This window comes from Emydura macquarii, unplaced genomic scaffold (assembly GCF_026122565.2).
Source record: "Emydura macquarii macquarii isolate MOO-44397 ecotype Brisbane River unplaced genomic scaffold, CSIRO-AGI_Emac_v2 contig_1027, whole genome shotgun sequence".
Classification (NCBI taxonomy): domain Eukaryota; kingdom Metazoa; phylum Chordata; order Testudines; family Chelidae; genus Emydura; species Emydura macquarii.
In genome coordinates, this window is record NW_027131164.1 from 4,328,342 (window position 1) to 4,472,520 (window position 144,179).

The 144,179-nt window shown below is 43.3% G+C and overlaps 2 protein-coding genes and 1 non-coding gene across 3 annotated transcripts; 2 read left to right on the forward strand and 1 right to left on the reverse strand.

Annotated features, from left to right (window-relative positions):
* Positions 1-2,105: 2,105 nt before the first annotated feature.
* On the reverse strand, positions 2,106-7,560 carry GDF7 (growth differentiation factor 7). The gene is made up of 2 exons (XM_067544862.1): positions 7,206-7,560; positions 2,106-3,016 (listed from the first exon to the last, which is right to left on the reverse strand). The coding sequence occupies exons 1-2, from the start codon at positions 7,543-7,545 to the stop codon at positions 2,106-2,108; spliced, it is 1,251 nt and encodes a 416-aa protein (XP_067400963.1). The 5' UTR covers positions 7,546-7,560.
* Positions 7,561-31,321: 23,761 nt separating this feature from the next.
* Positions 31,322-31,403, forward strand: TRNAS-AGA (transfer RNA serine (anticodon AGA)). The gene has a single exon. It is a non-coding gene; the product is annotated as a tRNA-Ser (tRNA).
* An 82-nt stretch (positions 31,404-31,485) lies between these two features.
* On the forward strand, positions 31,486-107,247 carry HS1BP3 (HCLS1 binding protein 3). The gene is made up of 7 exons (XM_067544715.1): positions 31,486-31,743; positions 41,497-41,662; positions 51,747-51,954; positions 54,603-54,798; positions 82,781-82,938; positions 83,405-83,540; positions 105,497-107,247. Exons 1-7 carry the CDS (start codon positions 31,703-31,705, stop codon positions 105,726-105,728), a joined length of 1,137 nt encoding a protein of 378 aa, XP_067400816.1. The 5' UTR covers positions 31,486-31,702; the 3' UTR covers positions 105,729-107,247.
* The last annotated feature ends 36,932 nt before the right edge of the window (positions 107,248-144,179 follow it).

Here is a 144,179-nt window from a genome sequence, read left to right on the forward strand (position 1 = left end):
CATGTTGGTGTCAATCAGGAGCAACTTATTAAAGTCCATGAAGTTTCATAGAGTCATATGTGTTAAGGCCTGAAAGAACCATTATGATCATCTAGTCAGAATTCCTATATAAAACAAACCAGAGAACATCATGCACTAATATCTCCATCTAGCTCATACCTTCTGAGTGATAGCATATTTTTTAGAGAGATGTTCAGTCTTGATTTAAATAGTTCAAACGATGTAGAAACCATCACCGCACTAGGTAAGTTGTTCCAATGGTTCATTTACCTTCACTGTTAAAAATTTGCACCTTCTTTCTAGTCTGAATTTGTCTAGCTTCAACTTCCAAATGTTGGACCGCATTATGGCTTTTTCTGCAAGTTTAAAGAGCCTTCTACTTTTGGAAATCTCTTCCCCATATAGGTACTTGTAGACCATGATGAAGCTACTTAACTTTCTCTTAAATAAACTAAGTAGACTGAGCTCTTACACTGAGAGACTTCAGAAAGCTTTTCCAGACCTTGAATCATCCTTGCAACTTTTTTCTGAACCCTCTCCAATTTGTTCAACAAGTATAATTTACACTAATGGAAAACCAGAATCAAACCCTTGGAATTTATCATTAGCTCCCAGCAATGCCCTGTAAAATCAAGATGTGACTGAAACTAGTGGGAGTTTTGCCTGGCTCAGGGCAGCAGGATGAGGCCTGAAATCTAGTTTCTATTCCCCTAACACAACAAGCAGGATCTCAATAGTTAAAATTCTTCAGCAGCTCCTTGGCATTTTGTCATTTTTGTTCCTGATTATGTGTCAACTCTTCAGCACCTAATTAAGAATGACTAGTTGGCAAAAAGATGCTTACTTATGTGAGTAGCCCCATTTAAATTGAAGAGACTAAGTTTTGCCCTGTTGGGGACAAATCATTTGCAAAGTTACATATTTGGGAAATCGTTGCAATTTTAAGAGATCATAAAAATCATCTCAAGCCAGTCAATGTCTAGTTGTTTTACACTCATAACATTGAATTGTGTAAATTTCACCTCACCTGCACCATTGTTTGAACAGGTCAGAAAGATGCATGGGCATGATACACCTATCACTTCAGGCAACTTTTCACCAATTTAACTCCATTGACTTCAACAGAGTTACTCCTGATATACACTGGAGTGAGCGCGTAGTCATGCCCTTTCTCCATTCTACAGCACCATATCAGACTAAAATCTGCTCTCATTTAAATGAGTGAAAATCTCCACTTCCATGGAGTTACTCCATATCATCACCTGTTCAAAAAACAAAACAAAACAAAACAAAACAAAAAACAGCAGAACTTGGCCACTGGCATGCCTACAGTACCGTGCTGGGGTCAAAATTATTTAATTTAATAAAAAAGTATATAGAACAATGCTTCCAGGGTAAGAACTGGCCCTCCTTTATCCCAGGGTAAATTTGTATAGCAATGTTACAAAATCTTGAAGAATAGGGTTTCAATTCAAGTGATACATCAAACTGAATCAGAGTGTACCTCTGGTATTAGAATGCTCTTATAATCTGGTGTGGGGGCAGAAACTGTAGTTCCTTCCAGCAGAGAAGTGTCAAAGCCTAGCTTCAACAAGCAAGGTGAACAGAAGATGGGGGCAGTTTCAAAAAGAAAGAAAGAGCGAGAGAGAAGGGAGAGAGCCTGTATTATTACCACAACTGATTCTCCTCAGCTCCTTCTGGACCGGGCAGGACAGCAAATGTTAGGGTAAGTACACTGGAGATTGTAATTCCAGGAAAAAACAGTCACGGGTTTTTTCTCTCTCTTTTAAAGTGCCCGTTTGTGTCACGTTTCAGCACAATATTTAAGATCAAGTTGCGATGCAAATATACAGATCACTGTCTATGGGGAAAAGTCAGTAGCACCCAGACAATAATCCTGCTTCCCATCTCCCATCTTTTCCATGAACGCTAGATACTGTATGCAGAGTGTTAAGGAGCAGAGCCACCCTGCCTAGACACAGCCGGCGGTGTGTCCTCAGGAGGGCTGTAATTCATCCTCTTACCTTGGCTTTGTTTAAAAGGCACGCCCCAAATATATCGATATAACGGGGCTGGCTGCTGGGATGACGGGGCTGCAGAAATTGCTACCTGCAGCCGCACGTTTCGACCACCATGTCCTCGTACTGTTTGTAAACCACGTTGTTCCCCGAGTCTATGTAAAGGATGCTGATGGGGCTGAGTTTGGAAGGCACGCAGCAGCTGGGAGGCGTAGACTCGGGGTCCATGGAGTTCATCAGCGTCTGGATGATGGCGTGGTTGGTAGGCTCCAGGTGGGACCTCAAGGGGAAATCGCAGATCCCCTCGCAGTGATACGCCTCGTAATCCAGGGGGGCTATTATCCAGTCATCCCAGCCCAGCTCCTTGAAATTAACATGCAGGGGCTTTCGGCTGCACCGCGTCTTTGATTTCTTGCCATGCCCTCTCCCCCCAGACCTGGCTACCATTGTGGTCCTGCGCCTCCTCCTCGGCGTGGCGGGCGTTTCCTGGCCAGGATCGGGGGGCTCCAAGAACGGGGGGCTGCCCAGGGCTTTCACCTGCGCCCTGATCTCCTTGAAGAGATTCTCCTTCCTCGCGGTGTGCGAAAAAGCCACCAGGAGGGCTCTCTCGTGGGGCTGGGGCTGGCGCTTGCTGAAGCCCAGTTGCCGAGGGGGCAGAGGCCTGCCGGACCGATCCGACACGATCCTCAACATGAAGCACAGCCGCTGGCCTCTCCGGTCCCGCACGGCTTCCCAAACGTCGAACACCTCCCAGCTGGGCGAGCCCGCGTCCAGGATGTCTGCCGCCCTGGAGTCCCACAGCCCGGGCAGCTGCTGGGCCGGGCCGGGGCAGGCGGAGAGCAGGAGGTGGTGAAGGGCTCCCTCCCGGGACAGGGCCAAACTCCTGTTCTCCGGCAGCTTCCGGAGGATCCGGAGCTCTGCGCCCACCACCTCGTCCGCCTCCGGCAGGCTGGAGACATCGAAGAGGTACCGCTGGCCGGCCTCGGCCGGGGAGTCGTCTGCAAGAGAGAAAGCAAAGGGAAACTGAGGCAGGGCCCTCGCTGCAGCGGGGCGAGGGAGGGGGAAGAGGACTCGGGCCGGGCGGGAGACAGCGGGTGTGCAAAAGGAGCTGCCGGGGAAACGGTCCGGGCGGGCAAAGCCAACCCCTTGCAGCGGCAGTGAGAGCAGCCCGGCCGGGCGCCGTGAGCCGCCTGCTTCCCAGGGAGCGTCGGTGCGCGGCGCTGGACCGGGCTGATTGTCTGAGGACGTGCGGGGCAACCTAGCGGGCCTCCTGGCAGCTGTCTGACCCGGGGGAGCCCCCGCAGCCTCGCCTCGCCTCGCGATTGCGGGACACTTGAGGTGCCTGGTGGTGAACCGAGTTTTCCTGGAGTCCCCATGAAAACAAGGAGACGTGGAGCCGAAATATCTTTGCCACGATCTGTACTTAGATGCCTGTTTAACAGCGTCTCCAGGATTTATTCCCCCTCCCCCCTCCCCATACACACACACACTCGAAGTTAAACATTTTTAAATCTGTCAGGGCAATTTAATTCCTATCTATCTATCTATCTATCTATCTATCCACACACACACACACACACACACACACCTCTCTCTATCAATCAAGAAAAGAGCAGAGCTGGAATTGTGTGTGTGTGTTCATGGATCTCTTGTGATCTAGATTAAAACCCAAACTCAGGATGGTCCAAGCTGCACTCGAACATTGACTGGGGGTGATTAAAGGAACTGTGTGTGAAGAAAAGCAAACTAAAAGGAAGGGGGAAGGAAACAGGCGAGGGCTGTGACCCCCTACGAGCTTCTTTTTCTAAGGAGGAATCGGATGCTCAAAAGTTGCAAGCTCTGAAGCTCGATGCAGTTTCGCCTCACACGGCGGCCGCTTGGTGGGGAAGTGAATTTTGTCCTAGCCACAATTGTGTCAAGTGTTTGCACATTTATGGCTTCTCTGAAACTGATTCGAAAGCCACTGGGACAGAAAAACCGGAGTAATGCTTTGATTCAGCGTTGAAAAGCAGGAGAAGCCTTGGTTCTTTTCTCCAAAAAGGAAACACCACCCATTTGGTGCGTTCTCTGATACAATATTTTTTTTCTCTTCGTCACATTTTTTTAAGCAGATTTAAAAATTCCTGCGCGAGGCAGATAAGGAGATCCTTAGAAGAGCTCATCTGGTTTCGTTTTGCTCTGAAACTCCCAGATACTGTGCAGGCTTTCCTCGGCGTTAAGCGGTTTGCGCTCCCAGCCCAGGAGACAACGGCTGAGCTGCAGAAAAAGTTGCTCGATAAATATCAGATCGGAGACTTAAGGGGGGCAGATTGTTCATGTGAGCAGGTCGCTGAGTGTTTACACGGGTTGGGCCGTCAGGTTTTAAGTAGAAACCCGGATTTCCGTTTAAAAACTGATAGCACGCCCTGGCCTATGTATTTCAACAGCAATAATAATAAATAATAATACCAACAATAACGGAATGGGGCATTGAGTTGTAAGCAAAACCTCCCAGTGATTTGACACCAACAGATACAGAACTAAGGAAGTCTGTTGATGCGTGTCCAAGTGCCCTTCTGGTTCCGTATTTGGGGAAACCTAAAATGCGTATTTCAGTTCATGTTAAATAATATTCAAGCTGATATTAATACAGTTATGTTTCATTTGTTGAATAGACCAGAGAGTGGCCCTGGGTTGTTGGGTTTTTTTTTTCAAGCAGAACTCACGATAATATCAAGGGGAAGTTCTGCTTGAAAAATCAGTGGCACGATCTTGTCCCTCACTAAATAATACTAGATCTAAATCTGGATTACTGTTTAACGGAGGCTAAGGTACACATTTCAGGCTTCCGTGAAGGAGATCTGGAGACATCAGAATATGGAGCTGCCCCGTTTTGTCGCTGTATGTCAGAATATAAAGGAAATAAAATAATCTGTCTGTCAGAATAAAACAAAGCGTTTTAATTTGGCCATTGGCTCGCCTCTTTAGGACTTTTACTCGAGCGATGTAGCTTCTTTCATCTGACAGCTAAGGATTCACCCTCCAGTAGATCTGTCTTCATTAAGGGAAAATTGCATTTGCTAGACCCCAGCTAAATGCAGGCAGCAATTCCTGGGCTGTCTTTAGAGGTTTGCTGTGGTGAGTGCTTTAACTTTCCCTGACTTTTAATATATTGATAGGAGCTTTCATCCTGAGCTAAATATATTCCCGCAGCCCAGCCTGTCCGTTTCAAACTTCCTCCGCCAGTCCAAACCGTAATTTCGTTACGCCATAAATAAAAGTTAAAGCGCTCTCCTTTTTGTATTGGAAGTGGAAAGCGCTTAGCTGCCCGGCTCGGTGTTTATGGAGCGAGTCCCCCTGCGCAGTACGTTCTCGTGCAATATACTAGGACGAGACGCGGACCGCAGGCCTGGGAGAACATAGACCATGTCACAGGCACCGGAGCGACCGATTTTCTTCTTCCTCGGTCCGACCAAGGAGCTGCTCATTCACACCGGACTCAAGCCACCCACCGATCGCAGGCGGTGGTGACTTGGCGATTCCAGTGCCCAGCCGTGCTGGTGCTTTGTTGACGAGGAGGTGCTTGGCTTTTCAGGCTCTGCCCTCTGCTCCCCCGCCACTACCTGCACCCCAGGACGACTCAGGCGGCTTGCCTTTCCAGCTGCGATGAGTTACATTTGTCTCCATCTCTCCCCACTGGTGACCGCCGCGGAGATTAATACAAGCCAGATGACAGAAGGAAGCAGAGCCCCCCCCCCCCCACACCCCACACACACACACACACACACACGCCGCCCCCACACAACAAACCATCGAGGGGAAAGAGCAAAAACCGGGCGAGATACTCACCGCAGGGGCAACTTACCGCCCGCGGGACAGCAAGGGCCGGCCCCGAGCGAGGGGGCGCTGGCGAAGCGGGGGAGGGAGGGACTCGCTGCGGAGTGGTTGGGGGTCTATGCAAGGAGGAGGAGGTGTCCCCCCGACAGGCTGCGGCTGGCAGTGGGTTAGCAGCACGTCAGTCTGGGGCAAAGAAGGGGCAGCGTGCGCCTCCCTAGTTTCTTCCTCGGCTAGCCACGGGGGAGCCCCTGGCTGCGTGCCCCGCAGAGCCCGGAGGAGGGGAGGCTTTGCCCCCTCTTACTGGCCTCCTCCCCCGGCCCAGCCGCCTCCCTCGCAGAAGGGGAGCAGCGAGACAGGGCCCCCCCGGGATCCTTTGCGCCTCTCCTGTCTGCCTCCGCCTCTCTCTCCTGCACACCTGCCTTCTCCGGCCAGGAGCCGGGCAGCCGGCCATCCTGCCGCTCTCCCGCTCGGCTTCCCAGACTGGCAGCACTCCAGGGCCCCTCCCTTGGGCGCCCCCCTCCCCCGAGCCACGGCAAGGTGCCACCCGATCGCGTCCCGCTAGAAGTCCTGTCTGCTCGCCGGTTTACAACCATGAGCTGGGACCGTGTGTGGATGGGCAGAGGGGGGGCGGAGGATTGAGTTTCTCTTCACCTCCCCCCTCCCCACCGAGAGTAAGGGGGTGGAGTGGGATGAGGGGCGATCTGTGGGACAAACGAGCCCCTGACATCTTTGCTTTCCCCCCGCTGCTAAATAGCCCGGCTGGGTATCCGGGGGGCTGTGGCTGAAACACCTTGCCCTGGAAAACGGGCGTGAAAGGAAACGCTCTAGGCAGGCAGACAGAGACATCTCTTGGAAGAGGATGAGGTAGATTGGGTTAGGATTAGGGTTACATACATCGATTAGATTAGGATTAGATAGAATTAAACCAGGTAGAATACAATGAGATAACTCGGATTAGGATTAGAGAGCTCAAGATTAGCTCGAGCTGTTAGATTAGGAGCCGAGCGCTCCGGATTGGCTCCAGCTGTTAGATTAGGAGCCGAGCGCTCCGGATTGGCTCCAGATGTTAGATTAGGAGCCGAGCGCTCCGGATTAGCTCGAGCTGTTAGATTAGGAGCCGAGCGCTCCGGATTAGCTCCAGATGTTAGGTCAGGACTACACAGCTCCGGATTAAACGACATGGGGATTAACCGGTGCCACGGGCTGCCAGGGCCACGTCCCTTGCCCTCCCCTCTCTCAGGAGCTCCCGGGTTGTTGCCCTGCGCTCTCCCCGCGCTGGGTCACCTAGCCCTGGCCGCCCGGGGACCCCGCCTCTGCCCCGGCCAAACGCACAGGTGCCTCCGGGGCTGCGGCCGCCCCTCCGCGACTCACCTCCGGCCGCCAGGTCCGCGAAGCCAGTCACCGTGTCCGCGCGGCCCCCGCCGCTGCGAGCGGCTGCCCCCGGCGGCTCGGTGGCGGCCAGGCTCCGGTAGAGGGAGACCATGTACTGGTGGGGCACCACCGTGCCGTTCCGCAGAGCCGCTCCGCCGCCGCGGCGCCCAGCCTCCCTCCGCCGCGGGAGCCTCCTGGGCGAGGAGGCGGCGGCGGCTGGAAGCGGCCCGGCGCTGCTGGCTTCGGCCGAGCCCCTCACCGCAGCAGCCTCCGGCCCGTCCCGGGGGCGGCAGGCGCCCAGCACCCAGAGGCAAAGGGCCGCAGCCGCCCGCAGATGCATGCTGTCAGCGGGCTCCGCTCGGCGAGGCCAGCCTGGTGCAGGGGCTTTGATGGCTTTGGAAACTCCCCGGTTGCTTTTTAACATTGTGTTAATCAGCGAGTTGGGAGCCTTCGCCCCTGCACAGCGCCCCCTGCCGAGCTCTCTGCGGTTGGCAGCCCCCCTTCTCTCCACGCACACACACACACCTTCCAGCTCCCCTACCCCCCACCCCGCCGCTCCACAGTGCAGATGCAAAAGCCAAGTGGGCGCCCCAAACATTGGATCATTTGTTTTTCTTTTAAAATCCTCCCCGCCGCCCCTTTCTGGTCCTTTGGAATCCGTCGGAAACAACGCGACTCTGTGACGCCCCGGCCTTTGCACGAATGCTTTCTTTCCAGGTAGGCACTTTTTTTTTTTTTTCTTCACGGGTGGAATTAATCCTTCAAAAATAGCCCGAGTCCGAAAATTCAGGAGACGGAGGGGACTGACTGTGCGATGAACAGAAATGTCAAGACGGGTTTTCACCCCGAATCTGGAGAAAACCGTGTTTCCAGAAAGGGTGACACGCGTTAACCGAGGGTGGGAGAAAAATAACGCAGTATTGATTCGATTTCTAAATCGTGGCGTAATTGATTTTAATCCGCTTTAAACGCGTTCTCTTCTTTTTTTTTCTTTTCTACTTTAATCCCGATTTTGGAAAAGACTAGACACATGAGACAATATATCTAGAAATAGAAACGTTGTAATGGCAGCAAACAAGTTGAGTGTTTAGAAGAGAAGTAGAAAAGTTATATTTAAAAAGGGGCTATGAAAGAGTGGGAAATAAAGTAGCAGGAACTCTTGAAAACAATACCATTTTTGCAAATGGAAAGGTAGAGGAATGCAGTGTCCTAAATACAAAACGAGGAGAGGCTAGTTAGACAGCTGCATTGCAAGACGATGTCCTTCATTTATTTCTTATTTTTACTAATATTGGAGATTTGATGGTTTTTAGAAACAACGTTAAACAACCCGAGAAGGAAATAATTAACGAAGCATCTCGCTGTTTTCATTTAGCGTTAGACTTGAAACTAGCCCAAATGGAAAGTGGAGAGAGTGCTTATTTAAAGAGAAGATAGTTTATCTTCGTTTAGAATTCTTTCTTGAAAGACAAAAATAAAGCAAAACCAAACGTAAGTCTGCAGGAGTGTGAATGTTTTCCCTTGCACTGAGGGTTTCCTTGGTAAAATTCAGATGTTTCCTTGGATCCTGATTAAAATAACAAGCTGCGATATTTACTAGGATGTTATTGCAAGTTTTCTTCAGCGTCTTCTGGTTCTGTCTGTTGCGATTTCTCAACAAATACAAAAACAAGGGCTGCAATGATTTATTCCAGGAATGCAGGTATTTCGCCAAACCAAACACTTTTCTCCCCCCCCAAACAATCATTTATCAAGAGCGTTTGTCACTAAAGTATTTAGGATTTATAAAAAATATTACAGGTGCTTTGTCACTATATTAAAAGCTAATTCGAATGTCAGTCAGCTCGATTTGTTCTGTACTTACAAGGATGCCACAGAAACAGCTCCGGTGACAACCTCCTGCGGAAATGATAGTCCATGCAAAATGAAGTACAAACTCGCCTCCAAAGAGGACTACTGATCTGCCGGTCTGAATCTGCACTGAGATCGGCATCGCTCGCTGTGTAATGCGACAGCCACTGCGAATAATCGTCCAAAAGGCATGTTAAAAAAGGGACTTCGTTATCCTTCTGCGAGACACTTCTTAAAACGGGACTGAAGCGGTTTTTAAAGGCCCCTTTAAAAAACATCTGTCAGCATCCTTCCCTGCTTGGCATGATCTCTCGGGTCTGGGATCGAAAGGTTTGTGTCCCCCCCTCCTGCCCTGTTTTGTAATACTTTGTCTTACTGCCATTCACAAGTCGGTGTAAACTGGGAAGTAACGAGCCCGGGTCCCCCAGGCGGTGTCCAGCCCGGCGCAGTTTGGGGAGGATGCGTCTGGCTGAGCGCCTCCTCTCAGGTATCGGCCCACGTGTGGAAGTGCCAGGGTGTCCTTTGGGCAGAAACGCAGACCAGAAATGCCTCGGGGCAGTCCATAGTTTTGGTTCAGTGTTTCTGGATCTGCCAAAAGGACAATTCGCAGCGGCTCTTCCATAACCTCAAGAGGATTGTGTGTCTGGGGGGGAGGATAACAGCTACAAATATTACAACTGTGTTCAAATCCTGACGGCTCAGGAGGGTGGCAGCGAGATACGCGGGCGTTAAATGCACGAGAATAGCGGGTGCGTTCTTCTACTGCCGATGGTTAAGTCGCTTCGGAACTTCGGGGGTTCCTGTCTACACAGCGGCAGGTTCGAGGTGGAGCTGAACGATCCGTATTTGGGGCGGCTCTAGACTCCCCGTTGGGCCAGGGGAAGCTCGTTTAAATCCCCCCCCAGGGCAATCCCCGGGTGCTCGCGTCCAGCCTCGCACCTGCTGCTTTCCCGCACCCTGGGGTGTTTCATGAGCCCGGGGCGTCCGGCTCCCAGTGCGATCCCACCTCCGCCTTAGCGCGTCCGCACTGGCTGGGCACCTCGCCCGGCTGCGGAGCGGAGGCTTCACGCCTGGCCCTACCGCTCAGCCCTGCTGGGGGGCGGATTCCCCTGACGTGGGGACACCGCCGCCCCGCTTCTCGCCCACCCTGCGCGGGAGCCACCCGTCCGGTTCCCCGCCGATCCCCGACGGAACGACGACCCGGACCCAGAAGCGAGCCCAGAGGCCGAGGTCCGAAGGCCGAGCTGTAGGAGTGCGGGGCCGCGTGGGGCTGAGATGTCACCCCCAGGACTGGATCCTAAACCCAGGGAAGCCTGTTCCGTGTGGGAACCACAGCTCCAGCCATCCGGGCTGAGCGAGTCTCTCCTGGGGCCCCTCAGAGACAATTCCGCTCCTCCAGGGAGCAGGGTCGGGCCTCCGCCACCGAGCCCTTTTGCTCTCCGGCCTATTGAGGATGCCCAGCTGCTTCTAAGGGACCTAGGTCGGCTCCTAGGCGAGGCAGAGGAATTTACCACGTGTGGGAACTCAGGAGGGCTGCGCTTTCGCTCCATTCATGCCAGCTTCCACCCCCCCAGGTCACTAGTTTGGACTGCCTGGTGGAACAAAGCCACAAGGATCCACCTCCGATGCTGTCTGATTGTTGGAAGGATTCACTTTACAACTGCTTGGGGAGCGACCGCTCTTCGGAAAGAGACACAGTATAAAACCCGCGCTCAGCCAACCCCAGTTAACTGCTGGGTTTAAAAAAAGGGGGAGTGGAATGGTTTTAATCCATTTGAAATCCTTCACTGGAAAACAGGAGCAATATTAACTCTCACTGCCATTAAGTAACGTGCTCGTCCGGCAAGGTTTAGAGGTGTGACTGTTTATTTGCTGAGTTTGTCATCTGCCTTGTGTTGCTGCACAATGACTGTAATCAAAGGGCTACAGGCATCTCGGGATTTAACCAGGCTGTGGCTCATGGCTTGTTTATCATCAATCAATCAATCAATCAAAGGAAGGAAAGACAGATGTGCTCTTTTTCTGGGGCTGGAGAGAAGCAGATTTGAGCAATAGACAAACAGGATCAGTTTCACAGCTGGCATAAGGCTGCATGGCTGAACAATGGATCTACCTTGATTTGCACCCGTTGGAGAGCTGTCCCAAGTAGTTTAATTCTCCACTCACAATAGTGCAAATCTGGAGTGACTCTGCTGAGCTGGATGGCACTGTACTGCTATAAAGCTAGTGAAAATAAGACTCAAACCTTCGGAGTTTACACACACACATACAACTAAGGATCAAATCCTGACTGCCCAAAGCTAAGGGATGCACATTATAAATCCAGCATTCTGTCCTCTCTATCAATTTGCATCTATCAGAGGAACAAAAGCGCAGAGTTTCCCATCTGTTCTGCATTGCAGCTTTGTCTAAATCCTTCTGGGCTTTCTTGAATTTCCATCAGCCCAACCCAGTCCAGCTGCAGGACCTTCCAGAGCTGCAGTGGCCCAGAGGTTTCTGAAGTGTAGCCTCTCACCCTCTAGCTCTTTCCTGCTCCTTGCACAGATCCGCTTTCCTTCCTTCGCTAGGAGTGCAAAATTTGTGCACATAACTTTGTGCTGGCAGGTAGCCACCCCCACCAACCCCCTTCCAAAGCCCAAATTAACACACAGCAGCAGCAAAAATTGGAGAGGAAAGGCCACAGTTTTATTTTACAACTCAATTAGTGAGTTTATTCAGAGAAAACACCCATATAACCAGGAAAGATTTTATATCCATTTGACCTTGCCAGCAAACTGATCTGTTCCAACAGAGAATAATATCCCTTTCCACTTGAGGGCACTCTACGGTGCCAGTCATATAAAAATGTGTCCCACCCCTTTGTCATACCTGAGCTAGCATCCCTCACGTATCTAATATGAAGCTGGCACTGGTCCCACTCACTGACCAAATATCTCCACCCCATCCCTCTTCTACTGAAGAATCCTCCTGAGAACCCCAGAGTCCATTTTAAAATACATCACACATCACTGTTCCTAGAAAAACCCCTATTTCACCCTCCACCATCCATTTATGTAACCCAAGCCCTTCACAGATCTAAGTTAAAGATAATGGGCCAAATCCTACCCTGATGCAAAGTGGATGAAGTCAGTGGACCTACCCCAGGGATGAATGATTGCATCATTATTTAACTTCAATAAATGGCCACAATCTGGAGTGCATAAACCAAGATGTTCTGAGATATTGCCTCATGTCTAACAGAGTAACCCCTCCTCGCTTCATCAAGCTACCAAGTGATTTAGCTGGCGTGAGGGTAAGGAATTCCTGTTAAGCCTGGATTTATTTTTATAAACATTGTGTGCAATTGGTTCTCTTTCCTCTAACTCCCTCACTGTCTTTGTTTCCCATAGATTTGGCCAATCTGCAGCCTCTCCCACCCCAACCCATGGCCATTCCTCAGCGGAAACATCTCTCCTTCCCTGTTCTGACCTCACTCTCACCTGGGCTGGCAACTCTTCAACTGATTGAACATTCTCGCAACCACTTCATCACAATCTCAGTGCTCTCTCTAGCACCTCCGCCCCGCGCGATTGATTTGTTCGATGGAGCCCCCCCTTTGCTGACTCGCCTCCCATGACCCTTTGTCTTGAGCCCCAAAATGCTACTCTGTCCCCCACCTTTAATCAACGTGCCCCTGTCAAAACACACGCTGTGGTGGAGCAGATGTTTGAGGCTTGAGCAGATGGCTGTTCCATTACTTAGGCCCTTAGGGCTGGAGCCCAGAGCACAGGGAAGGCATTGTCTTCCCCATACCACCGTATCTCCTGAGAGGGGACAATACTGAGGCACAGGGTGAAGGATCAGTTGCAAATCCTAGCGAGAGGCTGCACCAATGGAAGCGCTATCTACAGAATCTTGCGCCCTAGGGGAGAAAGCTCGGGTTTTGGTTTACCCCAGAGAAGGAGCTCTTTTTATTTAGCAACAGGGCCAAATAATAAAAGAACCTTACCAGCCCGGGGAAGACAATCTCTCAAGGAGGTAAACTGAGGCACCAAGGAGAAACTGAGGCAGCAGCTGCACACCAGACACTGGCGTGGTAAACCACACCTTCACAGCCCCATGTCTCCAGACATGTTGAGATTTCCTGCCATTAGTATCTATTGATGCAATTGACATAAACAGCATTGACATTACCCTTCACCCGTGCCTGATTACCACCAGGTAAGCATCTCCTTACGTACTCCTGCTTAGACAGCTCTGCTGGCTAAGAAGCAAAGTTATAATTTTGTGTCAAAATCTGCCAGTGCCTCTTTTCATCACTTGTTTCAACTAAAATCTGAGCTGAGCTGTTACCTTAGGGAAAAAAAAAAACACCTTCCAATTAGCTACTGATTATTAGATACAAATAGACTGAGGTCTGAACACCTTAGTAGGTTACACAAGGTATCGTTTCCCCCGTGAGCATGTTGAACTGATGAATAAGCACTGATGAAATATCACAAGTAAACTTCTTGGTGTGGGCAGCCAATTTACAAATTCTTCATTCATGGAGAAATTAGAATAAAGTCTTGTCTTCAAGGGAAATAATGTTTTTACATCGAGATAGTGAACTATGGGTAGCTGTCTCCATGTTAAATCCTAATGGAGACAAGGCAGTGTAGTTTTTACCTGGATGTAGCTAGTCAAAGTAAACCCCAGATGGGAGTATAGTGTTGACCTTGGCTAGCTGCATCCCGGTAAAAACTACACTGACTTGTCTCCATTAGGATTTTACATAGAATCATAGAAGATCAGGGTTGGAAAGGACCTCAGGAGGTCATCTAGTCCAACCCCCTGCTCAAAGCAGGACCAATCTCAACTAAATCATCCCAGCCAGGGCTTTGACAAGCTGGGCCTCAAAAACCTCTAAGGATGGAGATTCCACCACCTCCCTAAGTAACCCATTCCAGTGCTACACCACCCTCCTACTCCTAATGAAAAAGTTTTTCCTAATATCCAACCTAGACCGCCCACATTGTAAATTGAGACCACTGCTCCTTGTTCTGTCATCTGCCATCACTGAGAACTGCCTAGCTCCATCCTCTTTGGAACTCCTCTTCAGGTAGCTGAAGGCTGCTTTCAAATCCCCTCTCATTCTTCTCTTCTGAAGACTAAATAAGCCCAGTTCCCTCAGCCTGTTCTCATAAGTCATTTATCTCAACCCCCTAATCATTTTTGTTGCCCTCCGCTGGACTTTCTCCTATTTGTCCTTTCTGTAGTGGGGGGGGAGGGCAAAACTGGACACAATACTCCAGATGTGGCCTCACCAGTGCCGAATAGAGGAGAATAATCACTTCTCTTGATCTGCTGGCAATGCTCCCATTAATGCAGCCCAATATGTTGTTAGCCTTCTTGGCAACAAGAGTCACTGTTGACTCATATCAAGTTTCTTGTCTGCTGTAACCCTCAGGTCCTTTTCTGCAGAACTGCTGCTTAGCCAGTTGGTCCCCAGTCTGTAGCAGTGCATGGGATTCCTCCATCCTAAGTGCAGGACTCTGCAGTTGTCCTTGTTGAACCTCATCAGATTTCTCTTGGCCCAATCCTCCAATTTGTCTAGGTCACTCTGTATCCAGTCCCTACCATCCAGCATATCTACTACTGCCCCAGTTTAGTGTCATCCGTGAACTTGCTGAGGGTGCAATCCATCCCATCATCCTGATTATTAATGAAGTTGTTGAGCAAAACCAGCCCCAGGACTAACCCTTGGGGCACTCTGCTTGATACTGGCTGCCAACTAGACATCGAGCCATTGATTACTACCCGTTGAGCCCGATGATCTAGCCAGCTTTCTATCCACCTTATAGTCCATTCATCAAACCCATACTTCTTTAACTTGCTGGCAAGAATACTGTGGGAGACCATATCAAAAGCTTTGCTAAAGTCAAGGTATATCCCATCCACCACTTTCCCCAGATCCACAGAGCCAGTCATCTCATCCTAGAAGGCAGTCAGATATGACTTGCTCTTGGTGAATTCATGCTGACTGTTCCTGATCACCTTCCTCTCCTCCAAGTGCTTCCAGGAGACAGCTACCTTGAGTTCTCCATCTTGATGTAAAAACTCACCTATTTTTTGCATTAAAGACATAGTTGTGACCCTAAGCACCCTTGTGTTTACACCTTACATGCTGCTCCAATAAGGTATGAACAAAATATGCCTTGTAAGGTATCATTTGAAAACCAATACTGAAAACTAATAACTAAAACTAACACACTGGTCCTTAATATCATTGTAAAATGCATGTGTTAATCTTATATCTGGCGTTATAAAGTCCCTTTGAATAATGCTACTAAAACACATTTAAGGAGGCAGTCTAGCTTATAGAGATGATAAACTGGTCTGTCCTAAATAAAGGAATGTGGGTTTACCTCAATTTACACATTAGCCATAAACACAACTAACAAGCAGAGGTTGTCTTGAGCCTGAACTCAAGAGACAGAGAATTTACATGGCTCCTGCACCCCAGAGAGACAAAGGAGACTGAATTCCAAGGAGGCCTTCCTAACTTTGAGAACAAAGACAATTCTTTGAAACTATAAGGGACAGAGAGAGACACCATCTTTATCTTTCACCTAAAACAACAAGGGAAACCAGCACCTTGTATTTTTGTGGAAGGTCTTGACGGAGACAATCAGCCACACTGGACAAAGAATAATTGGTGAGAGAAACCATCTTAATCAAAGACTTTATCTTGCTAGATTAATTTTTAGACTTTTAGATGTGTGTGTTCAACTTTGTTTGTTGTACTTGTACTTCATTTAACTTATGTCCTTTTAATCTAAGCCAACTCAGTGCTGTATTTGAATAGAAGTAAGTGTGAACTCCAGTTAATGTGGCAAGCTGCTGGGTATGGTCTCTTTAAAGGATCAGACAAACCTTATTATTTCTCTGAGTGGGACAGGAGAGGGCTGGACACTTCTGGTACACGGCTTTGGGGAAATCCAGGGCTGGGAGTCTGTTGGCGTCACTTGGCTAGTATAACCAATGCTGAGGGAGATCAGAGTGTGGCTGAGATGTAACAAGCAGTCTGGTAGAGTCAGAATTGGTGGATCAGGGCTGCTTATCACACAGACGCTCAATGGATGCTCGTGTGCTGACAGTGAGCTACAACAGCAGAGCATTTTAAGTCACTTTAGGGTTACAGGAGCGTTTACACAACCTCTGACTGGTCTGGGTTGCATCCCAAAATGTGACAATAGCCAGCAGAAAAATTTTCAAAGGATTATTGCACCTTCTTCTAAAGCGTCTAAACTTTCCTCATACATCTAGCTCTGTTCTCCAGCCATCATATCTGGTTCTTCCAAACCGTCAACACTTTTGTGATTACAAGGGTTTTGGTTTGGTTCTACCCCATTTAACTTGGCAAAAGAGTGGTCCTCCTATTAACTGTGAGAAATAACCACGAAAAAGGTGTGAGTAGAACCTATAATGTACTGTAGCTATAGAACAAAAAGACTCAGAGATGTGTTCTGCTGGGATAGTACAAAGCTTGTGAAAACCTATATCCTACCTAAATAAATAGAAATTGTAAAAGGTCCTTGGAATAAACTTTCTTTGTCTTAAGGACAACCCAGTCCTCTATCAAGACAATTCTTCAGAAGCTGCTCTTCAACATCTGGCACCAGTAATCTGAAACAAGGTCGGTGAAAATAAGAGCCCATAATTTGACTGGATGCCCATCTCATTTTAAAATGAACATGTTCAGCTGATTGTTCTTTCACTAACCTGCCACCAAACTGTCTGAACAGAAGATGTGTAGCCTGATTTTGGGCGTTTTAGTAATTTGAATGGGGTTATAGGCTCGCCAGTTGATCTGATCAGAAGATAATGAGGTTCTGGTCCCAGAATCAGGCTCCAGAAGAGTTTTATAGGGACCCTGGGGTGCCCAACAGGAAGATTCACAGTGGTAGCCAAATTTGTATAATTTTATAAGCTTGTATTAAGATAACATAAAATGATTGACAAAGGACTGATTAAAAGAAAATGAATAATCAAATGGATAATGGATAATACAGTCTTATTTTAGAGACTCATGTGATATATATATATTTCTGTGGCATGCTTTGGATTAATATACTCACACCCTTCCCTGATGACCTGGTTGAGAGAGATGTCTGGTTCCTCAACTCTTAAGTAGAGGGGTGGAGTAGGCAATGCTCGAGGGCTAAGAGCTATAAGACTAAGACTAACACTACAAACAATACTAAGTATAAACGAAGAACAAAATCTTAACGCTGACTAAAAGAAGCTTCAAAAAGGAGTAGCTGGCAATTGCCCCAATTAACACAATTTGCCCCTTCTTATACCCTGAGCAGTAGGGGTCCTCCTTCTAAGTCCAAACTTGGATTCTTCTCCCCCAAATTATTAGGGTTCACTTATTCTATAGGCTGGCAGGTTCGTGCGTATTAATGACATATCCACATCCTTTCCAGATGGTTCGTTTATCTCACCTTTGTTATTTCTGGCCCTTTTGTGGGTTCTGTGGTGTATCTGTGAAGTTTACGTGGGGCATAACCTGAGACAGCCCCCTTGTTTTGATGCTTCCTGACTTATTTAGGGTAAAGGTTATAACCATATATGTCTTATCCTTTAACTCATCATTATTTATCTGGGCCAAAGGTCCCGAACATATGTATGCTAACTGCCTTAGCTTTCATACAGGATGTGGCCTATAAGGTACCTTGCATTACAGCTAAAATACTTTAATATGAATCTATGACTCTATTATAATAAAACAACAATACTTGAATCTATGAGGAAAGATATATATATACATATGCAAGCAAGCAGGCTAGTCCTATAGGCTACAGATGCCCTGTCAGCATTTAAACTGTTTCAGTCCAAAATCACTAATTCCAAAACTATCGGAAATGACTCAAGGAACATGATATTATGAGGTTTATCTAGACTACAGTTTCTGGTCAGATTGTATCTAACTTGACTGCAAATGTTAATATAGACCCCCTGCAAATCTTTATTCACAAACATTTTTTCCTTGCCATGGTTCACAGTAGGACTCAGCCATGATTAGGTACAAATGTTGGGGAGAATCTACGTTATAATTATGTTAGTTAACTGGAAATCAGATAACTCGAGTTACTATCCCAGAGCCCATACATGAAACCTCTTTTCCTCAACAATTTTTGTTATATTTTTGCTCACTATGAACCTTGGAAAAACAGGCACCGACACATTAACACATGGATCTGAGGGAGGGAACAATCATTTTGTGTTGGACAGAAGAAGCCACAGCTTTCTGTGCTACAGCCCTCTAAACCGACTGGCAGCATCCGACTTTCAAGGTCTTGGCAAAATGATGTTGTGTTCTAACATGTACTATGAAAGCATGGAGGCACTCTCAGAAAACTCATTCTGACTAAACGAAGTTCAGCTCACATACTGATGACTGCATTTGTTTCAAAATAACTTTATTGGCCTTCAGTCCTTTTAAAGGCAACTTCTTAACATTTCGAAGATTATTCACAGGAGATAGACATCCCACCATTACAAGTGCCATTAAGTGGTCTATAATGAAGCTCAAGCAGCCCCAAGGAATATTTGAACCACCACTTGTGAAGCAGACCTATACCTCTCCCAGCTTGGGAAAACCAGCAAAGAATAACTGTGCCCACTCCACTGACAACACCCGTCCCCTGAAAGCTAACGTAACACAGAAATCTTATTCCACTATCCTCCCATCTTCAACCTAGATATACTAGCTATAGTATATAGTATAGTATATAGTATATAGTATAGTATATAGTACTAGCTAGATATACTAGCTAGATATACTACTTGGCAATGCAATTCAATGAAGCTCCAGCATGTGAAACCTGTTGACGTCCTGGATCCATCACCATCATCCTTCAGCCTGGGACAGAATTAACTCCTCCTGGCAACAGACAGAGAACATGGTTCAATGCTCATACTGCTTGGCCCCTTTGACACAATCAGCCACAAGCTATTGATGACCCATGTAAAATTATTTGGCTGTAGCAGACAGCACAGCACTACTCTGGATCCACTAATTCCTTCTCTAGTCTTTCAATCTCTGAGTTCCCATCCTCCAATCACCACTTCATCTCCTTCAGATAACCTACCTCTCTGTCACAGGGTGGCTGGCTCCTTTATGCGGAGTTAAGGCTCTGTTTTCTTTTTCTTATTGTGTTTTATGGTGAAGCAGATTCACTTGCTGAGTCTATGACCTCTCTCACTGGACACCATAGATAATTCAAATCTTTCATCTTTTCCAGTACTCTTAAAGAATTGCAAGATTAATTTTTTATAGGGTCCCATTTTCCTGGTGTTCTTACTAGGTACTGCAGCAAAACTTGTGAAACTGTTTACGTTTTTCACATAAGTACCCCCTTTCGATGGTATGCTCTTTGCACTGCCCCAGGAAACAATCAGCTGTTTCTTAGACCCTGCAGATCCCACATAATCCATCTTTACATTCGTTTATTAGAAACAAATTACTATTTAAGCCACAATGGTCTGTTAAAATTTCCAGCAGAGACACTTTCTTTTCTTTCTCTCTTGGCCTTGGAGTATATCAGCATTTCTGACTCTTGAGCATATTTTACGGCATCTTTCACTCTTTTTTCTTTTGCCCGTATTTCCTGCCATTCCTCTCCTAACTCATTTTTAAATAGATTTTTAAATTCCACTTTACTTACCGGGATACTCAACTTACTCGTGTTTCATAGCATTTTTTGCCATTTTGTCTGCCAGCTCATTGCCCGTACCCCAACGTATATTGAGATCCATGCTGTTCCTATGATTTCATCCAATTGTGTCAGTTCTGTTTGGAACAGTAATATTTCATTAAGGAGATCATTTCTGCAGGGCTCCGTCTGCCTGCGACGGGTTTTTTTAAGGAGAACGATCCCATTTCGGCCCACCAACAAATAGCTAACTGTGTAGGTGGCTGGTTGGCAACTAATTGCTTGATAAAAGGCTACCAGAGCGCTGTTGGAGGAAGGTATGCCGGGAGAGAGGAGCTCCCAGGGAAAGAGGCTTAAGGAGGGACCTTGCAGCTAGCCGCAGCAGGCCCAGTCAGCGAGGAGCTGCGTGGCGCTGTGAGAAGAGCTGCAGTCAGTAGGAAGGTCCTGCAAAAGGCTCGGCTCTAGGGAAGGAATCAAGGCTGAGTGTGCAAGGTGGGTAAGGGCCTGGGCATGGGATTGATAGACTCAGGAGGGACTGATAAACACAGATGGAGCCTGTCTTCCTGCTAAGATGCCAGGGTGAAGGTCTGTCTTGTGTTTCTGTTGAACTTTGTTAACCAGTCAGACGCTCAGAAGGGGGCTCTGTTCAATACATAAAAGCCTTGGGGAGCTTATTGATGACCCAGTTGGGGAAACTAAGGGAGGTACAGTGGCAGCACCACAAGGGGGCACATAGGGATGGCACTTGCCTTTTACGCTCCTCCTCCACCCTGCCTTCTCATGGTTCTCCAGTCCATCCATGTCCATGTCTTCTCTGTTTCTCTCAGTTCCCTCCTCCCTGTGATCTCCTTAGTCACCTCTGTGACCTAATTGATGGATCCCTCCATTCCACTATCAAACCCTTTGCCCCGTCTCACTTCGAAGTCTGTCCCACTGTCCCACTGTCCCACCTCCAGTTCCTGTGCTCTTGCACTGCATAGACCTCTGAGGAAAGTCCTGTGACTTCCTCCACTTAAACCATGTTCACTCCTCCTTTGACACTGCCGTGCTTCTTGCCAAAGAGCACTGCTTTTCTGCTCTCATTCACACCCATGCTCACAACCCCGCTCAGCAAGTTTCAGCCTACAGGCTCTGATAAACTAGACAGGTAATGTCATCACTTTGCCAGGCAAGTTTTTTCCACTGTTAAAAAAAACTTTAAAATCCCTGTCAGCTTTCCCAAAGGCCGCTACCAATCATTCCCATATCTGAGAGGATTTGGCAGCCACAGGAAAAAAAAAAAAAGAAAATCCTTTGATAGAGGGATGACTTTACCCATTTTCTGTATCATCATCCCATGCTGGAATATACAGCCAGTCTCAAAGAAAGACCAAGTCCACACACAACCCAGGGATGTGTCCTTAACTGTGAAAAACTAATGAAATTGACTTGAATGAAGTCTATGAGAAGCTCAACAGAACAAACAGAAAGGGACTGAGTTAAGTAGCAAACTGCCTTCTTTCTCACTGAGACATCTTTTGGGATCTCCTGCAGATAATATTTTAATATGGAGGGACACTCTTTGGGGGCTTCTGCTTTCCTGTGTTCCTTTCTGTCCTAACTTCTCATTTCCCTTTCTCAGTATCTTTTCCCATGGGCAAACTGCTCATATTATCTTGTCTCATGCCCTGGGCCTCTGCCTATTTCAATAAGTGAGTTACAGGAGAAGATGAGAAACGGGGAGGAAAGAATCCTTTCTCCACAGAAAATGAGGAAGCATCCCCACACCTGCTCCCCCAAAGAAATAGCTTCTGAAATATTAGAGGAGTGTTTGCAATTGCTATAAGTTTCCTTTACTGGAGCATAACCTTAGCTCATGCACAGGAAAATAGCACCACCTGCCGGTCAAAGAATGTATAACAGCTAAACTTTTAACGACAGGGTATCTTCCTTCAGCTGTTTTGTAGATGAACATGGATGGACCAAGCAGGATGCAAAGTGTTCATTCTTGTTTCACTACCCTTATTTGTATTGTAAAACTGCTTAACCAGCTCAGATGTATATGAGCAAGAGATCAGTCGTAAAATGAATATACAGCAAAGAATGCTCTTTAATGTGCTATGTGGGTGCATTTTTTCCATTCTTGTCAGACTGTCAATGGGAGTTTTAAGTGTGCAAGGAATGCAGGCCCAAGCCCATTTTATATACACATTCTGTACAGATATGGACATATAAAATGGGTCTGATCCTGCATTACATGGCTACGGCAATGTAAAGGGGCCTTAAAGTGGATATAAATGTAATTTACACCCACTTCAAGGCCCCTTTACGCTGTCAGAACTGTATAAGGTAGCCTTAGTGTAAATCAGAATCAGGATCTTTCTCTCTCTTTCTATCTCTGTCTGGAGACATAGTGTGGGTGAAACATAGATATATAAACCAGGTCCAGTTCTGCTTTCCTTGTATGCACAGAGCTCCTATGCACGACGAGCCAATGGTTGATCCATCTGGACAGACAGAGATATACTCATACATAGAGATATGCATTTGTGTATGTGATGCCATATACGCTTTATTAACAATGACTGATCTCTCTCCTTTTAGAAATATGTCTACACACATACATACACTTCTGAATACATGGGAGTGGCTGCAAGCTGAGGGGATTGCACTGCCGTCAATATGTAGATGACACGGTTCCCAGCTCTCATGTCTATGTGACACAAGTGGTGCATTTACTTTGCCCTCCTCGTATCTACCCATCTTACCCATATGAATAGCTCCACTGCAGTCAATGAGATTGCTTGTGTGAGTGAGGTAAGCAGCATTTGGCACACATTTCTAAGATGGGAATTGCTAAGGTGATGAGGAGGAAAAACTGGTACTCTAAACTGAACATTGACCTATGCCAAAAAAGCTCTTGCTGTGTTTGAAAAAAAAGCAGAAAAAACCCTGATAGTTAACCCTTCAAGTTTGCAGTGTGTTGTGATTTATTGTGGTTCTACTAATGAAAAAATTTACCAAGATAGGCAGAAAATAAAAATATGCATTCAAAGTTCCATACGCCGCACACGTTATCCAAGTGAAACACTTGATCTGAGAACAACTGATCTGACCAGTCTGTATAGAAAACTCAGTGACTGACTGGAAATTAGTTGCCATTCAAGGTCCCTTCCAACCCTACATTTCTATGATTCTAATTTGTTAACAAGTGCTTTACACTTCTTGAAGCATGGATGTATGCTGCTTCTATTAATGGTTCAGGCCCTAACATCATAGCCCAGGTTTAGACTCTCCTGTCTCTGGGTTTCCAGTTTTAATAATAATAACTGAAAGGAATAGTCAGATACCAAAGCCAACTAAAACCCTGCCTGCCAGCCAGATTCATCCCTGTTGGTTTAGGGAGGTGCAAACTGCAAGTGAATCTGACTCTATGTCTCCTGTAGACAGTATATCCTTAAGAAAAGACCCCATTACTTTATTCCTGCACAGTAATTCTCCAGCTGGTACGAATTCAATCCAAACCAAAGTATTTTAATGCCATTTGCCAACACAAATGCTGTGGTGTTGACCTTAAAACAGGCCTGAGATTTTCAACATTCAGCCATGCAAGTAGAACGGTATTCCATCAGTTCCTTTAGAAGCTTGTTCTAAAGGTTGCGATTGATTCTGAGATGCCCAGTGAGCAATGACATGCATCTTGGGGGAAAACACCAGCCGGCATGGTTGGGTGCACATGGGTGGGCGTCAGAGAGGACTTTTCAAGATGCAGCAGTGATGTGTGCCACTCCTGGGAGCTCAGCGTTTGGCCCAGCATGTTGAGTACGAAACAAGGTACTTAGAAGAGAGGTTTCCAGTAAATAACAAGTGCTTTACGCTTCTTGGAGCATGGATGTATACCGCCTCTGTTGATGGTTCAGGCCCTAATACCATAGCCCGGGTTTAGATTCTCCTGTCTCTGGGTTTTAATAAGAAAAGAGGGGTAGTCAAATATTTCACATTCTTGATGGCTCAGACCAAAAATCTGTTCTGAAAGACTGAGCTGATCAGGCTTTGTTGCCTTCAGATCAGGATGGTTCTACGATAAACAATAATTCAGTGGAATGTCAGGGTTACTTATCAACAGGTTCCACAGTGTAGAGCAAGGTAGAAAGAAGGAGGCATTCCCCATGCCCTACCAACATGCTGGGCCATTGCTTCGGTACTGATATAAGGCTCAACTATTGCTTTGTCACAAGCCTTAAGCAAGGGACAGTGTATAGCTGTGCTGCCACAGAGCTGACCAGGAACTCTGAGAGTCATAAAGTTGCCCCCATTGCTCCAGGCGAGAGGGGGGAACATAGAAGTAATGTAGCAACCCGGTCTCTAGCACTGATTACTTCCTCTCATGTACCAGTGCTAGCTAGCGCATGGGAAGACCAGGGGCAGAGGTGAGGTTCTGTCTACCCTTCACCCAGAGAGGCAAGGTAGGGTCATTACCGATTACCCCTGCTCTCCCCCGCCCTGTCACGCACAAGAAAGGTGTAAGGGGCTGTCTTATGCAGCCCTTGTACAGGTGAATAAGCTGATTCACTGTTGCGCTCTTGCAGGGAAGAACTTCTGAACTACCAATTCCTCGCTGCTCTCTGGGTCTTTCTTCAAGATCGAAAAACAGTTCAGGGCCAATCCGCCTTAATGTGCGGAATGTAGGTAGCTGCCATGATTTTGTTTTCTGTGTACCATGCCTTTACAAGTCTAGAAGGCTGCTGTCATGTTAGGGGGCAGAGTAGTCACAGCTTATTACAGACCAGAGACAAATAATGTGCTTCTTTGTGAAGACTTTGTTTTTGTTCTTTCTTCTTTTGTTGTTTCCCTGAATCTCAAATAACATTGAGAATGAAGGTTTAAGTTTGCTCTTCGGGCAGGGAAAGCGTAATGCCCGAGGTGTACGTGATGCCATGTTCATTTTACTGTCAATGGTTGATCTCTTTCCCTCTAGAGAGACATTCACACGTGCATGGACAGATACGTATTTGTGTATGGGATGCCACTGCGGGAGATGGCAATGCAGCCCACATCATCTTGCAATCAGTATGCAGGTGATACGTATTTTTACCTCTCCTCCCACAGCCATGTACAATTGATGGGCGATTCCAGCCCTGGCTGTCAGTCTCTGGGAAATGGGTTGGTGACTGTACTCTAGTCCAAGAGTTCAAGTGTCCTCCAAACACCACCAGAATTAGAGCTCTTCAAAAAAAGAAGGAAAAATATTTCACAACATTTTTGAAAATGTTCTCATCCCTCCCTCCCCCCCGCCCAAATTCAAAATTTTGAATTTTTTCAAATTTCAATCAGCATTAGAATCGGCCAAAAGATGGGGGTGAAGGGAGGGAATTCCCCAAAAATGAAAATGTTCCCAATTAAAAAAAATCCCCCAGAAATCAAAATGGTGGGCCAACTGTAACCCCACTTGGCATTAAATCACACTCTGATGGTGCAGCAGAGAAGCCTAGACTCTGGGGGGCTTGGACTGCATGTCTCTCTCACTCCTAGAGGCGCTCTCTCCGGAACAGACTAGAGGCACACTTGTGAATCTATTTGGGAAGCTTCTATGGCTGCTGACTGTTCATTCACCTTTCATTGCATGAGTGTAAAGAATTAATCACCCCAGACTCATTGACTGTCCTTTCTCTTGACATTTTATTTTTTCACAAAAAAGTTCCATCAAACGCAGCTGCTGTTGAAAGTAACATAAATAATTTGCTGCATTGTAGGAGTTGGCTTTATTAAACTAGGGCAAACCATGAAATGTGATAGCTTCTACTTTGCTGGATACTAGGAAATGTGTCCATGATTTACATAGGCCCCCAATGCTTAGCAGAGACATGGAGCTTTAATTCCAGAACTATAGCAGAGCAAATGGCAGGTTTATCTTTCAACAGGGATTACTTAGGGTTTCCCCATGATTGTTCCTGACATGTCACTCATCATATTACAAGCTAATTGTTTGAAGGGGGAAAAGTATCAGGGACAATGAAGAACGTGATATAATTCTTCTCTCTTCTCCCCAGAATAAATCTCTCCTACGTTTAGAAGGTGTGTGGGTTAAAAGGCTGCCTTGACAGACTATCAACAGCCTTACCACATCATATAACAACCATGAACTTTAAATCTGCCAATTCAGCTACCTTTGAAACTCGCAGAGAACCCCAATACTAATATAAAATCTCCTACAGGTTCACATCTGGGTTCTGTAATTGTCATCTGAAAACAAGCGGGTATAAATGATAGAGTGACTGGTCATCTCATTGGAATCCTGTTACTCCAGCACAGCCTTTTCCAATAATTAAATAATATTGTATTGCTCTTAATATGATCTCGGCCTAAAAAACTTTTATGTTCAGCTTTTAAATTGTGTTTTCGTAGCCAATTTATTTTGTTTTTTAAAATGTTCCTGTGTTCTTGATTTTTTCCCATTTTATTTACTGCACCCTAAGCAGGGCTCTGATTTCTCCACATCCCACCATGATTATGAGCAAAGCTGTTTGCCAGGGATTTGAAATTTGGTGGACAATTCCCCCCGGGCTTATGAACTCACTGTTGTTCGCCTGTTAGTTTGGGGGAGATTAAAAGCAAACCTGAAAGCTGCCAAGAATCACACCCAGCTGCTGACGAAGTCCGGAATTCCAACTGCTGTGAGCACGGCAACTAAGCAGAGCTATTCCCTGCATTGCAGAAGAGAGAGAAATGTAATGCTCGGAATGAGATCACCAGGTCAAAGTCGTGCTCTGACAGAGTTTCTGGCCCCCCCCCCCCCCGGTCTATCTGAGGAACAGAGAGGATTAAGCAGCATGGCTGCAGTCATTTACATTGAACTGAGCAAACAGAACTGGCTGCAAATCGCTGAATGTTTGCAAGGGACTTTGAGAAGTTTTTCTTTCTCTCTTTACATATTTGTGTGAATTCGGTGCTGGTGTATGCCGGCAGGTTGACAGGCCTGGAGATTGCGGGCCGCTAGCAGGAATGGCAAAACAGTTTCCATACAGGCATCCCCCCCACATACACCTCAAATGTCTATTGAGGCAGGGACATCACCACAGTCCATTTGGCCCTGGCCACTCTGTGCGGAGTGCCACCAAACGTGTTAATTCTGATGGTTGCTGGCTTTGTAACGTAGACATGGGCTCACCAAATACAGGACACCATGTGGTGCCGGCTTCTGGCCTCTATCTGTCTTGCTGGATTAGGACTGTAAAGCCTGTAATTTCTTGCCAATCCTTGGAGCTGTCTGCTTCCCCCCAAGCTCTGTCACAGTTTGAAAAACCTTTTTAAGTGTCTTTAGACAGCCTGAATCCTGAGTACAAGTAGAAAGGGAAAGACTAACTGGGGTCCTAGACTGGCTAAGTAGCATGTGTGTGCCACTCTGGGAGACAGAAGGCGTGTTATCCAGGGTTCCTCTATTTCCTTGCTTCCCTTTGTGGTTACCCTGGCTGTGCTCCAGGAGTGGATGTTGCTCGCTCTGCAGATTGCGACCCAGCCTCAAGTACTGGTTGGAGAGGGGCGATGGTGAGAATGGGGGTTATGTTAAATGCTCCTTTGAGAGCTGTGTGTGCTGCTATTTCTGCAACATTCCCACACCTCTGCACCTGGGAGACAAGAAAGAGGAAGATCCCTCCCCACCAAACGCCCCTGGTCCCCCTTTTTGCTAGCGAGGAGGGAGGGTGAGAGAACTTCTCTGGGTTGTAGTACATTGAAACGATTTTAGGTCAGCTGCTAAGGGAACAATTGCAAACATCAAGCAAACACCAATTTCACTCCGAAGGCCAAACACAGCCAAATCGCTGTCTGGTTTCTGCAGTGGAGAAAAACAGAATCAGTCTTTGAATATTAGCTAAAGATGAGACTGAAGTCAGTGTAATTACTTATGTGAGTAAATGCTCATTGACATCAGCAAGGGCTGGACTGCAACACCTACTCCCAAAAGGTTAGCTGCACGGATGGTATTGAAGTATCTTCAGTTCCTTCTAGAGTGTGTGACCGTAGTATAGGCTGCATTCGGGTGCTCTCTAGTGGCCAGTAAAAGTAATCAAGTGGAAAGCAATGTTAATGTCCATTTTACCTAAGTCACTTGAATCCACACTTGGGAAAGATGTGGACAAACTGATGAATGTCCAGAGGAGAGCAACAAAAATGATTATAGGTCTAGAAAACATGGCCTATGAGAAAAAATTGAAAAAAGTAGGTTTCTTTAATCTGGAGAAGAGAAGACTGAGCGGGATAGGATAACACTCTTGAAATATGTAAAAGGGTGCTAATCACGGGTGGATGATACATTTTTCTCCTTAACCACTGAGGGCAGGACAAGACGTAATGAGCTTCCATTGTGGCAAAGGAGATTTAGGTTAGACATTAGGAAAAACTACAGCTCAACCCTGGTTTGTGGGGATTTGGCCTTTGGTAGCAGCAAGGATATTTCAGTCTCCAAAGCCCTTTCAGTTCCAGATCCCCCTGCTAAGTCTTCCAATTAGTGCAACAGAGGTACAGGGCATTGGGTCTTGGATTGTTTTGGTTGGTGCTCAAGGATGTTCTGCTCCAAGGGTAAGGAAGTCACCTGAATGTTACAAAGCAAAGTAAAACTACTGGATGTTGTAAAATACTTGGTGTCCTCACAACTGAAATGTCTCTGTTTTGGTAACAAATAATCAATATTATTTACATTTTTGGAGGCCTTGGACCAAAATAGCAATGATGAGTATCCCTGTTAGGGTTAATCTACACTTAAACTCATAGCGACACAGCTGTATCAGTACAGCTATGCCGCTGTAAGAGCTCTTGTGTAGCCACGTTACAATGAGAGAGAGCTCACCCGCCAGCATAATAAAACCACCTAAATGAGTGGCTGTAGCTGTGTCAGTGGGAGATGCTGTCCTGCCGATGTAGCACTGTACACACAAGCACTTAAGCCGGAAAAACTTATGTCACTCAGGGTTGTTTTTTTTAATTGGTGTTTTGGGGAAAATTTGGAATTTCTGCACCATCAGTCAGCATTTGATGCAGATGTGTGCAACAAGTATTTGTAACTTCATCGCAGCTGGATCAACTAGCAAATGTCCCTGCAGTGGAGACCAAAATCAAATCTGTGAAATTTGCAGTATTTGCTAACTCCAAGCACTCAGAAGTCATAATCAGTCCCCCCCTTCCCCCCTTCCCCCACCGTCCACACACACACACACACCATAAGATTTAAAATATAATACATTTGGAGTTCTCTTTATTTGACTTCTGGCTTTTGAACTGTGAGGGGTGATGTTTTCAAGTTTATCTCTAGAGCCCTGTGTTTTTTGCAAATGTGAAATAAAAGGAATTAAAATGAAAAATTACCTATAAAACAAAATAAAATGAAAATTTAACCTGCAGCCGTGGCTCATGTACTCAGGGGCTTGGCCCAACTCCCTGCTCCAGGTGTTGTGTTGCGCATGGGATTGCAGTGCTGCTCACTGGAATTTAGTCTGGTTACCTCCCCCGCATGCCGCCCATCATGATGGAGGGGCAGCTGGGCCAAACCTGAATGGCACTGTGTCCACATACACCAGGCTGTAATGTCCAAACTGTGGAGTTCGGCCCAGCCCCGCAGGACATGAGCAGTTGTTGTGAGGAATGCAGGGTGGGCTCGTTCTGCACCCTCCTCTGAGGGACAAGACCCGACCTCCCCAGATTGGACCTCCCGCTTCACATCCTGTCCCGAGCACCTCCCATGATAAAGTGTAATAAAATGAAATTCCCAAAAAATAAAATGAAAAACTAAAAAAGTTAAAAATAATTTCATAGAACTCTACTTAACTGGACAACCACATGGACTAGAAACTTTCTTTTTCTTTTCTTTTCTTAATGAAAGGGTCTGGGGCTTAAAAAAACATCAACTGTGACTAAAAATGGCAACAGCATTGGTGGTGGCCAAGAGGAGTTGAAAAATGTGAAGATATCCAGAAAAGAGGATTGAATCTTAAAAAATCAAATAAGTCATGATTGCAGAGCCATTCTGATGATTTTGTGGGGCCTGCCTCATGATTTGTAACCTGTTTGTAACCTGTACTGAGAAACGTGCTTCATTTTTTAAACGAAAGCTGAGAAATATTGTGTGACTCACAATCAACTCATGAGCATGGGCAACAGCGATTGACAGACACAAACAGGCAGACAGAGGTACACAGGTGATCCTACGAAGTCAAAGATGAGGCAGTAAGGGGAAGCTTATGCTACAGCTGCCTGTGGTTAAACAAGACTTCAGTCTTGGGAGTGCCAGGCTGACAACCTTCACCACCATGAAAATGTATTTATTTGTTGATATAATTTGGCAGACTTTGAAGTGCATTGCTATTGGGAGATGCCTGCCCAGGTGTCTGCTGGTCTAAGATTCCAATCTGCTCTTGTTTTGCTGTCTCAGATGGTAAGGTGCCAGCTCCTTTTACATCTTCTCCATCTAAATTAATGGGACTAAGGAAATCAGCCAGAGATAAAAATGCCGCTAAAAGAGGAACTCAGTCAAACATGTAAATATTTGGGGTGTGTTTATGCTTTCCATAGCTCCAGTGCAGAGCTTTGTAACCCTTAGTACACAGAGCAGTTTCTAAGTGTTATCCCTGGAAAATGCTCAGTGGTCTAAGGCCTGGGAGTTGCTCACCAGTCTGTTGTATGTGGGCACTTGTCCTGTAGATAGTGAAGGGTTTCCAGTGGTTGTATCAAATGAGAGAAAACATCAGGGCATGATTGAAAAGTTCCAGAGAAATCAACAGCAAGGAGCAGTGTAAGGAAGGACCAGCGGGAGGATGGAAACAGCAGAGGTAGCACTTTTCTAGGTGCAGAAAAACTGGCAGTTGGGAGAAGTCCAAATAAGAAAGCATCTGGGAATAGTTGCATATATGTGTTTCATGTGTGACTTTGGCTTTGACTTTGTTTTATTTATTTATTTATTTATTGGAGGAGTAGGCAAGGGTATATGTATGGTTGATGTGTTTCAAAGTGAGAAAGTAAAGGTTTGATCCTGAAAACATTGACATCCATTATTAACTTGATTGCCTGACCAGTATCAGTTTGCAAAATCAGGCCTCAAAATTTAATAACCTATTTTTGGGTTTATTTAATTTCTACAGAAGAACAAAGACTCATGGTCCAATCTGTATTTTCATGACTTCAGCTGCTATAGGTGCCAAATAAAAGTACATCCAGATGAGGATCGAAGTCCTTCTTCTGTGCAGAACTGCAAATAAGGGCAAATACTGAATCACCTGTGCTGCCAATATTCTGTATCTATCAGAGGGCAAAGGTTATTAAGTGGGGGCAGGAGTCCTTCTGTGACAAATAGACTGACTGACAACCATTCTGACACAATTTCGTTAGTGGATTGTTTTATTAAAGGTAATGACAGTGGGCGGCACTATTAGCACGATTTTTAAAGGCAGAGGGAAATAGGCAAAGTACGAATGGAACAGCAGTGCCCATTTCAGCTTGTGACAGAGGAATCCGTAAAGTTAGTTCATAGTCAGATGAATATTTTCAGTACAGCAAATGCAAACAGGAGAGAGAGGAATTTGTAGGATGATTTTCTCAAATCTCTTACTAAGCAAAGTAGTCGTGGCCGAGTGGTTAAGGCGATGGACTAGAAATCCATTGGGGTCTCCCCGCGCAGGTTCGAATCCTGCCGACTACGGTTTCGTTTTTTCCCCGGCTTGTTTTTTCCTCCCTTGCAATATAAGCAACCGCCCCCATGGGGCAGAGCGGCAGGAAAGCAGGCCGGGGGAGCCGTGCCAGCCGCGGGCGTGCCCAGCACGGGAAGGGAAGCAGGCTCCCTGCGCGGCGGCAGCCAGCCGCTTGCTTGGCCCAGGCGCGATCTCAAGAGGGACGGGGGACGCCTGGCCAGGCCAGAGCGAGCCGAGCCGAGCCGTGCCGTGCCGTGCCGAGCCGTGCCGTGCCAGCGGGGGCTGCGCGCTGCGGGGCCGGGCCGGCACAATGCAGCAGGGCGCGGCGCCTGCCGTGCTGGTCACCAGCAGGTGAGACGGGCCCGCGGGGAACTTTCCCCGGGCCGCGGCAGCAGGTCCCGCGGGGCTGGGAGAGCCGGGGGGGGGACCCATGCGCCGCCCCCCGCTCCCTGCCTGCCGCGCCCCGGCCGTGCCCAGCTGCGAGGGGCCAGCGAGCGCCGAGCGGTGCGGCAGCTGCTCGCTCCCTGCCCGGGCGGGGCGGTGGGTCCGGCCCTGGCCGCAGCGGCGGGGATCCGGCTGGGATCCGGTTTCCCGGCCGCAGAGGGGGCGCTGCTGCGTGGGAGCTGAAGGAGACGTGGTCGCCTGGCGCTAGTGGAAAGGCGCAGGCTCCGAATTGCCTGCCTGGGACCTCCCACGGCAAACGTGGCCGGCTGGCCCCGCTCTCCCGGGCTGAGTGTCACCATGCTAAGGCCTGGGCGCGCACACGCGTGGGGAGCGGGTCTGTCCCCGTCCCCGTCCCCCCGCGGTGCGGGACTCGCAGCAGGCGCTGGGGCTTGGCGGGTTTCCGCGCTGACACGCGGGTTTTGGCAGACGCGGAGCTGTGGCAGCAGGGACCGTCCAGGCAGCGGCAGCCAAGCGAAACTTTCTGCCAGTCCTGTTCTGGGGCTGCATGGCACTGCCAGTGCCGCCTTCTTAATCCGTGCGCATTCATCGCTTTTAATGTCTGCCCTGCTGGGAATTCTGGATGTGAGATTAGAAATGGAAAAGCTGTGGTTTCTCTTAAGATGGTTGAGGCTCTGTGCAGCTGTCTTACTATATAGCGCTGTATAGCAGTGTAAATCCATCAACATTATTTATAATCCTGTACAAACAGGAGATGGGACGAGCACAGGCTGCTTTATGGGTCTTCTTTGGGGCCTAAGACAATTTTACAAGTGTGTGGTTACACAAAATCTTGAATACCAACATTCCTCACTTTTCAGTAAAGGCCTAATACCACCAGGTGCTGACAGCACTTGGTTGCTTGTAAGAGATGCTCACAAAATTATAATAGAAACCTAATTTATTTTAAAAATAAGTTTAGAATTTGCAGAACGCAGCAAAAATTGCCATGTTCCTAAAATTGTGGGATCAGCAGGTTTGTTTGCCTGCTTCTTGGAGTGTATGTTTCAATGGGATTCCTAAACTTTAGGGCCAGAAGTATCCGTAATTTACAATCATCCAGTCTGTATAACACAGGCCTTTGTACCATCCCATGTAATTTGCAATCTTCCTTCTTTTATATTATCCCAGTGGTAGCCCCTGGCTCTGCTGGGTTCCAAGGATGTTTTTCTTCTTCTAGAATGTTTCAAGGGGGCACTGATTCATTAGCTTCTGTTTAAAAAATAAAGTGAAATTATAGCAAAATTGGGCACATGCAACTCTTTTGGTCACTTAACTTTTTAAAATGTGTATCTTCCCATATATAGTAAACAACCACTTCCATATGTAGGACAAGCCTAATGGCAGATCTGTAGAGGGCTGTTTTGGGGCTGTTGGTGGCAGGTGTGAGCATTTTTTGATTATTAGTGGGCGAAACAATTCTTCACCTTTTTCAGTTTTGATTAACACCCCCTCCCCCACTTTCTCACAACCATAAACACAGACAAAGGGATTTTACCTACATTTTAAAATGTAACCTCTTGGGCTGAGACAAAGCCTCGGACATATCACTTTCACAAGAGGAGATTTGAAACAACATGAAAACTTAGGTTATATAATGGAAGAGTCATCAGAAACTGAGTATCTTGCTGAATCGGGGTCTTAAACGCAAGTCTCACTTTAAGCACATGAGTATTTGTATTGACTTCAGTGGGAAGCTCTCCTGCTTACATACCTTGCTGAATTGGGGCCAGGCTTACTGGGGAACTATGGGTTTGATCCTTCAAACTTCCCATAACTTCACTCCCATGCATGTTAGGTAGGATTGGGCCTATACTAGACTCAAGTTCTGCAAGTACTTTATTCATGTGTTTAACTTTGCTACTGTGGCTACTTGCTGTAATAAAATTAAGCATGAGCATTAGTGTTGACAAAATCAGGGCCCTAAAAAAGTAGTTTTTTTTAGCTTGTGTGGAACAAGGTACAGTAGAAATATCATCTTTTTGTTCTGTGTTTGTACAGCACCTGCCACGGTATGGTCCTGGTTCATGATTAGGAATCCTTGCTGAAATCATACCAGTAATAAATATTTAATCTTGTAAATTAAATATAGGAAAAAATCTGCATGTGCTATGGGTAGTACCTATTATCAGATGTGTATAGACCAGCCTTCATCTTTATTTCTGTTTCTATTCTACTGTAAATTTGGTGATATTTAACTAGCTTTACTGCCAGGGGTATCATTTCAGAAAAATGATAGGAAAGGGAGACCAAAGTCAGTATATAGAACATTATATGTGATTATGTCCTATCCTGCAAAGTGTGGGTGGGATAAAGTGGACGATATAATGTTGCATGTAGATCCATGACAAGTCTGTGTGGGGAACCAAGATCTGGTGGGGAGCAACTGCCTCCATTGCCCCAAAGCACCTGACGCCCCTGTTTATTACTGTGAGTAGTCACATTGAGATCAATGGAATGCTTAATTTAACCATAAATCACTTCTGTAATGTTGCAGGATTGGGGCCTCGGATTGTAAACTCTTCTGGGCAGGGATTGTCTCTTACTCAGTGTGATTGTATAAGGCTGAGCATGGTAGGGAAACCCTGAGTGCTAGCAAAACTCAATTAATGACAATAATGATAGATACAAAATGTCCTGCGGACATTCATTTTGAAACTTAAGCAATTCAAAAAACTAAAGTAGCTTCAAATAATGCATCTGCCTGAATTTCCCTGCTGATTCTCGTGGTTTTAGAATCACAATTTCCTAATTAAAAATCTCTCTCCCTCATTACTGTGGGAGAGATTTGCACAAACAGGGAAACTGCATCTGGCAACAATGATGATGAAACTGACCGTACACAAAGTGTTGTCAAAGGCACAAAGTTAACAAACTGCAAACATAAGTATAATTTTCCTCTCTAATCTCTTTCAGTTATAGTAATCTTAGCTGTTACTTATAACAATATGAAAAGCCCAAAATCATTACAAATTTTGTTTTTTGGTGAAAACAAGGAGAGGCCTGTAGCACCTTAAAGACTAACAAATTTCTGCAGGCATCAGCTTTGGTGGGCTGCAACCCACTTCGTCAGATGCATGAAGTAAGAAATGGAAATCTACCAACTTCATGAAAAAACTCACACTTCATGCATCTGAGGAAGTGGGCTGCAACCCACGAAAGCTTATGCCCGCAGAAATGTGTTAGTCTTTAAGGTGCTACAGACTCTCGTTGTTTTCACCAGAAACAGAACTTAGTCAAAACTACCAGCCTACTGAACTGTTGACTAACACTTACAGCTGCAATCTGAATGAGTAAACATTTGGGAAGTGTTGTATCTACTGTAAATCTATATTTAAAACAAAACAAAACATTTTACTGTCACATGTCCCTTAGTCAGCATTGTTAGCTGCCCCTAATGGAGGAGACACTCCAAATAACAGCCATAATTTACATGTGAGTGAAGCCATCCCTTGTGCAAGCATCTAGACAGTATGAGCCAAATTCTGTTCTCTTACATCACTACAACCCTGGTAAAGTGAATGCACCAGTGTAAATGTGAACAGGATTTGGCTTAATATTAAAATAAGTCTTTGCCAGTGTTTAGGGAATGAAAATGGAATTTGGACAAGCTAGAATATCACATAAAACGTATAACATTAAATACCTAGGGTGAAATCTTGACCTCAGTGAAGTCAAGGGGGCTAAGAATATACCCCTAATGTTTTTAACACAATCTGTAAAGAGGGGTGGTGAGAAATTTGGCTTTTGTGCTTGTTTGTTGCTTGATGATTTATAAACAAATCTCAGTCTTTTTGTTTAAAAAAATAATTCAGATTGGTTTTTACATTAGAAATTCAGGTCTTGTCTACTCTGGAAAACTCATCAGTATCTAAGGAACTAGTTATATTATGTCATCATGTAAAACCATACAGGGAAGCCTGACCTGTTGAGAGGGGGAGGGATTTGTAGTTAGATTATTTAAAACTCTTTCCTTTCTGTTTTTTTTTAAACACATTTAAAACGTCAATACCTTGTGAACACTTGGAAGAAAGGCTGTCTTTGTTGAAGATTCCACAGCAACTGAGGTGTGGGAACTCTGGACTCAGCCTCAAGAAATTGTCAAACAAATGCAGGGACAGTCAGACTTGTTATTCCTGTTGTTTTTAAGGGGAAAAATAAGGAGGGGGAAAAAAAGCATTTAATTAAAAAGAAACTCAATTTATTAAAACCCTCTTTTCATTTCACAGGAAAGAAAAGACTTACAGGAAGATACATGTTCAATGAATGTTTAATGCTATTGATGACAAAAGCTTGTGGTGGACCAAATTCCTTTTTTGTTGTTAATGTAAAGCTAGCGTTACACCAACAGTGTCAGTGGAATTACTGTAGATGTTTTCCTCTGTTTCAACAGTGTTTCATATGTGTGCATAGTGTTTTATTTTACAGCCAGTGAAAATATACTTATGTTTTGCTGATCACCAAGTTCCTTTTGCCCTTATAAAATCTTGAACAAGGGGTGTAATGTGATGCTGGCATTCCCTCTTCAGACATGTCATAGATTACTTGGGGTAGCTTCTCAGATATGGAACCAGGTGGGAGATAATACTGTGGATCCTAAAATGGCAGAAGAAGAAAACCGGGTTGGAACTGGACTAAATGAGCATATTGATTGTGTTCTTCTTGTCTAACTTTTTAAGCATCTTGGAAAACGTGTGTATGTTGAAGCATTTGCCAAATAATTTTAATTTCCCCTTGTGTAAAACATCACCTTTGATCTTACTAAACCAAAGCATGATGTCACTGCTCAGTAACATTTCCTTGATCTGTTAGATTTGTACCATTTGCTAACAGTCTTCATCTTTCCCTTTTTCTCTTTCAGCAAACATAGCTACATTATCTGAGTACTGTACACAAGGTTAAATTATTAACCTTTTTACACTGTAAAATATTGTTAAATAGATTTTTTGCATTAAAGTGTCTTAATTTATTTGGGCAAACTGAGATAGAGTTGCTCATGGTTTTGTTAACATAGCTTTCTTTTGCTTGATCCCTTTGTCATTAGCTTTTAGGGCAGTGAGTAATCTTTCACTGCACTCTCTGTCAGAAATATCATTACTGCTACCATCTGGGCCTTTGCCTACTTACCCTGTATAGCTGCATTCTGTGCAGAACTTGGGCACCAATGAGAAGTGTTATAGAAATGAGTTTCAGATGTTAGGGTCAGATTCTCAGCTGATGTAAATTGGGATATCTCTGTGGCAGTCAAGGGAGCTACACCAATTTACACCAGGTTGTGATCCAAATTTCTTTTATACACAGTGTGATACAGCACATGCACATCGAGCCATTCTTTTTCTCCCTTGGTTCCTCTTTCCCACTCCAAACTGATTTATAGCGACGTACAACACTTGGGGCTTGTCTACAATTGAAACACTACAGTGGCAGGGCTGCGGGGCTTCGGTGTAGACACTTCCTACAATAATGGGTAAGGTTCTCCCATCAGCATCTGCCTGAGATAGAGTAGCTAAGTCGACAGAAGAATTCTTCCATCGACTTAGCACTGTCTATACTAGGGGCTAGGTTGGCTTAGTTGTGTTGCTCAGGGGTATGGATTTTTAACATGCCTGAGCAACGTAGCTGGGTTGACTTAACTTTTGAGTGTAGACCTGGCCTTAGAATGATTGCATGTTGCCCTACATGTAGGTATAGCCTTTCTGAGAATGTCGGAACAGTGGAACATAGCGGCCTGGTGTATACTCTACAGTATTTGCCATAACATTATAAATTCCAGTGTACTGCACTATTTAGTGTACTACTTTTTTTTCAAACCTCCTTCAGTTAAGCCTTAACCATACACCACAACAGAACAAAAATATCTTGAGGGCATTGTCATGTTCCTGTTAGGAAGGATAGGTCAGTGACTAGGGCACTTGTCTAGGACTCAGAACATCCAAATTCAATTCCCTTCTCTGCCACAGACTTCATTTGTGACTTGCGCAAGTCATTTAGTCTCTGTGCATCCCCAAATGTAAAATGGGGAGAATACCACCTAGGGGTGTTGGGAGGATAAAGACTGAGGCACTTCAATACCATGTTAATGGGGCCATATAAATACCTAAAGTGGATAACTGTCTACTAGTTAATCTGTCTAAAATATCTTAGACTTGATTTTGTCCTAGTGGATAGGAGATCAAAGTACGAATTGGTATTGACCTACCGCTGAACTGACACATCTGAGGTGGCAGCTGTTTAACTAGGCACAGCAACAGCGTTCAATGATCAGAATAGGAAGATGGATGATAGTGTTATAGGATAGTGAATTGGAGCATCTTTCATGTCACGTGGATGTCTGGTATACTCACTGGTCCCATTTGCTTTTGAAATGGTGCTGTGGTAACTCGAGATGGTCACTGAAGTTCTTTTTGGAAGAAGAGTTTCATTTACCTTGGAATAAACAACTTAAATTAATAATATCTAGCATCAGCCCAGCTAAATTTTGAATCAATTTCTGATTAGCTAGTAGTTCTCAAAGCATTTCTTCATCTAACCTGCCTCGTTTACATCACAAGCAACAACCAGCACAATTTCAGTGCTCTGAAGAAAACTCTGAAGCACGTAAATCGATCAGTGTGATAGAAGGGAGGGAGACACTTGGAAAGAAGCAAAAAGAACTGTGAAATGTGACCTGTTTCCAAGCACACTCCCATATTGGACAGCCGTATTTAAAACCGAGGCCAAGTTTGCAAGTCCCAGACACAGCTGCTGTTTTAAAACCCACCAAGTAATGTGTAATCCAGTTCTTCTCCAGATCCAAAATACTAACTTGTCAGTAGGTCTGGCCTTATGATTTGTGGACTCCTTATAAAGGCAAGGCCTCAATCTGTCAGAGAAGGAATAGGCTGGCTGACAAACTGCAGAGCTGAGGCTTTCTCTTCATTGCCAAAAGGGAGGGGTGTGGGTAGGTGGGTGTGTGGTCTGGTCTACGCTAGAAAATTAGATCAACCCAGGTAAATTGCTCAGGAGCATGAAAAATCCACCTACCCACATCCAAGCCAAAGTAATGCTTGGTGCGTAGACAGTGCTAGGCTCATAGAATTCTTCTGTTGACCTAGCTACTGCCTCTTGGAGAGGTGGATTAAATAGATGAGGGGAGAACACCTCCCGTCACTGCAGTGAGTGTCTACACTGAAGTGCTACAGTAGTGCAGCTGCGCAGTTTAAAGTGTAGGCATGGCTGATGTGTGTGTCACTGTGAGAGAGCTATTGCGCAATAGTTATATCACTGAAAAATCCTAATAGACACTAGGCACTATAGATTTTGCTGCTAGTAACTAGGTGAGGTACCACCCCCCCCACCCCCCACACACACACTGGGGTTGACCTTGCCTAGTTGCTGTGGTAAAACTACAGTGCTTTATCTCCACTAGGACTTTACGTTAGGATAGCTTCTGCGCACTAGTTATCCCACGGTAATAACACATCGTTTTTTTTATCTGCGAAGACAAAGCCTTGGAATCTGATTCTCTCTTTAGCTCTCAAGCACATGTTCACAATGTGTCCCCGGCTGTCTCTGCTTTCAAGCACATTCCTGTTTTTGCCATTAGTGCTCCTTATTCCCTCCTTGCTTGGGCAGAACTCTCAGGGTGAAATCCTGGCCCCTTGAAGTAAGTGGCAAAACGCCCATTTACTTCAGTGGGGCCGGGATTTCACCTTCAGTCGTTCCTGTGGACTTGGCCTGAGAAGGGAGAGTTGCGTAGGGTCTTATGTGAATTTTAGCCAGACACAGCTCTGCTTATACCTCAAGGTGTAAAATCCAGGGGCTCTAGTCTCCTGTCCCAGGATATGAGTAACTTTCACTGTAGCTGTAGAATAAATATGAAATTAGAGAATTAAAGTTGGTTTAAGTTTGATTAAAGAAATATGTGTTTTAATGAAAGGGCCTGGCTAGCAAGTAAAGGAAAAGCCAGGAAAGTAGAGTTATATGGCTAAAAGGAAAGAAGTAGGAAGGATGTCTGGTTTAAAGAATAATTCATGAAAAAAGGGAAAGTTTCTAAGAAGACGGACTCTGACTGATAGGGGTGATTGCAGAGGTTTTAAATAAGACAGAGAATTTGTCTTAAAAAAAGAGCTAATATGGGCCTTCCCACCCCACATACCAGTGTTATCTGAAACATTAGGACCTATGTGAACCCAAGTGAAAAGAAAGAATTGTTGGTCAGCAAGAAGCAGAGGAAGAGATAGGGAGGAAAGGCCTTGGGAAGAAAGGAGTTTGTAAATCTTACCTGGATTAAGACTGGAAATAAAAGTGAACTATCTCAAATTGGTTTTTAGCTGAAGTCAGTAATTGTCAATGACATCACTTGTTTAATTTTTATACCTCTTAATCTCTTGAAGTGTTCATTGCTAATACCTGCCTGACCATGTTGGAGCTGACCAATATGTGTCTAAGGACCACTGGGGTTTAGCCCTTTTGTAAATATTTTGATCAAATGCTTATAAATGTTTTGCTACTGTAGGGATGCAGTACATTGCTTATTATTTAGACTTTTTATGCATGTTTAGAGTAATTGTATAAATGCCATTTGGCCTTTGGGTTTAATAATGGAATTTATGGTTAAATTAGGGTTGTGATAATATCCTGCATAAATAATAATAATTCCAACAGTCGTCAATGGAAGAAATGTGTTTTCCAGAGAGGAGGATCAGGCCTAGAGGTTCCCTCCCATAATTCACTGTGACAACAAACAATCTTTGCAGCAATAATAATTTTGGTTGCTTTGGCCCCTGTGGTATTTGTAAAGAAAAAGTATTCTAAGATATGAATGTTTGAAGCAGACTTTAGTCAAGGAGGGTGAGGCTGATGGTCCTTTCTCCATCTCATCTCTGGGTGGAGCATGCAGAAGGGTGAGCAAACAGTGGGTAGTTCATTTATGCCCATTTAGGCGCTGTGGCCGTTAAAATCTATAGACCTGCTTGTAGTGATTTGAATGCTATCAAAAGTGGTTTTACTTTGGTTAATTGAAGCTGCTGTTCCTTGCAAAGAGTGCATACATTTTAAATAAGAAACAAGAGTACCACAACGTACAATAGAAGGAATTTTTCAGTAGGACTGTAGAGGATGATTAATCTTTTTACAGATAATCTCAAATAGTACAAAGTGAAAATTAAAATTTAATATATATTTAAATGGGATTCAGGCACTTTTGAAATGGAAGTTAGGTGCTGATCTACATCTTTAGGTACCTAAATACATTTGAAAATATGGCCCTTAGGCTAAAATCCTATGGACGTTAGTAATATATTGGAAAGTTTCTTTTGCATGCAGCAAATGTAAAGTTTGCAATTAAAATGAATGCAAAATACTTCTAAGTCTTGATGCTGAAGTGTGTGGTTTTTGCAGTGTGTTTTGTTAGGCTTAGTGTAGTCAGTGTTCCTGTAAATATTTATACATTACATAAGCAACATTTGTTATTTCTTTCATAGCATAACTGGCGGTGTTGCTATATTTTCACTAAATAGGAATGGTTTAAGAACCAAATTTAATTCCTGCTCCAAAGCCTATTAAAAGGGGAGTCTTTTCATTGTATTCAGTGGACCTTTGATCAAATGCTCTCTGAGGCAAACAATGAGGAGTTTGTCAGTGCTATCTATATTTGAACCGACTTTTTCTTTTTGTTCGTAGGCCAGTTCAGAATGCTCACACAGGGATAGACTTGTCAGTGCCAGAGTATCAGGAAATCCGTGGGAAGATGATGTCCGGCCACGTGGAATATCACATTGTAGCTGTTACCCGACTGGCTGCATTCAAATCAGCAAAGCACAAACCTGAAGATGTGGTTCAGTTCATGGTAAGTAGTTAGTCATTGCTATGTTTGATAGAGAAATCTCTTGTCTAAATCAGGGTTCATTATTTTGATACTGTTGTAACATTACATGTTTGATCATGTTTACAATCTTCAATATGACAGTGCAGTCTGGGCTGTTACAGAAATAACAGTGCTTTGCATCTGTGATTATGCTTTTCACCCAAGCATTTCAAAGGACTTTACAAAAGTAGTGAATATTATCTCCACTTAAGACATGGAGCACACATTTCCTACTCTATCTTCAACATCTTTTGAGGCTACCTATGCTCCCCAAGCTGTTCTTGCTAAGTAATAATATGATTTCTTTAATTTAATATGTACTCTACAGTGAGATTAGTCTATTTCTCTGTTTCTTGTTAGTCATCCTGGCATTTCACCCTTCTTGGGGAAATCATAAAGTAAAGCTGATGTATAGGAATGGAATTTTATCCAATCAAATATTTTTTTGCTCAGTTGACCCCTGACTTTGTTATAAAATAGTCTGCGCATGTGAAAGTAATTTTAAACCCTGGGTTTGACGGTGATAGGATATATGCTTCACATTGGTTTACTGTTGCCAATTGTATTATCGTAGCACCTTGGAATTAATCATAGTCTAGGACCCTATTGTGCTAGGCACTGTGCAAACAGAGAACTCCTGCCCCATGGAGCTGACAATCCGAGTATAGGACAAGAGACGCCAGATGGATACACACAGACAGAGGAGTAAAAGGGAACAATGGGACATTATTGGTCAGCATGACAGGCAGTGGTCTCAGCACACCAGCAGCCTAACCGCTGTCAAGTTGTTTTGTAGGCATCATGGCAAAGGAGAGTTTTGAGGAGGTTTTCAAAGGAGGATAATGAAGTAGCTTTGTGCATGTTCGTGGGGAGAGTCCCCCAAACATGAGGGGCAGCATGGGAGGAAGCACGAAGGTGCTCATTTGAAAATATAACAAGTGGACAGTGGAGGCTGGATCACGGGTCTATCAGAGTCAGGAGTTGACCTTTCGACAGTGAATGAGAGATGATAGGTAGGGTGGGGATAGGCTATGATGGGCTTTGAAAGTGAAAGCTTATGTTTGATGTGACGAAGGGAGAGCCAGTGGGGAAGTTTGGCCTGCGTTATATAGGAAATCAGACTAGCTGATTACAATGGTCCCTTCTGGCCATGGAATCTATGAATCTGTGATTCAGAGCAATTGGTGACATGAACGAAACGATGGGGTAGGAAAAGGATCTTTGCAGCAGCATTCTGAATGGACATGAGCAGGGCAAGATTGCATTTGTTGAGGCCAGAGAGGAGGATGTGGTAGTAACCAAGATATGAGATGATAAAAGCCTGGATGAGAGTTTTAGCTGTGTGGATGGATCAGAAAGACTGCATTTTTTTGTGTTAGCTGACGTATTCAACAAAGGAAGTATGAATTGAACTGATTGTTTCTGGTCATCACGTCCTTCAAGATTTTAAAAGTAATAGAGCTCATCCTCTCACACTGAGTTTTTATTCATAAATTGGAAGAGGAAAACAAGCTTCCCTGATTTTTCAACTCCCAGTTGGTTTCTTAACTCTGAATGAACTAGTCATTGAACTGAACTAGTTGATTAACTGAAATGAAGAAAATAGTTTTTCTGCATTTGCAAAAGAGCCTACTGCCAAAAGTTGGTTTAGCATTTCATAAGAATGTAAGAATGGCCATACTGGGTCAGACCAATGGTCCATGTAGCCCCAGTGTCCTGTCTTCCAACAGTGGCCAATGCCAGGTGCTTTGGAGGGAATGAACAGAACAGGCAATCATCAAGCTAGCCCTCCCTTTTCGTCCACTCCAGCTTCTGGCAATCAGAAGCTTGGGACACCCAGAGCATGGTTTGCATCCCTGACCATCTTGGCTAATAGCCACTAATGGATCTATCGTCCATGAACATATTTAATTCTTCTTTGAACTCAGTTATAGTTTTGGCTCTCACAACATCCCCTGGTGAGTTCCACAGGTTGACTGTGAGTGGTGTGAAGAAGTATTTCCTTATGTTTGTTTTAAACCTGCTGCCTATTCATTTCATTGGGTGACCCCTGGCTCTTGTGTTATATGAAGTTGTAAATAACACTTCCTTATTCACTTTTTCCATACCATTCGTTGATGTTTTAATCATCTGTTTTCCAAGCTGAAAAGTCCCAGTCTTTTTGATCTCCTCTCATATGGAAGCTGTTCCATACCCTTAATAATTTTTGTTGCCTTTCTCTGTACGTTTTCTGATTCTAATATATCTTTTTTGAGATGGGGTGAACAGAAAATTTTAATTAATTTTTTATCCACCCGGATCTAATGGGAGGTCCAAGTTAAAGATGACATCCTGGTTATGTGCCTGACTGACAGGCAGGATGGTGGTGGTGTCCTTACTGATTGAGAAAAGAGGTACCAGGGAGGGCTTTTTTGGGGCCAGGGGAGATTAAGAACTCTGTTTTCACCTTGTTGAAATTAAAGTGACTGAGGCACTTGCAAGGAGATGTTAGATGCTCCTTAGTCAATCAACAGTCTAGATGGGCTCCTTAAATTGCTTGTACTAGTACCCTGGGGCAGGACATCTCTTAAGGGGACCAGCAGCCCTGTGACAGGCTGGGATTTTCAAAAGAGCCTAAGGGGGTTAGGCACCCAAATCCCATTCAGATTCAGTAGGATTTAACTCCTGTAGGCCTCTTTGCAAATTCCAGCTGAAGGTCCCAATCCTACACATACTTTTATACACGTACTTAACTTCACACACGTCTTAACTTCACACACGTGACTTCACTGGGGTTCCTTGGGTGTATCATTTGTAAGTTTCAGCCCTCACTTTGAACTTCTGGGCAGTTTTCCTAACCTTCCAACCTATTTTTGTTCATGATAAATTTCTTTGTGTTTCTAGCAACAAAATCCTTCTTGCTAAAGTGCATGTTGAATTTTCAAAATGAATGTTAATAGTTACAGATAAGTAGGGCTCCAGTCATGCAAATACACTTGTGTTTAGCTTTATTCACATGAGTAGTCCTTTTGAAGTTAGTTCACCATAGCCTTTGATGGTGTGAATTGGTGTATCTCCATTAAAGCCAATGGAATTATGCCACTTTACACCAATTGAGAATCTGGCCCAAGGATACTGCTCACATGAGTAAAATTAAGCATAAGTGTTTGCAGGATCGGGGCCTTGAAGAATTGTAGGCAATAGAAGAAAGTCATTTGAACAATTTTACAGATTAATAGTATTGATTTTTATTTACTTAACAGAATAAAAAAGATGTTCTAGATATTTAATCTTGAGTCTGGTACATGATAGACTATTCCAGCAGAGGGCACTTAAGCACTGTCTCAAATAATTTTGCATGGTGTAATAACATTCAGGCTTTCAGGTAGCAGATCAGCTTGGGATATAGTATTTAGCACATTCTGTATGCTGTATAACACATTCCTGTTGGTGGTGGTTGGAAGTCCACAGGGATTCTAAATGGGCTAATTAGTGATAGTGTACTAGAGTGCACATTTGCTCTAAATTCAATAGTGTAATTAAACACAAATTGAGACTTATGAATAGTTTGCATGTGTTCAGTTTGCATAGGAAGATTAACATTTTCTGGGGTGAAGAGAGGGGAAAAAAAGTAAGATTTAAGTTTTGTCTCATTCCAATGCTCAGTTTTAACATAGAGTGTAATATTTTGGTGGGTAGTTCTATGGATTGGCTGCTCTTTCATATTAGTTTAATACATTAACTTACTACTTATTATTACAATAAATTCTACATTTGAAATATTATGCACATCAGAATAGATTTTGCTATTTGAGGGCATTGAAGAACAGTACTAATTCTTTTGGAAAATAAATGAGGAATCTCCTGCCCCCATTCTGGCTATGTTTACATTACAGAGCCTATGCCATAGTCCCCTGGTGTAGACTCAGGACATGCCGACAGAAGGAGGAGTTCTGCCAGTGAAGTGTAACCCTCTGCCAATGGCCTAGGCCAGTGGTTCTCAATCTTTTTGAGGGTCACCAGCGCCTAGGGACCCAGGCAGAGCACTTTGCCGTGCTCCTTGCTACAGCCAGGGGGAGGGGAGCGTTGATCTCCCGTCCCCTTCGCTGCAGCAAGGAGTATGCACCGGTCTTTTAGCCAAACGGCAACGTGCTCTGCTTGGGTCCTTAGACAGCGGCTCCCTTCTGCAGCCAGTGGGAGGGGAGTGGCGGGCCACTTTGAAAGCCCCCGCTGGCCACTTTTGGCCATTGGGCCACAGGTTGGAACCACTGGCCTAGGCAGCAACAAGGGCCAGGTCCTTATTTTAGGGGATTCTCTACAGTTTCTTAATTTTTAACTTGAGCATCCACCAAGTCATCACTACCTATAACCACTCTGGGTGCCTCTGTTGGGCAAATCCGTACCCACTTGCAAGCACAGAGGTTTAAACAAACTTTGTGGTGGGGAAAGGAGAAAAGGGAAAAGCCAGATTGAAAAGGAAAAATATTTACCATTTCATAGCTTCCGCCATCATTCACCCCAGGGTGCATAAGTTACAGTTCCAAACAACTGGACCCTGAATGGCTGATGCAGTTTGTTCTGCTTGCCAGCCTCCCACTCTCAGTTCATGGGTCCCCAACTTCTTCCCTCACAGTTCGTTATTCCAAGAGTCTGGGAAAATCAGGGTCCCTGTTTTGTAGGCAGCTCTGGGGCTCTACCACTGTCCTGCTATATTGATTTCAGTAACTAGGACAGGGAGGCCTCACCAGAGTCACGGGATTAGGCTGACATAGACTCTTGCCACACATTCTCTGCTCTCTCTGTAGTGGTGCACTCTGTTGCTCTCACTCTGCTGCTGAAAGCTGTGCCCTGTGGGTGAAACCAACTGCTGCTTTGCTTTGCCTCCCGGGTGCTGTGGCTGGGCCGAACTGCTGTTTTGCTTTGCCTGCTGCTCAGATGACCAGAACTGCAGCTGGGCTCTGTGGTGAGCTCTGCTCACATAAAGCAATGACCAGTACAAGGACTTCAGTGGTTTTAAGAATCCATCAGAGTCCCTACCACCTATCAAGGTGTTCTCAGCACAGCATGTCCAGCCTTTGTACTTCTGTTGCCTGGTTCTGTCTGTCCCAGGCCTCTTACTCCACCTTGGCAAACATTGGTTTCATCAGGGTGACCCCTAAACCTCATCATTGTCCAGGCTTGCACAGGGGGGTTCCCAATAGGGTAAACTCAAAAATATGGGCCCCAGGTACCAAATGTAGCCAAATTATGCCCCAGTGTCCCCAAACTATCTGCAGTTAATATGTAAATAAGATGCTGTCTCGCTCAGTCGATGCCTCTGGTTGTCCAGCAGATGACAGCAGAGAGCACATTGATATTTAAATGAAATACAGCCTCACTCAGTCAGCTCCTCTTGCTCTCTGGAGGGACTCAGTTACCTCCCTTCTCTCATAGACCCTAGCGCACATCTACCTCAAGTGCGCCAGGCTGCAGCCCCTGTTCCAGCTCCTCCAGAACCTCCTGCTGAGGTTCTGGCTGCACTTCTCCCCGCACCTGTTCATCTACGCACACCCCATCCGTGGCCCCACAAAGTCGTGGGAGCTCCTCATCAACCTCCTCCTAGCCCTGGCCAAAATGGCCATCTACAAGACCAGGGAGAGGAGGTTGGCACGGGGGACGCTCTGTGACTGTGGGGCCTACTTTCGTTCCTTTCTGCACTCGTGCATCCGGGCAGAGTTCCTCTGGGCGGCGTCCGCTGGCTCCCTTGACACCTTCCGGGAGCAGTGGGCGCAGTCCGGGGTTCTCTGCTCGGTGTCCCATTCTGGTTTTCTTCGTTTGACCCTGTGACGCCCATGCCCCTTCCTGGTTTTTTCATTAGTTGTCCCCCGTACTCAGTTGTATCCTGGGCTCAGTGACTCCTTCCCTTAGGCTGGGGAAGGGGCCTTTAGCAGTGGGCAGGCCTGTGCCCGCCCACTCCCTGGTTTACAAATAGACTCATAGGCTTCAGGCCACAGGGTTTACAGTAGGAACACCACCTCCACAGGCAGCCGATTAAGTGCCCTTCTCTGTTGGCATAACTGCATCTACACTGGATTTTTTGGCAGCGTAGCTATGTCAGCTGGAGGGTGTGGGTTTTTCATACCCCTGACTAACCTAACTAGGCCGGTATACATTTTTAGTGCAGACCAGGCCTCTCTCTCACACACTCATGATTTTGGAAGGGATTCTGAAATGAAACCCTCTCCTGAATGCTCCTGGGACTTAGCTAAGGATTACTGTGTAGTGACTCCAGAATACCAGTGTGCTCTTTCCTTCTTCCTTTCCCTTTTCTTCTGCTGCTGCTGTTTGGCAAAAGAAGTATCCATCTATCCTAGGTGCCTCTGTAGCTTGTATCACGTTAGTATCTGGGTGCTCGTGTGCATTTAGATCCCAATCTACAGAACTGGTTCTGCAGTGCCCACAAGAAGTGAGTCTAAAATCCTAGTCAATCACTCCTCTGGGCTTCCCAATGTATCCTGTCAGTTCTTGGCTTGTTTAGATTACATGCTTTTTGGTGTAGGACTACTAAGTTTTCATTATTCAGCACCAAGCACATTGTCAGCACTATTCAAATAATAAATAATAATATAAAACTTTTTAAACTGACCATCCTGCTTGATGATAGTTCCAAGCTTCAGCATAACCATAGAAGTGTAGGACTAGAAGGGATCTCCAGATGTCATCTAGTTCCAGGGACTGCACATGGGAGGGAAAAGGGTACACTTTACCGGGGCCCGGAGGCCCTGTGGGGCCCAGCCCAGGCTGCAACCCCCATTACCATGAGGAAACAATTTTTCCTGGCTCATGAGATTGTATGTATGAGATGAGGGATTGTGGTACGTGTGTGGGAGGGACCTGTGTTACAAGTTTGTACTGGGCCCGAAAAAATTATGCTTTGGCCCTGTCTAGTTCAGTCCCCTGCACTCAAGGCAGGACTAAGTATTATCATTCTAGACATCTCTGATGGGTGTTTGTCTAACCTGCTCTTAAAAATCTCCAATGGCAGAGATTCCACAACCTCCCTAGGCAATTTATTCCAGTGCTTAACTATCCGGACTGTTAGGAAGTTTTTTCTAATGTTCAACCTAAGCCACCCTTGCTGCAATTTAAGTCCATTGCTTCTTGTCCTATCTTCAGAGGTTAAAGAAAACAATTTTTCTCCCTCCTTGTAACAACCTTTTATGTACTTGAAAACTGTTATCTTGTCCCCACTCCATCTTCTCTTTTCCAGACAAAACAAACCCAATTTTTTTCAATCTGCAATCTTATACTAAAACCGAGGTGGTTATTACATAAGTGTCTTTGGTAAATCTCAGTTTTCGTTCCTTTCTGTTTCTGTGCTTCAGTTCTGTGGACTTTCTTTTATCTTGGTGCCACTTAATAATATTTCATTCTCCTTCCTATACCCTTGGACATGGAGCCTGGTTCTCCTCTCATTTATCCCAATGTAAATGGAGAATCGGTCCACTGAAGCCATTGGGGTTACATGGGTATAGAACTAATAATAAATTGCAGGAGAATGAGATGCAAAGCGGCTGGACTGTGGTAGAGAATAACTACTAGACAAGCACAGCATTACTTATTTTAGTTACGTCAAACTCTCCAATTTCATCTATCCACATAGATTCATAGATTTTTATTTTTTTTTAAGGCCAGGAGGGGCCATTGTAATCATCTGCTCTGACCTCCAGCATAACTGTTCACCCAGTCATTCCTGTATCAGCCCCTGATTTCTGTTTGAATTAGAGTATCTCTTTTAGAAAGACATCTTGTCTGGAACTAAAGACTTCAAGTGATGAAGAATCCATTACATCACTAGGTAAGTTCCAATCGTTAATTACCATCACTGTAAAATTGTGCCTTATTTCTTGTCCTGCTTCCAAGCATTGGCTCTTGTTATGCTTTTTTGGCTAAATTAAAGAGCCCTCTGCCATCTGAGATCTTCTTTCTGTGTCGTACTTACAGATTTGTAGATTCCAAGGCCAAAATGGATCATGGTGATCATCTAGTCTGACTTCCTGTATAACACAAGCCATAGAACTTCCCCCAGATAATGCTTAAAGCGGATCTTTTAGGAAAACATCCTGTCTTGATTTAAAAATTGTCGGTGATGGAGAATCCACCATGACTCTTGGTAAATTGTTCCAATGGTTCATTACTCCAACTGTTAAAAAGCTATATCTTTTTTTCCAGTCTGAATTTGTCTAGCTTCAACTTCCAGCCATTGGATTATGTTAGACCTTTCTTTGCAAGATTGAGGAGCCCATTATTAAATATTTGTTTCCTGTGTAGATACTTATAGACTGTAATCAAGGCATCCATTAATCTTCTGTTTTGTTAAGCTAAATAGATTGAGCTCTTTGAGTCTGTCACTATAAGACATGTTTTCTAATTGTCCTGTTTCTTCAATTGTCCTTGTGGCTCTTCTCTGAACCCTTTCTGATTTATCAGCATCTTTCTTGAATTGTGGGCACGAGAATTGGACCCAGTATTCCAGCAGCGGTCACCCCAGTGCCAAACAGAGAGGTAAAATAACCTCTCTGCTCCTACTCACGATTCCTGCTTACGCATCCCAGGATTCCATTAGCTCTTTCAGTCATAGCATCGTGCTGGGAGATCATGTTCAGCTGATGACCCTCAGATCTTTTTCAGAGTCATTGCTTCCCAAGGTAGAGTCCCCCATTCTGTAAATGTGGGCTACATTCTTTGTTCTTAGATGTATATATACCTCCCTCCTCCCCCCCCTTCACCATCCCAGTATGGGGTTGTTTAAGATAGGGCAAATGTGCATTGTGGCATTTTATACATCTTTGGGGCCTGAGGCTCCTCAGTGCACCCTGAATTATGTCCCAGTGAGTATTCCCCTCAGACCCACTCAGACAAACCACCAGGAGCAAAGTTTTATTCTGTAAGGAAACATAGAACAGGATTACAGTCCAGCAGCCTCCTCTCCGCTTGCCTCATGTTCCCAGCTTCAGTGCTAACATTTCCTGCTGAGTGGGCAGAGGGTGCTTCCTGGCAGGAACCGGGGAGTACTCCCAACATGCAGCACTTTGTAATCCACGGTTTGTAGTTCCCACTGCTGCTGCTGAAGCACGCTGGACCTTGAGCTGCGTATGCCTTTGCAATTAGCTGAATTAAATGCATATTTTTTGCTTGCACCCAACTTACCAAGCGAGCCAGATTGCTCTGAATCAGTGGCCTGTCCTCTTTGTTATTTACCCCTCCTCCAGTTTTGGTGTCATCTGCAACCTTTATCAGTGATAATTTTATGTTTTCTTCCATGTCATCGATAAAATCGTTAAGGAGTTTTGAGCCAAGAACCAATCTCTGAGGGATGCTATTGCAAACACACCCACTGATAGACATTGATCAAGTCACCTCTTTCCCTTCCCTTGGTTAAATTAAATAGAGGTAATGACAAGTTCCGAGGTTCTGTGCTGGATATCAGGTACATCAGCAAATGTGGCAGACATTCAGACACCAACAGCGTAGTGCAGCTACCCACCAAGGCAGGGGAGCTGGAACAGTTTCTATAGTGGGGGTGCTGAGAGCCATTGAACCAAACTGTAAACCCTGTATAGGACGGAAACTATTTCAAGCCGGGGGCTGCGACAGCATCCCCAGCACCTTTAGTTCCAGAATCTGTGCACCAAGATTGGCAAATCTGCCTTAAAGAGAAGCAGCAAACTGAAGAAAATATCCCTATAGCTTTTTCCTAGGGAGCTCCCTGACCCCTCTCTGGGCAGGTAGCAAAGAATCTGTTGGTAGCTGAATGATAGGGGCCTGTGCTTTCAAAGAAGAATGTCTCAAGTTCTGATCCTCGGTGTGTACAACTAGCTGATGCCTATGCTGTGCTGGATTTTTATTTCATTACAACAGGGGATCCCAGTAATGCTGTGTGATGAACGACAAAGATGACAAGTTGACACCAGGCCAGATGGAAAGCTTTTTGGTACTGCATATCAAGAGGAAATGTTTCATGAAGCACAGCCCCCTGCATGTTTTGCTGTCTGTCGTTCACTCTTGTCCGCTCATAAATTAACCCAGTGTGCATATTTCATTACAGGTCTCTAAGAAGTACAGCGAGATTGACGAGTTTTACCAAAAGCTGACTGCCCATTATCCACAGGCGTCTCTTCCACCATTACCGAGGAAAGCGCTGTTTGTCGGGGAGTCGGATATCCGAGAACGAAGAGTGGTGTTCAATGACATCATGAGGCTCATCTCCAAAGATTTGGAACTAGCAACAAGTCCCGAATTACTGGAATTCTTAGGTAGCTAAAATAATTACATTGTGCACATGCACACATGAACACCTGATAGCAGTACTAGGCCCTTTTCCTCTGTGTGGACCAGCACTAGAGGGGGATGCAACACTTTGCCAGAGGTTTTAACAGATATTTTCTGACATCAGAGGAATGAGGAGACTTGGGAAGCTTGGTTCCATTCCAGATTCTGGAGTGGTGCGTGCTCTAGTGCAGAGGTTCCCAAACTTTTCTTATTGTGTACCCCTTCCAGGTCTACCAACTGTCCGCGTACCCCTACCCGTCTCATCACTTTGTGTGTGCTTCTTAACACTACCTGTCTTCAGCAATTTGTCCATATTTCACTGTTGCATTCAGATATAGTTATAGTGTGACATAGACAACTGAGGGAAAAAAACCCTTACTAAGCTCTGAGCTCAGTTATACTGGACAGCTGCTGGGCAACTGAACCCACTCTGTAGGATGATTGGAGGTGAGGGCTCTGAACGTTAGTGTCTCTGTTCTCATTGGTACATCATGAAGTGAATTGACTACCGTATTTTATATAACAAATTCCCACAGAGTTTTAAAGCTTCATCTCAGTAGCTTGTATGAAAAGGCAGCAAATAAAATAACTTAATGAATGAAATCCACCATAACACAATTTCTCCCGCATACCCCCTTGAGGTGTCTCGCATACCCCCAGGGATATGCGTACCACAGTTTGGGAACCCCGGTTCTAGTGGGCACAATCTCTTCTACCCGTTTCCCCCTAGCATGACCTTTTCTGCCCTGTGCCCGCCTGTCCTGAGTCTCTTATTCCTATCTCCTTGTCCCAGTTCTCACCCATCCCAGTCTCCATTTTTCAGGCTTCTCATCTCAGTCCCAGTCTCTTTGTCCAGCCTGTCCTAGTTGCCCCATCTGGACTCCCTGTCTAAGTCCCAGTCCCTTTAGACTCCCAGTCCCAGTTCCCCCTCCTGGCTCCTTGTCTGATATGTCTGTCTCCCCCACAGCCTCCAGTCATTCTCACGTTCCCCGTCCCTGCTGGCTCCCAACCTCCCTCTCCGAATTCCTCACTCAAATCCTAGTCTCACTCTCTTTGCCCAGCCAGTCCCGCTTCTCACCCTGCACCATGTCTTTTCATCAAATGTCTCCCCACCCCGCCTCACTGGTTCCCAGTCTCCTTGCCCAGCAGTCCCACTATCCACACTAGCTCCTTGTCTGATCTTAGTCTCCCCCAATTCCTCCCCCCAACTCCTAGTCCCAGTTTCCTAGTTTCCTTCTTCCTGCCATTGTCAATGTCCAGTCCCAGTTTGCCTCCCCTTGTCTCCCCACCAGGTCTGGCTTTTATCCCCTCTGCATTTGGTATAGGTATCTTCCTCCTCCATATTGCCTGGTGTCAGCAAAGGAGCATTGAGACAACATGAGATAGAGGCTCCCTACACTCAGTTCCGGTGCCTGGATCCAGCATGGCCCAGTGCAGTTGGGTACTGCAGTTGCAAGGAAAGTCCTGCTCAGCACAGAGTTGGAACAGGCTCAATGAGGAAAGAATCTTCTGGAAGTCAAGCTGTGCAGCTCTTGCAAGGTTCTGCTGAGCATGGGTGAACTGTGAATTTCCAGAGGCTTATGACTTGACCAAATTTGGTCAGATTTTCCTGGGGATGGCAAAAGGTGCATCCCTGACACAAGGATTACCCCCTCCCAAATTTCAAGTCCCTTCTTCAAAGCGTAGGGGCACTAGAGCTTCTCAAAGAAAAGGTCAACAACATTTTTTAATGGACAAAGCAGTTATTTTTTCTTGGTTATTCCCCCCCCTCCCCTCCTTCCCTCCCTCTCCCCCTGCCCCCCAAAAAAATTCTGCCTGGGCTGGGGCAGACACATGGATGAAAATTCTCCATGCCAGGCAGTTAGTTTAGCAGTGTTATAAGCAACTGAAAACAGGGTCTTATAATGGGAGGTGTTGTGCATCCTTAATAATAGTTGATGCTACCAGCCCACCTATAGTTATTTAAACATCTCTTGTTTCCACAGCATCCAGTGAATCAAACCCTGTATAGCTCTGAGTTTTATAAATCAGTGTTTTCTCTGGCCTGTTTCCATCAAGCCCCGTTCTGTTCAGATTGCATTCATCCAAGGGGTAAGCACCCAAAGGTCCCCAACTGGGCTCAGGCCCCCATTGTACTAGACTGTGTACACACCTAAGAAGTACAGTGGGAAACCTTGGTTGAAATGAGGGTTGGGCACTGAAGTTGATGGGTGTTGCATCCACAACAGCCTTAAACATTCCCTTTTTTAAGCGTTTAGATCTCTATTTATGTGTGTGAGTTGAAGAATTGCATCACATCCTTATGTCAACTTCATTTTTCATGCCATCCAGGATTGTACTTTTAGTTTTCACTCTCTGAGGAGGTTTGACCTAAGAGCAGCTCAGATATGTTAAGTCAGTATCAAATTTTTCAGATCTTTTAGAAATCCATATAATGGACCGTGTTGGTGGCTAGGGGGAACTAACCCTCCATTCCAAATTGCTGGATATAGTTGACAACAACTGATTGTAAAGTTAGGAACACATTCCCCAAGCCTATCTATTGGGAACAAGTGGAAGAAATTGACAAAAAAGTATGGCTGTGCGTTTAAATTGTCATGCTCAGTTCTTCATGCATTATTGTTTTTCACAGGGACCAAATCTGCTAGTGTCATTGACTTCAAAGGTAAAAACGTTCCTGAGAAGGAGGAGGAAGATGAAGACAATGAAGTGTTAGATTTCTTCAAAGAGGAGAGTACATCTGACATAATCCCTCGGCTTCCATTAGTAAAAGATCAAGATGCTGAGGAAGAGGAGGAAGAAGATGTAGATCCTCTTGGCATAATCAGGTATGACTGTCTTCTTCCTCTATTACTCCATTTTTACATAGAGCATAAGGGGCAGGTTTCACTTACACCATTGAAGTTGGAGTTCCAACAGTATAAAACCAATGCAAGAGCATTTTTATCACAATGGCTACCTGTGGGCTTTCCCATTCTTCTTCCTGACTCTGAAGAGCTCACATGATTCTGAGCATGAGCAACAGTATCTGGAGACACTGAATAGTTAAATCAAGACCTACTTAAGTAGGTGTCTAGATGTGTTTACCTTTCTTGTAATTCTAAGGCAATTATTTTCTTTATTTAAATCTGAAATCCCTCAGTAATTCCCAAAACCACTTTTAAATTGCAACAGAAACCCTGCGGCTAAATTGGCTTAATGTCTCCTCTGTAGCCAGGATTGTCAGAAGTGATAACAGCAGTATTCTGGATTTTCAGCAGTGTCCAACTTGAGACACTTTAATGGATCCTGATTTTCAGAAAATGCTAAGCACCCTCCTCTGGAAATCAGGCTCTTTTAAGATGTGTCAAGTCAGAATCACCAGTCACCCCTTAAAAACTTGGTTTAGGACTTTAACACTGCTTTGAACTGGTTTCTTCCTAGGAATTGCTTGTGGGATGTCAACATAGACCTTTTCTTTTCCTTCTTCCCCTTAAATCTGAACATGATTTAATCTAAGGTCATTTCCAAGTTTGGATCTCCCACGTTACAGTCGGGCCAACCAGAAATGTTTAATTCTGGATGCATGTTTTAGAGCTTATTGCCTCTATTAGAATGAAATGCAATTACTAACTTTGACATTGTTCTTTTTACTTAGTGTATTTCATTCCTTGCTTGTTGTCAAAATATTTTAACTGTTTCTCTTTTAGCAATTGAACAGGTGCTTTTGCCAAGTATCTGAATTATTTCTTGTTTTTAAATTTTTTTAAAAAATGGGCTTTACAAAAGAAAGGTTAAATAACTGTTTACAATGAGAATCTAGGTATAGCAATACTTCCCACAAAATGATCCTTAGCTGGTCTGCTTACAAAAGAAGCTGCCCTTTTTTGGATAGGAAAATGATCTATTGAGTTATAAAATATTTTGTTGGATTTCCAGCTTATACCAAAGATAAGCTGCAAAGAATTCACGGTGCCAAAACAAACAAGAAGTTTGCATTTCTGTTCTGCATAGTTTGACTTGTGTTTAAAAGCCTGAATCTTTGAATCTCTTTAGTGCAACGAGGGATGAACAGATCTGGCACTTAATCCTTATTTACCAAAGCAAAATTCTTATTGAAATCAATAGAGCTTTGCCTAAATAAGAGCAAATAAGGCACTTAAATAGAGTTACCCAGCTGCAATAGGAATCTCTGCATTATTGATGAATTTTTTAAAAATCAAATGCTTTTAATGGTAAACTCAAGGTTAATAGGTGGCTGTTCTGGCATACAGTGAATCGGTTTGTTTTTCTTTCTTTTAAAAAAAAAAGTTCTGCACAAAGCACTAATATTAAGGGTGTTATGAAAGTCAGAAATGTAAAGTTGAAATGATCAGCCTGAATCAGATCTTGCACTGCTGCTATACTTGTGTAACTTCACCAGCTGCAGTGGAAGTTAATCCTGATTTACACCAGGGTAATGGAAGATCAGAACCAGGCCTTATGCATTGAGCAGCTCCTTTTGTGCCTACATTACTGATCCTATACTATCTTTATTTATTACTATTTATTTGTATTACAATGATACTTTGAAGCCCAGGACCCCATTGTGTTGTACAAAAACATACATACTGTAGGTGCTGAATCCTTGCTTCAGGCACCCTGCCATAATTAAATTTTACAGGAACATCTCAAGTAAAATGACCTGTTTTTTACCACTGTAAAATATATAAATGCCAATTGCAAATTATCCCCCCTCTCCCCCCCAGCAAATAATATCTATACATTTTGATAGCCAGTAGATACACCTTTTACAATCTCCTACTGTTCTGGGTCTTCTATGAATGAACGATGTAAGCAGAAAGAAAACCTAGTACCTGTAGCGTGAGATGAAACAGACCGTTAGCCTTAACTCTGGAGTTTTCTGCCTCTTGTCGGTTGTAATGTTTTATCTGCTGTGGCAGCCGTCAGCTCCCCTCTGGTGGGTCCCACGCTACGTGTGTTCTGGGTCTCCTCGGGTCCCAGCCCATGAATGAATGTGCTGCTGGCACCGTGTTCCCAGCTGCAGCACTTTTCCCCCTCCTTCTGGCTCCTTGAGCCGGATACCTCCGTTTGTCCACCGGCCTCTGCACTCCGTTCTGTTCCTCCACCTTCACTTCACCACTCCCCTTCACTTCAATCCGATCCACGTCCCTCCGATGCGATGCGATGCACTGCACTGCACTGCACTGCACTGCACAGCACAGCACAGCACACTCCTCCTGCTTGTGCTCTGACTGTTTGGGGCGGAGGGAGTCCTGGCTGATCCTTCACTGGCCCCAGCTACCCTTAATTGCCCCCTAATGGCACCTAGCTAATCTGTAATGTTTTCCTGCACTCTCCTACTGCCCTCTGCCCTCACTATCTCACACTGCACATGTGAATGTAAAGGTCCAGTTAGGTCTGGAGCAGTTATGGTCTATAGTGTAAATGTACAAATTACTTTGTCAAAGGTGGATTTTCCAAACTTCCTAGATAACACTGGCTTCTACATATATTAGGGCAAATTATATTCATTGCATTTTGCTTTTTATTTATTGTACAGAACAGAGGCTGAATAACCATAATCTCTGTCGATATACCTGCCATGAAGGAGCAGAAAAAGCCTAGGTTACAACCAACCAGCTCAAACCATCTTAAAGGTGTTAAAGGGGGCTTTGAATCAAACAAAGCTACTTTAATTGAGCAACTGAGTTTAATGGTAAAGTCATCACTTCTGTCCACGTGGCTAGACCCTGGGTGTGGGCTAGTTGCGGGGGAGCCTGCACGGTGCCTCTGCAACATGTGAAATGAGATTGGGGGAGAATTAAAGGCAATAGAATAATAACAAAGGGAATGATTTTTGAGTGTTGAAAGCTGATGAAGGACTGGAGATGTGGGTGATATGGTTAAAGAAGTAACAATGAATATATAAAAAACACTTAAACAAAATCATCTCTAATGCAAAGTACTCAGCATTCCAAAGGCAGACAATTATGGTGCTATAGAAAAGGATCATTAAAAAAAAAAAAAAAGAAAAACGATCAGACCCAACATCTCATACTATTGACATATTTAAGAGTTTTTAATCAGTGAAAAACCTTTTGAAAGTATGTGAAGTCAGCACTGCAGCAAGACTATTAAGTCAGAGCAGCAGCTGTGGACATGGTGCTTTGAGCAGCAAAGCTGATGTAATTGAATCGTGTGTATGGCAGAATGTTTTTCTGTGGATCAAGATGGAAACACTCGAATCCCACAGGCCTCTCCATACGTCGTCAGCATGCTTTACTTGGTAGCGACAACGCTGACATGGCAGTACAATACCAGAGGGTGCCACTCTTTGGCCTCAGTAGATTATAAAAGGAGCTATAGAAACCTGAATTGTGTTCTGTTATATGTGGTTTTATGGCCAAGATCAAACTCACCTCACTTAGGCTTTATTTGTTCAAAATGTTATCCTAGTCAGAGGTGGTTCAAACTCTGTAATACATTTTTCTAATAAGGTTTTCTGTTCTATACACTGTGCTGCTTTCTTAAGACCTGTTCCTAACTTTAATGATGGGAGCTGCAGGTGCTCTGAATCGGGTCCTGATTGTGGGATGGAGTGATATGTTTTATCCAAAAGAAATGTCTCAAAGGAATGCATTTTTTTCCTCTTTGTCTTCTCTCCCACTGACCCGACCTCATCCCACTGCACCCCACTATGGTTTGGAGCATTGTTATTCTGATATGCTGTTGCTTGCCGTGCAACAGGTTTATCATGGGCATCCATACAAATCTTTTGACAGATCTCTACCGAATTTGCAGGTCCACTGGGAGCAGACACTCTCAACACAGAGAGCCTGATCTTTTAACCTTTGCTCATCTAATAGAAGATTGAGCCCATCTTTCTGATGCTTCTTTCTATTGCAGTGATGCATTTTTAGACAGGTTTTATTCAGTTTCTCAGTGGAAATTATTCACAACTCTAGGTCCCATTGTGATGTCATCTGAAATGCTTTCTTTTCGTGTTTAGTTTTTTTCTCTCCTTTAGTGAGGCAGGCGCTTCAGAACCTTACTCTTAAGATTTTGTGATTCCTTCTTAGGCTTTGTCTTCTTTGACCCAAAAAAGAGGTGTTCTTACCACTTTTACTATGGTGACTACTAACTATAACACCTGTTAGCTGTCCTGCTGTAAAATCCTAGGGAGACAAGGCTGTATAGTTTCGTTGCAATGTAAACAAGGTGAGGTCAACCTGGGTGGCATGGGATGGGGTATAGAACTGACCTCGCCTAGTTACCTTGTGGTAATCACTTCTTTAGGATTTTACAGTGAGATAAGTATCACTGGTTTGTTACTTGCTGTAATGAAACCACCTCTGTGACAGAGAGGACAAAGACTGAAGTGAAACACTGGGTACAACTTGGCCCCACAACAAGGTCGAGAAGGGGCTAGGTTTTTATTAACAGTGTATTGAGTGTCTCTTTAACAAACAAGATTATCCATCTTTCCCATTTATTTCACACTTTGAAAAGTACTGCTGCTTTTTCTGTAGGAGACTTTAACTTTGGTGTTCCTGATTTTTTTTGTATGTGCTTAACCATACTGCTGTAATGTTTTAACCTGCATATCTGTATTTGAAATTGTATAGTACCTTTGTGGTTTTTTAAAGTTCTCGCACAGTAGATTTTGAAATATAGCAGTGTGGCTTATAATGATTAAATGGTGGTTCTCCAGCTGGAAGAGGATCAAGGAAGGAAACAAAAATGAACTGGAGGTCAAAGAAGTTGAAAATCTAGAGTTCTTAGCGTAAGATGGTACCGGCAAAGCAGGAGTGGCCATTTCATGGTGATTGCCAGAAGTATTCTAATCACATTAGTATTATTGAAATCGGTTACATCAGTGTCATGCTGAAGTATTTCAAAATTAAACATTCCACTAAACTGCTGAAGGGAAAGTCATGGCATATATTACACTGAACAAGTTTGTATCCGGGAGGGCAGGGAGCCATGAGATTGAGAAACTGCTTTATCTGCAGCCAGAACATCCTAGATAAGGCTGATAAGCACCTGAAGATCTTGGTTCTGCAGAGGAAAAGGGTATAATTTGTCAGTTGCTTGGGAAGATGTTTATTTAGGGTGAAGTGACACAAGCAAAGGTAGACTCATGGAGCATTCTTACGTCTGTCATATGACTCTGCTGTCTGTCTCCAGTGGGGTCCTATAAGAGTCTGCTCTCTGCAGGTACGCAGACAACAGTTGGTTTTGGAATTTTTTACCTTTCTTTTCTGGTGGAAAGGGGAGCGTTTCTGAGGGGCCAAAGTTGGAAATGTCTCACTTTGAAACTTAAGGAGTTAATAAATCCTAGTAAGCTGTGGAATCTCCTTCACTGGAGATTTTCAAAAAGAGGCTGGATAGCCGTCTGTCTTGGATCCTGCATCTTGGCGGGGGGTTAGTCTAGACATCTCTGGTGGTCACTTCTAGCCCTATGGTTCTATGATTCTATACCATAAACTATTGGTTTGATGTGAGGGGCATGTCAGTATTTTTTTTTTAACGATACAACACAGAAAGATAAAACACATATTAGGTAAAGAATTGGTTAGTGAGTAGATGTCTGATTGTTGAAGGTTGCATTCTGCATTGAATTGGGTGGGAATTGGAGTCCCATAGGACTCTGTATTCAGTACTCTTGAATATTTGTGTTAATGGTTTGGTTTGGCCTGGCCAAGGCTACGACAGGTCAGAGCGTTAAGTTTGCAGACAATATTAAACCAGAAGGAGGAGTTAAGACACCAAGGCATGTCGCTGCAGTATAAAATACTCTTGACAAATTAGCTAAATGGTCAAATGGATTGTAGCATGTCAAAGTGCACTTGCATCTGCTAGGCCTTATGATCTCTCTTGCCTTCAGGATTCTACCATTCTGCTAACATTGTAGTTCCTCTGGCCGCTCATTCCTTCTATCCCATTTTCCCTTCTCTCCACACACACCCCTCCCTGCCACGGACCAGTCCTGGAATTCACAGTTGTATTTGGTCCGATGTTAGTAGTTTCTTATGGATCTTTGGGCCCTGGCTAGCTAGGTGTATGGTCTCGCCTCTGAGTCCAGCAGAACTCTCTCACATCAGCAACTACCTTGCTGTTCTATCCCATTCCCTTCTGCCGGGGCTCTATGATTAGGGCAGGAGCCAAGGCAGCAAGGAAAGGGGAAGGCCCATGTTTCAAGCTGGTTATTTAAATGCACTTTGGACAAGACAAACAAGCAAAGGAGAACTCTTTTCAAATGCTGTAATTTCCTAGCAGGGTAGTATGTATGTCCAGGCGCGCAGCTGTGAAGCCTTTAGAGTTCTAAACAGGCAGATCTTTATTTGCGGTCAATTGTTGTATCATAAGTGAAGGTCGCAAAGCATGCTTGGACATCACTGCTGCCAAGTGACACAAATATTTGTGGCCATTCCAATCCTGCTGCTGTCGGATCTGCAATTTACAAAACCACATTAAACAAAACCTTCCGTTCCTCCTGTCATTCACTCCTCTTGTGAAACATGTTGGGGCAGCAACTTGATGATTATTTTCAAATTTGAGAAAGTGGCCTGGTGCCAGAGGCCCCTCCCATCCCCTGGACCTTTTTTTTAAAAAAAAAAAAAACTCTGGCGTGTGTATTGCTGGTCCGGAGAGGGGCTGAGCCACTCCCCTTTAAGCCCTTTCTTTGGCTTTATTTGGAGTCTGAGTTCTCAGTCTCATGAGATCCATTCTAAAATCTCTCTGATTAAATGACTACTTGGATAGGCTCCCCTGCTGTTTGTAGTCTCTGGCCCAGCATTTCTTTTCCTTTTCAAACCCAGTAGATGGGAGTGTGCCGCAGGATGGAAGAGGTGCTCTCATTCCTCTGGGAAGTTTTTCTATAGTTTTTTTGCTGTCATTTATCTGTATTTCTTTGATTCACATTGATCTGTGTTTTAGACGTGTTCATTTCTTGTAGGCCTCCTTGATTCAGATCCTGTTACTGGCTTCCCCTTTCCCTCTGTATCACAACTGAGACCCTTAAAGGCTTTGCACAGCCTGACTCCCACCTGTTTCTTCACCTTCTATTTTTTGTTTTTCTTTCTTTGCCACATAACTTTCTTCCCCCTTTTGTGGACTCCTCCCACTGTTTGTCTCCCTGCAGCCACCTAGACTTGGAGCCAATTCCCAGGCACCATCTGTCATTCTTGTACATCCTCACTGCTTTAACACACTTTGTCCAAGAGGCCTGCAAACCCTCTGGGATTGGGAAGACAACGCATGTATAAGGATGAGGGTGTGGAGATTATTTAAAAACAAACAAGCAAATCCCACTTCAGAGCAAAACAATGTTGAGCTAATAAGTCACATGTTAAACCCCATGGCACAGTCACACAACTTCTGGCTCTGCTTCATCACTCAGTGAATGCTGCAACGGTGAGAAAGGGATTTTTCCTTTCCATGTAGAGCGTGGCGTGTAATTGGTGTGGTGTGGTGTGCTACACAGGGGGATTGGAGGGTTCTGGGAGGTGGTCATGGATTATAGGACTTTTTCCTTTGTGGGTCCTCAAACTGTATTGCTGTGTGGACATGCTGAAGAACCAACCATAGTCTGTAACTCATGTCCCTGTAATGATTTCTTCCTCCGTATAAATATGCTCAGGGAGGTTGTGGTTTCCAGAAGGTCACAGCTCAGGTCTGGTCTGGCATCTGGATTTGAACTTGGGAGCTCCCGAGTCTCATCCCCATGCTCCATCCACTGGTGCTCATTCAGAATATCAAATTTGGCAGCCAAATGCAAAAAGAAAAATAGTGACTATGCATTCTGATTTAGCTGCCAAAGCCAGAGCACTCAAACTGGCATTGTGGTGCTAGCTAGGGGTGTAAATATGTAAAATTGGGGTGTAAATTTTAAAAAGTACCCGTTTAAACTAGTAAAATTATATCAGTTAACCATTTAACTGATATAGTTCTGCGTATCCCCCACACCCAGCTCCTCCCCTCAAGTAGCACCCCCCCCCCGGCTCCACGGGGGACCCCCCGATCTCAGACCCGTGGTCCCCCGGTGTTCTGCAGCGGGACACTCCGCAGCACCTGCACCAGGGCTTCGGCCTTCCCGGGCAGCAGCAGCAGCAGCGTGGCTGCCTTTGCCATGGCCCAACGCCATCACCATGGAGACAGAGAGCCTGCGCCCCAGGTTAACAGATAAGTATTAGTCTTAACGGTAAAACTAATACTTATTGCTTACCCATTTAACAGTTTAGTGTGTTACACCCTACTGCTAACTATGTAGAGAAATGTCTGCTCTGTGGTAATTTCGGAACCCAAAATTGGTCTCCGTGTATTCCGTTTTTTCAGATATAATCAATGGCTTTCCTGTTCCTGGGACAAATTTCAGGAGACAGTTTCTTTCCTCTGCTAGTGGTGGACCAATACTGAAGTAAGCTTTTAGCAAAGGAGCATGGTGCTGCTGCATGTGCATCTCTTAATCTGCTGTTTCATTTCTGGTTAGAAAAGATCCTCTGTTCATTATTTCCCAGGCTGTGGGTAAGTTGCTGTGTACTGGTAAGCAATTGCCATGTTTTTCCACAGTGCCATGTGCAGTTATGGAGTTATTCCAAATCTGTGTGTATAATTAAAGTTTGTAAAGCACTTCGAGGTCCTTTGAGAAGGAATTAAAGTAATTATTTTTAGTAGGCTTCATTTTCCTTCCGATTAGATCCCTGAATATATTTGGTAGTGCTTATACATAGTAACTTTTTATTTATATAGCTTTTCTCATCCCAGAGGATTACAAAGAGCTATGCAAATTTAAACTGCATTCTGTATAGCAGTGGCTCTCATTTCAATTTTCCAGACTACTGTACCCCTTTCAGGAGTCTGATTTGTCTTGCATACCCCCAAGTTTCACCTCACCTAAAAACTACTTGCTTACAAAATCAGACATAAAAATACGGAAGTGTCACAGCATGCTATTACTGAAAAATTGCTGTTTTTTTAATTTTTACTATATAATTATAAAATAAATCACTTGAAATATAAATATTGTACTTACATTTCAGTGTATAGTATATAAACAAGTTATTGTCTGTATGAAATTTTAGTTTGTACTGACTTCAGTAGTTGTAGCCTGTTGTAAAGCTAGACAAATATCTAGAGGAGTTGATGTACCCCGTGGAATTCCTCTGTGTACCATGAGGGGTACATGTACCATGGTTGAGAAGCACTGCTATATTGCTTCATCTAGAATAGAAATGCAACCACCTCTGGGGTAAAACACAGCAGTTTATTACCTTATCCCACTACCACATTGCAGCCTAGGAAAGTAAGTGATGAATATGTGACCATGAGATGGTCGAGTTCAGGATCCTGACAAACGGTAGAAAGGAGAACAGCAGGATACGGACCATGGACTTCAGAAAAGCAGACTTTGACTCCCTCAGGGAGCTGATGGGCAGGATCACCTGGAAGGCTAATATGAGGGGGAAAGGAATCCAAGAGAGCTGGCTGAATTTTAAAGAAACCTTATTGAGGGCACAGGAACAAACCATCCCGATGTGCAGAAAGAATAGCAAATATGGTAGGCATCCAGCTTGGCTTAACAAAGAAGTCTTTGGTGAACTTAAACACAAAAAAGAAGCTTACAAGAAGTGGAAGCTTGGGTCAGATGACTAGGGAGGATTATAAAAATACTGCTCGAACATGCAGGAATGAAATCAGGAAGGCCAAAGCACAATTAGAGTTGCAGCTAGCAAGGGACGTGAAGGGGAACAAGAAGGGTTTCTACAGGTATGGTACCAACAAGAGGAAAATTAGGGAAAGTGTGGGCCTCTTACAGAATGGGAGAGGCAACCTAGTGATAGAGGATGTGGAGAAAGCTGAGGTACTTAATGCCTTTTTTGCCTCTGTCTTCACAGACAAGGTCAGTTCCCAGACTACTGCACTGGGTGGCACAGAATGGGAAGGAGGTGAACATCCCGCAGTGCTGAAGGAACAGGTCCAAGACTATTTAGAAAGTTTGGACATACACAAGTCCATGGGGCCAGATGCAATGCACCCGAGTGTGCTGAGGGAGTTGGCTGATGTGATTTCAGAGCCATTGGCTATTATCTTTGAAAGCACGTGGCAATTGGGGAAGGTCCCTGATGACTGGAAAAAAGCAAATATATAGTGCCCATCTTCAAGAAAGGGAGGAAAGAGGACCCGGGAACTACAACCGGTTAGCCTCACCTCAATCCCTGGAAATATCATGGAGCAGGTCCTCAAGGAATCCATTTTAAGGTATTTGGAAGAGAGGGAGGTGATCAGGAACAGTCAACATGGATACACCAAGAGAAAGTCATGCCTGACCAACCTGATTGCTTTCTATGAAGAAGTGACTAGCTCTGTGGATGTGGAGAAAGCGGTGGACATGATATACCTTGACTTTAGCAAAGCTTTTGATACAGTCTCTCACAGTATTCTTATCAGCAAGTTAAAGAAGTATGGGTTGGATGAATAGACTATAAAATGGACAGAGAACTGGCTAGAGCATAGGGCTCAACGAGTAGTGATCAATGGCTCCATGTCTAGCTGGCAGCCGGTCACAAGCAGAGTGCCCCATGGGTCGGTCCTGGGGCCAGTTTTGTTCAACATCTTCATTAATGATCTGGAAGATGGGGTAGATTGCACCCTCAGCAAGTTTGCAGATGACACTAAACTAGGGGGAGTGGTAGATACCGTGGAAGGTAGGGATAGAATACAGAAGGCCCTAAACAAACTGGAGGATTGGGCCAAAAGAAATCTGATGAGGTTCAGCAAGGACAAGTGCAGAGTCCTGCACTTAGGACGGAAGAATCCCATGCACAGTTACAGACTGGGGATTGATGAGCAAGGCAGCAGTTCTGCAGAAAAGGACCTGGGAGTAACAGTGGATAAGAAGATGGATATGAGTCAGCAGTGTGACCTGGTTGCCAAGAAGGCTAAAAGCATATTGGGCTGCATTAATAGGAGCATTGCCAGCAGATCGCGGGAAGTGATTATTCCCCTCTATTCGGCATTGGTGAGGCCGTATTTGGAGTAGTGTGTCCAGTTTTGGGCCCCCCACTACAAAAAGGATGTGGAGAAGTTGGAGAGAGTCCAGCGGAGGGCAACAAAAATGATTAGGGGGCTGGAGCACAAGACTTATGAGGCGAGGCTGAGGGAACTAGGCTTGTTTAGTCTGCAGAAGAGAAGAATGAAGGGGGATTTGATAGCGCCGTTAACTACCTGAAAGGGGGTTCCAGGGAGGATGGAGCTAGGCTGTTCTCAGTGGTGGCAGATGACAGAACAAGGAGCAACGGTCTCAAGTTGCAGTAGGGAAGGTCTAGGTTGGACATTAGGAAAAAGTTTTTCACTAGGAGGGTGGTGAAGCACTGGAATGGGTTACCTAGGGAGGTGATGGAATCTCCATCTTTGGAGGTTTTTAAACTGTGGCTTGACAAAGCCCTGGCTGGGATTATTTAGCTGAGGTTAGTCCTGCTTTGAGCAGGGGGTTGGACTAGATGACCTCCTGAGGTCCCTTCCAACTCTATGATTCTATGAATACCTTATCTAAGGGAAATGCTGGAAGAATTTTAGGTAGATGTAATAGAAGCATCTAAGTTGGAATTTGCTCTGGTAGGTACTTCTGCTTTTGAAGATTGCCATGAGATCTTCATTGGATCCTATTCCTTGTTTTGTAATATATTAACATATAAAACTATAAAATTTGTCAGAGAGTTTGTGTATAGAAGAATTGCAGAAAACCAAATAACATCAGTTAATAAAACTGGCATGAAATAATATTGCCACTAGTTTGAATAGGCTGTTTAAATAATTTCTATAATCCTTTTGGCAAACCTATCTGTTATTTTCCCCCATCCTGTTGTTCTTTCTTATTTAACAATAATCATGTAGAGAGTCAGCTATAGCCATGTAGAAAAAAACATAATGTGAAAGTCAAGCAAAAGCTACAGAAAACCGGCTTGCAAGCAGAGAGGACAGGTCTTAAACTAACTGATATAAATATGTAGAAAGCAGCAGATTCCTTAAAAGCTGTGCAGGGTAATTTTGCAGCTAAACAAAATCCAAAGTCCCTTTGTACTCCAGCTTCGTTATGATAGCCAAGCATGATGTAATTGGGCAGCTTTTAAATGTGTTTTCTCTCATGGGCTTTAACATAATAGGTTGACTCAAGCCCTCAATTAGAATTTAAAAAAAGCATTACCTCACTGATTAGTCTGATGTCTTCACTGAGCCACAGGAAATGTTTAATCAATAGATCTATGGGACTGCTTTGTAGATGAGAGGAATTGCTAATAAGGGATGAATTTCAGTTACCTGTTGTTTTCAATTTAATGAGTTTAAATGAATCATTTGCTCTGAGAGAAGCCTGTTTGTGTGAGTCAATGTTCCTTCAGTTTAAATCAGGGAGGGTGGCAAGTCTTGCATCCTCATCCATTTGAACAATTAAGTGCCCAACCCAACAGACTTGGTGAATGGTTGTTCTGTGATCTCCTATCCCCACATATCTGCTGCATCTAGATCCCATCTAGATTGCCATGTCAAGGAGGAAGAATAGCTTTGTAAAAATACAGAATTTAAAATACAGAACTGGGAATCAGCAAATACAAGTTCTGCACCTGGATCTGTCACAGGTTTTGGGTGATCTTGGGTAAGTCATTTAACAGAGCTGTGTGCCTCGGTTTCCTCATTGGTAAAACAGAGGTAATGCTTACATCACAGGTGTGTTTGTGAGGCTGAATTCAGCTCTGCTAAAAGCTTTGAGTTCCTATAATGGAAGGCACTCTAGAAATGCAAAATCAAATCCAGGCTGTTGTTAATGATGAGGGGCGTTGAAGTTCATGGGAATCTTTCCATTAACTTCAGTGAGTTTTAGATCAAGCTCCAAATGCTTTTTCATATTGAGTGGAATATTTGAAATGAACTGCCAGCCTCTGTCCAGATCCTAATAGATGGGTGTGAGTGTCATTGAAAACTACCACAGCCATGACTAGCACCCCTGTGGCAGTCTCAGGAGAGAGGACAAGGACTGATCATGTGTCTAGGTCAAAATTGAGGAAGTTTGCCTAGCAACAAGCTGTGCTAGATGATATTTCATAAGTTCTAAAAGGAAAAATAAATACATAAATAAAGAAGTCCCCAGATGGAATTTGAGGGCTTTTATCCTAACACCTGATTAACTGTAGGATGGGAATACAGTGTTTGGTAGGACTTGGGAAAAGAAACAATGGGCCAAGTGCACAGATTGAAATCCTGTGCTAAAATCCCTCATAAATAACTAAATTAAATGGGCTTCTTGAAACAATAGTCCATTTCTTTGAATCTTTACTAGGTTTGCTACCTCCTCTGTTGCTTTGCCTCCCAACTCCCTGTCGTTAGCCCAACATGGTTGCTAAACGAGTCGGAGCAAGAGCTAAGCAAAGAGAAGATTTCCAAACTGATTCTGTGCCCTCCTTAGTTGCAACTGCAAATATTTTTGTCTGGAAGAGGGTTTACTTAGCGAGTCTTGAAAGCTTCCTTAAACACACAGTACTGCCTCTTGACCTCACAATAACTTTACAAGATTATCTCAATCCATTTGCTAAAAAGGTCTCATTTTTCAATTCTGTGACAGGTTCGCTGTTTGGCTGTACTTCTAGCATGGGCTGGACCTGAGTGTAATGAGCTCATCATAGAAGTTCTTGTTCGAGTAGTGCTCTGAACTATCTATGTCCCACATCCTGGCTATGTGCCCAGATGGAGAAGAGGAACTGCTAGCCCTCACCATGCAGTCAAAATAGGTTTTTATGTGGGTACTTAGATTCACATTTTTAAAGGTCTTCAAATGTGTTGCACTCAGCATTGCAACACCTAACTGGTTTAGGAGCCTAAATCTCATTTTCCAAAGGGATTTAGGAACTTAAGGGCCAAAATCCTGAAGTATCATTTGAAAATGAGGTTTAAGCTCCTAACTCAGATAGGCATTGTAATGTTGAGCACAGTAATGCCTAGAAACCTTTAAAAACCTGGGTCTTGAAGTGTAAATCCAACTCCCACTGAATCTTTCCATTTGCTTCCAGGCAACTAGATTTGACCCTCTATTCTTGTTGTTTACTTCTTGTATTCCACTAATCATAGAAGATTAGGGTTGGAAGGCACCTCAGGAGGTCGTGTAGTCCAGCCCGCTGCTCAAAGCAGGGCCAACCCCAACTAAATCATCCCAGCCAGGGTTTTGTCAAGCTGCACCTTAAAAACCTCTAAGGATGGAGATTCCACCACCTCCCTCAGTAACCCATTCCAGTGCTTCACCACCCTCCTAGTGAAAAAGTTTTTCCAACCTAGACCTCCCCCACTGCAACTTGAGACCATTGCTCCTTGTTCTGTCATCTACTACCACTGAGAACAGCCTAGCTCCATCCTCCCTGGGACCCCCTTTCAGTAGTTAAAGACTGCTATCAAATCCCCCCTCATTCTTCTCTTCTGCAGACTAAACAAACCTAGTTCCTTCAGCCTCTCCCTCTAATGCTTAGAGACCAGGGCCCCATTGTGCTAGGCTCTGTACAAATATTATCAATAGGCAGTCCCTTCCCAAAAGAGTTTACAATCTAGTTTATAAATTAAGTAGAGAGAAAGAAAGGTGGTCCAGTGGGAGGTTGCGTGGGGGGGGGAAGAGGCACTAACCTGGGACTCTGGAGAACTGGTTTTAGAGCCGGATGGAGAAAGGTAATTCCATTTCATGGAGATTTTGAGATTTTGTATTTAGAACAAAACCAAACAAATTTGAAATTCTCTGCAAATGGGGATGGAAGCCTTGGGTCCCTGACCTCAAGGCAACCTGCTCCAGAGCTGCAGACCTACAGCCTGGGCTCCTCAGCCACTCACCAGGTAGGCTGCTGAGAAACCAGGCAGGTGAGCAAGCAGGAACCAGCCAGCTTCCTATCAGAACCTTGGCTGGTTTCCAGAGGCACTTTGTCTAAATCAAACCATCTCTGTTCAATGTTTTGATTTTGACAAATAGGCAATTCCACTGAAAAACTGCTTAGTTGGTGTTTTTCCAACCAGTTCTAATTAGTTTCAATTCCCTGCTCTGTCACAAACTTACTTTGTGACCATGGGCAAGTCACTTAGCCCCACTGTACCTCAGTTCCTGTGATGGGGTGTGCACCCCACACAAGCCTGAAGAGGTTAAGGTGACTAGGTGGGCCAGTTAACTGCCTAGGCTGTGTCTGGAGGAGGAGCCAGGGGGCAAGGCCTAGTTAGAGATGAGGCTCAGCTGGACAGAAAGAGGAGGGCCCTGTATACAGCCCAGCAGCTGAGAGCAGATGTGGACTGCAGAGAGTCTGCTTGAAGTCACTCTCAGGGTGAGAGAAGACAAGGTAGGAAGCAGCCCAGGGATACGGCAGTAAGGGTAAGGACTGTGCAGACGTTGGCCTCTTGTTGTAGGGTTCCTGGGCAAAAACCCAGAGTAGAGGGTGGGCCAGGGTTCCCCTGCCTGCCACTGGAGAAATGGCACCATTAAGAGGGCAGTGAAAGAGAAGACAGCTAGGACGGTGGGTCCTGAGAGACTTTAGTATCCTGGACGGGGAGGACTGCAGTGACCTGGCTGGAAGGCCTAGGCACAAAGTGGGTGCAGTTGAGTCCAGAGAGAACGGGACACAGAGAGAGTGACTGAGTGCAGCCGCAAGAAGGGGTGTCGGCTTGGCAGAACTAATCTTGAGATGTGGCCAGAAGGATGCACTACATCCTCCTGTGGCCAGCTCTGAGTCGGGCACCTGTGACAGTTCCCCATGTGTAAAATAGTACGTTCCTATCTCACAGGGATGCTCTGAAGATAAACACGGAATCAAAGTCTGAGGACCTCAGATGCTACGATAATGGAGTCAGACGAGTAGCTAAGATAGATAGAAGTGGGGAAGTTTGAACTTTTAACTGATCAGAAACACTTCATCCTCCAGATCTGGATAATGACATTTTGTTGATTTTTTTTTTTTTTGCAGCAGTTCATATAATTTACCCTAAATTAACGACATGGCAAGAATACTTGCTAGCTGCAAGAACAAAACAACGTAGAATTGTTTTTAGCGTTCTTTTGCCCTTTTTGTCTTCAGCGTTTATTCCAGATAAGGCTGGTTCCTCACATTTTCTGCTTTTACTGTACAGTGCCTTTCGTCCAAAGGATTGCCAAGCATTTTACGAACATTAGTTCAATTACAGCACCCCTGGGAGTAACAGCAGACGAGCTTTATTGGGCCAGATTCTCCACTGAGATAAATTTGCATTGGCTGTAATGGCTGGACACTGAGTTGCACCAGCTGAGGATCTGGCCCATTATCTCAGTTTTGCAGGTGAGTAAACTGAGGCACTGAAAGGTCAAACTACTTGCCCAAGTTCATACAGTGAGTCAGCAGTGGCTTCCTGAGCAGGCCCATACAGAGCTGCACCCCTTTTACCACCTCATTCCCCAGTGCAGAGCACCTTGCAGGATCAAGCCTATGTCACTTGGGATTCAAATGATTGAGGTTTGTACTCATGGGTCCATGAAAACCTATTTGTGCTCCATCTCACACAGACATGCTCGCTGGTGCATCTACTCCTCCCCTCCCCAGCTTTATCATTCATAATATGCTCATCCCCAAGTAAAGGAAGGGAGGGGTGGGAGCCTGCAATGAGAGACTGCAGCACGCCATTACTTAGCTACGTGGGAGCAAGGAGGAGGATACCCTGCAATAAATCATATGGCTGTATCAGTCTCGTGTTGCGTGTTGTAGAAAGTAATAATTCTCTGGGCATGTGGAACAATAGAGGCTTTGCTGAACTCATCTGTCTACAGTCTGTGGAAAGGGCTGCTGGAATAGCAAGTGTTACTGCACGTTATCTGATCCTGCAGAGGTTATTGTCGATAGAAAATAATATTTTTCGAAATTGTGTTTTGGGAACTGTGCCATGAAAAACAGGCATAGCATGAAATACAACCTGCATCTGTTCCTTTCTGATGTGTTAAACAAAACTCTGTGTGGGCACTGTTGGATCTAAGATGGAACTTTTTTGCTTTTTCCCCCTCCAAAGTGTGACTTCTTCCTATCCAGATTTATTATTTGATTATACACTAGGAACTGATTTATAGAGAGGACAATAAATCTATTCTGACTTTGAGAGGTTAATTACAAGCTATTCATTTTTCTTTTGGAAAGCAGCGATGATTACTATTTGTGTCCTTTGTCACTATGGGTTTGATCTTTTCACATTAAACTGAGTCTCCTGTCTGGAACTTGATGGCTCTGAGCCATCAGGAAAGGGATGCGGAGTCTATTCTGTTAACATCATGTGTTTGAAGCTAGCCCAGACCAAATGACAGATATTCATTACAATGCACCATAGCAGGTTACACCCTTAGCAGAGGGGAGGTCAAGGGACTGAAGCACACTTACTCCTAAAGTGGTCCATTCTGGTTAGTACTGAACATGCTGATGGAGCAGTATGGGAAATTTATACTGTCTGTGCCAATGAGGTATCTGTTCAATGAATAAATAAGACTTCCCTTGGTTGGTCCTTTAGGAGTTTTACAGCTGTGCTGAATTAACTTTAAAAATATTAGTCAGCTTTGGAAAGCGCCAATAAGATATTGTAGCTGGAGCATTCAATACCCTGGGAGATAGGTCATGCTATTGTTGTTGTACAAATGAGCAACAGTCACCAAGATACTGACTTATCCGGGGTCTCACAGGAGTCTCTGGTGGAGCTGGGAATCCAATGGCTAGACAGACTTTTTGAGACTGTTGCGTTGTTGTGATGCATTGTCAAGAGGGTTGAAGGTTGGGGTTCAGACTTCTATACGCTTAAGACTCATGCACTTAGGCCTGAGTTCAACAAAATACGTAACTCTAAGCATGTTCTTAAGTGCTTTGCTGAGCAGGGAAGAACTTAAATACATGTTTAAAGGCCTTAATGCTGGTGAAGACTGGGTTATGCTGTACATGTGATTCACTTTGCAATGGAAGGTGCTGTCTGCAGCACTTTGTCATCAACACTACCCTTGCTGGGGAGGTAGAGATGATGGCTCACTCGCAGTAATGGAGAAAATGTTGCAGCAATGGCCAGCTGGAGAGAGGAAGGAAGGAGGCCAGACTAGTGGCATCAACCCTGGGGAATGGAGTATGTCCAGAACCGTTACATTGTGGAGCACAGGCATTTGGCTCTCATTCTTAGGGCTTGTCTATACAGGGTATTCATTGGGAAATGAATGTGAAATAGCTAGGATGTGAGTTTAAAGCACAGTGACCATTCCACACTAACTCTCTGTGTGGACGCTCATTCCACACTGAGTGCCTTTGTGGAGTTTAGGTTGAATTATTCTTCATTAACAGCCTGATCTTGCCAATTGCTGAGGGCAGTCAGCATTTCACGGAATAGGGCTCTATGAGCGGCCAGTTATCCAACTATCGAGTTTCCATATGCAAACCTCATGAGCTCATGTCCTGAAATTATTTACGCGCAAAATGCAAATGTATATTGGCTGAGAAGTTGTAACACTTAGTATCTGAGCCATGTATATATGAATCAAATTCTAAAAGCAATGAATTCATGGGCTGTGTTGACTTTCAATCCTTTCTATGCCAAGAAAGGAAAATGATAGGCCGTCCTTTCTGCATGGACAGAGTTAAGAAGGGTTATCTCTGCATTTCCTCAGTTTTGAACATTTGAGGGAAGTTTTTTTCCCTGTAACATGCACTGATGCATCTCTACCTGCAGTCTTAACTCTGTCTTAATGAGGTCTTGTGTGTGAGAATTAGAATTTTATTCTTGTGTTGCCTTTATTTGGGGCAGTAGGGGCCCACATACAAATTATTTCTAGGATCCCTTTCACCGGATATTAATTGTTTTAAATTCCCACTTTTGAAAACACATTACATTCACATTACGAAAGCAGATCGCTCCGATGATCTCTTGGCTGGCAGGGGGCCAGCGCTCGGTGACCAGCTGTTGGCATGTGCTGTTCTGTCTACGTTCACTCCATCATTTAGCTCCTACAGTGTTCCGGTGTGTCTTGCTTTATTTTGTTTCCTGTGGCGCCATCGCTGTGTTTTGGCAATTGGTCCATTTTACCTAGTGACATAGCAGGCAAAATAATAAAGAAAAAACTGAGCCGTTTGAAGAGTGTGTGGTCAAGGTGGCGGACTGGCTCGGTGAGGGCAGGGCAGGGAAGGACCAGGTAGTCAAGTTTATTATCATCAAGTAGTCAAGGTTATTATAGCTTTTTAAACGGTGTAATTTTGTTTACATATACTACCTGGCTGTCGCTGGAATTTGCCCACTGCTTTTGTAATGTAATGTAATTTGTGATGTAACCAGCATTTGTCATGCTAATAACAAGCGACAAGCTATAACAAGATGTGGTGTGACAAGTATGTCAGGAGAGGTTTTTAGTCTGGAGCATCCCTTGTAATTTGTGAAGGGGTGGGCCTGTGTCTATACCAGGCCCAGAGGAGTGGATATCTTGAGACATAATTTTCCAAGGAAGCTTGAGGGCTAGAGTGAGGATCAGAGGGTGTAGAAGGAAACAGGCCCTTTTTCTTCTAGGCTTTTCTGTTCACTTCGTACACATGAAATCAGGGATCTGCCCAGGTTCCTTATTCTTGCGCCTGCCTGCTCTGCATTTGGATGCAGTAGAGAGGGAGCAGGCTGAGCAGCGAATTCAATTGAGGCAGCAGCACAGTGGGAATCTTGTCTCTTATGCCAATGAGCACAGCATGGAAACGGAGGGGCTGCCTGGCATGTGCAGCGGGATCCACTGTGGGCGGCAAGGAGATGAAGTGCATTGGGTGATTAGGCAGCATGAAATTAAACCCCCGCAAAGCAGTTTCTGAATGATTAAGCACTGCTCTTCCATAAGAATAACAGCCTGTATTTAGGGCTTGATCTTCAGATGTGTTGGATCCCTGCAGCTCCCATTGATTTCACGTAGAATTGTGGGTGTTCAGCACATCTGAAAATCAGGCCCTGGGGTTAATGTCGCGTTCAAATAAATTCCTTGATTGAAGGGTTCTGAAAACTTATTCAAATATGGCTCTAAACTAGAAGCAACTGTTATTTATCAGCTTTTTCACCATTTCATTGTTCAAGGAACTGGTCACTAACGCCAGAAATGATTGCTATTTGCACTCCTCCTTGTTAATTTTTAGAAGATGTAGTAATCCTAGTCACTGGTATTGAAGGTTTCGTTAAGTTTGATATGGTAAGTGCACAGGTTTGGAGGCCTCTGATTTTCAGGTTTCCCCAACCACAATCACGTTTTCCAGCTGTGATACGTGACGTACGCAGTCAAATGTAAAGGAGGTGCTGGAGGAGGGAGCGCTGGAGGAGGGAGAGTGATTGCCCTATGTTTAGATTCATACATTACTATAAGAATGTTCCACAAATAAACAGCCTCTGTTTTTTTGTGTCTGCTGCTTTGAATCTCTCCAGTACATAGTAAATACATGTTTATTAGGTGGGGCTTTTTACATTCTGTCCATTTCAACTTAATTGACTTAGATCATAAAGCTGCTCAGGACATTTCACGGAAGAGGATATATAAAGTATAAGGTTGATTGGATTTCATTAAGTTAGTCACTGCTGTTTTCTTGTACGTTGATTTTTTTTCATGGGTAGATATGTCTGCAGCATGTGCACAGTGCTTTACAGATGTGAGATGCAATCCTTGCTCAAGAGTTTATTGTCCAAGGGTCCAAATGTGGAACAGTTACTGCTGGATGTAAATTTAATGGGTCTGAATTTGGGATTAACACGTTTGGGAATAACTCTGTGTAGGGTTGGGCCTAGAGAAGGTTGGGAGTTTTTTTGATGAAACAGCTTTTCATCAGAAAATGCCAATTCATTGACAATGAAATCTTTTGCAGGAAAACAGTCTGTTTTATAGAAGCTTTCAGTGGTTAGGTTTCTCAGATCCAGGCTGGAATTTCTGGTCAGAGAGACAGTGAGACAGAGACGCCAGAAAACCAATAGCCTGGTATTAAGGCACTTAGTTGGGGTGTGGGGCACCCAGGGTCAAGTCCCTGCTCTGCCTGATTCAAAGGAGGGACTTGAACCTGCAGAGGAGCATCAAAAAGGCTGCATCTGTGGTGGCTCTGTCCACAGCACCACCTCTGCCACCAAGAGAAGGTAGACCAGGAGTTTTTGTTCTCCCTGCTTCATAACACAAGAACCAGGGCTGGATGTCTTCAGTATACTAGGTTAGACTTGACGTCAGTTACCTTTTATCAACCAAATTTGTAATCTCATTAAAAAACAATGTTATGTTTGTCTGACAAGAATTATTTTCCATAAAACCATGCTCATTGGTATTAATTAATGAATCATCATTTTAATTTTTACTGATTGCATCCTTATCAGCCTTTCCCTGATTTTATCCAGGATCAGTGTCAAGCTTACCAGCCTAGAGGTACCCATGTCATCACATTTAACCTTGTTAAATATTGCACATTAGCTTTTTTATTGTTCCTCTGGAACGTATCCAGAATTTAAAAAAATTGTTAAATATCAACATCAGTGGTTCAGAGGGCTTCTTGGCCAATTCTTTTTAATATCCTGGATGCAATTTATCCAGTCATACATATCTGAAAATATTTAACTGTAGCAGCTGCTGTTTTAACCTCAATCCTAGTTACTATTGCAATAGAAAGTATTTCATTAGCACTGTAATGAGTCATTGTGAATGAGTCATCCTGGTATATTTTGAAAAATGTATCTGATTATCCTTAACCCTTAAAACCTTGTTCCAAATGATCTAGGAAATCAAGAGAGAGGGGAAAATTTTTCCTACCTGGCAATTTTCTTCCTTTGAGATCTCCTATACCAGTCCAGATCCCCTCCCTGTGTAAATCAGTGCCTGTGTAGATTAAAATTGGAGTTTTCATGGAAGTATTCATATTTATGGTTAAAAATATGGGTTATTGTATATCAACAAAAATAGTTTCCCTCCAGTCTGTTGGCGGTCTGCTTTCAAATAACATAGGAGGGTAGTGTCATCAAAAGCTTAGGGCCAGATTTTCAAAAGAGCACAACATCGAGTGGATTCCATTCAGAACAGTAGAAGCTCCTGGGTGCTGAGCACTTCAGAAAATCTGGCTATGTATTTAGGCTCCTAAATGGGAAGTGAACTCTTGGAAAATTGCCCTTAATGTTTTCTCCCTATCTGTTGGTTGGAACTATATAATCCAAGAGCAGCCTGGCCCAAAGATCTCAGAGAAGGAAATTTTCCCTTGATCATTTTCTCACTAAAAGCGGTTTCAAAGCGAGGATATTTATTCTACCTTTTATGACTTCTTTTCTTGCTTTTTGAGACCCTGAAACCATTTCAGTCACCATAAACTGACTCTTCTGCCCTAGTATCTGCAAAAAAAGGCTGGCTCTTTGAGGTGAGATTGCCCTACAGCAAGTACTTGTCACTGTTACTTAGCGCTGTGCAGTCAGTCTGGGTTAAAAATGGCTGGCTTAGATTTTCCATTTGGCACCTCTTCTCCCAGGCAGATGAGAATGACCTTTTTGTCTTGTCTGTTATCATACACCATCAGAAAATGAACACTGTTGGAATAAAGAGAGAGCTGCAGATGACATTTTGTTTTTTATGTGGATGGTCTTTGTTTTACAGCAGCAGTTTAAGCTGAAGAAGTGTTAGTATAGTACCGCTGTAGTTGTTCAAGCTTGTTTGCTAAGTGGGAATTGAGATGCAGATTCATATTAATTAGCTTTTTCCTTCAAATTGTGAATTCTAGTGCTAATACTAAAATGCTAATGTCATTCTTTCATATATTACCGTAACTTTTGTTCCCTGAGTTCTGAGTTTTGTCTTTGGAAAACAATCATCGCCCAGATTTTCCAACTGTGTTTGCCTGTTTGTGCACTACTTTGCAGCCAGTAATTGTGTTTTCAAATATACATGCATTATTGCATGCATGCAGGTCTGAAAACCCAGTCCTGTGGGTTAGGAATGTCCCTGATACAGCTCTTTAAGTCACTTGTGTGAGTTTCTGAGGAGCCGAACCACTGACCCTTTTGTGACCTCCTTTAGGTCTCAGGCCTCTGGCTGTTATTTTTCTCAGGGCCGAGACCAAGAATTTAGGCCATAATTCACTATGATCACCTCATCAAGTCTGCCTTTAGTTCAGCACCTGCTGTCTTGTGTTATCAGAGGCAATGACAGGGTTAATCAGTGACCAGCCAACCTCCCTAAAGCAAAGTATTATTTATTCAGAACAAAAGCATTACAGAGGAAACAGATCTCAAAGAGCTTACATCAGATCTTAGCTTACCAGGGAGCCACTGATCTTCCACATGGAGATCCTGGTAGGAACAAAATCCTTCAACACTGGGTTGGACCTTCTCACAGGGTCACTGTCTGTTGATTCTTGGATTGAGTGAGAGAGACCCTTCCCCTGTTTCAGACTGGTCACTTTATACAGTTCTTTGTGCAGTAATCTTCAGCCAGTTCAAATCAGTATATGCAATTTCCCCCATGGGGTAGGGCTTCTCCAGACTTGTTACAGGTCTAGGGATTTGCAGGCAGGGTGAGACTCCTGTAACTCTGCCATGAAGCTAAAATACAAATATTGAAATACATACATACATACATATATAAAATACAAAGCTAAAATAGCTCATAAAGTTAAATAAACATTTATAAAGGTGACACAATGCTCTGAATATTCTGTGATTCTATAGCACGCTTCCCAGGTTGATGGTTCCTTATAGTCCATGCCTGCTTACCTAACTTCCCCTCAGTCACTGCATTGCTTGTCCTGGTTCCAGAGAAATGCTTCTGAAGGTTCCCATGGAACGTTACTCTCCCAGCCAGCTGCTTCATTCCTCATGACACATGCTGGGCACAATGTCACTGTTAACCACTCTCTGTTCACCTCAGCTGACCTCCATTTATTGGATCATGAGTGACAAAGCAGCCTTACTGGCAGCTCCCTCTTCTGCGCTCTTGTAAGACTAAGCTCTTGATTTGTAGCGGTGCAACATTTATACACTCACTCCATAGGCTTTCCCCCTCAAAATAACCTTATTGCTATTGCAGTGGGTAGCATGGAACGTTCTGGCTAAATACAGAAGTGTGGGAATCTTTTCTGGCTTAGACTCTGGTCTCAAGAAATCCACATTGCTGGTAAACGTGAATCACTTGGCAGTATGACGCTGGTGTCCTTAGAAGGGCAAGATGGAGAAGCAGCTCCCTCACGAAGGAATAGCATTTTCTTGTTCATCCTGGTAACGTTTAGAAAATATGGCAAGTCACTTTCTGTGCTCTCAGCCTTGGGCCTTGCAACTGTCCCCGGATGTATCCGGGCAAGACTAATAATGACTGAGTGTAACTGGGATGGTTTCAATTGCTAGACTAAACAGGATTATCAGCAAGTCTTTGCAGTTCAGTTCATTTTCTTTTATACACTATTCACTGTGACAGTGTTATTGTGGCTCTGTTCCCTTTCCCTGCTATTTCCCGCCACTGCAATGCTCTGAAATGCCAATATTCTGAGCCAGATCGTGAACTCCTTCCTCATCTGCTGATTTTTAAAGGGACAGCTTGTGCCAGTACCTGCTGTCCATTGGTAATAAAGGGTTTGCAATCTCAATCTTGGAATGTTACAGCTGGGATTTCCTAAGGAGTTTAAGAGAGTTAGGTGCCCAGAAACCAACGGCATTTCAGCATTTAAGTCGCTTAGTTTCTGTTGAGTATCCCAGCCTGCATGTTCAGAGGTTTAAGGTTCTAAGAGCCGTTAACTTCCATTGAGTTTATCTGAGGAGGCTCAAACATCTCCTAGCTTCCACAGCCTTTAGTGGACTTGATATCTTGCAAGAGGTGCTTTTGCCAGTTTGAGTCCAGAAAAAGCAGCAATAAACTATTGCTCCCATGCCAGTGATGGCTTGGGCATGAATGTGGAGCGAATGGAGCTATGCTGATTTACACCTGCTGAGGATCTGGCCCAGAAAAGAGGTGTACCATATACTTTGTTCAGGAGGAAATAATTTTCTGGAAGCTTCCTAATAATCCTCTTATCCCCTGGAGGTGCTATTTCCAGATCAGAATTAAGACACATGTAGAAGGTAGGGATGTAAAAGCCTAGCCGTTTGAACAGTAATCAGCTGTTTAAACATTTTAAACAGCTGATTACTGTTTAAACTGGAATGGGAGCTGCTGGGCTCCTGGGCAGCTCTGTCTTGCGGGAAGTGTGGAGCCCAGCTGGGGGATGAGGGGGTAGGGGAGGTGTGGAGCCCAGCGGGGGGGATAGGGGAGCAGCGGAGCCCAGCGATGGGGGAAGCCGCAGCCGGGCTCGGCTCCCCCCCAGGCCATAGCAGCTGGGTAGCTCTGGCTTGTGGGAGGCGCGAAGCCCAGTCCCCCCCATGTTTAACTGTTTTAAACGTTCTATTTTAGAACATTTAAACAGATTTCTTTTTAAACAAAGTTTTACATCCCTAGTAGAAGGCAGTGCTTGGAAGCAAAGTGCAATATCTGTTTTGAGGTTACAAAGATCTTCACTCTCCACAGCTGTCAATCCAGTGCCTTGTAACTGAGCGCTAAAATCTACTTTTAAAAAAGTAAAATGCCAGCACAAATCCACAGTAACAGCAAAACAAACAAAACCCGTAATATAACATCCAACCGGTTAAATGAATTTCTGTGTGTAGCAATGCACCTGATTTTTCATCTTCACTCCTGCTGTAATATTTGTAGATCCCTCATATGGGGATCTAAGTTTTGTCATGAGTAATTGCAGAATGACAAGAGCTGTCCCCAGAGTTCTGCTGCAGGATGTGTAAATCTTAGAATTTAAAATGCGCATCTATCTCTCCAGCGTTTGTCGTCTTCAAATCATAGCGGAGCCGAGAGCTTGGCAATAATAACTGAAGTGTGAGCAGGTAATTGAATGAGATGGGTGGATGAGTGGTTGCATCTAGTCAAATAAAGGGAAAAACTGAGGCTGAAGGGCATGGAAGAAAGGATTATGGAAACCATGCTGCAGAACTGCGCAGCTTTTACTATACATACTATCACCCTGGATCAGGCAGAGCGGTGACAGGAAAGAAATTCACACACACATTCAACTGTCTATTCACCTGTGCCCTAAAGGTGACCATGCTGTGAGAAGGTGCATATTTGGAGAAAAATGGGCACTTTGTAATTTAAGAAAGAGATGTTAACAGATCTGTCAATCTATATTAGGTACATAAATGGCCCCAGCTCTGTAGTATCTCAGTCTTTAAGGTGTTTATGCTCAACATCCCTGTGAGGTAGGGAAGTGCTATTATCTCCATTTTACAGATGGGGAACGGAGGCACACAGAGATTGTGACTTGCCAGTGGTCACACAGGAAGTTTGGGGCTGAGCACGGTACTGAGCAGGTCACCAGCTAGCACCCTAACCACAGGTCCATCCCCCCATTCCAGTGTATTTTAGAGCTCTTACCACTAGCATCTGAGCACCAAAACACAAACTGAATTGGTTGCCATTTCAAATTGTTTAGCAAGCTGTCTAGCAATTGTTTCCTCATCAATTCCCATCAGTGCTGGACGTTTCCAAACCAGGCCGTGATTAAACATTACATATTGATTTTGTGTGGTCATCTAAAGTGCATCCTTTGCCGTTGCTAAGAGATGAAGCGACAACAGGAACGTACTGTTCACCAGGCCGTATGTTTTGTTGATGACAAACTCTTGTGAATAGTAACTGGACTCTGCTTACTCTGTGTGTGTGTGTGTGGTGGGTGGCAGTAATCTGGTGCGTATTTTACAGAGCTTTTCAATGTGGTTGGAATGCACTTGTAAGCTCTTTGACTTTATTTCCTTGTTTGTTTGGGTTATTTTTACAGTAATGGCATCTTAAATGCTAATTGACTGAAACCTGACCTTGTACTGGGTAAAGAAGAGGAGCAGATCTGTTAGTGCAAAAGGCGTCCATTGGGGCTGCACTTGGTACCTTGCGAGGACATGTCTTTTCAGGTTGTAGGTCCAAAATCAGGAGATTCCATGCAAATGATTTGATGCCCTAACGAATAGGCACTCCCTTGTTTTTGAATTAAATTCTCTCAAAGATTTCCTCCCATTCTCCCTTTTTCTCTGGCTCCCCACATGCTGCCTTCTCTCTTCAGTTTTTCGCTTTGTTACCTCAGGCTGCCCTGCTGTGATGTGCCGGACCTGGTAATAACTGGGAAGGCTGCCTTAAAGCTTCTGCTAATACAGAACACAGCTGCCCATCTTCTGAGAGGGTTGGTGGGTTGCGAGTGTGTCACCGTTGTGCTTCTCGCTCTGCCATGGATGCCACTAAATGCTTGAGTGAGATTGCTGCAGCGACTAAAAGGATGTGGGATCATGGGCCTGCTTCTTCCTCAGCCAAAGTGGTGTAGGTACTGGAGAAGGCCCCCAATGTTGTATGCCCACTGACTGGGGTGACTGTGCTGTGATAAAGTGTCTGCCAGCTTCTCTGCACAGGCCAAAAAGTGGAAGCCACTGGCTGGGGAATGAGGCTTACAGGGATTTTTTAAAACACGGCAGATTGAACTAGTGTCTGCAGCATGGCCAAATGGATCCATGCAACACTATGGATGGACAGGATGGCTTACCGTTCGCTGGATATCAAGCCTTTCCCTTCCTCTCACCTGTATTTCAGGGGTACTGAAATGTGTGCAGGGGTCTACCATTCTTATTCCCTGAGGATTGAAAAGTCCTGAAAAGAAGATGTGTTAATAGTATAGTTTTTAATATACATTTTGCTTCCATTTTCGGCTGAATTCCTTGATAATTCTTGGAAAATAAGAAATAGTGGCTGAATTTCTTTTTTGTTTCTTGTACTTTTAGATCTAAAAAACCTAAGAAGCCCGCACCTCCTGCAGCCAAGAAAGACAAGCCCAAGTTAACCATTTTTGATGAGGAAGTAGATCCTGATGAAGGATTATTTGGCCCAGTAAAAGATTTTTCATCTTCCAGGTCCAAGAAGCACTCGTCAGCCAAAGAGAGTAAATATGTTCGATTTTCAGTTCTGTACAGTTAGGTTGTATTCCCTAAAGCGTCTATAAGACTCTTGTATTTAAAATGGAATGGGGCATTGCATGAACCTTTGTTTTTGACTTAGGAATTTTGGGTCAGGCCTTCAGCTGGTTTAAATCAGCTAGAGGGGGAAATAAACATGGCTCGCAGTTGCAAAAGCCGTACTCTCTTGGAATTTGGATTCTCAGTTGTTATGGAGCTGTAGTTTTTGTCTAGCTTATGTGGGTGGGTGAGTAGACCCAGTAGCTCCTGCTAGTGCAATATATCAAAAATGTATTTCCTAGTACTTTATGGATTTTTATATGGAAGGCTTTGTATGAAAACACATTTTCTGCAGGACTTCCTTTCAGCGATGCAGCTTGATTCCCCTGCTAACAGTCATGTTAGTGATGTAGTGGAAGCTTGACTAAAGCTTTCTGATGATTCAATCTTCAGATCTGAAATTATTTGAAGATCCAGACCTCGGCGGGATGGTTAAACTAGGCGACTCACTACTGTTGCCAACTGCCTGTGAGAGCAAGGATTATGCGCTAAGCACAAGCCTCAAAGAGGACGCTGAGGAACTATTGAGGTATTCATATAAAACAATCTTGTGGTAATAATGTACACCAGGCATTCTTGAGCAAAAGCAATTTAGATCCTAAGGCCACAAACTCCAGGACAAAATTAAAAAACATTCTGTGCTGAAAGTGGATTGACATTCAGACTAACCAAGGAAAGGGCAGGCCCTGGTTTAAAAGCTTGAAAATCAAACACAAAACATCTTTATTGAAGTTGAACAATAACGACGATGGGCACTGACAAACCGTAGCACCCTTACTTTTGCAGGGTGCTTTACAAGTAATCCTCGGGAGGGTAGATGGATAGGATCTCCATTTTCCAAATGTGGAAATGAAGGCAGAGGAGGGTCTTGTCCAAGGGCATAGATGAACTCATTTTCAGAACTGAAATAAGCATTCAGGAGCTCCTGGCTCTGAGGCCACGCACAAACCACTAGATTATGCTGCCTCTTTGTTTAAATAGTGTCTCTTATGACGTTTGTTTACATTTTAATTAGAAGTATGCAAGATACAAAATACCCACATTTCAGGATTATCAGGAGGCTCTGAGGTAGGAGGAAACATTCATCAGTATGCCCTCACTCTATCTAAGGTACTTAATATGGCCCCCGTTACCACAGTATCTGAGTACCTTTCAATGTAATGTATTTATCTACACAATACTCCTGTTAAGGTCATTCCCATATTATAAACAGGGAACTAAGGCTCAGAGAAAATAAGGTCACACAGGAAGTGTGTGGCAGTGCAGGGGGTTGAATGTGGGTCACCTGAGTCCCACGCTAATACCCTAGCTGCAGGACCACCTTTCCTCTCATGCTATTAGTTACCATCCAGCTTTTTAGTATTCTACTTTAGTAACCAGTCCTAAATGGAGATGAAAAATTCTGATGTGTGTTCTTAATCCCTTGGAGCTGGTAGTTTTGCAGCTTCTATTGTTTATAGAAAATGCCTTAGTACTAACATATCACAGCAAGAATCCGTGACTTAATTTATACGGAGGTTAAGTTAGGTTATATGCCATCTCCTCTTACACTTTGGAGGCGAATCTGATATTTACAAGACATGATGTGGCAAGACATAACTCAATTTACTGAGGTGGCACATTGGGAATGAACATGCACGTTCACAGCGCTTCATGTCTGCTTTATCCTGTGCTAATTGTTGATACTGGACACTTAGTGATCAGTGTGAATACCAGTGAGACACGGTATGCCCGATTTACAGATCAATAAGGTTTAATGTGCAAGGTTTTTTATAGATATACTAGTTGAATACAAAGCCTAAAATTAACTGCAATATATCATACTCGCTAAGCCTGGAGAGTTAAGCAGTCACTCAGAAGGCTGTATACAGGAATGGCTTTCTTCAGGGGCCCTGCTAGGAAGTTAGTGGATCCTCTGGTCTGACCAGCAGCACCTCCCGTGGAGTCAGGTGTTGATGGAGCGCACCCCTTTGTCTAAATAGTGACTTCTTATACCCTTCCATAACCAGCTTTCACCTAATTACCTTTCTACTCATTATGATATATGCTAATTACCTACATTGGGTTTTTACCCTTAACTACATTCCATTCTCACCATGATAATTGGGGTCGTCAAAACAACATCTGGTGATAGGAGGGGCGGTGTAAAAATATGCCCGTTGGCAATAAAAAAGTGTACCCCCAGACGTTCAAGGATAACTTCTTGTTCCCATCGCCGTTATCTATGTGCGGCTGCAAGCATACATATTGTGTATTTTGTCTTGTGTGCCGTGGTATGCAGAAACTGAAACATCTGCAAGGTTACTCAGTAGTCCTATTCATCTCTACCAACCAGAAGATGTCATGCTACAGGGGTCAAAATAGCGAAGCAAGCAACTGAAACTATGCTAGGCCTGTAGGACAGGGGTCAAGCAACTCAAATTGTACTGGGCCTCCAACACTAGTAATCTAGGCATAAAATGCTTGGCCCAAATTGTTCATATGACTAGAACAAAAGTGCCTTATTTAGTGCAATTAGCCATGAAAGCAGTGGAAAGAACCTGACCATTTGTCATAGTAATGTGTTTCAAATTATGCAGTCGTCCTTGCTCAGTCACAGTGAAAGAGGCCCCTGAAGCCTGCTTTTTGACTGGCAGGTCCTCCCGTTATATAGATTTGGTGTTGAAGAAGATAGTGGCAGTTGATCAATTGCCAGAGCGGACGATAATGAAAAAGAGGGAGAAGATACCATGTTCTTTAAGTTTTGACTGTTTTTCCCCTCCTCCGGAATTGTCACAGTGCCAGCATCAATGCCTCCAGCAGCTGGCAATCACCAACATTTGGTTGGAAATGAGAAGGTGTAGCCCAGCAGTAAATCAAGTGTAGGACCCATCTGGAGAACGGCATGGGGAATCATTCTTGCTCTCAAGACAAATCTCATGCCTGATAGGAGTGTAGAAAGATAGAGTGCCTTGCGGACATTACAGAGAGCAGGTGAACTGAACTGGGAGAATAATAGGAGTAAGGAAAAGCTACTGGAGGAAGAGAGATAATGAAGGACAGAAATTAGGAGAGGATCTGGAAAACATGGGACATGGGGAGAAAGAAATGTTAGACTCTGATTGTAGACATGATGGGAAGCAAAATAGAACAGGGATGATGTGAGGAGACAGAGAGAAATTCCTGCTGGCTTAAAACCTACTGGAATTCTTCTTTTAGCCCCAAGGAGATTTACTGGGGAATCCAGAATCCTTGCAGCTAACTTTCACAAGTATCCACTTGTGATTCTGAGTGTGACAGGTTTTCCAAGGATGCAACCTAGACTCTGGGACCACTGAGCCCTCTGACCCTCCAGTGAGGAATCCCTCTCACACTGTGATGCTGTGTCAAGCCACAAACCTCTGGCGATTACTGCACTTACACAGACATCCACAGGCAGGGACACACCCAACTGTGTTACATGAATGATTTCGCAGCCACACATGAACCATCTGTAGGAAGGCTCCAGCTGCTTCCCCCTCACCCCCAGCTCCCCAGACTTGCACCCTAGAACTTTACCATCTGGCACTGGTCAGAAGTCTGGCCAGTGTGATTTCATTTCCCAGTCTGCCCCTCCCTCAATGTGGAGAGGACACACACCAGCCCTTGTAAACTGAGTGGAGGTTTTCCAAGCACTTCAACCAAAACACAATAATTTAGGTAAAATATGAAACAGATTTATGAACTATAGAAAGATAGATTTTAAGTGATTATAAGTAGCAGGCATAGAGATCAGAGTTGGTTATTTAGACTTGCAAATTTATTTTTGTTTCTTAAATTCTACAAACTAAACAGGATTTAAATCAAGCAGTGTCTCACCCTGACAGGTGGTAGAAGCAGGTTACAGATATTCAGTACACAGGCTGGAACTGCCTTCCAGCCCAGGACCATCCTTCCCCAGTTCAAAGTCTTTGTCCTCCAGACGGGTCTTCCAGGTGTGGAGGGGGAGGCAGGGAGACCAAGTGATGATGTTACTTACCCTCTTTTATAGATTCTTCCTGTTTTCTGGGAAGATTTTTTGCTGTGACGTGGGGTCTGCCCCCATTAGTTAAACAGTGTCCATTGTCTATGTACTCTGTGAAGTCTTAATTGTATACAGTTCCTGAGATAGTGGATTATTTCCTTGGGTGTTAGTAAGCCATTAATGCTGTCTGACTACTCTACCATTCTTATACCCAAAAGGCTGATTGTGGGCGTTCTCAACCTCACAACATGTTTCAATAACACAAACATAGCAAAACTTCATAACTTCACATATAATGAAAGAGGGGGGATTTGATAGCAGCCTTTAACTACCTGAAAGGGGGTTCCAGGGAGAATGGAGCTAGGCTGTTCTCAATGGCAGTAGATGACAGAACAAGGAGCAGTGGTCTCAAGTTGCAGTGGGGGAGATCTAGGTTGGATATTAGGAAAAAAAATTTCGCTAGGAGGGTGGTGAAGCACTGGAATAGGTTACCGAGGGAGGTGGTGGAATCTCCATCTTTAGAGGTTTTTAAGCTGCGGCATGACAAAGCCCTAGTTGGGATGATTTAGCAGAGGTTAGTCCTGCTTTGAGCAAGGGGTTGGACAAGATGACGACCTGAGGTCCCTTCCAACTCTAATCTTCTAATATCTGTGATTCTATTATTCTAATGATAGTGCATACAATTCAAGAGGATATTAATGTTCAAGACTGTTAAAATGATACCTCATAAGGCATACTTTGTACAAAACATATCGTAATTAGATGACGGTGGTGAATATGGGAGTTCCAGGGCACTCCTTTGAGGTACAGAGTGCCACAATGGGTACCTCCATATTTGGTGCCCAACTACTGACACTTGTGGCCTGATTTCCAGAAGTACAGTTTATCTACAGCTCCTATTGCATTCCACTGCGGCTCATGGCACTTCTGAAAATCCAGCCCCAAGTTGTCTCAAGTTGGGCACCCAAAACTGGGGTACCTAACAGCAGTGGGTTTGATTTTTTTTGTTTTGGATAATGTTTGCGACTAAGGTGCCAATATGTATGTAAAGACCTAACAAAGGGTGAAATACTGAATTATTTAAACACCAAAGTCCAGAGACCGCTCTGTGTACAAGTGGTCTTAAACTCACTCCCCATCCCACCCCCTTAGTTCCAGAATTCCAGTCAGCCTGTTACCCACTCACTCTGGGGCCCTTCTGTAGGCTCAAGGTGTAACCTGGTTAATTTAGACACTTCCACCCTTACGCGGTTCCTAGGGCTCAGGGTGTAATCTTCTGTGGGTTTGCGAGGCCTTTTACCAGTGAAAGAGCCTTACACAGTAATATCCTTAACCTTCATTTATTAACAGTTATCAAAACAGCATACACCTGCTAAGCATACAATGCTCACCACTCTCAATAAGGCTGACAAAATTTTCTCAATGGCCAGTCAAGATTAGATCGTCCAGAGCTCCAGCTTCTGCATGGTGTGATTGGCAGTGTATTGTGGTCTGACAGCTCTGATCTTGGGCTGTGTCCTGGAGTTAGGTTCCGAAGAACTTCCTTTTGGACCCAAGTTTATATAGTTAAACTTGAGCCCTGCTTAGCTGTACCTAAACCAATCATTTTAAACTAAAGTACCACAAAACAGTATTTTTCACCAATCCTAGCCCATTACGAAACAGTTCTTTAACCAATCATACCCCCCCAAACCTTAGTTGATTTAAATCTTGCAAAATTGTTTGTCTGTTGCATAACTAATCAAAGAATCAGACAGAAACCATACAGATAAACAATAGAGAAGTAGGGACCATAAAGGCAAAACAATAAAGAAGTATAGATTTCACAATCACAACTGTTAAGTGATTCCTTGCCAGATAGAATGCTATCAAACAACATTTTCTTTAAACATCTGAAGATCTGTTTTTTTATCTGCTGCTGGTGGGTACTATTTGGTCAGGAGTGCCTCCTTTAACAGCCAGATATTACATTGGTTTGATGTAATTTAGATGGAATGTGTGGATGTGACTGCTTCTTAGCTCATGGTTGTTACTGTCCTACTATGGCAGCTGCTGTTTACTACAGAAAAAGGCTTCCGAATTTACAGTTCCCTCCTTAATGACACTTTTACCAAAGCCATCATTACTATTACAGGAGTCCAGTACTCAGACTTGTTGAGCATGGGCTTGCCTCCAGGGTATAATTAACAAATGCCTTATTTGAATGTGTATGCCATCTTCCTGTATTCTCCGAACAGTTCTCTTTGTCCAGCAAGCCAAAGCTATTATGCTTACTAATAAAGCCAATTGGATTCCAATGATCACCACAGTGGGGTGAACCATTATATTTAGCATACCAGTTGCAGGAGGTGACCTTCCTTATAGTATTCCCCACCAAGAGTGGTGTCCTGCACCTGCAATAGTTTTCAGCATTTGGCTGATTTTTGTATTATCATGTTGTACTTCAATACATATTTGCATTCCTGCCTGTGCAACATATTGTAAATGTGAATATAACATAGCATTGGACCAACAATTTCCTTATCATAGTCATATTCATGCCTAAAATTACAGGTGTTTTATTATGATACAGCTGTGATATACTTTCAGTAGTTTACAGTCCATACAGGTACATGGTACTCAAAATTAAAACATACGATATTTGTAATTTTGCAAAAAATCTATTAACTAAATAAGTCATAAAATACAATTCTTTATCATCTACAGTTGGACAATGACTCCTAACACAAACACATCCCCTTCTTGCATACACAACAGCTGACTTTTGTTTAGTGAATATATCAAACATTCCTCTTTGGGCCTTTTGTCTTTTACATAAAAATATTAATCTCTTTCTTGTAAATTTGGATCCTCACACACACACACTCCAAATTTTCATTTACTGAAACATGTAAATGATTTTCCATTGCTGATGTTCTTTATATGCCCAGGAATGATGATCAGCAGAATACATAACATTTTTTGTTAGCTGGATTTCCACACCTACTACTGGATATATATAAATAGTTAGACTGGGGTGTACAGTAATGACGTGCACGTAGAATCATTTGGCCTTCGTTCAGTATAAAGTTCACCAGTTTTCACCATGCCATTCATTGTCTCTCCCCTTCTGTAACATTTTTCCACAACAACATTTTTATTTCCAAAGGCAAGTTTCCTTGCATGCCTTCCCAGATCATTTGGATGACCAATTGCTGACTTATTTCCTGGGCCAGCCTAATGCTAAGGACACATTCCCTTGTATTATTTCCATGCATCATTGAGGTTTTGGTGGTTTGGTGGTTCCTGAAGGGTCATAATTTGAGCCTTCTTGCTTACAGGAATTTACCTGCTGGCCAGGTGTGTCCCATTATCTACAGCCCCTTTGTGCTATCATCTATGGACAGTTCTCTCCTTTCCCTATCAGCTAAGTAATTTGCATCAACATAGACACCAATGGTTTTTAGTTTTTCCTTTGAGATTTAGAAAAAACCCATTTAACAGAGCCTAAACGCAGTGCCTAAAACCATCTGTGTGATCCTTGTAAAGAAAAATGGAGCAAAGGAAGCCTGAAATCATGTCATCTTCGTAACCTAAGTGAAGTCCTGAAGTCAAGATCCTTGCAAACAGCTTGATTCAGATCAACAGATGCATTTCGTGTAGGATAGTATGATTAAAGGATATACTGTACTAAGTACTAACATAAGTGAAGCATGACTGTATTCTAAAACTCTGAATACAAACACAACGTCCTGATATTCCCCTCCTCTGGTAATAACCACTAGCTGAGATGATGTGGAGAACAGCTCACATGCATGCCGAGTAGTGGAGTACTCAAGACAATGCCAGTACATGCCTATTTATCTGAGATTAGATTTTAGCCCTAAACTGACATGTTGTACAGCTTGGGGTCTGAGCTCCTGTGAACATCAGGAGATTTAGCCACGTAACTTTTCCATGAGTCAAGAGAACAGCAGATCCTTTGTTTACGCTTTGTTGTATTAGGTGAATAAACCTAATGTCCTCTGTATATGTATATAACTAAATGGACTCCATTGGGAATCCCCCTTTGAGGTTTCTGAGGCCTGCAGTTTCTTTCCCACAAGAATTCTGTGTCACTGTCAGATTATTGTTCATATGGAAAATGATGATGATTCAAAGAGATCAATAGCTCCAGTCCCACTGGGGGCTTTGGTCCCAGAGGGCAGCCGCTGCTTTCTCCTCCTGTGTAGCAGTAGCTCCTTTCACAGGCCTCCAATCTCTCCCATGCATTGAAGAATCCAGAGGTCTGTAGAAAGAGCTGGAGAGGAGGAGATGGAGAAAGAGGCTGCGCCATGTGGCCACTGGAAGGTATACCATGAATCACAGTTTGGGGGTGCCTTTGTGTATGTTTTCGTCTCTCCCTTTGGCTCATGTAGATTGAAAACTGAATCCCAGCCACCACCGACAGTTGGAGAGCGTCCCCTGCACCTTTGGGTTGCGTACAAGCAAGTGGCTGTAGATGGTTCATATGTTGGTTAGACATTCTCTGGGATCTGCCGCTGGGGGTTCTTTCCTTTTTGTTTCTCCTGAAAATGTTGTCAGGATGCTTACTGCGGGAGAGAGGCAGCCATCTGAGTATTCTGAATCCCCCTAAACTCTGTTCATTGTATTTCCTGTCTCTCTTGGTGGTGTGTGTTTGACTGACTGTGTATGTGTATAAAGATGAGAGGCTCTCCTATGCTGATAGCCTTAACCCTTCTTTGAGCCTACACAACTGCCAGTTTTCACCATAGCAGGACATGGCCAGGGTCTCTGAGAACAATGTTTCTCAACCCTTTTGATGCCAAGGGCCGGCTTGCTGCTTTTCTAAACTGTGTCAGGGAGACCTCAGGGACTGGCACCGGTCCATGGACCGTTCTTTGAGTAACACTGTCTTAGAGTATGTTTGTGCTGCGATAAAAAACCCACAGCACTGAGTCTCAGAGCTTGAACCAGCTGTCTGAAGCTTGTAAGACGCAGCTTTCAAATTGCAGTGTAGATGTTTGAGCTCAGGCTGGAGCTCAGGCTCTGAGACCCAGCGACGGGGGAGGGTTTCGGAGTCCGGGCTGGGGACTCAAGCCCAAACATCAACACTGCAATTTTATAGCTCCACAGTCCAAGCCTGAGACAGCTGACCCGGGCCAGCTGCAGCTGTGCTGCGGGGGTTTTTTTATTGCAGTGGAGACATACCCTTAACATCTGCCATCTCTTTGAGAAATTAGTGCTTCAGTGACTGCACTACTGGCGCATTTTGTCCTTTGTACATAGTGCATTAATAGTGAAGTAAACCCAGGCACTGGAATAGGGAAAGACACAGAGGGTAGGATTTTCAAAAGCGCTCACCATTGGGCTAACTCTGTTCGAAATGAAGTAATTAATAACGCTCCTGTTGATTTCAGTGGGAGCAGAGTTAGGGCAGTGTTTGAAGGATTTCCCTAAAACGTTTAAATTACTGATATAAGTTAACTTCCCACTCACCCGGTGTGGTGCCCTAGGCAGCTCAGCAATTCGCTAGCTCTGGTTTAAAAAAAAAAGAGAAAGAAAAGCGGGGGGGGATTTTTCACCAAAAAATTATGAAAAATGTCTCTTTTTTTGTTGAAAAGTGATAAACCAGCTGTTCAGTTTGTCTCCATTGTTTCATGCAGGGGTTGGTGATATGTCACAACATCTTGTGCTGGCTCCGGAGCAGGGCTAGTGGTTTGCCACAGAAATGTTTGCAAAAAATCATGACTGAGTCATGGCAAACGTTGATAAAATCATGGACTTGACTCTTCCAGGGGTCCCTCCCCCATAGTGACTTATGTTGTCCTTGTCTCCCATGCTCCCCATCCTCTCTTATCGTTATTTATTTAGCAGTGACAATGCCTCAGTCGTTGCAGGACATAAAAATCATCAGCTTCCGCCCTGATGTGCTTACCATCCTGCTTCCCTTTGAAAGTGGAGCAGAGACCTCTTTCCAGCCACCTGAGCTTGAGGTAGGAGCAACAACAGAGCCTCCTCTTCCTTCAGTGGGCCAGGGATGTGGGGGAGATGAGAGGGAGGCAGCTCTTCAGCCTTCTGTAGAGGGCCTCGTAGTAAGAAGGCAGTTGGTGGATTCTAAAAAAGCACCAGAAGGAGGTGGGGTGAGGAGGAGGGGTGAGGTCCCAGAGAACTGGAGAAGGGCAAACACAGTATTTATCTTTTAAAAGGGCACAAAGAGGACCTGTGGAGTTATAGACCAGTCAGCTTAACTTGGATATCTGGAAAGATACTGGAACAAATGATTAAACAATCCATTTTTTAGCATCTAGAAGATAATAGGGTGATAAGGAATTGCCAGTTTGCTAATAGCCATTTGTCAAGAAAAAGTCATACCAAATGAAGCTAATTTCCTTCTTTGTCAGGGTTACAGGTCTAGTGGATGGGAAGAAGCAGTAGATGTGACGTATCTTAATTTTAGTAAGGCTTTTGATACAGTCCCACATGACATTCTCATAAGCAAACTAGGGAAACATGGTCTAGATGGAATGACTATAAAGTGGGTACACAACTGGACAACCATACTCAAAGAATAGTTATCAGTGGTTTGCTGTCAACCTGGGAGGGTATACTGGGGTCAGTCTTAGGTGTGGTACTACTCACCATTTTCATTAATCACTTTGATAATGGAGTGAAGAGTATGCTTATGAAATTTGCAGATGACATCAAAATGGAAGAGGTGCTAGCACTTTGGAGGACAGGATTAAAAATCAAAAGGACTTTGATATATTGGAGAATTGGTCTGAATTCAATAAAGACAAGTGCAAAGTATTTCACCTAGGAAGGAAAAAAATCAAATGCACAACTGCAAAATGGGGAATAACTGGGTGGTAGTACTGCTGAAAAGGATCGGGGGGTTATAGTGAATCACAAATGGAATATGAGTCAGCGATGTGGTGCAGTTGTGAAAAGGGCTAATGTCATTCTGGGAAGTGTTAATAGGAGAGCCATAGGTAAAATATGGGAGGTAATTGTTCCACTCCACTCGGTACTGGCGAGGTCTCAGCTGGAGTTCTGTGTCCAGTTCTGGGCATCACACTTTAAGAAAGAGAGAGAGTCCAGAGGAGAGCAACAAAAATGAAAAGGTTTAGAAAACACTAACTCCCGGTGTGAAAGAATTCCATTACAGACGACAAATGGTTCTGTAAAGTATGTGTGGGCTGTTTGTCACAACATAAGGGAGCATTTATAATCTCTCCTCCCAACGGCACAAACTGAAGACTCCACATTTTCTCTGAAAACATGTTAAAAATGAAATAGGAAAAATTATTATAAACAAAGCCGGGCACTTTATATTAGCGACGGGTGAACTTAAAAAGGATCAGCAGCTCCATGTAGATAATTATCCACACACCCCGAGGGTTTTGCTTTGCCACAGAATCCTCGGGTCCACTCAAACACAGCTTCTCCCTACCGTGCATATTTGTTGCTCCTGCTAAAGGGCCTCCTTTGACGTCCGCTTTCCTGGTCTCTTGGCAAGTTTATGTGATGGTGATGGGGAACTTGGATGAGGTTCCTCCCTCTGGGTTCTGGCACTGTGGCTCCATTCATTCTTTCCTACCTAATCAGGGTTGCCATAGTACATACACTCCAAGTGCATTGAAGGCCTTAAACGTTATAACCCCAGGATCCTGCAGGGCACTGCACTCTGGTAGCCCCAGAATGTACAGGCCAATGACTGGAACTGCTGTGACCAGATCCAGCAATAAGATATAGTCCCACCTTGCCCAGCTGCCACCATCAAAGAGGGAAGAAGGTCATCCTCTCCCTTCTGGAAGACGTGCTGCAAGAGATGAAAGGCTGTAGCATGCCCCATGATTCATCCCCCTCCAGCACGAGAGCCTGGGCTCTTTCCCTCTGCCATCATGGACAATCCTATACGGTGATACAAGATTGCTGCTTTATGGGTGCAGATGGGTTGGGTGGAATTTACTGAACCCACTTTCTTAGTATTAGGTTTGGGGGTGGATCTAGGTCCAGTTGCTGTTTATAATACCCAGCACCTACAGTTTTCATCCCATTTATCCATCATTCTGCTACTTGACGCTATGGCTCTTTCCATTTCATATTAAAATTCACAGGATTGTTTTAATGTTTCCTTTTGGTTCTCTTCACTGCTTTCATGTCAGTCTAATAACTCTTCATCTGGTTTAGTGTTCCATTTTACACAAGTAGTGGTAGTAGGCTTGCATGCCAAGCCATGCTTGATTTTTGCCATTACAACTTTCAAGCTATGGTATCTCAGGTCCTGCTTGTTTCCTCCATCAGCCTAGTGACTCGTTCTGCAGATGTGCAAATTTTTCATTCACCAGGCAAAGTGTGGCGCCGTGTTAATGCAATCAACTTCCTGTGCCTCATTAATCTAAATTGTGACTGTCCAGTGTGACAAATAATGTTTTTGATTATAAAAAAACCCACAGTAAGTTTTCCTGAGAATGCTGCATCCGGATTGTGGCCTGAAGAGTTACATACATAATAGCACACCATGGAGGTGAAATAATTATCCACGTCATTGGATCAATCAGTTAGGAGTAATTCAGTTGGTTTCACTTTTTGTGATTAAATATGGGATTGGGTTAGAAGAAAGAGTAAGGAGAAGGGGAGAGAGAGAAAGAGAGAGAGAGTGATTGTTCTTACGATGCTGTTTAAAAGTTCAAGAGTAGTTTGAGACTTGTTTGAGATTTCCTCTTTTGCGTGAGTTGATTGTACCCTGCCAAGGTGATGGATTTGGTCTTGTGCTTTAGGCCTTTCTTGTCGCTGACTCCAATGGGTTCTGTTTTGCTACCCTGCTCAACCTGTGTAGCTTCATAATGCCTAGGTTTTTTCCAGTGGAAGGTTTACCATTGGATAACTGCTATCCTCAAAACTGAGGGAATGAATGTAACCTTCATCCAGAGTGCCATTTGCACTCTGTAGGTGAATCCACCTACAGATAGGATCTGTGTGAGACAGCTGCTCCAGCCCCTCAGGCCGTGAAGCATGCTCTCCATGAAAACTAGCAGCCACACTCAGGGAGGGGTCCTGTGAAAGGGAGCAGGGAGACTAGTTTAACTCTAGCTTCCTCTTCCTTGTCTGGGGAAGGGTTTTTTTAAATGGCTGCCAGGTGGATTGCAAGGAAGAATACAGGGAAGTTTGGGGGCCTGTAGGACTCATGGAATTGAGGTGAACCCAAGCTTAAGAGAGAGTTTTTACTTCTTTGTTGTGACGCTGAGCCCTGAGGAGAAGATCTTACTGGCTGCAATTGCTTTTCTAATCTTTTTAATGAGAGTACACCGTGTTATCCCTTTTGACCGAATGGGTGGCCAAAAATTCAGGGCCTTGTAGGTTGTAGGAGAACTTGGTGATGGAGTTAGCAATTTTGTTTATTTGCAAATCATGTACAAAGTCCTTTTTCCTTGGACACAGGATGAATCAAACAGGAAATGGTTTCCTTGCTCACAGCTCCAAGCCTTTTTCAGCCAGCACTGGTCCAAAACCTCTCTAGGCTTCTCTCAGAGCCACACACTGTGCTTATCCAGGCTCTATCTACACCTTCTTGGCTTGTCTCCAACCCTTGCACACCCCTGTTCAAACAGTACCCAGCAAAGCCCTTCCGTGCATATAGTTCAAATTCCTGAGTCGCTTTGGATGTGCCTTTGGGTGGTGATATGGGCCTTTGTTTTGGTTTGGAGACCACTGTTATTTCATAAAAGAGCTAAACTGTTTCTGCTATCTTAAACTAAAGGTAGCAGTTAAACCCACTGGACTAAACAAGGTTTAACCCATTCTATAACAATACCCTTAATTTAACAGACTGGCATCCCCAGAAGAGGATTAAGGGGGCCTTTCAGTGGTGCTTAGAATAATTCAGTTAGTTTGCTCATTTCTATAGTTCCTGTTTCCATAGCATCTAGGACCTATAATTATAAACAGTTGAAGGGCAAGAAGAATACCAGTTATATTTGACTACTCTTCCCCCCCACCCCCCAGCCTGTTCTTGAAAATCAACTGCAACCACAAAGTGGTCATGACCTTTTTATTAAAAAAAAAATACTGTCATATATTTGATACCCTGGCTCTGCATAGCTCTCCATGAACATGTCCCCTGTCCTGAAAAGCTTTAAAATCTAAGGCAGACAAGCGAAACAAATACAAAGACCTGGAAAGAGGTCAGGTAAGAGAGGCCGTGCGGTTTATTAAGAGAACGTAGGAGGGTTTGCTCGAAGAGGTGGGGATAGGGGAGGGATGTGGAAGAACAGAAAGGGTGTGATGGGGGAAGCCGAAGTGAAAGTGCCAAACCAAGTGTGGGGGAAGGCAACAAGGGGAGTAGTGAAGTGAAAGGACTGGGAACAGGAGAGATGGGGGAATAAGAGCAGAGATGTGGGGCATGTCTACACTACCGTGGCAGAGCTACAACATAGAAATGTAGTGTAGACACTTCCTACATCAGTGGAAGGGGTTTTTCCATCAATATAGGTAATCCACCTCTCTGAGTCATGATAGCTAGGTTGATGGAAGAGTTCTTCCATCGGCCTTGCTGCATCTACAGTGGAGGTTAGGTTGACCTAACTAGGTTGCACAAGGTGCAAAAATTTTCACTGCCCTGAGCAACGTAGCTAGGTCGATCTAATATTTAGGTATAGACCAGGACGTAGATGGGGCAAGGTAGACAGTCTGTTCTCATGGATCTTCCAACACAATTTCCAGCTCAAAAAGATTCCCATAAGCTTTGGCTAAAGCATTCAACTTTTTGTTGCTTCTCTGATCCAAGTGGAAACATTTGTGGTTCTCTCACCGTTAACATAATTTTTTATTTTTTATTACAATAGTCTCTAGGGACCAACCAAAAATGGGGTCCCATTGTGCTAGGCATTGTACAAACATAGTAGTAGATGGTCTCTGCCCTGAAGAGCTTACAGTCTAAATAGACAAGACAGACCCCCAGGGTGGGGGGGAAAGGGCTATAACATACAAACAGACTGGTCAGTGTGATGGCAACATTATCTGTTTCTCTACATAAAATCCTTCTCCGCATCTCAATTTTAACATCACACAGCTGAATTTGTTATAAGCCTTTTCTTTTAATAGTAGATATTTTTTTGTTGCCTGCTGTGCTGGAAAATATGATATTTTCCATTACTACTTAGATTCTGCACTATACTTGAATCATCACATTATTATGACAAGAATTTCAAACAATACAGTGCTGCTTTTCCAAGAGAAATCAGACTTTTCTAGAATAATTCATTAGGGGGATTTCTGTGCCCCATAACCTTTTTTAAAAAATGTTTTCAATTTTTCTGTGAGGAGAGCTCTGTGCTGTTGCTAGGTTTCATTTTTCCCCCAGCTCTGAGTTAAATGTGGTGCTAGTTATGCATGAGAACAATTCGTTTTACTTGCCAAGAAATGTAAATCCTTGGTTCCACCTTGGCCTCAGGCATTTCACGTTGTTGTTTTTCAAAAGACAGTTGTGTCTTTCATAATCAAGCAACAAAGGATCAGACATTCTGACTTGCACAACAACACTGAAGGTGGTTTGTGAGACGGAGATCGCATGCCATGTACTATGCTCTCCGTTAAAGAGCTCTACCGAAAGATCTTTCAAAATCTCGGACAACTAGTTCCCAGACTTACTTGAAACTGAACTGTCCTCTGGTATTAGTTTTTTGGGGTTTTTTTTTGGAATTATTATTATTTCTATTAAGCAGCATTCAGAGGCCATATATTGTTTGGTGTTTTAGGACTGTGCAATGAGCGTTTTAGCTTCCGTGATTGAAACTAACTCAGAGTAAAGTGCAGCTTCAGAGGAGAGTCAGAATTTCAGAAAGTCCCAATAACCAACCGGGTTGACGCCCATGCATGTCACTGCCTTGTAAGTGACACAATGTCTGACCTTGGCAAATGCTACACTTAATGGAGAGCAAGGTAGGTGAGGTAATCGCTTTCATTGGACCAACTTCTGTGGGTGAAACAGACAAGCTTCCAAGCTACAGAGGAGGGGGACCTACAGGACCTGAAGAGGAGCTCTGTGTAACTTGAAAGCTTGTCTGTTTCACCCACAGAAGTTGGTGAAGCTGAGATTGGGGTACTGCTGGGTCCCCTTTACTCACCAAACTGGGTTGTCTCCCACACTACTTTGCTGGTGACAAGCAGCAAGCGTCTCCAGGTGCTGTTATCAATCAGCCCAACAGCAGGTGGAGTCCTACGCACGGCTAGATTGCATGAATGCTCTCAGAGCCACTCATGACTCTTACAGAGAGAGGCCCCAGCCAGTCCACCCCAGTTCTCGCGCCCTGCACCCTGAGGCTCCTCTGTCCTGCCCTGGTCAGAAGTCTGACCAGTAAGTTTATCACCCAGGTCGCCCTTCCCTTGGACTGAAGAAGACACATCAACTTATGTTAACTGAGTAAGGATTTTTCAAACACTTCACAGAACCACACTGCTTTAGTTAAGAATCTAAAACAGGTTTATTAACTACAGAAAGGTGGACTTTAAGTGAGCATAAGAAATCAGAAATAGGTACTAAAGGAAATAAAGATAAACACACAAACTCAATCTTAAACCTTTAACACTAGGCAGTATGACCCATCCGTGCCTAAGATAGCCCACCTGAAACTGCCAAGGGCAGGGCAGGCTGCAAAAGGAGGGCAGATTCTCCGAGCACCGGTGGGTGATACTGAAGTTAGATTCCGAACCATTCACGAACAGTGCTCCTGATTTCCCACACTGATTATCAAGAAGCTACAACAAGAAACACACAGCTCCCTGTATTGCCTTTCAGTCTCTGGCTCCCATTCTGCAACTAGGTCCAGTAAAGAGATTAAGTTATTTAAAACTCCATTCCCTTTACCAAAATATTCTCCTGATCCCCAAAGGGTCAGCCACATTACCAGACCAATATAAGTTTGGATCTTATCCAAAATATCACGCTGCCAGGCAATCCTTTAGTAATTAAACTAAAAGGTTTATTATAAAAGGAAAGAAACAAGATGAGAGATGTTAAATGGTCAAAGCAATCAGATACATACAAATGACTTCAAAGTCTATATATATATATATCAAGATTTTCAGCAGAATTATGGAGTTTGCAGGCTTGTACAACTCCTCTAGAATACATCCAGTACCTGGATGGGTCTCAGTCCTTTGTTTCACCGCTTCAGATGTAGAGTAGTTGATCCAGAAGTAGGTAGCAAGCAGGAATGAAGACAGAATGGAGAGGCATTTTATAGTTTAATTAGTTTCTGATGTGAGGCTTGTAATTCCTTTGTCCCAAATACAGCACACAGCACATGGCATGGAAAAGCCTCAGGCTCCCCTGTCCATAGGCATGGTCCTGGTGACTCATAAGATGTAGCCTTGGGTTCTTTCACTGGATTCATTGTACCTTTGGGTTCCCTTGATGGGCCATTAAGCAGGCTTAGTGCTGCTGCCATCCTGTCTGGGGGTGTCACCCAGTAGCACAGCACAAGTTTTTGGATACCGATATATCACACATATCCATAATTTACAGCACAAAGATGATACATACACCCAAACAATATGATCATACTTAGCAAATGATAACCTTTCCAGTGGTGCCTGACACAGCACATCTTGTAAGATGCATTGTAATTTTACAATATTGATATCAATAATATTATAAATGACCTCTCGTATCCCAGACTGCATCACAGGCAGTATCTAGATTAAGCATTTTTCTCACCCCACTTGATGTTCTAGTTCTCAGTATACAGGCTTCTCTCAAGCCTGGGTCCAGTCTCTTAGTGTTCCAGCATTCCTGTTGCTTTCAGCATGGATGGGGGAGGAGAAAGAACCAGGCCTGCAGTGCAGCCTCTGATCCTTCCTTTATATCTTCTGACCATGTGGCCACTAGACACTAGTCCAGGAATGTCCAGGTTGGCCCTGCTGTTCCACAAGGTTGGTCAATCCCTCCTGTGCAAGTGAGTAATAAAAATAAGCACTCTCTATTGTATAGTCTTGTGCAACTGTCATTGTATTGTAAATCCTTTGTTTACAACTCCGTTGTTGTCTGATGACTGCTGAGCCGCTCCTAGGTGGGGGTGGCTCCTCCGCTGTTACTAGCAAGCTTACAACATATTATAATAACAGCAAAATCTTATAACTTGATACCTATTTGCGATACGCATATTTTGGCAGTACAATGCGTTTTAGCAGATTATGGCCTTTCATTAGATATCTTACATGGCATGCTTAATGTGAGTTATTACAACTGCACAGAAATGATGAATAAGGGGTTGACAATATAATGCTTTGGGGTACAGTGCGTCAAAATTTCCTCGCACTCTTAGCCTTTTAGCCTAGGGAATAGTCTTTCAGGTGACATGGTAGCTGCTCAGTCCCATGAGAGATTTTAAAATTAGACTTGACAAAGCACCAGAGGGCATGCTGAACAAAACAGTGCTGGCTTGGCAGGTGGAAGCACTAAAGCCCTGATGCCCTTAAACTCATGCTTAATTCTAACATCTGGGGTTACTCATGTGCTTAAAGTTCAGCATGTGCTAAAGTGCTTGGCTGGATCATGCCCTAATAGTCCCGTTCCATCTCTGGCTTTTGTGATTGTTCTACCCTGAGTTGAACTGAAAGGGATTCTATTAAAAAAAACAGAGACCCCACCACACTACATGCTCGTCTCAGTAACCTTTCCTAATGTCACAGACCCTTCTGTTCTCACTGGTATTTAGAGGTATTTACTTCAGGTTATATCATCTGTATATTTGAAACCTAACTTGGCAAAGACTCGCGAGTTGATAGATAGCCAGTTAATCTTTATCTTTGGATATTTGTTCATGATGATTTTGAACTCTGGTTAGCTTAGTATTGACTAGAGACTAGACCATGGAAGTGGTGAACACTGCTGCCAATTTAATTAACTTTTCAGTAGCATGTCATCTATGTGACATCTGGGAATCCCAGTTTATGGCATCAACTGGTTTGCCTAGGAATGAGAGAGATCAAGCTGGATCTTTTGGTCCCTCTGATTCAGTGCAGATGAAAGATCTGCCGAAAAGTTGCAAATTCAGACAAGAGGCTGTTTCTTCTTTTAAATTTTCTTTTCAAAAGCTTCCTATGTTTGCTGTTTGAAGTTTCTTGCAATTCTTAATAATTTCTCTTCTGAACAGCTGGATGACTACAAATGTCTGAGAATATTTGCTATGTTAATAATTCAAACGATACTTTGCATCTTGAGCACAGGCACAACAAGGCTAGAGAGAAGTAGGGACTGGGGGAGGCAGCTGGCTAGACACCTGGCTAATGCTACTGAAACTGAGGTGAAACTGGCTTCACTAAAACTGCCTAGGAAACTAGGGGGAAAACTTTCAAAAGTACTTAAGTGACTTAGACACGGAAGTCCCACTGCCTTTTAGTGAGACTTAGGCTGCTAAGTGCTGGCCCAGATTTGTAAATGTATTTAGGTGTTGCCATGCTCAGTGTTGCAATGCCTAACTGATTTAGAAGCCAGATTTTGGCTTCCAAGTGCCTAAATCACTTCTGAAAGTGCTATTAAGCTCCTAAATCAGCTAGGCGTTGTGACGCTGAGCACAGCAATGCCTAAATATCTTAAAAATCTGACTATAAGTCACCCTTGAAAATGGGTTTTAGGCACCTAAATCGCTTGGATGCTTTTGAAAATTTTATCTTAGGACTTTTGATCAAAACCAGGACATCTGCTCACCCTGTGCCCATGTGCCTCCTGCAGTTGGAGGAAATAAATAGTGGAAGATACGCTTGCCAGTCCGAGTACATGATCCCTGATCTGTGCTCCAGAGGAAGGTGAAAAATCCCATGATCATTTCCAGATACTCCTGGAAGTCAATTCCTTGTCTGCCCTGAAGTTAGCAATGAGTTATACCCTGTGTTTGTGAGCAACACTCAACATGGTTAGTTAGATATTTTATATCATTTTTACCCTCATTACAGATTAACAACTGTGTTTTTGTCCATTTGCATGAGAGCTCAAACCCCTCTTGTTTGCACACGCAGTATATTAAGGTGTGTTGATTTGATTGAACACAGGAAAATATAATTCAATCCCTAATGAAAATAATTGGGACAAGCCTTGATGTACCAGATAGTCTTTTTCTCTCTCCTTTAAGTCTTTGTGGGTGTATATTTCTGGTTCATTTGTTATAATGTACTGTATAAACACAGGGCCTTTTTCCCTCATGGCCTAAGTAAATTCATGCAGAAAATGTATTCTTTAATTGTGGCTGGCTTTAGAGTTTAATTCAGTTAGAAATGCAAAAGAATAGTCATTGTGCCAGGGGATACATCTAGGAATATGACTCACCATGAGCCTAGCTGTCACATTATTACAGAAAACATGTGGACGTTGAGAAAAGGAATAGCAGGGCACATCCTGTGTAAACTTTACAGGAAATTTGCTGAGAATATTTTAAAGTCATTTGTGATAAAGCTTTTCCATTTTTATAATCTAAGATGAAGATAGTAAAACCCATCTCATGATAAATATTAGTTGTTGGTGGGTTGTTTTTGTGGTACTGCCCACAATGTGTGAGGTGGTTTTCAGACAGACAAGATGATATAACTCCTGACCTGAAGCTCACAATCTGAGGCCCTAGTCTGCAAACAACAATGTATGTGTTTGGCTAACGGATGGACAGACAGACAGACAGAGTGTAAAGGAAAGGGGATATGGTGTTTTTGAACTGGTGGATCTGCAGGCAGTACAGTCGGACATTTTATGTTGTTTCCTTTAGAAAAGGCAAACTAAAACTGATGTGCCTCTTTCTGCTAGTAGAAGTTCTTTGAGTTACCTGGTATTTTAAACAAATATTTATAGAATTGTAATCGTGATGGGAGCTGTGATGAGAGAAGCATCTCAAGTTTGTTGATTTTGATTTAATTTTTTTGTTATTGCCTGCGTGGGATAATGGTCATGGCGCTGAAGCGTAAGCAGAATAAACTGCTTCTGTGGTTCCGGAACACCTGAGCTTTGCTTTACATTTAGTTGTCTGCAACTAGCTCCTTTATTGCTTTGGTGTGCCTAGTAGAGACAATTATTAAATCTCTGCGAGAGGGCACCAGTCAATAAATATATAAGGGGTGAAATCCTGGTCCTGTTGAAGTCAGTGGGGCTTTTACCATTGATGTCAGTGAAGCCAGGATTTCACCCAGTGTACCCCAAAGCCACCAGCTAGCACAACAGGAATAGATACGTTGCTGGGGAAAATATGAACAACAAAGAATAAATAACATTACAAGGAGCAGAAATACCTGCTCGCTGATCCAAGATTCATTAAGGCCCAAATCCAGGGCCCTAATCACCACCCAACTAGCACAGAGCATGAAGAGGGGTAGAACTAAAAGGAACTTTTCCCACCCTAGGCAGTAAAGTGGCTGCAGAGCTGCTCCCTCAAAGCCATTCCAGCCACTGGTGCCAGAACATTAAGGGGAGGAACAGAGAATGCACACAGAGGTGAATATTCTGGTTTTGCCCCTTCCCTTATCCCCATCTCACTTGCTGCTCTCTGCATGTTGCTTTTGGGGAGCCATTGCTGCTGCAGAGGGGGGTGCAACCTATCAATATAGCCCTACCCAGTGCATGGCAGAACTTCCCCCATTCTGTTGCCAAGGGGAAGAGTCTCTCCAGCTGCAGCTTTCAGAAGGATCAAAGATGGGATTTTTCAAAGTGCTCAGCACTGACCCAGCTCCCACTGGAGTAAGTGGGAGTTTTACCATTGACTTCAATGGCAGCAGAGTTAGACCAGTGCAGAGTGCTTGATGCTATGTTGAAATCTCACACTAATGCCTCCGGCATTCAATCCAGCTGAACGAATACCATTTACAATATAAATGCCCTTCAGATGTTTCAATTTTTCCTTGTACATTTTGGGGTTATTTAAATATTATTTGATTGAAAAGTTACCATAACAAAGCATAGTGCACACAATTCAGAGGAGCCTTTTGTTTCATGGGAGCATGTATGAACTAGCCACTTCTAATTCTGTGGTTAACTTCTTCCAGATCAGCATTAGCTGCTGGATTTACAGGTCATCTTCATTTGAGAAGCAGAGCTGGCCAGGAAACCATTTTCCTGTCCTGTGAAAACTTTTGAAATTTCAAAAATATTTTCCCTTTCCAAATTGAGGCAAAAAATCAATCTCAATTTTTTGTGAAGGGGGGCCGGGGAATCAGTTTCAGTCAATGGAAAAGTTTAGTTTTGATTTAAATTATTATTTTGTACTTTTTTTTTTTTTTTTACTATAAATTAACTTACATTTCTAAATGAAAAGTCAGTTCAAACCAAAAACCAGAACTTTTCATTTAGCAAATGTTAAAATGAGACACTGTGACAATTTCAAACTTTTCAGAACTTTCAAAATGGGAAATTTGTTCCCTTTCCCATGATGTTTCTTTCAATGATTTGGCATTTTCTGAGGGAAAAATACTTGTTGTCAAAAAATTTCCAGCCAGCTGCAATAAGGAGTCACACGTGCATTTGTGTTTTTCTTTCCTTTCCTTAGAGTTGAAGAGGATTTAGAGAAGCTCTGGAAAGTGAGCCCCAAGCCAAAACCCAGGGTACCACCTAAACCGGCATTGCCTAAGAAGCCATTAATCACCACTAAGAACAATGTTAGTTCAGCCCCTCCAGCAAAGCCAAAAGAAGACAAGATTCAAACCATGGATGAGGTGGACATCCTCCAGTACATTCAGGAAAATGAATCTATCAGCAACCAAGACACGAGTCTCTTTTGAAGCATTTTTTTTTTTTTTTTTTTTGGTCTTCCAAGGCTGCCTTAACCAAGCACCCATTGACCTCTGTGAGGGAGGAAGGAGTTAGCTAAAATTCTTCATTGTCACTACATTTTTCAACTTGTCATGATTAGGAGAACAGCAAGTCTGATTATTTCTAAGTGGTAAAGAGGGTGTGTTCCTACCCAGTGCAGTTATAATCTAATGTTGCCTTATATTTTTAGGGTTTTTTTCAGAGGTGTAGAAAATATACAACACTATAGATTATGTGTCTTACAGTCATGTAAAATGATTGTAACATTAATATAGCACAGCTTTGGATAACTGATTACTAGACCAAAAGGGCCAGAGGAAACAGCATAGACTGCAAACATGAATACTCTGGGGCCCTTCCCTCCGTTAGCTGAATAAGAGACAATATATTTCAATTAACTGAAAATGTCGTCTTTTTTTCTCATGTCTGTCTTCATAGCAACCTGCCCTCCCTTGCTATCATTTCGGCGAGTTGCAGCCAGTTAATGCTTCTGTGGCTATACCTCCTTTGTAGCTCAGAAAGAGATTAAAATTCCATGTTGCCTGACAGTTTTTCCCCTATTCAGGCACTCATTGAGTTCCAGGGAAAGTTGTCCCTAACCCACAGTGTTGATATAGCCATATAGTGTCACTGTCTGGCCATTGGCTATTTAGATCCACAAATGCCAGCTCATGGGAGAGCCAGTACAATAATGAAACAAGACTAGACACTGAAAATCTATATACAGATTTTTTTAACTACTAATTGACAGCAGAAGGAACGTGGTGCAGATTTAGCAAATGACTGGAGCTGTATTTCAGGCCATCTCTAGATCCATGGACACTGAAATGTGTAGGAAGTTTGAATCTTTTTCCTGATCCAAACTTGAGGGCTTAGGCCAATCTCTGTATGTACCTGGGAATGGAATGACACTAGATGCCAGTCCCTCCGTTATCTGTTTCATTTTTATAGCCAAGCAAGAGCAGCTTTGGGGTGATAAAAGATGTTTTTTAAAAAAAATCACTAAATATTTTGGTGAAATTTTAGTGCCTGTGAAAAGTGAGAAATTAACCCAGCACCTCACTAGTTGCCTGCACTGCCCCTCCTATTCCAGGGCTAGGACTCTGTTCTTGAGTGTGCTGAATTATAATTTGGGCAAGAGTCTGTAATCTTAGTTGGACTACTGAACTCTTCTCACCTGTGAACTAAATCAGATTGGAGGCAAGGTCTCCAACGGTGAAATGCTAATATATTTAAGCCATGTTGCCATCCCCAAATCTGCCTTTTTAATGCATAACAGAATAAAAAGCTTATCAAGCACTCTAAAATATATTTTTTAATAATTACAATGTTCTCTATTAATAATGTTCTCTTTATTCCAATAGATAATGTTTTAAGTACATTTTTGGTTTAAATGAACAAAAAAAATCAGTATTAGATTTGAACCATGTAAAATAAGATTCACTATAATAAAATGAACTGCTAACCTGTAAGTACTGTTGTTCTTTATTATAACATAAAGTAAGGGTTGATGAGAGTTGGAAGTTGAGTTCTAACTAAGCTGTGAACAACACAGAAGTCTGTCTGTGGTTCCTATATGGCTGCCATTCGTATCTGAGCATCTCACAAGTTATGTATTTGACTTCAGAATACCCAGTAATGTAGAGAAGTGCTATTATCCCTGTTTTACACCTTGGGAATTGAGGCATCAAGAAGGAGTAAAAGACTTGGCAAAGGTCACGTAGGACTTGCAAGGTAGGGAATGGAACCCTGGTCCCAGGTTAACATGTTACTCCCTGGACCATCCTTTGGAATGAGCAGGAAAAATCCAGACTACATCAAGATGGATGTTGTGTGGCTTAAACCCCCTTTTTCTAATCTTTCTTCATCAGTACCTTGGAAACCAATAATCCTTGGTGCTGAGTATTAATTAGCTACTCCTTTCAAATGGTGGTGTTAGTGTGACTTTCACCCCCATGCAGAGGTCTGGGAGAGAGCCTATGCACTGCTTAAAACCCATTTTGAGGTTGGTTTATTAAAATGTATTTAAGTGGGACACAGGCATATGTGTATCCTTATAATGGGTATGGATTTCACCATTAATGAAAGGTGGCAGAGACCATGCTTTAGAGGTCTCGGAACAAATGGACAGGTAGAAGAGGCCTGTTTTTTATAGTTTCCAGGGAGATCACTGGAAAACCAATTTCTCTCAGTTTGGAATTTCACCTCTGGTCACATCCAGTTTACATTGGATTTCTTTGCCCTTCTTAGTCCTATTTGCTACATCTAAATCGTCTCCTCACTCTGGAACCCTCCTTCCCCCTCAGAGCCTCTCCAGTGATGGTTTTTGAAAAAAAAACTGCCTACGCTAAATATCCTCCTTCTCTCCAGTTGCACTAAATGCTCCACTGAGGGTTTTTGAGAGAATTGCCACCTCCAAAAACTGGGTAAGAAGGCGGATATTGTTTTACTGTAATTGTTAGAAAATCACTTATTCTAGAGATACAGTAACACTTTATTCCTCGTACATTCATAAAACAGATAATCTTCTGTTTAAAAAATTGATCAATTATCCAATCAGCACAGAGAAGGCAGAGACATACTGCCACATGTGGTTGATTTTTAAGATGTTCTTAAGGTCAGTTTTTATGTTAGAAAATCCATCTCTTTGATAGCTGACAGTAAAAAAAGACTGTCCATAACTCTCGGCATCATGCATTTGCTTTTCAGTTCAGAAGTCCAGCTGCAGTAATATTCATAGGTACTGAAAAGTCAGCTAATAATCCTCTCTAAGAAATTATATGCAATGAATCATTATACAGGAGAAAAATGCTAGATAACTGTAGCCTAGCAAAATGGAACATTATGTTCTTCCAAATGAAATCTGGGGATCTTGACTTTTCACTCTTAGGATACAGTCACATCAGAGTTTTTCCACACAGCATTCGTACTATCTACTATTTTATTAGCTTGCTTTTGAACAAGTTTGAAAGTCAGTTTTAGAACCAGTCAACTAACCCTGTTTTAACCCCAGGTTGAGGGTTTACAGTCATTCACCTCAGCCACACCAGTGATGTTTGTATCATAGGAAGATCTCAGAGAGGCAGTAGAGTTCATTCAAACCCTTACCAGGGAATTTTCTGTCAAGATTTGTTATACTTTAATAACAATCATCTCTGTTGCTTTGTAGCCGGAGCATCTCCACTTTGTTTTGTCTAAACTCCTCAACACCTGTATATTACAAATAGATACAGGGAAGATATTTTAACTTCATAACCACATTATACTTCAGGAAGGCTTAGGGGATTGGGCATACAGTTCTTTTCCCTTCTAGGACACCAGTTCAAATCAGCCTTGGTGAGTAGTAAGCAAAGCTAATTCCCATATAGCAGTTACTGTGCGGCATCTAGCATCCAAGATGAACTTGTGCTCTGTCCACGTGCTGGTGAGTATCTTCCCATATCACAATTAGAACCTTTATTGATGCATTAGAGGGAGAGCTGCTTTGCTGTCTCGTTCTTTTAAGTGACACTGTGTGGGTTTAATAGCACATTTTATTGTGTACCTTGTCTGTATGCTTGCTCTAAGGAAACAATACACAGAATTGACAGCTTTTCATTACCTATGAACCACAAACATGAAAATGCAACAGCTAAGAATTAAGTAATGAAAAGAAAACATAGTAACCAAAATAATTGACCAATGCCATGAATTCTGCATATCTTCTATGGCAGACAAGTTTCATCAAAGGTTAAAATTACAGACTTTCACTTATGTGTGTGTGTGTGCGTGCGTATGCACACCCAGCTGTACCAATATGACCACACGGTAATCAAAAGAGTTACATGAGTCCAAATGTGCATCTTTATTTTAAAGGGAAAATACATATAGAATATACAATTGCAATGAAAGATGATGGTAAAGGAAACCACTAACCAAAGTCATCCCTGCCATGGTGGTCCTGGAGTCATTGAAGCGACAGTAGGAATTAATTTAGCCACAGCTATTTAGGGCCCAACCTTGAATTCATTATGCACCCAAAATTCATTATGAAGCCAGCGGTAATTTGAGTGTGACAAGGATGTAGGAATGGGCCCCAAAAGGGGCAACCTGTAATTATGGTATCAGCTTGGTGCTTGTGTAATGACACTCCCTAATACCCTTTATGTAAATACCATCCCAGTGTTATGTAACAAGTCCATTCCTTGCATTTCTTATTCAGGCAAAATTGCCATTATAGTCTATAATCAATTACCAGTCTGGCTACATAAGATCTGCAGGACTAGTCCAAGGGTAGGATTTTCAAAAACGCTCAGTGTTGGCCTAACTCTGCTCCCTCTAAAATTAACACTTAAAGTCCCTTTGACTTCAGTGGAAGAAGAGTCCAGCCAATGCTGAACATTTTTGAAAATTCCACCATACAGATTCCAGTAAATATATGATTAGAAGCTACCATCAAAGTTACTTGGCGAGGACGGGCGAATAACAAATGACAGATTTGCCAAGTATCACTGCACTGTTGCAAGAAACATCTTAGAGCTATTTAGGAATAAATTCCAATAGAGTAGTCCCTAAATAGAACTTCTGGAATCAAAGAATGTCCTTTTTCTACAGGATGCTCACGGACCCTGGAGTCTGAGGTTTTTCAGGAAGACATGGTGATCTCCAGGTGTTCAATAATAAAGACAATAAACGTGAGGCTGGCCATACCATGCTTCCTGCTAAGAAGCACAAGCTGGATAGGTGGTAGCATGCTCAGTCTAATGAGTAGTGAAACCAAATCTGCACAATACCTGAAAAGTACAACCATTTCAACATGTGTGGGTAAAAATCTAGGATTAGATCCTTCACTAGAATAAATCATCTGCAAAGCCCCATTGACGTGAATGATACTATGTTACTTTATGGTATCTGAGGATCTGCCTCCTACTTTCTGTGAAAAGTGTGTCTAGAAAAATCTAGTTTTTAAAATCTCATGTGGATCATTAGCAGCTTTGTGGTTGCCAGTCAGTCTGACCTGATCTAAACGGATGGAATGTGAACTAGTCTGATAATCTTAGAGAGCATCCATTATAATGGGTGAAATCTGATGAGATGTAATTCAAAATGGGTGCCTGCCTGATATATGTAGGGTGTTAAAAAAATCCAATTTCCCTTTAAGAATGAAGGTTGGGACCCTGAAAAGAATGGATCATTAAGTGTTTCTATTACAAGATGTACTGAATCATCTTTTAAATGTTTATTAAAATCTTTCACAGAGCTCTTTGTGCTTTATATCTGCCCAAATAGCACATTTCTTATGGCTCCTATAATTTCTGTTTGCTGTTTGAGTGTTTTGGGAATTGTCACTAATGATCCCAAAATTCCCATAGATTATTTTGTTTGTGGTGATTATTAATAACACTAATTTCACCTCAGAAGAACTTATAACAATATGTCAGTATGTTAACAAGTTTTTAAAACGGACAAACACAATCACTTCTTTGCCAAGAATCCCTATATGTTGTTGACCCTGAGCAAGAAAGCCATGGTTTATTTCTTTTATTGTTTTGTGCTCCTAGGCCTTTCTTATCTTTTTTTTAACCTCTATTTGCTCTGTCTGTCCTCCCTTAGAAGCAAAACCTCACTAGATGGGGACTACTGTGAAAACTAGGTTATTGCTTCTTCTCTGAAGAGTCAACAGGTAGGCCCTTGAAAATGACTTGTATGCTGGTAAAATGAGCCTCTGCTTGGGTTGTCAGCAGGATCTGAACCTGGGACCTTTAACTTTAAAAGCATGAGCCTGTATAACTTAAAATAAAGGAGTAAACTCCTTACGTGGCAGCAGTGACACATTTATCCTTTTGTGGATCAGCTACTAGAGAGACAGAAAAATAACATTGTGCTTGTATGGATTACATTGGTTTAACCCTACTCATTCACTCCATAAAGTTAGGTGCCTTCACACTCAGCCCAGATACCTCTTTATCAGGGAGAAATCCTGAGAGGGAACAGAAATTCCTGTAGAGGCAGAGAGGACATTTTAGATCCTATATTTAAAACAAAACACAACTAAAACAAAACACAACTATACTCACAGGCCCATGAGGAAACTGGCAGGCACATATACTGAGCTACACTTGTCAATCTTGCTGCAGTTGCTCTGGATTCTCATCCTGTGTTTTATTTCATCAAACTATAGGATGAGATACATGCAATGACACTGACCCATTTCTTTACACTGCGGTAATGGCAGCATTGACTTAGCCTTCCAGGTGTTGACCATGCAGTAGCTCCTGCCTGTCAGGGCTTTACGTAGTAATTACATTGAATGAAATTTTACACTGCTCATTTTATCCATTTCTATTTTCTGTGCTTTTCCTCTTTCTGATTGACCTAGCAATGGCCTGTCAGGGTTTCTTAATGATGCCAAATGAAGTGTGTGGATTTGTATTTAACACTATGACTTTTGCTTTATTCTATTTCTAGCTAATTACTAGCTTTCTGAAAGAAATGCGTGTTTCATGGCTCCACCGGCTTCTGAGATGAACTATGGTAAAAAATGCGGGTGTAGTAGAAAAAGTCAACGTTTTCCTCTCCTGGGAAGAGCTGTATTTTAATACTACTACTTTGGAATTCTATAGCAACTGCTAGCAGATAACCAGAAAGGGTCTGAGACATACAAATGTGAACAAACTACGTTTTACAACACCCTTATGAAGCAGGTAACTATTTTTATTACTATAATTTGCGTTAGAGTAGCACCAGTCAATAGTGGGGGTCTCGTGTTAGGCACTCTACAAACACAGAGCTAAGAGAAAAAGAACTGAAAAGCTTACAGTCTAAATTGACAAGATAGATGGGAGAAAGAAAGTATTATCTCTATCTCTATCAGATGAGGTGCTGAGGTACAGAAAGACTAAATGACTTGTCTAAGGCCACACAAGAAATATGTGGCATGACTGGAAATTGAACCTAGATATCCTGAGTTCCACGCTAGCATCTTAACCACAAGATCTGTCTTCTTCTTTAGTATTATACCCGTTCTATGGATGAGGAAATGGAAAGATAGGCTGATTTACCTTTACACAGTTAAACAAAAGCCAGGAAAAAAACACAGATCTTCATCCTACCTTGGCCATGAATCTTCGAGGTGACCTGAAAATGAAAAACAAATAGTCTTGTTGTAGTTTTTTAGGGTGCTTGTTTGTTGCTTCTTCATGATGTATAGAGATGGCTTGAAATATTTTTTCCCAAAAAAGCTTTTTTTTTAAATGCTTTTTTCTTGTATCAGAGAGTCAGGAAGACTCTATGGTCACTAGACAACCAGTGAAAAGATGACATAATAACAGACAAAAGTGAAAGATCAACAATTTGAGATAGAATAGGACTTTTATACAGACTGTTGCCATTTTGTATTTTGTTTCTGATAAAACCTATTTAATTCCAAAATGTGTAATGAACAGTTGGGTGAAAAAGACGTCTTTGTTAAAAATTCAATACTCCTAACCCTTTAATAAAGTGTGGGAACTCAGAATACACATCCCTGGCATCTCCAAGAAATCTTTCTAAAAGCCAGGGAAGACCACATTTGAGATGCCTGGAACTGTTTAAGGTAAAACACTGGAAGGAAAAGAATAAACTTTTAAAATCAGCACATTTTGCTGCAATCACCTACCTAAAATGGCAATGTTTTCAAGCACTGCAATATGGTAGTTGGATATTTGCTCCCTACAGTGTGAAAACAACACACTCGCATTCTACAATTGTCTTGACCTTATGAATAAAATCTGTGAAAACAGTTCAGACTGAAAAAATGTTTACTAACAAGCAATTATTCAAGAGTGTGACCACACACTTCAGAACTAGAGAGAGCAATGCTAATGACTTAAAGGAGAAATGCTTAGGTCACTGAAGGACGGCTAAGATGGTTCTAAATTAGCCTGTCTTTTTTTTTTTTTTTTTTTTTTTCCCTATTTCACCTCATTTTTTTTTCTTTTGCTTCTGCTTCCAGTTACCTGTTTCATTTTTTATATCCTTGCTGTGCAGCTTGGATGGCTACTGGGATCTTGATGATGAGTTCAGCAACATGTCATGATTTAAAACAGCAGCTTCTGAATGGACAGCATTCACATGATGGTAACAGGGTATCTGGTGTTGGGAAATTTATAGTGGGGAGCCAGTGATAAGCATCTTTTAGTAATAATACTTTAGCATTTATGTCCATCTTCCAAGGATCTTGGGGAATTTTACAAATGTCAGTCAAACCACCCAAACTTCTGGATTAGGAGGTTTAAATATGATTATGTCCATTGTACAGATGGATAAACAGAGGACTTGTGAGGCTGGCAGACCAGATGCCAGCAGTTTCCAAGGCTTTAGGACTCAGCCGAGCACTGAGAAATTCATTGCTGGAAAGCAATCTGTTTCACTGGTGTGGTTAAGATGGATATTGAACTTCCCTCATTCAAAGTCATACAGAAGTCATACAGAAGTCAGTGGTTGAGCTGGAAACAGGCTTAGGAGTTTTGACTCCGTCTGTTCCTTAATCTGAATATTGACCCCACACTCTCCCAGCCATTTCTGATGTAACATAAGAGATTCACATTAGAATGGAGGATTTGGCTACAGACGTTCCTATCACATGCCTATGGAGAATCTTAAGCATTATCCCAGCCGAGTGATTTTGTCTACAGCTGGCTGTAATGTTGTGTTTCCTTAAGGCTGCCATGTGGCTGCAACATGAGAAGGATACCCATTGCTAGTAACTTCAATGTGTTGTACACAAGCTGTTATAGGTTATGGGGGCATTTGCTGGAACTTTGCCAGTACAATAGGGTTGTTGTTCCATGCATGTGCCTGAAGTCATTTGCTTCCGGACACTAACTGGCCAGCCAAAATAGGTATTGGCAGCAGGTACAGGAGGGATCTTTTTCTTGTCTGTCCATTCAGATAAAAGAATGGTGTGTCATTAGCTTATCATAGATGGAACACAATACTGTCTTGCAGACCAAGAGAAGAGATTGTGTCATCTCCTGTATGAAATCCTCCTAATTTTGTCATCTACTACCACTGAGAACAGCCTAGCTTCATCCTCTCTGGAACCCCCCTTCAGATAGTTGAAGGCTGCTATCAAATTCCCCCTCATTCTTCTCTTCTGCAGACTAAACAAGCCTAGTTCCCTCTGCTTCTCATCATAAGTCATGTGCCCCAGCCCCCTAATAATTTTTGTTGCCCTCCTCTTGACTCTTTCTAGTTTGTCCACATCCTTTCTGTCGTGGGTGGCCCAAAACTGGACACAATACTCCCGATGTGGCCTCACCAGTGCCAGATAGAGGGGAATAATCACTTCCCTCAATCTGCTGGCAATGCTCCTACTAACTACACTGACATAAGCCCTATACCTCTCGTTGAAGTGATTTTATTATGTTGGCATACCCGGGGAGTTACATCGGTGGGAGGAGCATTTCAGTGGTACACCTCCACTGTTTTGTTGACAAAAGCTGACTTTTGTCAGCACAACTTTGTAGTGTAGACCAGGTCTTAGAGCAGTCCTGTGCCAGGCCCCTACATGACCCCAGAAGAGAACATGGAATGCAAAAGATCACTTAAAACCATCTTTACTCTTATCCCTCAATCTTTGCACCAAGCACAAGAACAGAGGAACTGAGAAGGTGGCCCTCAGAACTAATCTCTCCCTTCAGGCTGGAGTATCCCATTCCATGAAGAAAGAGGGTTTTGCCCTAAAACTCTGAAAACTGCTAAGAAGTGAACATACATCCTCTGGCTACAAAGCTGTTGAATATTTACAGCCAAGGATACGTTAGCTGCAGGGTTAGGTGGGTGGGGAAATTTATCACCACAAACACTAAGGGTGAATTTGATCCTGTGTTTGTTATGGACATTTTGTTAATTTATACATTTCAGTTATCACATTTCTGTGTCAGCAGGCCATGGAATACAAAAACAGTAGAATGGGTGGTAGGCAGCCAGTCAATAGAGGGTGTACTGTGTTTACATAAATGAGAAAGGAAACAATACACTGTAATAGCCAGTAGGTATCACTCTGTAGTTTTTAAAATGCATCATTGGGTCTGCTGATGGGCAATTTCATAGAAAGGGGCTCTCATTTTTATTGAGAGCTATTCTTATTAGGTCTAATTTGCCTTGGTCTTTTATAATATTCAAACAGTTCTTCTTTAAGTGTGGACATTTGAGGAGAAAAATATCTTTAACTCCATTGCACTACATTGGATTGGGTTAGCAGAGTATTTTGGAATTCCTGAATGGCAAATTCTTTAATAATGATAAAAGAGACACACCATCTAAATGAATACTGCTGGTGCATTCGATTTTCATGGATGCTTTCTTTCATGGACGCTATCGTAGGCGAACACATCCAAAAATAAAAACTATTGATTCTTTATGTAAACTCCATAATGTAGACAGCCCTCTACTACCTCATTCCTTAAAATAATTATTCCTTTTTGCTGAATTTGCAATAAATATCACTCAGTGTCACCAGCTGCTGAGAGAATAATGATAATACCTCAGTAGATTGCAAAGGGGTTAAGTAATATTGTCCCCATTTACAGATGGGGAATAAACTTTGGTCCAGATCTTCAAAGATATTTAGGCACCTAACACCCATCAAAATCAGTGGGAGTTAGAGTTTACGTTCCTTTCAGCCTCTGGGCCTACATCACTCCAATGATAAAATAGCATTGAAACTGACTTTTAAAATATTTTACAGGCTAGCTATTTAACTAAGGATCCATCACAAGGGCATCACAGCTAGAGAAAATCTTGTATATAAAAATATTTTGCCTTTATGTGGTGTCTTCTGTCAGAGGATCTCAAGGTAGTCCACAAACATGAATTAAGCTTTGCCAAACCCTTTTGGTGTGCTAAGTGTTATTTTAGCGGATGGGGGAAACTGAAGCACAGATAGCTCCTTGGGCCACCCCTTCTCCATCCCCGCCCCCCACTTGCTGGAATAAGTCTAATTTGTTGGATGAACACCATTGCCTTCTCAGTTTGTTTTGTAAAATGAAAAGTCTTAGGGATTTAAGGCAACAACGTTCAGGCCCATAGGGAATTGTAGTGAAATCAGTAAGAGTTATGGGGTGCTCAGTACTTCTGTATAGCTGGGGACTTATTTGGGCATCTAAAATATTGCTTAAGAGCCTAACCAGAGACACCCATTTATTAAAAAGTCTTGGCCTAAGTACTTAATTGAATCTCACATAATTTACAAAACCTGAGCTCTTTGTCATGTTCCCCAAGACAGTGAAAAGCATCTACCCCTTACACCAAACACAGGGGGAGCTCTTGGCTCATTATTTGATTTTCATGTCGCCAGCAAAACTCCATGAAACACTGCCTTAAGCAACCCAATTCAATAAATACAACATGCTCTTGGCAACCAGCTCCACAATACAAACTTCACACACAGTACTCAAAAGTCTGGAAATCAGTTAGATGGGTTGTTCAGACAGACGCTAGTAGGTTGACTTTTTCACACTGAACATATCCCTATAGATTATATTCATGAGTATCTCTGTAAGCTCACACACACATGCCTGTACCTGTGTCAGCTAGATTTGCTACAGGTAGAGAAAGAAAGGGAGATAAATATAGGAAGTACACCCTCGAGGCTCCATATAGCCTCCTCCAGCTTTATAACTATAGCTTGGAAGTGGAAACGATTGGTATTGAGAGTGGAGGAGAGGATGGGGAAATGGGGTGGGAGCTGTTCTAGCATAAAAGTGAAATTTGGCAGGATTGGACCATTTCTGAATAAATTTAACATAGGAGACAATGTTTTAGGAATCTAAATCTGTGTTTAAAGAGCTGACATACCCTTCGCTGTTCACAGCAACATAGTGCTACCAGTTTAGCTTTATTGTGAGAAAATGGCAGCAATGAATACACGGAGAAGGCTTTAGAGCACGGGCTCTGTGTGCAGTAGAAGAAACCCTTTCATCCACATTTAGAAATAATACCTGTCCACCCTGCTCCTCTGAAGATACCAATGCCAGACAATTTCAGTGTTACTGGGACTAAGACGGAGACTAGTTTGCTTGAGGTGCAGCTGATGTGATGTGGCATCCATAAGCTCACTTGAATTTAGCTTTTTCATGACTAACTACTGCTGCATGACTTACCCTCCCTGAGTGTAGACTCTCAAATACTAGTGCATACGATAATGGAGGAGGCTTCAGCCTGAAGACCTTTGCAGAGCAGTGACTTGATGGCTGCTTTTTAAAGTGGAGACTGATCTATGTAGAAAGAAAGGCTCATTATCACTAAATATCATTTTGGTCTGAATAAGACAGAATGGCCTAGTGATCAGAACATGGGACTGAGAGACAGGACTAAATTCCAATCTTGGCTCTGACACTGAATCTCTGTGCCCTTGGGCCAGTCACTTAACACCTCTGTGCCTTAGTTCTCCCAACTGTAAAATAGGTACAATACTTATTTGGTTCAGAGAGGTGTTGTGAGATACTTACATAGTGCACTGAGATTCTTAGATGAAATAGGCTTTAAAAGTGGAAAGTATTATTAGGGCTTGATTTCTGATCTTGCACATGCATCAGGATGTCCACAGCATGACTGCAGACAAGTTTAGGGAGACCATCACAAAGTTTGAGACAAGAGATACACCCCTCCTCTTCTGCTGCTCAAATTTGTGTATCTTCAAGACTGTATTGATATGAAATGCTGAGATGCTATGTGGCTGTGCTAAGCTGGGTAGACCATGATCTCGTGAAGAGTGGTAGTGGAACAAGGAGGTGCAGAAAGCAGTAGGAAATGAGAGAAGCCAGACAGGTGATGGAAAATGATTCTTCAGAAGATGTGGTTGCCGCAGTGGCAGATATTGCAATTTCCTGCAATATCCTTAGGCGACCTTACTGAATTAAATTGTAAGTATCTTTGGGGTCCACTGTATTAAATTAATGGTTTATGTATAATTGTGGGTGGGGATTATATGTAATTTCTCACGGGAGGACATGTGACAGATGTGAGACCTGCAGAAAATCTAGGGGGAGGTTAGTGCGAATTCCCCACCTCCTGTTATGCAAAAAGCCAGCCTTTTGAAGCTACTCTCTCAGGAGAAAACCACTGTCTGCTGATCATCTGCTACATGCGGCCAAGGCCAAAGACCCAAGCTGGATGAAGGAAAGACCGAACTATTCATGGTGGTTCTGATTCTGAATCTGAGATAGAAACTTGTAACCCAGTTATGGGTTTTGAAGGAATGATACTTTCCAAAGACTGAAGCTGGAGTTGAGGTGATCTTTGGTAAGCTTTCCTGCATGTTGTTGTTAATATGTTGTCTCTGAATGCTTTCACCTTAAAAATAAATGTGCTTGCTTAAAAGGAACTGTGTGGTAACTTGTAATTACTGGCAATTACGCTGTTTATAACTGCAGAGAGAAAGCAAAGCGCAGACACGGGTCTTTTAGGTAGTCTGGAGAGCTCACAGGGCAGCCTGGCCAGGAGGGAAAGAAACACAGGTCTCCACCCAAGAGAGGTGAGGTCTGAGGAGCCAGGAGCTTAGAATGGGTGCCCTTGAGGAACTACGGAAGGGGAATACAGGTGCAGTTGTCCTAAACTGTGATAGCAACGTACAGGAGCCTCCAGACAAGCAGTTAGAAAAGTGAGAAACCTAACTTTAGGCAAGCAGCATAATGAGTTAAACAACTGCTCTAACCTTGCCACAAAGGAAATGTATGTGACTGTGAGGACAAGAAGCAAAAGGAAGGAAGATGGGTTGAATATGCCGTTCATAAAGAATGCACGGGGCAGACTGCTTGTGTCAGGAGACAGTACATGGGCAATGGTCTGAATACTCTTAGGTGTGAATGGTGTGAATACTCTGCTTAATGAGGAGAACCCTTTATATGCCACACTACCATTGCGAGAACCAATAATCACAGATGTCGACCTGTGAGGTGCAGATGTCACTGCTGAAGATGGATCCTGGAAAAGCAGCAGGTCTGGTCGAAGTCATAGAGGAAACGACCAAAGGCTTGAGAGAGGTTAATTTATGGTGGTTCACATGAGTCCTGCATGCAATTTGGAAAGAGAAGGAAAATCCCCAGAGCCTAGAGAAAGCCCACATTGGTACCAATATATAAATAAAACGGTGACCTACATGGCTGTTCAGAGTACCAGGGAATTAAGTTGCTGTCCCACTTCATTAAACTGTTAGAGATAATCATAGATAGTCACATCTGTCAAATGGGGAGCCCATTTTAGGCAAGAAGCAGTTTGGCTTTAGACAAGGAAAACGGACGACAGATGGTATGTTCATTACTAGACAGCTGGTGGAATAGAATCCAGAGGGAAACGTTGAGCATGGAAGGGCTTTCATAGATTTGGAGAAAGCTTTTGCCCAAGTATCTAGGTGACTGCCTCTGCTCTATGATTCTATGGGGTACTGGAGGCCTTTGTCCAGATGCTGATGGGTTTGTACAATGGTTTTATGACAAAAGTGCAGAGACCCTTTCAAGATGAAAGTTTCAAGATGAAGATTGGGCTCCACCAGGAATCAGCGCTTAGTCCATTGCTACTCATAATTATGATGGACTTCACGAGTAAGCAAATCCATATGGAAGATGGTAAATAGTTGATCTGTGCAGACAATATTGCACTAATGGCCAAAAGCAAGGAAGATTTGATCCAGGCAACTGATGCCTGGAACAGTGAACTAACAAACTATGGCCTCAAAATGAATAAAGAAATGACTGAAATCATGTAGGTGACTCATGGGGAACCAAAAGAGATGACTATCAACATTGAAGGCTTGTGTTTAAATTATGTGTCTGCATTTAAGTAATTTGGGGACTGGATAATGGCAATGGGGCACTTGACAGAGAAGATCAAGAAGGCTGCTGAGTGTGGGGAAAATTAAGTGCAAGGTAAGTGGAGTGATTTAGGATAAACAGATGCCCAGGCTACTTACAGGACAACTACACTAAACCATGGTAAAACCAGCTCTTCTATATGGATCAGCGACATGGACAATCCAAGACAGGCACTTGAGAAGATGTGAAGCCACTGAAATCAGCTGTTTGAAGGCTGTGATGGCGTGAAACTGATGTACCACATGTGGAATGATAAAATCGAGATTGACACCAAGGTCTTCAGGATCAGAGAGAGGCTGTAAGAGATGGTGTGGGCATGTGCAAAGGATGGATGAAGGGAATCCTATTTGAGACTTTGGGTGTAGAAGAAGAGACAGCCAAGAAAACAGTATATAGACTGCGTAGGGGAGGATGGAGAGGCTAGGGAGCTGGCACTGGACGATAAGCCTGGAAAAGATGGATCTGGTGACCTGACCCCAGCTAGCTGGGAGAAGGAAAAGTAGAAGATTTCTGATCTCACTTCTGTCCTGGTCGAAATGAGATCAGAAACCATTATTAAGCATTATTTTTATCCTGAAAGATGTGTGAAATCAAATAAGAAACTTCAGGAACAGGAGAACCTGTAAGAATCAGCACAGAGTATTAAGCCACTCAGGAGACTTAATAGCCACATACTTCTGTCCTTTAATTATCCATTTCTGATAATCAGAGTGACATTAAAAATATATATAATGGGTTAAAAAAAAAGGGGGGGGGGTGATTGGGTGGCAGGCTGATACATACAAACTCAAACTTAGACCTGAGGCAATGGAGTCATATCAGCTTACACCACATCTGGATTTACTCCGCAGGAAACCAAATGTACCTTTGTAATTGTTCTGGCCCTGGCATAATCAGGCTGATTTAGCACATCTACTTACGCTCCTACAGTGCATCCTGTTCTGTTGCAGAGTGTTGTGGATTAGCGATAAATGGAGGGTGTTGGGCTTGTTGCTCGCCGGGTTAAGTGGCATGCAGTTCTCTGGCAGAAGTCACAGATGCCTGGTGCCTACTGTGAGAGTTCTGCTCGCACTGACTCTACCCTGCTCCCTTTTGGTTGTATGGTCCAGTGCATGGGCGGAAGGTGTAAGAGGTTAGAGGAGGCTAAGCCTCCCCAAACAGGATGTGGCGCACCTCCCTTTGGAGGCATGCCCCCTCGGAGCGCGGCCAAAGGAAGGGCGCCTAGGCCATGGCCCTGCCCGTGCTCCACCCTGAGACCCCCGCTTCTCCTCGTCGTCTTCCCCCATGGCCCACCCTCGCTCCGCTTCTTCCCCCCAAGGACCCCATCACACTCACTGCTCTCTCGCCTCTCTTCCCCCTGCCTGAGACTTCCCCCCCGCCTGCTGCTCATGCCTCTCTGCATGTGAGGCCCCCCATCCACCACTCATTCTTCTTTGCCCCTGTCGCTTGCTCCTCTACACCCCCTCCCCCAGGATCGGCCCCGCCTTCCTCTCACTTCTCTCCACCCTCTTCCCTGAACTTCCCCACCCACTGCTCGTGCCTCTTCACCCCCCGCCTGTCAGTCACGCTAGTGAGTTGCTCCAGCATCAGCACAGCAAAGGAGAAGTCTCACAGCTGGGCCAGCCAATGAGAGGCAGAACCACTTTTAAAAGCAATGGAGCTAAATCAGCCTAAGAGTTCTGTGGTTTCTGACATCAACAACCTCGCTAAATCTCTCGTTTCGGAGCTTGGTACAACTGCAACAGGGCTGTCACAACCTTGTTTACCTGAGAATCCAAAAACTGCTTTTGGTCAGCAAAATTGTTCCTTTACACTGGAATAGTACAAGACATTTTCCTTTTTAGAGTGCAGTAAGCAGGCAGAGGCAGTTTTCTGCTTTCCTTGCAGACCATTTTCCAGTGGTTTGAAAGACCCTACATTCACTGAAAACAGAGTAAAGGACTGGAAATAGACACAAAAAAGGCTTCAGAAGCATGTACAACCTGTCATACGCAAGCAGTGTTCTGAAAGGTGGCATTTTTTCAAACAGTCAAAAGAAGTGGGCTCTGTAGCGGCACAGTTGTTAAATTCTCACAAGATGGTGTTACATGAAAAGAGAGAACATGCTGCAAAAATCACTGATTTACTGCTTTACCTGGCTAAACAAGGAATTGCATTGTGGGATCACGACGAGAGAGTAGAATCAGCAAACCGTGGAAACTTTCTGGAATGATGCAATTTGTTTTCAAAGTATGATGCAGCATTCACAAAGAAAAATGAGGGGTTCTTTCAATCTCACAAGCCACGCAACTCAAAACGAGCTTTTACAAAATGCTGCTGCTATTGCGCAAAGCACAGTCATTCAAGAGAATGGGTTTTTACTGTTCTTGTTGACGAAGCATGTGGTTTTAAACAAAAAGAAATGGCAGTCTGTGTGAGATACACAGGAAATCTGGAAATAGAGGAATGATTTCTAGGCTTTGTTGATTGCTCTGAGCAAGGGATGCTGACAGGGCCCAAGCATAATTTTTTTGGACCCAGTACAAACTTGTAACACGGGCCCCTCCCACACACATGCCACAATCCTTCATACAACCTCATGAGCCATGACATTTGTTTCCTCATGGTAATGGGGGTTGCAGCCTGCGCCAGGCCCCCTAGGGACTTCGCACTCTGGTAAAGTGTACCTCCGCCCCCGCCCAATGTGGGGGCCCTGGATGCTGTTGCTATCTATCACACCATTAAGCAGTTCTTACAAGTATCGGGGATTGCAGACCTGCCAGTCATAGCGTTTTGATGGGGCTGCTGTCATGGCAGGTCGTGTAAGAGGAGTACAGCAAAAAATACTGCAAAATCACCCCACTGCTACCCACCCACCCACCCACACACACACACACTCTCTCTCTCTCTCTCTCTGCATGGCTAATAAATTGAATTTGGTTTTAGTTGAGGCTTGCAAAGTAAACTGGACAGCAACAGGACTTTTTTACACGCTAGAGGGTTTGTTTATCTTCTTTTCACAGCCTGGCACACACCAGGCTTACTTAGAGGCCCAGAAGATGCTCCGAGTGAAACTGGAATTGTGTCATTTAAATGACACGAGATGGGCATGCAGGTGGAAAAATGAATCTGCTGTTATAAAAACTCCATGAGAGCACTTCTCAGCAGTTTGTTGGGACCAGTCAGAGTCTCCCTAGCAAAGATTTATTGAAGCATCAGGTTTGTTGAAAAACGTTCAGGAAATAGATTTGTGTGCGTGCTTGATCGTTTTTTACTATGTTCTTAGGATCACTCAGGTAGCACACAAAGCTCTGCGGACACGACACTTTCTCAGTGTTCTGCAGAGAAGTGTCAGAGTGTTAGAGAGTATGTGAACCAGTGCTAAGGGGGATAATGTTTGGGAGGAAGCCCAAAGTTCTGTGAGCTGCATAATGTCTCTGTTTTCCCTGGCGCAGATGAAGAGCATGCTCACAAACAACCTGTGGGAAAAAACAGCCTTCCTTGACTGTTCAGTTATTACAAGCCCACTCGGATAACAAGACTTTCAGCCACATTAAAAATGAACGTCCTAAAGAAAAATGGAGCAGACAGCTGTATTTTCCTGTGTTCCTGTTATGTGAGCCCTGGTCTACACTTACTGGCGATTCGGCGGCAGTCAATGGGAGTTACGCAAGCTACGCAGAGTAGCTTGCATAACGCCCATCGACTGCTGTGCTTCCCTTCTGTGCGGCATCTTCACTGCACTGCTATGCCACTTGAGGGGTGGTTTACCATTATCGACTTCTGGATCGACTGACCGCTCAATCGATCCAGATAGGTCGATCTGACGGTGACTTTCCTGCCGTCAGTATAGACATCCCCTGAATGTAATAGCAGGTTTTCTTCCCAGTCAATGGAAATAGCTAAAAGTGTAGCGGCAGTGCTAAAATGTGATCCAGAGGTGTGATGGACTGCTCAGTAAATATGCACGTGCCCTTTCAGTCAGTTTGAAACTTGGTCACACAGAGATGCATTTGATTAAAATGGATTTGCCAGATATCACTCTGGAGAGTCTGAAGGCAGCTGCTTTAACAACATTTTTATCCACATTTTACAAAACTTTTGAAATTGGCACTGACCTTACCTGTTGGCACAACTACATGTGAGAGGTCATTTTATGCCATGTGATATGTACAAAACTGGATGCAATCCACAGTGGGTCAACAGAGACTGTCAGCTTTGTGTTTACTGCACAATGAAAGTGACCTTACCAGAGACATTGACCCTGAGCCAGATCGTTGACGCCCATGGTGTGATGTCCAGTCGCCAGATTTTACTTCACTGATGTTTAAAGTAAGACTTTAGTTGGTTTTATTTTTATTATTGTTAGTAGTAATATATGATTTGCACCTGGCTGCCTTATTAATGCAATGAATGCTACTTAGTATACAAATAAAATGACACCGTGTATATGAAGCTGAATGTTTACACCTGAAGCAATACAGACAATTAATTTAAATTGGTGTCAGCTGGTTGGTTTAAGTTTGTGGAGAAATGTGGTGTACTGTAGGAAAGGTTAACAGTTATTTTAACCCTACTGTAGTGTTTAAGAGTAGGCTTACACGTTAATAGTGCTGTTAAACCATATTGCCTTAAAGAGTTTAACATGTAGTATCGTTGGGTGATTTCAAGGCCTACTGCATTATGAATTATTATACAATACAATTCCTAAAAAGATGCAGGGAATGAATCCAGTTTACAGAGTTTATTTTTGTCCATAATTCTGATTTATAGTCTCACTAGAAACTGAGTAGTTGTGTGTGTGTGTGTGTGTGTGTGTGTGTGGCTGTCTTCCTCCCATCCTTGATACACACAACAGACCTGCCGCTGTTGTTCTCCTTAACCCATAATCTCCAGTGATTTCCTCCTCCCTTGCACCACCACCGCCTTCTGTCTCTTCATTGACCAGTTATTGTTAAGCAAATTGTTGTTCTTCCTTTTATTTTAGAGCCAGAGCGTGCGTGGATGGCGACATTTTGAGGAATCAACTTGGTCAAACAAATTGTTTTGCATACATTCACCCCTTTTCTATCAGCTGGTGCTTCTGGGAGACAGATGATGAGCAGAACTGTAGTGACTGTAACAGAATAAAACTTCAAGGAGGAAAGGAGGACCGTGTTAGAGATCCCAGGCGTTTGCCGGTCTGTCCCCCGGTGCTTGGGGTTTTGTCTTTTCCGCCTCTTTCAATGATTTGAATGCACATTTTCAATGGCATGTGTGTGTTTCTTGGGCAAATGGACCCTCAGAAGAAGAGACAATGTGTGTTGGAAAGGTGGGGGAGGGTTAGGAGAATAAATACATGCAAAAAGAAGTAATACATTTATTTCTGAATAGGGACTTGTCACTTGCTGCTTCAGTGATTGCTAAAATGTAGCATCACCTACCTGAGTGTAAGTAGGAAATAAACGTTAACAAGAAAGACTGAGACACAACTTTGCTTATTCTAGCGTCCCTAGTTCACTTTCTCCTTCTTTTTACTTGGTGCCATTTAATCACATATGGCATTTGCATGCCTCGGCTCTTTTGGTTGATGTCTGGCTCCTCTACTTGACCCAGCTGTGGGACTCCTCTTGCTGCTGTACTGATGCTGGAACCCCTCAGCTAAGGGGCACATTGGAACGGTGGGGGAGTGGGCGGGGCACTATCACTGGTAAAAGAGGGAGGGCTTTTGTCTCTCACACCAACAGAAATTGGTCCAATAAAAAATATTATCTCACTCAGCTTGTCTCTCTCAAAGTACAAAGTCACACAGAACTCACACATTCCTGTCTGCAAAAGGGAAGAATGAGCAGGATTTGATAGCAGCCTTTAAGTACCTGAAAGGGGGTTACAGGGAGGATGGAGCTAGGCTGTTCTCAATGGCAGTAGATGACAGAACAAGGAGCAGTGGTCTCAAGTTGCAGGGCGGGAGGTCTAGGTTGGACATTAGGAAAAAAATTTTCACTAGGAGGGTGGTGAAGCACTGAAATGGGTTACCTAGGGAGGTGGTGGAATCTCCATCTTTAGAGGTTAAGCTGCAGCTTGACAAAGCCCTGGCTGGGATGATTTAGCTGAGGTTAGTCCTGCTTTGAGCAGGGAGTTGGCCTAGATGACCTGACGTCCCTTCCAACTCTAATCTTCTATGATTCTATGAAACAAGGAATCATTGAAATCCTAGTGGTAGGATTCCTCTGTGTGAGCAGTACCGCAAATACAACTGACGAAGTGGGTTGCAGCCACGAAAGCTTATGCCTGCAGAAATTTGTTAGTCTTTAAGGTGCTACAGGACTCTCGTTGTTTTGGCTGCATACAGATTAACACAGCTACCCCTCTGGAACTTATTGTTTTAAAAAAATCATATGATATTTAAACCTATCTCCTAACTGTTTGCAGCCTGACTGAATGCTTGGGGTTGATAATGCTTGACCCCAATATCCTGAATCCCAGCCCCAGTGCCTTAGCCATTAGCCCACACTGCCTCCTATCTCCTGTGGGAGAAAATCTGATAGATCCACTGTGGGTAGAGAGTAGATAGAGGACATGGACTGGGAAAAAGGGGAGAAAGAAATTTGTGGGTGCCAACATATTGAGGGGATGGGAGCCCCCAAAACTAATGTATATTCTAAAATCAGCTCTGTTTACAGCTTTAAGAACATGGCTATTTTATCCTGAAATGATGGAGAAAAATACAACACATGTGAAACACTCTACACTAATAAATATAGGAGGCCTGACACCTGCATGTTTAAAGGTACCGTGCTTACATCTTCCAGTAGCTGCACTTCCCCTTCCCCAGAGAAGGCAAATTGTGTTATGGGTGTATGTCTCTTTGATTATAAATATGTTCACTACAAACAGAATTTACATACACACAATATATTGGCTTTCAAAGTAAAGGAACAGTATATGCATTATACATGTTTTATATATGTTTCTTATCTGGTTCTGGCATATGCCATTTCTTTTCTGTATAAATGATTGTATCCTTTTTTTAATGAATGTTTTGTGTCGAGCCCTATGAGGTTGGGTTTGTCTCTTGCTGCTTTGCAACTAGCCATGAACTGAATACAAAGCACACACCCCTCTTCTTTTAATATCAGTGCCTTTGATAAATTCTCTAATAGGCAATCACCCAGTTCCCCTATAGGAGAGATAAGAATGTGCATAGAATGGCGACACGAAGCAAGTGATTACAGTGGCCAAAAGGAAAATATTCTCAGTGCTGTGGCTTTGACACAGTGGAATTTCCAACAATGAACCTTGACTCTAAAAAATAATGTGTTCTGGCAGCTGGTGACACATGATAAGCAGCTGCTAGCACTTTGCATGGGTGGAAATGCAATCTACCTAGTGTACAAGGCGATGTATTAATGGTGATGATGGTGCCTTCATGTGTGAACTTGCCTTTTATCCTTCCCAAGTCAAAATACATATAAACACGAGCTATCACATTAAATCTTGGATATGTTTAAATTTACTGACACCAGCTTGACATTTAAAGAAAATATAATGGAAATAGAACCCTGTAAAGAATCTGAAACCTGCTATTGCTTTTCAAAATTTCTCCACAGATATTTTGATCATAAAGGGATTAAGATGTGGTTTATGTGTCTAAAACAATTATTTGGCGTCTCGTTCACTACATCATAGAGGGGGAAATTGGTATTTTACTTAGCTAAAGAATCTGGCGATTAGTTTAAGACCAAAGAATCTGATCCTTTATCTCCCTCACACAGGGTTTGCACAAGTATAACCATTGATTTACTCCTAATTCATAATAGCATGAGGGAAGTCAGAATCAAGCCCAAAGCAACTCAGTGTGGATAAAACTTAAGGCTCCTATAATCTGCAATATTACAAGATTGGAACTGCAAGGAATGGCTTGGCCATAGAGGACATTTACCATTGTTCATTTTCTCCTTTGGCCAACTTTCATTTCCCTTAGATATGACTATGGAGAGGGAAGTGGAATGGATTTTCAAATGTTCCCCTGCCCTTCATGGTAAAATTGCAAGCTTTAGAGACCAGATTAAAAGATTCAGGACATTGGCTCAATAAACTAGAATTCCTGCTGATACTGGAAACTTTCAGGATGGCTTGCTGCATTTGGCCAATACTGCCATTAATTCTAAACTATAAAAGTAAATACTGTGTCTGCATCACCACCAGTAGCATTTGGGGATATCTGAAAAGGGAAGACAGGCTGAGAACATGACAAGGTTAGTTTGCAGCTAAATTAGCATCTTTCATACAACTGTGTGTTAAATCCACTGACTGTGGCAAAGAAGACACCTTTGCCCTTTTATACCCCCCTTTCTTCTTTCACACACAGGAAGATGGTTGGCGTGAAATCCTGGCTTTGTTGAAGTCAAGGGCAAAACTCCCACTGTTCTCAGTGGGGCCAGGATTTCACTCTAGAAAAACCATTTCCAAAGCCCAACCCAGGCCTGATTCCTGACGTTAATGCTGACAGCAGAATAGCAAATCCAGATGGGAGAGGCCACAGACTGCTTTGTGAAAAGACCTTACACCCAGGCTTGGGGCTGTGTCCTTGCAGGTTTGAATGGTAGGTTTTCATTCTTCTCCAGGCTATTAAACACTGGGGTATATAAAGCATGTTTCTCAGTTAATTTCTCTGAGGATCTCAGAGCGCTTTACCAACATTAATTAATTAATCTTCAAAACAACACAGGGGGGCAGGATGGCCTGTAATGCCACCTGATGGGGCCCTCTGGATACTAGTTCGAAGCTTAAATGAGGTTGTATTTTAAGGCAGAGGACAAATCTAAGTTTGAATTTTCAGTAGCTGATCCTCTGCTAGTGTAAATCACGATAATTCCATTGATGTCAATAGAGCTATGCCTATTTACACCAGCTGAAGATGTAAAGTGATGATGAAAGGCTTAATTTCTGGACTCCTGAGAGCTTGATTTCTCAGCCTTAATGTTGCATTAATGTTCAGTTGCTTCTTTATTAACTATACTTTCTAGATTCTCTTTTCTGACTTTGCTTTTGTCACACTGGAAATGCACCAAGCCATGGAATGAGTGAAACATCAGAGCCACAAGATGGGTGAGGTAATATCTTTTATTGGACCAGTTTCTGTTGGTGAGAAAGACAAGCTATCAAGCTCCATAGAGCTCAAGCATTGGAGTGAATTCTCTCTATGTACAAATTATTTTTGCTTTTAAAAAAATTATGCTGCAACAAAATGTTGTGTTAAAAAGTATCCTCGAGAATATTGTAATCAGGAGTATAGAAGTGCAACAGATGTTAATATACTAGTGCACATAGATCTGATTCTCTTGGTTTCTTGCTGATGGTGAGAAATGGCTCCTATTGCATTTCTGTGGTTTGTGATGTAGTAGAAACGGCAGTGATTTATATCCATTCTGGGAACATCCGTTATCACATACGTGCCAGATTTCAGGCTCTAAATTTGACTGATTTCACAGTTGTTATAATATGATGGGGAAAGGTCTGTGGATTCTAAATGATATCCGATAAAAGGAAACTGGAATGACTAGTCACAAAACTATAGGGCCTGATTATATTTAGGCATTCAGCACTATGTGGAATAGGGCCTTTCACTAAAAAATTACATGTATATTAAAGAAGGAAATTTCAGAGCACTTCATAGAAATATCTTTCTCTATTTCAGTATTTCAACAAGTCTGTTTTCTCTCTCTTGGCAGGTTTCCAGCTTAATAATACTTACCAGTAAGACTTTACTCACCATTAGATGGTGAAAAAAACCAGACTCCGCATATGATAGGTTTGGACATTTTGTCATTGTGTAAAGAAACAAACACATACTGTGTCTAAAAATATTTTTATTTTAGGTTAAAGAAAATAAACAAGAAAGAACAAAAGTAAAGTCTTCTCCATTACATATTATGGCAACTCTGATTAATGTCATTTGAATTTTGTATAAAGGTAGCAAAACTTATAAGCGTACAGGTGTAGTACAAAGAAAAAACTGCATTAGCTTCATAGCCACATACACACCAGAAACCTTTGTAAGTTCTACAGCTTTCCTTTAAATTTACTTTGGTTGATTAGTATTATGAGAGATGTCTGTATATATGTAAACAATTAACAGGTAAAGTGCCAGGAAGTGGGACTCAAGAATTGTAGCACAGTTCCTGAGTTTTGTAGGACCAAAAAAACTAGTTGTTGTGTGCTGGAAATGGTTTCCTCTCTGCAGCTCTTTAAATCAGCTTTTAACAGTAAGCAGATGTTTTAATAACTGTTTAACTTTTACAAAATGATAGAACTTAACTTTGAAAAATTCTAATTTCTAGTGTTTTCTAATTAGAAAGCAGATTTTTTTTCAATCTTGAGGGGTGATTCCACAGAAACAGCCTGTATAACCATCTTTGCGATATAACTTGCAAAAATTAAGTTTAAGGAAGTATAATTTGTGTTATTACAGTGAGATGAGCAACGTTCTACATTTCCAATGTGTTCCTTCCCTGCCACCTCCTTTTTGCGCCTGTCAGCAAGACAGCTTCCATTTTCTTTCAAAACAAAATCAAAATCCAGGTGATTCATGGCAACATTTCACAAAATTCTCATACAAAAGAGAAGAGAACAGAAGTGACTCGATCACAGTCTTTATGTAGTAGAGTGGTCATCAACAGAGTTAACTGCGTTACTCCGAGTATTATGGGGTGGAGCATAGCTCCAATCCTTCCATTCTTCCTGTTTAGCTAGTGGGTGTTTCCTCCCCCACTCGGTTGTGATGTGGTTATATAAAGCAGCAAGTTCCCAGCTTTCACTCCTGTGAGTAGTCTTATTTTTGTTGCACAAAGCTGTACCTTTTCCAAATATAGATATCTACATGATCCCTTTACAAAATTATAGTTATCTACATGGGGAGAAGATTTCTGAGTAAAGGGCTCCTTAATCTAGCTTCAAACACTGGTGGTTCATGGACTGTGCTTTGAGAACCAGATACCATTCTAGATTGCTGAGGGAGAGAATGACTGAAAGTTCTGCTCTGCGGTCTCCCCTTCCAGTGCAGTGTGATTATTATCACTACCTGAGACCTAGCCACATTTTTGCTACAAGTCCCCATGGGACATAATATTAGGATATGGTTATTATGTGAGTGCAGACAGTGTCTGAGACTGCCCTGTTTTTCCTCCACTTCCTTACTTTGACTCAGACCCAAATCCAGATCTCAGAAAAAAATATTCCCTAAACAAAAAAATTCCAGGAACTACCCATTAACTCTCATGGGACAAATAATAATACTACAAGAATATATTTGTAGTCACCATGCTGAAAGGTGACTGGCAAAGCTGCTTGGAAAAGGACAAACTGTACGTTATTCAGTAACGTGGACTATGGGGAAAAGAAATGTTTCCCATTTCTCATGAGTTCTAGGTTGAAGCAATTATTTTCTTGTGTTTCAATCAAGCTTTTAGTTCTTTATGTACAGTTTTGAGTAATGGTAATAAACAGGCTAGGCCAGCTAATGTGTCCTCAGCAGGCCTGATTCTCATTCACACTAGTGTTATACTGGTATAGCTACATTGACTTAAATTGAGTTAATCCTGATTTACACCAGTATGAGGGCAGAATGAGCTCCTGAGTCTAAATTAGCAGAAAGAGCACTGAACACAACACCGTGTCAACTTTTTTAAAATCTGGCTCCTTCCGTAGCCTTGGCTTCAGTTTTCCCCATCTATACAATGGAGAATGTAACAACTACCTACCACACTACGGGGTTACGAGATTTTTGAAAAATTGTTTGGAGATAAAACATCCCTCTTACTGAAGGCTAAATGTAGTTTTGTCTTCTCCTTGCTCCCGTAGAAGATAGTAAAATGTGCCCTTTGAAAATGACGTAAAATATTTAAATACAAAGGCATGAAGCTCATGAAAGCAGACTCTCTTTTAGATATCTGACTACACTGTTTGTGTATCTTCTCATAAATTAAAAATATGATGTTTTGTTTTTTTCTTTTGAGTTTCAGATTTAACACAATACCTTTGTGCCTAAATCAAAGTCACGCAAACTTTGTCCAGTTGAAAGCTGTACTGGCAGCTTGCCAGGATCCTGATAGCCACACCTCATTTGCTTTAAATGGAGCAGATTGCAGTGGTTCTTACCTTGAGTATTGCTGGTGCAACCCATATTCAAGTGAATCCATCTACCATATTCAGTGTTGTTGTAGCTGTGTTGGTCCCAGGACATTAGAGAGACAAGATGGTTGAGATAATATCTTTTATTGAAGTTGGTGAGAGAGACAAGCTTTTGAGCTTACATAGAGCTCTTCTCCTTCTGTGTAAACTCGAAAACTCATCTCTCTAACCAACAGAAGTTGGTCCAATAAAAGATATTATATCACCCAACTTGTCTCTCCATCTATCATAGGAAGTGAAGAGATGCCTATCACTTTGCCATCTAAGCATCATTGTAAGCCCCACCATGTGTGATGTTCCATGTCAATCCAAGTGACTTTCACTTGAGCATGGTAGAGTCTGTGCAGTTTTTATGATATGTGATAAAACAATGACTCCTGAGTTGGGGGAAAAGGCCACTTTCACTACTTTACATGCCAGAATGGTTATAAATACGTATTAATAAAGTAACTGTTAATAACTGTTAGGGACTGGGATATCATGTTATAACCCTTGGAATCAATCCTGCAGTCCTTATTTCAGCAAAATTCCCATGGATTTATTTGGGTGTTCTGGGTCAGGCCCCTTATTAACATATCAAATCTATCTCCTTTTACCATAGTGTCTGAGGCCCAGATTGACCAAGAGATTCCAGCATGCATTGCAATGCCGAGCATTGCCGGGCCCAGAAAAATCACAGGAACACCACTGCGATTCACAAAGCTTGAGTTAGGCACCTTGGCTCCTTACGCAATGCATGAGGACAAACAGGAGCCTTTGAATGCATTCCCAAAAGTCAGCGCACTAGGCGTCTAAATTCAGGCTGTGGCTTGCAGGGAGGTGCCTAGCTCTGCTTAATGATCCACGAACAGGAACCCACCGCTTAGAATCAGGCAGCTTAGAGGCACTTTTAAAGAGAATGACTTAGGCAACTGCCTCCCGCCCCACAAAATGGCCAATGGAGGAAGTGCCACCACCGGTGCCCATTTTAACTCAGTGGTTAGAACGCTCACTTGGGATGAGGTTCAAGCCACTCTTTACCTGAAGGGGAGAGAGGGATTTGAACAGGGGTCTCCCACCTCTCAGACCACTGAGCTCCAGGATAGCCTGATGTGGGGCATGTCAGTCTCTCCTGTTGAATCTGTTCCACTGTGGATACAGAATAAAAGAGTCATTGGGCCAGAGAGTGGGAATGACTCCATAGCCCATAAGACCACCCTTTTTCTCATTCACTAGATTAGTTATTCTGGAGGGGGACCGTGCACATTCTCAAAAATTCAACAGGAGATGGAGGTGTCCTGTCGGTGCCCAATGCACTAGACAGCTTTCGACAAAATTGTTTTCATGTTATACTTCTTCAAATGGCTCCTCCAGAAGTTACATGTAGCTAACTGACACTAGGACTCTTTCTATTGCATTCATAGTTTGACACTTTAAAAGTGTCCGTAATGTGTGATGGAAGGTACAAAATGCTGTTTGTTTTTCATGTTTTTCTTTTCGCTGAAGTTGAACCATGTTGCTGCTGTTTAGGGCCAAAATCTGTCTCTCCTCGAACAGGTAAGAGATGTCAGGTCTAATAAACTCCATGCACGGCTACCGATGCAGTTGTACAGAACAAGGAAGACAAATAAATCCCATCCTGCTCCCATTGAAGTCAATGGCAAAACTCACCTTGACAAGACTGGGAGCAGGATCGGGCCTAAAAAGTCTAGCTCCCCACTGACCATTTCTGTAAATGACTCTTCGGTTGCCTTGATGTAGAAACCCTATTCTCCCTTCTCTACCTCCACTACTGCACCCCCTCCTCTCTCCAATGAAGTGAGCACTCATCTAGGAACAGAATCCCCTTCTCACTGAACATGCCTTCCAACTTCTGTTGTTCCTTCTACTCACCACTTCCTTGCCCCTTATATCACAACCATCAGCTAATCTGTCTCCATAAATCTTTCCCTCCCATACTCAAAGCTGCTGCCATCTCAGTACCCTGATGGGAAAGTAAATCTTTGTCTGAGGTGCAGAATTAGCACTGGGGGATATGTAATAGCCCAAGCTACAAGGGGTGCCAGAATGGGCCCAATTCAAAAGTGGCTGCGCCAGCACAGCGGCAGATGGGCTCTGAGTTCCATTAGGTTCATGTGAGAATGATGTAGCTGTGGTCACTTGGAGCAGGGGGTTGGACTAGATGACCTCCTGAGGTCTCTTCCAATCCTAATCTTCTATGATCACTAGTTGATTAGTCAGCCAATTGGATTGAAACCAGGACCAAAACTCCACTGATATAATCAGCTGGGTCCCCCCTGCATCCCAGAGAATAGGCTCCAGAATTGCAAATCAGACACAGGCACATTCAGGATTATGGGATTATGCTGCTAGGGATAGAGTTAGCAAAGCATTTAAGCGCATGCTTAACTTTAAGCATCTGATTTAATCACATTTAACTCAAGAGGAGCTAAGCATGTGATTGAGTGCTTTCCTGACGTAGAACCTTAACTTGCAACATGGCTCCCTAGTACCTGTGCCCGCTAACTGAGCCCAAGTTTCTAACACCTTGCCTCGGATGCCTCACTATAAACTTGTTCTGTAGACTACAAAATTACATTGGTCTTATTCTGGCTTTTCAACGGCTTTTTCACTTCATGGTAACCACCCATCCCTATTTTAAAGAACATCCTCAATTTGATGACTAATATCCTGCATCAACAGTGTGGCTTGGCCTTTGTTTCATCAGAGGTCATGCAAAAGGTTAAATGCTACGATACATAGAAAGAAAAAAACATAAGGAAGTAGCAGAGATGGCTGTGAAGACAATGGAAGAACAATAGCTTGAAAGTACAGGGAAGCATCTGTGCAAGAGTGAGAGAGCAGCCAGTGGAGACAGACAAATGCTGAATTATGGAATTTTACTAGTGATTTGTTAAGTAGGAAACTTTACCAAGATGTATTTCAGTGTATTGCATGTTCCCTGGATATATATAGGAGCATTTCTAATACTCGAGTGGTTAATAAATATAATGCTTTCTCCCTCTTCTTCTCTTTGACCTTTTGTTCAAGAACTAGCCCAGCAAAGCCAGAGAGAGAGAGTAAGAAGAGCATTTTTGGCAGTTCAACTTCTTAATATGTCACATTTAATAGTAGTAATAAGTACACATAATCCCAGGCTCTATAAAGGTCTTTGCATAGGGAGGCTAATTTGTATCTCCCTTGGATCTCTGCCCCAATTATCTTTTTTTCTTGCTTTATTTTTTATTATTGGGATGTGTATCAATGCGTTTCCTCTGCCAAAAGCGAGGCTGAATGACTCACACCACTTGATTACCAAACTGGGCCACATTTGAGCAGGCCAGTTATCAAGAGTCCTGGAAAGCTAGTATCAGGCAGGAAGTGAAGTGTTAGGTGCACAGACCTGTGGCTTTGCTTGTCTTGAATTGTTTTCTGCCATAAGTCTCACAGCATTTTATAAGCTGCAAGCATTACTGCAATCGAGAATTGCCAGTTGTTTCTTACAAATGACTGGATGGAGCCAAAATAGCAAAGTCTGGAGTCAAAATAATATTCTTCTGAGGCAGCCTTTATCTGTGACGTATTTTACAAACATTAAGGGGTGATATGTGCCAGGAAGGCACATGCCTGGGAAGGAGTGCGGGGGTGGGGAGTGCTCTGGGAAAGAGCCCAATTCTTCCTGGAGTTTCCATAGTGATGTGCTGACAATATATTACCAAGGTCTTCTGTGAAAAGAGTGCATTTACGTTAAAAGAAAGAAGGGAGGCTTGAGAACCTATTCATTATTTTCAGATTTGCTTCCTTGCCCATAACTGAAGAGGAGAGGGCACCAGAAACTGGCAGACAAACATGTATGAGGCAGCTCAGCTTGTGAGGGAAATGCTAAAACTAAAACTTACCAAGTGTCTGAATATACTGCACAGCATTCAGTGTGTAGCACTTGAAGAGAGGTTGGGGGTGAAGGACTTGTTGAGGGTGTGGGTAAATACCCCCATCCTGGTGCAGCACACTTCCCTCTCCATGACTGGACAGCACATGGAGAGTGCAAAGGCCACACCTATGATCTGTCCCCTTTGGAGTGATTTTCATTACGGGGATGGTGCTAGAAGATAGCAGTTCTTGTGTTTGGGGGGGCAGGGCATGGGGGACTGTGATTGATATTTGCAGGGGGGGAGGGGATGGCTTTAGCCCTAGAACATGGCCCAGACACAATCTGTTCCTTCACAAAACACCTGAGAGGTAACTACCAACAGAGGCACAGAGAACTTAAGTGACTTCACCAGGAGCCCACAGGAGCCTGCCACAGAGCCAGAAAAAAACGCAGGTCTCCTGACACCCAATCTTGTGCCTGGACCACAAAGCCCATCTTTCCTCCTGTAATAAGTGAGATCGTGTCCAAACGAGAGCGTGAGAAACATGTCCAGCATGAGTTACCTGGAAGCAGCTGAGTCAGGGTGTGACAAGAAACCATGCTCATCATTACTGGCTTCAGGGCTGTACTGTACATGAGACCTGCGTTCAGTTTTGTCAAGGACCAGCCTATTGTTTAATCATTTACTGATGGAGGGTTTTACTGAGGGGAAGGACAGGGTCCAAAATGTTTGCCATGGAAACAGAGATAAGTGTTTCAGCAATTTATAATCCAGCTGCTGCAAGGTAAAGCTGAGTGCCGCTAACCAGGAAGAAGAGATCCCAGGATCTGCAGCAGAGAAGCTAAAAGAACCCCAAAAACCCATGAGATTGTGTTTGTGAGGAAACCTATGAAGAAAGTCAGGAATTGGGCGGGCGGGGGTTTATTCAGATAGATGCCATTTAGGACATCCTGGTAAGGGTGAATTAGTTCAGCTTTTGGAATATTTAGATTTGAGCAACTCAGGCTGGAAAGTCATATGGCTTCCATAAAAGCAGGAAAGACAAAGATAAATTCTAAGGTAGCTCAATCCACCTGGCTGAAAGTCCATTTATAGAAGTCTGTGAGACTCTATGGTGTCAGTGCAATTATCTTTAACAACCAAATCTGTGTTCTTGAAGAAAAGAACTAGAGTGTGCTACTTAAATCAAACACCCCTCGTGGAATTTCATTATTAACATCAATGACTTCCGTCTGGGGACCATTTTATTATTCTGTTTACTCACTATAAACTGATTGGCTGAACTGAACGTGAGTCCATCAGTTTCCATTCGTCTCATTCAGTTACATGTATCAAATCTGAAAGAGCAATTGCTGGAGTGAGTGGCCAAGGAAAATGCACCTACCCTTCATATCTAAAGATGAGCTTTCCAGATGAGACATATTTGTTGGGGAGGCTTGCTCTACTGCCACCTGTGTGGTGACTAGGACAAGGATATCAGTTACTGCAGCCCTCAGTGTTTAGCTTCTTAAAGCAACAATCACTTACAAATGCAAAGAGGTTTTAGTGCCTAGATAGGCCTTGAGGTTTAAAGACATCCGTTTATCATCCAGTGCTTTCACATGCATTCTAACGTAAAGGCTGCCTGTTAGCACAGCTCTCCTCATATAAAGCTACTGCAGTTTGTTTGCCCTCTGCATTCAAATCCTACAATGTTTCTCAGAGAATTTACTCAGTGTGCTCATTTCCTGTGACGTAAGGTGAACAATTTGATTAACACTTACAAATTGAATTTCAGCTTCTGCAAAAAGGACTCTCAATAGGAGATGAGAGTGAGAATTAATATATATATTTGCCTTTGTCAAGGTTTTCTTTTTGGCTGGCTTTACTTTCTGTGCATGTATGTGGCCTGCATGTTTGAACAGGCAGCAACTGTTTTCAGACACCTCTGGCAGACGCTGTATTGAGCTGGGCTTTGTTTTCTGTACCCTAGTGTTAATGGATGCCTCTTGCATTCATGCCAATGCCTAGGGCTGAATGCTGGGAGTTGAGCGTGCCCAGCTCCAGGCAGGACAGAGCGTGTTGTGTCTTCAGAAAAACAGACCAATGCATTTACACTGTCACAACCAGCAGCAAAGTAACTTGGGGGTTTGGTTGTAGGGGGAAGGGGGATACACACCCGAAAATGTAAGTTTAATAATTAGACAGACTATACATCCTGATATTGACTTCCCTACTCCTCATGGGGGCTGCAGTTGGCAGGGAGGAAAGGATGATAGGGGAAAGAATTATGATCAGTGCAAAAATTAAAATCATGACGAGTCATCCCAATCACATTCCCTTTCTAATCCACTCTACCCCAGTCTCATTATCCTGACACTTAGCCAACTCATCTTCTCTCCTGGTCCCACCACCCAACCAAAGAGGACCGGTACCTGCCAATGGGAGGTGGGGGGGCAGAGTGAGGGCAGCAGCGTCAGCAGATATTATTGAGCATGCTCAAGTCAAGCAGCAAATCTGAGGGGAGTTATGTGACCCCACATGCCCCTCCACCCACATGCATCGTCTCTGCACTCAACACCATTGTGGGATTGTTGGGGGAACTTCTTGTGTAGGTTGGGTTTGCAGTTGTTTCCTCAGGGGTCTGAGGGTATGGCCATTTCTCTGGGCCTCCTGCAGGGGAAGATTCTTCCTCTCACACCAAGGGACTGATGCTGGAGCTGCAAAACCTATTTTCTCCCACTCAGTCCAAACTCCCATATGCCTGACCCTGAAATATCTTTCCTCTCAAGATCCATTCTCAAGTCTCTTCCACTTTTGTAAGTGCTGGATCCTTCCAGGGTCACCCTGCCATTTGGTTCTCAAAGTGTTCCATTCTGTGTTCCACCAGGAAGGGCTCCAGGAGAACCACAACAGACCAAAAGGAGGAAACCACTGGAATACATTAGTTTTTATATTACATGTGTGTATAAGTAAAAGCAGTAAAGTCTCATTTAACTTATTTTAGCTATTAAGAAGCCCCTAGAGGTTTGGGTTGGATGCAGGACTCATAGCAGGATCACAGCAAACTGAAATGCACACTCACAGAAGTTAATGTTGCTCAGAGCATCAATAACTATTGCTAAATTCTCTGTCACCCACATCAGTGAGGTTACATGAGGAAAGATGAGGGCACAGTCAATGGCAACAGCAACAGTGTCATGCACTGCCATTGCTATGGAAGGAACAGGGTGCAAACGGGCAGATATTCCTCATGTGGTTTGTCCCTTCCTTTCTACCTTCCATCCCTATAGGCAAAAGACTAATGGCCACATAGAAACTGCAAATATTCTAGGTCAAGTTTTCCCCTTTCCCATTTCTTTTAATGGCAGGGAAGCCTTTAAAGATAGAAATTTTTGTGTCATTTCCTCTAGACATAGAACTGTAATACCAAGTCTGTTTATTAAGGCTCACTCATTATCTAGCTACTCTAGGACAACTGAGACATATACTTTAAGGACCAAAGTAGCACACCTGCATTGGCAGATGGATGGGCAAGATGATCCAAATGGTCTTTACCATCTATAAACTTCAGTGATTCATTTGAAATTGAAAGAGCATTTTCATTCCTTAAAAAATGCAAATAACATGTTCCCTAAGAAGTCATGTGGACGGATGCACTAGCAAAATTCCTTCGATCAGTCAGTTCAAAATAACTTTATTCAGGAGCTTCCCTACTCAGCAAGCAAAACATGAAGATGGAACTTAAAAAATAAAAAAAAAAGCATAACAATGTCGCCTTGACTGTGGCAGCTGTCGATGACAGTTGAACTATGCTGTAGGGAATGAGCCTTCATTAACAGGGAGATGGACATTTTTGAAAGTGCCTAAGTCCCATTTTCTTTGACTTTCAATGAGACTTTGGCTTAGTGGAAGTTAGACACCTAAAAACCTTTGAAAAGCCGGGCCTGAGAATCTACTTCATTTTTGAAAATGAGATTCAGTTGTCACTTAGGTGCTTTTGAAAATTTTATCCTAGATGACTTAATAGGTCTTTTCCATCTTTAATGTCTAAGCTTCTTTTGGAAGTCAAGCGTAATTAGCCATTGGAATAACAGCTAGGGAGGTGATGGATTCTCCATTGCTTGAAATCTTTAAACCAGGATTGGATGGCTTTCTAGAAGAGGTGCTCTAGTTCAACCACAAGTTGTCTGGCTTGATGTAGGAATTACTGGGTGAAATTTAATGACCTTTGTAAAACAGGAGGCTGGACTAGATGATCAAAATGGTTCCTTCTATCCTTATATTCTATGAACGCCCGTTGATTTCCAAGGGCTGAATTTAGCTTATAGTGCATGGATAGAATGACTGAGGCAACCAATTTTTAAGTTAAATATTTTCAGGGGGTACTGGGGGTGAGGAGAGGACCTGCACAACACATTCTGAGAGCATACACAGTCATCTGTGTAATTAATTGTCAGGGAACATGACTCCATTTCCGATAACGGGTAGTTTCATATAACATAGGTTTGGATGATCAAGGTCTCAGTGTAATACACACAAGGGTATCCATCATACTCACCCATATATTCTATATTGTATTGCCTTGCATAGTTAAAGAGGACGCAAATAATATTGGCCATTAATATGGAATCAGGAAGACTTGGAAGATGAGCGATCACACAAGTCCTAACTGTAGAAGGAAAACACATCACTTGAGTCCAGCTACTGTAACTAACCCACACCCCTTACCTTCTATTATTCTTGGACAAAGCAGCCTTAAACAATATGTTTAGAGACTCCTGTTTTACAAAGTCCTGATTTAAATCCAGATTAACACCCCTGAAGCCAGTCCAAAGAGACTGTCTAAAGAGTCCAAAGAGACTGAGTTGTCTGATATTTTTCCATGTGATATTCTGGTTATGAGAGTATGAAATTCAAGACTCCTGTTTATCTGAGCTATTGAGAACTGGTTTCACAAAGAGTTAACCCACCTGTCAGCATTATTGGGAGATAACCCCCTGATGCTAAACTTCCATAGGAAACTCTCACAAAGGGGGAATAAGAATGTGTCACACCTTTCTATTGAAGAAGCGTGGCAAGAAACTGTCCAGAGAGCAGTTATGGAAAGCAGTTACCCTTTCAATTAGCGATTAAACTAGTATTGCTACAAACACCCATTTCTGGCTTAAGCTTGATGTGGACGCCTGTACATTGCTCTTTTCTTATATGCTAGTTTCAGAAGAAATGTTTTCATCTCACTGAGCTTCTTTTATTGTAATGCTCATTTCTGTTTTTACTGATGCCCTGGTGTGCTTGGACAAGGTCAGTTTTTCATTCAGCTATTAAAACTCATAAGACTCCTCTGTAAGCAATGTAAACAAAGAGAAGATGGGAAAAGGCTCTTGCTAATCACTAAATTGCTTATGATCATAATGAAGCCTTACACTGGAGAACACAGCCAAACGCTGCAACATAAAAAACAATCTTCCATATGAAATTTCATCATAAAATCTACTCTGGTTTGTGAAACAAAGGAAATTCTGGTTAAGATTAAAGGAAGGTACAGGCTCTCCTTTCAGTCCAGAGCCCCACGAAGTCAGGGACATAAAGGAATCAGCAATGGCTCTTTAAAGCCAACTTTTGGGCCATGAAAATAGAAATGTTAGAGAGATGAAAACTGGATAGCCACGAGGCACTCAAATGTGGAAGAGATTAAAAAAATTAAAGGAAAATAGTTAATAGACAAACTCAACCAAGGAAGACATAGAATTGAAAGCGCACGTGCGTGTGTGTGTGTGTGTGTGTGTGTGTGTGTGAGAGAGAGAGAGAGAGAGAGAACAGCCTTGCCTATACTAACATATTTGTTCAAATATCCCACTGTGACACTTCCACCAATGCAGCTCCATTGGAAGTAACAATGGTGGCTGTGATAGTCCAGTTTGAGTGCCAGCATCCTCTGACATATAAACCACTCTGATCTCCAGCAATAGAGGAAACATAGAGTTAGCACTGGGCTCTATTCTATTCTATACAAGTTCTTATACCAGCTTTATCACCATAGTATCTGAGCATCTTCGAGTAGTGCCTTAAGCATTGCGACTTAACGTGTCACTCACCAATATCTGTCTGTGGTTCAGTCACTTAAAGTGTTACAGTTTAGAGTCAGTGTTCATCTGACTCCTATATACGTGAGCACAGTACATGTGTCAGGGAAGATGGAGGTGCTCTGTGAAGCATAGTTCAATGCAGAACACCAACCAGCCATAAGATTCTGAATTTTGTTTTCTCTGAATCAAAAGAAGATGAGGAAAATAAGACTAGATCAAGGACTTATTTTATCATAAAGATAGATTTGCTGGGCCAGATTTATCCGCTGGATTCGCAAGAGATTAGCCAGGTATATATTAGGCCCAAATTTGTTTAGTGGATTAGAAGAGGCCATGGAGAGTGTGCTCTTCACATTTTCAAAACCTATGCCAACACAATTCCTGAAGAACAGAATAGAGGAGACCAGCTTTAGTGGAAGACACATCATTCTGAAAACATTTGATAAGCTGCATTAATAGCTGTCCTGTTAACATAGCTTTGTCTGATGTCATAGGGCCTTGTGATGGGGTGTTTACTCCACACAGGCTGTGAAAGGGTTATTATGTGTCTGGTTAACCAGCCTGAATATGCCTGGAGGGTTGGTCTGGACTAATTAGAAATAAAACTCAGCTTGGGGAGAGGAGGGTTTGACTCCATAAAGAGCTGGGTGAGCCCAACTGGGGAGAGAAGGCCCAGAGGACAGGGGGTGTGAAGTGCCTTCTCTCTGGGAAAAAGTCTGAAAAGAAGGCTGATGGTATGTCTACACTGCAGTTAGACACCTGAGGCTGGCCTGAGCCAGCTGACTCGGGTTTGCAAGACTTGAACTAAGGGGCTATTTAACTGTGGTGTAGACGTTTGGGCTCAGGCTTCAGCCTGAGTCTGGGACCCTCCCATCTTGCAGGGTATTAGAGCCCAAGCCTGAACATCTACACCCCAATGAAACAGCCCCTTAGCCCGAGCCAGCTGGACCAACTGCAGTGTAGACATACCCTGAGAGGGAGTAATGGAAAAAGGCAAGATGGGTTTCTCCAAGGGTGAGCTGGAAGCCTGGCTGAGACAGGGGCCCTGATAAACTGGAGCATATTAGGCACCCTGAGTAAAGGGAGGAGTGTGTCTGCCCCTGGATGTGGGGGACTGATTGAACCAGAGAGCAGCAGTAGGAACAGAAGCATGCATGCACTGAAGTGGCAGCCTAAAGAGCCCAGCTGGGCTGAAGGTTTGGCTTATATACACTTAACTTGGATTTTAATAAAGAATTCTGTCGCCCCAGAAGGAGCTTGGCACTATAAAGTGGCCTGGCTGAAAGGCCACTACACTCCTATGGCCAGAGTACGCCAAAACAAGGTTAGAGAAACTGAGGCAAAAGTTGCTGCAGCACTGCAGCCGGTTAGGGTTTATAGGGTAGCAAAACTTTGCCATAGGCCTGCAGAAGCCAGAAGAATGAGCTACATGGCAGTTGCTATGAGTATTAACTCTTAAAGGTAAATTTACACAATGGGAGTAGAGCTAGGCCAATGCTGAGTGCTTTTTGAAATCT

What these genes read in the sequence shown, in the direction of transcription:
- GDF7 (XM_067544862.1), bottom strand. Translation starts at nt 7,545, where the DNA reads ATGCATCTGCGGGCGGCTGCGGCCCTTTGCCTCTGGGTGCTGGGCGCC. An exon ending in CGCGGACCTGGCGGCCGGAG is followed by an intron (nt 3,017 to 7,205) that starts GTGAGTCGCGGA and finishes TCTCTCTTGCAG; the next exon opens with ACGACTCCCCGGCCGAGGCC.
- HS1BP3 (XM_067544715.1), top strand. Translation starts at nt 31,703, where the DNA reads ATGCAGCAGGGCGCGGCGCCTGCCGTGCTGGTCACCAGCAG. An exon ending in GATCCTCTTGGCATAATCAG is followed by an intron (nt 54,799 to 82,780) that starts GTATGACTGTCT and finishes TTGTACTTTTAG; the next exon opens with ATCTAAAAAACCTAAGAAGC. An exon ending in GACGCTGAGGAACTATTGAG is followed by an intron (nt 83,541 to 105,496) that starts GTATTCATATAA and finishes TCCTTTCCTTAG; the next exon opens with AGTTGAAGAGGATTTAGAGA.